Source organism: Pygocentrus nattereri, chromosome 4 (assembly GCF_015220715.1).
Source record: "Pygocentrus nattereri isolate fPygNat1 chromosome 4, fPygNat1.pri, whole genome shotgun sequence".
NCBI classification, from domain to species: domain Eukaryota; kingdom Metazoa; phylum Chordata; class Actinopteri; order Characiformes; family Serrasalmidae; genus Pygocentrus; species Pygocentrus nattereri.
The window spans coordinates 9,801,716-9,942,086 of record NC_051214.1 but is presented as its reverse complement, the minus strand read 5'-3'; the positions used below and the strand labels follow the sequence as shown (position 1 = coordinate 9,942,086).

At 39.0% G+C, this 140,371-nt stretch overlaps 2 protein-coding genes and 2 long non-coding RNA genes across 5 annotated transcripts; 1 reads left to right on the top strand and 3 right to left on the bottom strand.

Moving 5' to 3' along the window:
* Positions 1-4,207: 4,207 nt before the first annotated feature.
* Positions 4,208-7,422, bottom strand: ccn2a (cellular communication network factor 2a). Its single transcript, XM_017697734.1, has 5 exons — positions 7,099-7,422; positions 6,644-6,860; positions 5,998-6,249; positions 5,562-5,773; positions 4,208-5,167 (listed from the first exon to the last, which is right to left on the bottom strand). The coding sequence occupies exons 1-5, from the start codon at positions 7,156-7,158 to the stop codon at positions 4,871-4,873; spliced, it is 1,038 nt and encodes a 345-aa protein (XP_017553223.1). The 5' UTR covers positions 7,159-7,422; the 3' UTR covers positions 4,208-4,870.
* Positions 7,423-42,221: 34,799 nt separating this feature from the next.
* Positions 42,222-92,302, bottom strand: LOC108427485. The gene is made up of 4 exons (XR_001857860.1): positions 92,210-92,302; positions 60,083-60,158; positions 53,316-53,551; positions 42,222-43,844 (listed from the first exon to the last, which is right to left on the bottom strand). It is a non-coding gene; the product is annotated as an uncharacterized LOC108427485 (long non-coding RNA).
* LOC108427486 lies at positions 50,464-54,068 on the top strand. Its single transcript, XR_001857861.1, has 3 exons — positions 50,464-50,554; positions 52,985-53,067; positions 53,343-54,068. It is a non-coding gene; the product is annotated as an uncharacterized LOC108427486 (long non-coding RNA).
* A 3,308-nt stretch (positions 92,303-95,610) lies between the features above and the next one.
* Positions 95,611-135,628, bottom strand: moxd1 (monooxygenase, DBH-like 1). Of its 2 annotated transcripts, none has more exons than XM_017697673.2 (12): positions 135,229-135,628; positions 126,992-127,138; positions 123,929-124,096; positions 123,699-123,782; positions 113,932-114,111; positions 112,794-112,896; positions 111,813-111,979; positions 110,202-110,393; positions 108,146-108,205; positions 104,886-105,028; positions 99,243-99,411; positions 95,611-98,335 (listed from the first exon to the last, which is right to left on the bottom strand). In XM_017697673.2, exons 1-12 carry the CDS (start codon positions 135,562-135,564, stop codon positions 98,177-98,179), a joined length of 1,908 nt encoding a protein of 635 aa, XP_017553162.1. In that variant the 5' UTR covers positions 135,565-135,628; the 3' UTR covers positions 95,611-98,176. The 2 variants fall into 2 exon arrangements, with proteins under 2 accessions (XP_017553162.1, XP_037393532.1); XM_037537635.1 differs by having other exon boundaries at positions 111,813-111,976.
* Between the last annotated feature and the right edge of the window lie 4,743 nt (positions 135,629-140,371).

Genomic DNA, 140,371 nt, shown 5'->3' with positions numbered 1-140,371 from the left:
ATAGGGTTGTCCTTTAGCAGCTGTAGCTAGTCAGCAGCCTGTCCATGTAGTCCACCCTCACACACACACACACACACACACACAATAACAGCAGACCATGTAGGAGAAGAACAGAGTGTAGGACACAGCACCTCCACACTTTTAGTCCCTGTGGGTTCACCCTTCCACCACATTTGTAATATAATTATGTAGGGGGTGAACAATGTGAAAATGTTCTGTTTCTTCACAGAAAATGAGCAAAGACCAAGGATTTTAAGGTTGAAATAATAAATCACATCATTTTTTTTGCAAAACATTGAAAATGGGTCCCACAGCCCCCAACACCACACAAGGGTTAAAGCTGATCTATGGTATTCTAGGGTTTAATGTTGTCTATGTTGTTTTCATGATCTTTGGATTGCTCCAAAGTTGTTGTTGTGCTGTTCTCACTTTGCACTAAACAATCAAATCTTTTCAGCAATAATTGATGATGCATTACATTTACATGCTCACACTAACATAATATTTTTTCTCTTTCTTTCTACCCTATTGCAAGCAATCATGCCCATCAAGCCTGCTCTGTCATCGAGGGCCCTATGGTAATATTACAAGTGCCTTTGCAGAAGAACTTTGGAGAAGAAGTTTATTGCATGGACTAAAATCATTAATATCCGGTGCTAACCAGAGGAGGATGGGTTGCCCCATATGAGTCTTGGTTCCTCCCAAGGTTTCTTCCTTAGTCAATCTAAGGGAGTTTTTCCTTGCCACTGTTGCCTTTGGCTTGCTCAGTGGGGCCTGAGCCTGGATCTGTATATATGTATAGTGTATATATCAAAGATTTTATATATTTATTTTTTCATGTGTAATATAGCAAATAATAACTAATAAACAGTTAAAAAACCACTACATCTGTTTGTTGTAATTCATTCTGAATGCAAATACATAATAATAGGAAAGTTCTCCAACTTCTCATACTATCCACTGCCTATATCTACTTCCTATAGCACTCACTTGTGTTCTAGCCCTAGAATTTCAGTTTGAGAACCTAATGCCAGTTCCAGTGTTCAAGACAACATAGAGTACTCATAATAAAACTAGTGAGAAATTAACATAAAAATGACATCAACATGTAAATAATACAAGTTACATTAACAATAAGTAAATTAACAGATGTGCAATGAATGAGAAAATAGCACTCTAGATGATCAATTTATTTAAGAAAATTAATAAATCCGATGAGTTCAAGTCAAGAATACAATAGCTGTGGGAAAAATATGTTCAGAGCAGAAAAGCAAAAACATTTTGACTCGTATGTGGTGCTACAACTGAGTAATGTAATAAATGGTTTCATATTTTCCTTGTCCACCAGACGGCAGTCATGCCTCAGGTTATATTCAACAGTTCAGTTGAAAGCATTAAGCTTTAGATGGTGTGCACTGGATCCAATAGTTGAAATACAAAAACAATGACTAACAAACTGGAGGAAACAAAGTTCTTTCTGAATATAGATGCAAAATAACAGGCCTCTCTGGGTAGTTTCCAAACTGTTAATAAGGCTTGGTTAATAAGGCCTGGAAATATCATAACATTTTTCAGCTCAGCTCAGCTCAGAATGATTTGCTGACTACACACATATGGTCCATACCAACTTCCACATGGCAGATAAAGAACATATACAGATATAAAAAAGCAAATTGAGATTGTTTGTCAAAAATCTGAAATTAAATTCAAATTTAAAACGCCACAATGGATTTTTAGTTTCACAGCAGACACTTTCTATCGTGCTTCTAGAATGACTGCCTCATTGTGAGATGGTATTAGGGCAAAAGCCTTTGTTATATGCACACAAACACATACCAGTAAGCTTAAGTCACTACTATAACACGTAACATAACTCTAATACTAACGTAAGTATCCTTATAAACAGATTTTGAGGGCTTGTGCCCATAATTCGGTAACACTGCTAACACGGTAGTGAAATTTGGCCCAAATCTTATCCATTTATTCATATATAACAGATATGTTTTGTGTGACAATGTGAACAAAACAAAACAAAACAAAACAAAACAAAACCACACTAAATCTGATGTTTTCAATGTGTAATAATATCCTATTTATATCTGAAATGTGGCAATATGACCTCTTCATGCAAGAAATTCATGCAACATTTGCATCAATCCAACCCAATTTTCATCATCATTTTGTACGTGCAGCTCCTGTTTGACAGTGTCTCCAAACTGCCTGGTGTTTTGGTTACCCCTCAGGTCTTTTATTTTTGGAGGAAAAAGACAAGTGATGTAAACAAATAAACATTGTGCTTTACAGTCACAGAAATCAATTTAACACCTTTCCAAAACTGCACTTACTTCAAGGATATATCGCAAAAAAAACAAGGGAGATTCACTCAAGGTCAAGTGTTTTTATCCAGTATATGTTGCCATTTCGATCCTGAATTTGTGCCCCCTTTTCTTCATGGCAGGCAAACAAATGAAAATCCTTTCTCTGTTTATTCTGGTTTCTCAATCAAAACAAGCACAAATGTTCACTATTTTAACTGTTTTCTCTATACTTTGTCCAGCATGATCATTTTAGTTTCTGCTGTTTGTTCATAGCAGTTTGTACACAACGTTCTATGTCACGTTAAAGTAGCCTATTAATTTAAAGAAAGGGAAAGGAAAGGGTCAGGTGGCTTGGTATTTTTTTGCACATGTTGGCCAGCCTTGGGACTCGAGACTTACCTGAGTTGACTTGGGACTCTGTTTGAGACCTTTCTGTACTGACTTGGGGCTCGACTTGAGACTTACTTGTACTGCCTTGGGGCTCCAGATGAGGCTTGCCTGTATTGACTTGGGACTTGGCTTGATTTGACTTGAGACTTGCTTGTATAAACTTGGGATATACACTTAAGATTTGCCTACAGTGACTTGGGACTTGACTTGACGCCTCTATTGACTTGGGATTTAAATTAAGATTTGCCTGTGTTGAGATGGGCCTTGAGTTGAGAATTGACTGACTCAACTGAAGACTTGACTTGATACATGAGTGTAAAGACTTGTTCCTACCTTTGTCTCTATGATACACTCACACATATGCATGTCTTTTGCTTCCCCGCACAGGCTGTCTGGTGTGTATGTTGTCTGTCTGCTGTCTGGCATATCTGGTTTTGCATGTTTGCACTGAGTGTGAAGCAAAGAAGGTGTAGCACAGTGAGTGCATATACTGTATGCATACATTTGTGTGTTTGTCCAATTTTGCTTAATTTTAATAATAATTCTTGTTATCACTTTTTTAGCATTTAAAATGTTTTTACTATTTAACTTCTCAAACCGGGCGGCACAGTGGAGTGGTGGGTAGCGCTGTCGCCTCACAGCGAGCAGGGCCTTGGTTCATTTCCCCAGCCGGGTGACCGGGGTCCTCTCTGTGTGGAGTTTGCATGTTCTCCCTGTGTCTGCGTGGGTTTCCTCCAGGTTCTCTGGTTTCCTCCCACAGTCCAAAAACATGCAGTCAGGTTGATTGGACATGCTAAATTGCCCCTAGGTGTGAGTGACTGTCTGTGTCTGCCCTGCGATGGACTGGTGACCTGTCCAGGGTGTATCCTGCCTTCCGCCCGATGACTGCTGGGATAGGCTCCAGCACCCCCCGCAACCCTGACGGAGAAGCGGCTTAGAAAATGGACGGATGGAACTTCTCAAACCCGAATTTCTGTATTGGCTCAGCTACATTGTAAGTGACGGTCTCCCTCAATGTATTCTGAGTTTAAATAAAGGTCGATCGATTGATTGGGTGGTTGCAGACATACTTGTGATGTCTATTGAATAATTTAAATGTGGGTGATCTCACAGTATATATATATATATATATATATATATATATATATATATACGCATGGTTAAACCCATATCTATAAAGTATTGTGGCCACAAAGGAGCAAATATCAGTTTGAAGGATCCAACACTTACACAAGATTTATATAAAAAATATAATATTTTATTCCAAACTACAAAAGTTCAAAACATGTAACTTTTTGGTCACACTTCTCAATAAAATAGTACACAAACTGTAACAATAACAGTCAAGTCAGCAAAACAAGCTATCATTACACATAGTGAAACAAAGAAAGACAAATGTTTTCAATTTAAATTAACTTAAACTGTACAAAAATATGTACATTATCTACAGCATAAAAAAAAACTTTAAAAAAGGAATGAAGCTGCAAATCATCCAGTCGTTTTTTTTTTTTGTTTTTTTTTACCAAAAAAACAACTCTCTCCCCAGAGGAGTTATTTAGTCAAAGTCTGGCACTCTCAGTGCTGCAGGAACCCTCCTGGCATTTACATCTCAAGCTTAGGCTTTGGCCTGTGGCTCAGCATTGAGACGCACTGTTAACTACATACAAGAGCACATTCATGTCTCTCTCTCTCTCAGTTGGGTTCAGCCTCCGTCCTGAGGTTAAAAAGCCGCCGCCCTCATCACCTTTCACCACTCTTGCTCTCTGAGTCTGGATCTGCCCACCACAGTTCAGGGGAGGGGCCTCAGTGTCGTCGGGGCCAATCAGCGACAAGGGGCGCCACAGAGTCAGGCTATAGTGCAGTACTGTTTTAGGGGTGTCCCAATGACGCCCTGTCATTTAACCCCAACCCCCCACCCCGCCCACTGACTTTAGGGCAAAAAATGCCCTTGACATCCACCATGGGTACATTATTACAGTTATCCTTGATACAAATACACACAAACACATACAAAAACAAGAACAACACACATGTAAATAGAAAAAAAAAAGACCATAAGAAAACAGGCAGAGTACTGTGCTGAGATATGAGATGGATAGCTGTTTTGATTCGAAATGGACAGTCACTGGACAGATTTCCTTCTATTTTTCTGCTCTTCTTCCTCATGCCATGTCGCCAAGCATCTTTTTGTAGTACATAGACTCAAAGATGTCATTCTCCCCGGGGCAGTTGTAGTGGCATGCGCAGGTCTTGATGAACATCATCTGCTTCTTCATGACCTGGCCATCGGGGCACTTGAACTCCACGGGCAGAGTGGCGGTCCTGTGGGGGGTGCAGCAGCGGCCATCTGTGCACACGCCACAGAACTTGGGGCGGTAGGCCTTGGTGGTGGTGCAGCCAGAGATCTCGAACTTCATGGGCTTTGAGACCCTGGGAGTGCGAATGCACTTCTTTCCTTTCTGTAAAAAACAACAAGAGCAAGGATTACACAATACGTTCCTTTTTATGTGGCTGTTGGGACTGTGGTCATCAACCCTGTTCATGTAGAACTACCTTTTTGCAGTGTTTACTCCCGACCCTTATCTACCACAAATGATCCAGGTAATGATTGTTTTCAGAAGTCCTTGACTAGCTGGATCAAATGTGTGAGATTTGGGCAGGAGGCCAATCCTGCAGGAAGGTAGGTCTCCAGGAGAAGTTTAGTAACTGCTGGTGCAGTGGATAAATCTATAAAGCACTTTGGAGACTAAGGTTTCCCTGACCAGGCAAGATTACTACCACTATAACAATAAGATGATGTTATACATTTTCATGTGAACTTTGATTGCTTGATCATGGGCTGTTGATGCTTACCCTGATTTTCTCCTCCAGGTGGGATTCACATGGGCGCACCATGCAGAGACGAGACTGCTTCTCCAGACGGCACTCGCGGTTGTCGTTGGTGACGCGGGTGGAGATTCCCAGGCCGCAGGTCTTTGAGCAGGCACTCCACTCTGTGGTCTGGACCAGGCAGTTCTCACGCATCATGGAAAGATCTGGGCCATAAGTCTCCTCTTCTCTGTAAGCTGCAGACAAAACAGAGCAACACTGACCTGTTAAAGTGATGTTATCAACATGCTTCAGTCATGGATGAGACACAGATTGTCATTACTGATGAAACTGCATATGTATACTATAACCTTACATATAAGCCTAGATTTTAAGGGGTGAAGCCTTTGTTTATGGCATCAAATATTTCCCCCATGTATGTTTGTTTGTATGGTCATTGAGAACAGTTCTTGCTTCTTACCTGCAAGAGCAGAGCCCACAAACATGGTGGTGTGTGGTGAGTCGCAGACCCACTCCTCACAGCACTTTCCTGGCACCTTGACCCTGCGGGGTGAGGGGCAGTCTGGGCTTGGCAGCCTGACATCCATCCCACAAAGGGGCACGCAGCCAACTGCTCCATCCAGACAAGTGCACTGGTACTTGCAGCTGCTTTGGAAGGACTCGCCACTGCGGTACACCATCCCTCCAAACACGCAGGTGGCACCATCCCTAGCTGTGGATGAGAGTGACATGTTTCCATGAAGTAACTGTACTATGCAGAGCCTAACAGTTCTCAGGATCTAAATACCTGAGCTATGCATGCAAAGTGCTATTTGAGCCAGATTAGTTTTTATGTTGTAATGTAATTTCTAAGGGATTTAACTGGCTAATTTGTTTGGAGTCCATGTAATTCCCCCAAACTGTACATTGTGAAGTAAGTAGTAAGAGTGTGAAGTTAATTTGAACCTCTTTTACTCAGGAAGGTCATTTTGGTTGATATTGATTTCATTACCTCTCCAAGTAAAACTAAACCAGCTCAAATAAGGCTTAAGAGTCTGGACTGCATTCATGTCTGGATTGTATGCCTGCTTCGATCTTTGTATGTGTGACTAAGGCCTCAAACTTACCTGTGCAGACTCCGATGCGTCGGTTGCTTGGCGAGCCATAGTCACAGTAAAGGCCTTTGTGAGGATCACATACGTCTCTCTCTGTGCACAGTTCTCCCAGCTGCTTGGCACACACTCTGCAGCATCCGCAGGCATCTGGCACCAGGCTTACACCTGGCGGGCACTGTGGGGGCACATCAGGGCAGTGGCACTGGCCAGTGCACTCCTGAGCTACCACCTGAGAGTCAAGAAAAGGAAACCCTTTGTAAGTATACATTTACTTATAACATTTAACTCCATTCATTACTTCATTCATTCATTTAGAAGATGCCTAGAGAACGTGGTGCATTCCATGTAACTTCTGTACCTTCACAAGCTGGTTGATTTGTAAGACTTACTGCTACACTTCTACACTATAATTCTAAGCATCATCATCATCATCATATTGTTGCAACAGGAAAGCAAAATAAACTTACCCAGCTGAAGAAAGTGAAGCAGAGCACAGAAACTAGTCTCAGGCTCATTCCAGAAAACATCTTGCTGTCTTTTATTATTCTGTTCAAAAAATGCTTTAAAAAAATCTCTTTCTTGAGCTCTTCCGAAGTGTTCCTCAGCAGAGCTGTAGTCTTCTTGGTCGTGTCCGATCAAGTTGATCTCGTTGGCGTCAGGATGTTCCTTTCAGGTCACGTCGAGTGAAAGCTAGAGCGTAGCTTCAGTGAGGTCGTTGTGGGCTGCTTCAAGCTCAACCCTTGTTGCTTCTCTCTCAGGAGGAGTCGGAGTGTTCTGAGCTGTAGGGCAGCAGTGGCCCAGCCTTTATACCCATCGAGCTTTGGTGGGCCGCCTCTGGCTGAATGGAGCTCTGGATAAACATGGACATTCCTGGCATTCTTTCCTAGTTTCCTGCCCCCTCCGCTCCTCCCCACCCTCTAGACTCGCACCCCCTGCCATCCTGCATTCCAACTGTCTAAGGCAGAGAGAGGCTGTCACATATCAAAATAAAAGTGCAGTCTTGGCACTATCCCACCTTTCTGTGTGTTGGCTGACTTTTTTCCTTTTTTTTCAGTAATAGCAGTTCATCTAATGGCCGAATAGCTGTATGTTTGGTTTGGTAGATTCAAACTGCGCTCTGAGCTTACAGGCCTTGTTTTCAGAGTGACTGCATAAAATTGTTGATGGTTTAGTGTAAAACTGGTTTGGGGGAAAAAACAACATTTATTTCTCAGCTTTAAATGGAATGGCAAATGAGTTTCAAAGGCTTTTTAACAGCTGAAACCACAGGGTTCATCCAATCCAATTTAAAGTTATTATTTGGTAATTAGTAAGTGACTAATATGTAGTTATGTAGTTATATATATGTTGTACCCCACATAAGATTTAATAGTTTTAAGGGAACACGACTTCAAGTACATTGATAGAATTATTACCATATAGTCATGTGTATATATATATATATATATATATATATATATATACAACGCTCAATGCTCTTTTATAACAACCACATTTTTCTTTATTAGAGAAATAAAAATGTGTTTCCATTATGTCACCTGTTATTCTTTTCAAAAACTCATCTTTGCTATAGAAATTTTTGCTATATATATATATATGCATATATATATATATATATATATATATACATATATATATATATATATATATATATATATATATATATACGGCTGAAAGTATGTCTCACTTTTTCTTGACCCAGTCCCTTTGTTATCATGGTTTTTACCTTACTAATAAGGTCTAGTCTATGCTTCACAGTGCAGGTGTGTGGTGGGGTCCTGTTTTGCTACAGCAGCCGCTAGACGGAGAGCAGACGGTGAGATGCAGGAAAGCGGCTAGACTTCTCCGTTTGTGTATTTAACAAAAAAAAAACCCCTCTTGCCCCCCGAGCCCCCTTCTCCTTTGGAAAGGCAGCTCTGGCTCTCGCGCTGCAGCCAATCGGAAATGAAAAGCTCTGAGCAAGGGGCGAGCAAAAGCTGGAGGAATGCGCTGGCCATGCCAGCAGACATGCTGTTACTACATGCGCACTGTCTCAGAGGAAGACTCGCCTTATAAGGGAATCTTCACTCTCTGTTTCTCGTTTTTCCTTTCCCTCCTCCTTCTCCTCCCTTGTTCTCTCTCGCTTTTTCCCTGCGGTCTGGGGCAGGAGTACAGTAGGAGCTCCAGCTCTGACCACTGGAAATGGCCTTGCTGCTGGAAGCGAGGGATGGTAATGTACCCTGTCTGTCAACAACCTCTCATTCCAGCCCAGCTCAAGGCTGCCAGTTATTACCCTCTGCTAAAATCCCCCCCAAACACAAAAACTCTCCAGTAAGTTACAGTATGCCTGGGCTCATCATGCCACCCATGTATGACTCAATGCCACACAGTGCCAATCGCTAATGATGTGGTGTACCTGTCCACTCTGCTGTGGGCCCGGCAGGATGCAATGGCTGGCAGCAAAATAAACCCGGCTCTGTGTGTGGCATGCCTCAGGTGTGCTAGCTAACATCATGTCCCTGCACTAATGCTAGCAGTTAATGCTAAGCCCCTGTAGCACCTGCAGCTGAATTCCTGCCTTGGTGGCACAGGAATAAATATGTTCAGCTCTGTTAAACTTTAATGACATGCTCGGTGCTCCTCTGTGGGGCAGAAGCGGACTGAAACTTTACCTCCAACAGGGCAGTTATTCCCAAATCAGCATTCCAGAGCTTCAAACAAAAGTGCACCTATACCCCCCACGCTGAGTTTATTTAAATGCCAGCTGCTCTACAAATCTTAGGACGAGTTGCGTGTGTGTCCCAAAGCAGGTGGGAAGGAAATGGGTTTTAAAAAGCATGGAGGACACGGGGAGGTTAGCCACAGGCTTAAGCGGACACCTGGAAATGATGACCAAAACAGGTAGGAGAAAGAGGGCCATACTGAGGCAAGGACTAACTCTATTTTGGGACCCCCACCCCACCCTTATGAATGCACCGCTGTCATAAAAGAACATAGGACTATTTATTATGGATGTGAAAAATTCAGAGGCCACTTCTACTAAGTAAAAGTTATTCAGCATCAAGGAGTTGGTTGCATTTTCTGCTTCCCACTTTCAAAGTGATCCCAAACACATTCACTCTTGTTGAGGTCTGGACCTTGTTGTGGCCATTCCATTGTTCTCTGGACACCAGTAGCTTCTTTGTGTGAGTTGCAAATGTTCTACTTTTTTTGTCTGTTTTCTCAGGAAGGGCTTCTTGACAGCTACACCTCCTTTCAGCCTCATAGCATTGGGTTGTTGAAGGATGGACAGAAACACCTGTGGATGATTTCAGATCTGAAGCAAGAATGGAGCTTGATTTTTTCCTCTCTCTTAAAGCAGAAAGTTCTGTTTATATGATGGTGATGGTTTTGGCGATCTGCCAAGTCTTGCAGGTTTGTTAGGAGTCCCATTTTCTCTGTATCATGTAATCATTTTTTCTGAACTCAAGTGATGGGAACTCTCAATTTTTTTACTTATTTTCCAATTGAAAATAATTACAATGAATGCAAATAAACATCTTGTATTTACTGGTCATTTTTAATGGAAATCCAATAAATGAGGGGTGGCCTTTGAGTTTTGCTTACTACTTTACATCAGAACAGAACAACTTATATACTATAACTTATAACTATATAACTATATATATATAACTATATATATACTTATAACTATATATAACAACATATAGTTACATGAATACATGACCTCTCTAGGCTAGGTACCCTAACATAGCTATGTTTGTGACATCATAATTCATCATATAAATGATGTTACATGCAGGTGAAAACACAAAGCTCCTGGCAGAACTTTGGATTATCTACAAGAACACATCCATCATCATTAGCATATTTCTCTGTTGCTTTTCCTGCTATTCCATTTACAGTAATCCTTGTCCATACCCCTGGCGACCAGGACCCTTGGTTGTAACCCCAAGGCCACTGAGTTCATCTACAAAAGAAGAGAATGATGCTGTCTGTGAGCAAGACTAAATTTGGCAGATGGATGCTCAAGCGCATCAGCCCCATGGGCAGGTCAAAGGTCACTCTCTGATGATGTAATGGAAAGGAATTCCAACTGCAGAGAAAACGAATGCCTGAGGATATAATTATACTTCAGAGGATGTGGTCATGTGACCACATATTCCATTCCTTTCCAGCAGGAATGAAGGAGCGTAAGGGAGCCTTGGGGGCTTTTTTTGGTTGTAATTTCGAGGTGGTCTATTGTACAAAAATAATAAATCCCAAATATTTGGCGGGGAACAGCTCAGCTGCCAGGGGGCAATTTTCCACCACTGTTCAGTTCCAGGATCCCATTTTCACTCCGTCTCGACTGCTCCCACTTTAGTCGATCTATTAGCTGAAGGGGCCGCCTTTTCCAGTTTTCCACCAAAACATGCCATCCATGAGCTATGGGTTGAATTCTAACCATATCAAAAACCTCAGTTTTCGCTTTGCACATAATGGCGCACTCTGTTCTTAGGTGTTGGGATTGTCTGAGCACTGAAACACTGAAATAAACTAGAAATATAAATAGTTACAGCTTAAGAGCCACATATTTTGGACAGTCTTCTTGACTTCTTGCCCGGTTCCCTCAAGTCACACTCAGTGACAGATGACTTTAGTTACTTTGACGAATGCCAAACGTATACAGTGTTAAGTCTGAGAAAGAATTAAGACACTGTTATTTGTGACTTGGAGCCAAATGTGTCTAGCAGATCTGTCCTTCTCTTGTATTAGGCCTAAAAATACCTCTGCAAGCTATTAGTTCCATATGTGCAAAACTAGACGAATACATGAGAACGTGCGCTGGTCAAAAGAGCAGACAAACAAATAGCCCTTGGTAAAAAGCTCTCTCCACTTGACTGCTCTAGCCCAGCAGAATCGTTTAACCATAAACAGATGTTCTTGGATTTGCGTTTTAAGACACATGCTAATCTGCTTTCACTTACTTAGCCCAATCACACAGCCAGCCTCTGTTCTGTGCTGCTGTGTAGGTCTCTACAACATAAAAAGCCAGCATAATCACACAACTAGGACATTTTTCACATGTCTTACCAAAGAGTTGATGACAACGACAAGCTGTGGCTGTTCTTGATCTGACTTCAGTAAAGATGTTGGCACAAGTTTATACCAATGGAATCTAGAACGAAAACTGAAGACTCAGTTTTTAAATTTGAAAATACCACCTGCTTTTTATATTATGAGTGAACAAATTGAACCATAGAAGTGCTAAAAAGCAAGTTTTGTTCAGTTACTTAGCTCAAGAATCTTTTTTTCCCTTTTTGTGTAAAGATTTTTCTTACATCACTGATGCCATGAATGCTCTTAATCCTTTCAAGATGTAGGTTCAGCTTCTTTTGGTATGTTTCCAAAATTCTTTTTGGGATCCTAGAATTTGATTGTTAATCCTTTAAAATTCCAGGCTTATTGTTAAGTAACTACAGGGACTTCAGCGCAATCTGTCTGAGTCATTCTTATAGAAGTGTATAATGAAAGGACTTTCTGGTGGGCTCTGGCCTTTTAAGGGGCTAACTAGGGGCTACTTGGATTAATTGTTACATCATAGAACTTTGCTTGAAGGCAGTCACACTGGGTGAATCATTGGGTGAAAATGGACAAACATCAGTTAGTGAGTAGAACTGAATCATGTCACAAAGCCTTCAGGAGGTTTCTACTGGAAACTTCAAGCCTGAACATCAAGACAAAGTATAGACAACCAGTGGACTAATACCTTAATAACTTAAGATTTCAGCTCCAAAATTGGAATATTTTTACATTTATTAAGAATTTGCCTAAACAGGTGGGGAATGGAACCTACTCTACTATACTATCTATAGACTTTACTACACTATCCACTCAACTGTGTAACAAATAAAAATGCTGCAGCCGTAACATATGGTTGACTAAATGGATGATACATTTGATGTATTTCTCTATTCTTACTTTTAGTTAAATAAACATTTGGATCTTAAAGTTAAAGTTTAATTTTTAAAATTGATTTCGAACCCTTAAAAATGGGAGAATGGTTGTAAGGACATCTGCACTGGAAGCATCAAAGCGTGTTCTTACCAGCTAATGGCTTGAATGGAGAAGGCGTAAGTATTCGAGTCTTAACTTTAAACCCATTATTAAGATTAGGATATTTTAGCTACATCTGCGCAATAAATTTAAATGCAATATCAGCATAAGATTGGCTCATTAGTATGAGCATATGCATAAGTTTGGCCCTGTTTGGCCCACAATTTGTTGTTTTTCTAAGTCAAAATAAGTTAACATATCAGTAGAACACATCTGCCCATTGGCTTCTATTGTACACTTTGAGTTAATAGGGACATAATTGCTCCTGGTAATCAAGCGTATAGAAATGAAGTGGCAGATAAAAAACTGGAGTATTCCTTTAAGGAGAAACCTTGAGGCATGGGTTAGTTGCCTTTCCTCTTTCCCTTGTGGAGGTTTCCTCAGCCTCGGGCAGGGCAGGGCAGGGTTGGTAGAGGATGAGGGATACCCCTGCTGTTCTGTTGTTGTGCAGTTGGGAGTTTTTGTGGCTACATTCCTGTGGGATTCAGCACAACATTCCTCATAGGATTCACCTCAGCATTCTCTCTCTCTTAGCATTTCTCTCCGCCCATGTCTGGCGTTATGATGTCACAGTAGCTGAAGCCCTGTGGTTTTTCTTTAGGGTGTTTTTTTTGGATGTACTTCTTTTGCATCAGCTTAATCAGACTCACTTCCCTGTAATAAATTGCAGATACGCACATTCGCGAGATGACTGAAGGTCAAGCTATGGGTGTTTAAAGTTTACGCCGTTGTGGGGTATTTTTACCCTGTGTTTAAGGAAACGCTAAATTGTTGCGAGTTTTCCAGTCTGGTGCATGGCATATGCACTTCCAAGACTGATGGATGATTTAAGAGCCGCACCATATGGAAGACATTAAATCTATACATTGCATATGTCTGGAGCTCACTCAAGTGGTAGTCTGGTTAAGTTCTGCATACATAACAGTGCAACATGAGAGCCCACCCTTCATTTATATAATTTCTAGACAAAATAGCCATTAAGTACAAGCAATTCATTTTTCTGTATCAGTAAAAAAGCAGAACATGTGTTTTTAACAGAAAATTAAATAAAAGCCCAACAATAAAACCACATTTTTCAATATTTGCCTTCATTACAAATTTCATTCTTTTCAGGAGACTTGCTTTCAGCTGTTCAAAGACATCTGAAAAGAGATTTTTCCACCCCTCCAAAGTTCAGTCTTCAAAGTTACACTTTTTGTTTCTTATGAGTCAAGCAATCCCAACTGCCATTCCCAAGAGTCCATAAAATCTTACTCCACACATCAGATCACCACTTTTTGGGGCACAATTTTCTCCAGCTATTTCAACTCCCTAAAATCCCAGGCTTGTTATTTACTAAGGCTTACTGTTCGTAGCTACAGGGACTTCAGTGCAAACTTGTTGAGACATTCTTACTTTATAGAGGTGTGTAATAAAACTTTGGGCCTACTGGTGGCCACAGAAAAAAGTTTTTGGTTAATTTTTAGGTTAAGGTTTGACTTCCAGTTTGGAATACTTCTTTTTATCACTTATTTTCTTTTGGCTTTCTGCTTCCTTATTTTATCTTATATCTAATTGCCTCAGAAACATCTCTGGAAAATTAACCATTTAAACTGCATGATCATTTTTTGACTGGATCATTTTGGTGTCTTAGCCTAAAGTATTTACTGTTATTATGCCAAAAGATATACCATATACCTGGATACACTGCAATCTTTGATTATTTTATAGCAATGACTTAATGAGTAGTTGATCTGTTCATTGATGAGACTATTCTGATTAAATATTTATACTGCTTTCTCTGCCCAAAGAACAGAAGGATCTACCATGACAACTAGACTGAAAATCCTAATGAGCAATCTGCAATCAGAAAATATATTATTTTGATTACGGCTGATCTGTGTTGGAATTCTATCAAGTAAATAATGTGAGTCAGGTAGGTACAGTTGCACTACATCAAAAGGTCTTAGCACAATAATGAATTATTGCCAGTCACAGTCCAAAAATACTAATTTGGCCAATCAAAGAGCCAATTATGTTATTCATATTAATAATTTGGCTAAAAGAAAGCACTGAAAATGTGCTGACATGTTGCATGTATTCATTTAGCCCCTACAATGTGAATTTCAGTTTAAAAGGCCTATAAAATTAAACATTGGCCAATTCAGCTGTTAAGAAGCTGATATGTTTTTAATCTGGACTTAAAAATACGTACAGAGCTTGGATTCCTACTACTGATCTCACTTTATTTGGATGACCCTCAATGAATTATCTTTGTGACTTATAGCTGAACCGAACTCTTTATAATAAAGGACGGTTTGGCTGTAGAAACAGCAACTATGGATCATAATCTCAGAGCTACGCTAGGTAGACAGACACTGAAGTGGTGGAGCAGAGTGCAGCGGACAAAGGGCAAGAGGAAGCGGTGTGCATGGGGGCAGAATAGGGGCAAGCGGGGCATGCTAGCAAGGCTAAAAGCTAATGCTAACAGACCGCCAATTCTGTCACTGTTCCTGGCCAATGTCAACTCCCTGGACAAAAAGTTGGACCTTCTGCGACTGAGGATGAGTGTTTCCGGAGAGAGGATGAATTGTTCTGTGCTTTGTCTTACAGAAACATGGCTAAACAACAGCATGCTGGACTAGATGACTGGATGTGCTTTCATGCAGACCACAACCAGCTATCGGGGAAAGCCCAAGAGGGTGGCTTATGCATGTATGTAAACAAAGGTTGGTGCACAAACTGTGTCATGATAAAAAGCTACTGCTCCGAGGCAATAGAATGCCTGACTGTAAAGTGTTGGCTGCATTATTTAATTTGTCAGCTCACGGTGGTGTTCGTCATTATGGTTTACATCCTGCCTGGTGCTAAATCTGATGACGCGCTGAAGGAGCTACATGATCACATCAGCTTGCTTCAGAACAAGCACCTGGACTCATTTTACATGGTGGCTGGGGATTTTAACCACATAAATCTGACAAGCACTCTGCCAACACGGGGAAATAACACACTGGTGTGTACACAAACATACGTGATGCATACAGAGCCATGCCCCGCCCCCACCTTGGCCTCTCCGATCACATCTCCATCATGCTGGTCCCTGCCTATCATCCCCCGCTGAGATGCTTCAGACTCACACAAAAACCATTACTATGTGGCCCAGTGATGGTGACTCTGTACTGCAGGACTGCTTTGAGTGCACAGACTGGCAGGTGTTCAGGGATGCTGCTGCATATGAAGGGGAGCTGGATCTAGAGGATTATACCTCTGCTTTCCTCGGATACATCAACAAGTGTGTTGAGGATGTCAGCACCACCAGGACTGTGACGTGCTACCTGAACCAGAAACCCTGGCTGAATGCAGAGGTCTGATCTCTGCTGAAAGTCAGGGATGTTTTCAGGTCTGGTGATTCCCAGAAACTCAGGAGAGCTAGACGTGAGCTGACGGCAGGTGTAAAGAGGGCCAAAGCTGCATACGCTCGGAAGATCCAGGGTCATTTTTCTTCCTAGGATCCAAGGAGCATGTGGAAATACATCAATTGCATCACAGACTACAACACCAGAGATGCACAGTGCACTAGGGACCCCTCACTGCCCGATGCTCTCAATAAGTTCTATGCCCACTTTGTGGACCCAAACACACCCCCAGCACCAAACTCACTCCACCACCTGGAGAACAGCCCCTCAGTGTGACCCAAACTGAGGTGAGTAGGATCCTTAAAAAGATTAAGAAGATCCTTAAGAAGCTGCTGGCCCAGATAACATTCCAGGGTGTTTGCTGAAGTGATGTGCAAACCAACTCTCCAAGGTACTGACAGACATCTTCAACTCCTCTTTAATCCAGGCAGTTGTCCCCACTTGCCTGAAGACTGCCACCGTCATCCCACTCCCTAAGAGCTCCACAGTGACAGGACTGAATGACTATCGGCCAGTTGCCCTCACCCCGATAGTCACAAAGCGCTTTGAAAGACTGGTTATGACCCACATCAAAGCCGACATTAATGTCACTGGGGATCCACACCAGTACGCGTACCGGAAAAAACGATCCACAGAAGATGCCATCTCCTCTGTAGTCCACACTGCCCTCACCCACCTGGGGAGTAAGGATTCTTACATCCGTATGCTCTTTGTGGATTTCACATCTGCCTTTAACACCATGATTCCCCAGACCCTGGCTTACAAACTCCATACACTTGGACTGAGCACCTCTCTCTGTACTTGGGTCCTGACTAAGAGGCCGCAGTCTGTGAGGATCCACAACATGTCCTACTCCATCATCATTCTCAGCACATTCTTTACACTGCTCACATATGACTGCTCAGCCATCCACCCAGGCTGTCATATTGTAAAGTTTCTGGACGATATGGCAGTGGTTGGATGCATCACAGATGGTGATGAGTCTGGCTATAGGCAGGAGGTGGAACACCTGGGGAGTTGGTGCAGTGAGAACAATCTCTGCATCAATGTGAAGAAAACAAAGGAGACGAGTGTGGATTTCAGAAGGGGCAACACCATCCCTCCCATACCCCTACACATCACAGGATCTGCAGTGGAAGTGGTGTCCAGCTATAGGTACTTAGGCATATACCTAAGTAACAATCTCACCTGGAGTGATAACACTTCCAGCCTGATCAGGAAGGCACATCAGTGCCTCTACTTCTTCAGACGGTTGAGGCGTGAAGCTCAGTCCTCACCTCATTTTACAAATGAGTGTGGAGAGCGTTCTGTGCTCCAGCATCACCGTGTGGCACGGAAGCTGCTCTGCGGCAGAAAGGAAAGCTCTGCAGAGGGTGGTGAAGGCTGCACAGAGGACTGTTGGAGTCAACCTTCCCACCACCAGGGACATTTACACCTCCAGATGCAGGAAAAAGGCAGCTGGCATCAGGAAGGACACCGCTCATCCAGCACACATACTTTTTGTCCCGCTCCCTTCAGGTAGGAGGTTGCATAGCATTAAGAGTAAAACAACCAGACTGAGAAACAGCTTCTTCCCTGAAGCCGTAAGACACTTAAATTCCAATTAGACATCACTGCAATGGCACTTCATGTCCACTTATTTATCTCTGCTGCTGTACTGAATCAGTGCCTCCACTATATCACCCCTACACATGTCAATCTATACATTACCAGTATTAATATGTACACCTTCTAACTCGTACTCATGCTGCTGTGTTTCATGCTGCTGTTATTTGCACCTTACTATGTACTGTTTATTGTTACTTTTGGGAGTTAACTGGGACCTTGAGTACGCTATTTCATTCCACTCCATGTACCACATGTGATGCGAATGACAATAAAGCCTTATCTTATCTTATCTTATCTTCAACAAAGAGAACAGGCAGCACTGCAAGACTCATTGACTTCTAATGTCTGTGTAGTTAATCCAAGCCTCAATAGCTATTTCTGAAACTCTGATCTGTGTTCCTCTTTTAAAAGAATCCAAGGACTTTTGTCTACTTGATCAGACTACACACTGTCTGAAAGAAAGTCACATAATAGCTGAAATCAGACAGTCTGCATAACTGAGCTATTTAAGTTGAAAGTGCCTCATCATCAAAGGCTCTGGTAGCCATAAAATAAACATGAGGAAAGGTTCTTTACCCATCCATTCCTCCATACCGTCCAGAGCTGCATTCTCTATAACTGGCTGCTGGCTGGCTGCTAAACGAATGTTCACCTGCTTTGAGACATCAAACTGACCATCCCTCAGCCACCCGTTTATGTGCTGTGTTGCGACAGACATGGCAGGGCTGAGTTAATGGTGGTTACGGGCTGCAGTTTGGGGGCCTTTGAAACGGTCTGGCTGCCTCTGACTGAGCTGATTCAAACTCCAGACTGGCCCTGGCCCACCGCCCTGCATCACATGTCCTGAAACGAGCCCACAGCAATCATTAGATAGTTTAGGGCGGGTTTGCCACACAGACAAAAATGTGGTAATTGAGGTATTAGAAAGAACCGGAGCGATGTGGAACTGGCTTACATGAGAGTTGAAGGCCATGATAGAAAGAGGAGAGGAGATGGATAAGGGTCTAGTCTGAGGAAGATGGTGTTTGTAAATCAAAATCATATTAATATCCTGTAGCTGCAGTGGCTGTGTGTTTCAACTGATGAATATACACTATATGGACAAAAGTATTGGGACACCAACACACTACACCGAAAGGAGCTTTTAGGATATCTCATTCTAAATCCATAGACAATAATATGAAGTTGGTCTTCCTTTGTAGCTATAACAGCTTCCACTATTCTGGGAAGGCTTTCTACCAGATGTTGGAAAAAATAGTAATAGTAATTTAGCATCTTTGACAGATTAATAAATCTACTATGGAATAATTGAAAGTTTTTCAGAGGCATCCTAGGCATAGTTACACTCTGCCACACTCTGTAAATGTTTACATTCCCTGTTTATGTACAAACGGATAGAACAAAACTAATTCCATTTACCTGCTTTTTTTCCGAGTATACAACCGCCCACATGTCCGGCTGGACACTGAAGGACGACTGACTGCCGAGCCCCCCTGCTACCCACTTCAGACCAGCTGCCCACGCCCCAGCTACCACCATGTACCTTGGATGAGCTGCCCACCCTACGCTGATGTTCTCATAGACTCCTAGTTATTCCTAATATCAATATTACTGCTGATAATATTAGTTGTATAATCACTGTAGGTAGTTTGACCAGAGGAGGATGGGTCCCCCCTGGTGAGCCTGGTTCCTCCCAAGGTTTCTTCCTCACTTCTGAGGGAGTTTTTCCTTGCCACTGTTGCTCCCGGCTTGCCCACTGGGGGGTTTCTGTACATTCTGTACATTCTTTCAGTCCTGTTGAAACTTTGTCTTTTCTGAAATTCTGTAAAGCTGCTTTGTGACAACATCCGTTGTAAAAAGCGCTATACAAATAAATTTGATTTGATTTGATTTGATTTGAGTTACATTTGCTATGCCATGAAGGACCATCTAGATGAAGGCTAGCAGTCTCCACTCTAATTCATCCCAAAGGTGTTCTATTGGGTTGAGGTCAGGACTCTATGCAGATCAGTCAAGTTTTTCCACACCAAATTTGCTCATCCATGTGTTTATAGACCTTGCTTTTTGCACTGGTCATGTTGGAACAGGAAGGGGCTGTCCTCAAACTGTTCCCACAAAGTTGGGAGCATGAAATTGTCCAAAATCTCTTGGTCTGCTGAAGCATTAAGAGTTCTTTTCACTGGAACTAAGGGGCTAAGCCCAAATCCTGAAAAACAACACCACACCATAATCACCCCTCCACCAAACTTTACACTTGGCACAATGCAGTCAGACTTGTGCTGCTCTCCTGGCAACCACCAAACCCAGACTCGTCCATCAGATTACCAGATAGAGAAGCGTGACTCATCCCTCCAGAGAACACGTCTCCACTGCTCTAGAGTCCAGTGGTGATGCTTTGCATTGCACTTGGTGAAGTAAGGCTTAGGTGCAGTTGCTCGGCCATGGAAACCCATTCCATGAAGCTCTCTACGCTGTTCTTGAGTTAATCTGAAGGCCACCTGATGTTTGAACATCTAGCGATTGATTGGAAAGTTGGTGACCTATGCACACTACATTTTACTTGGCCTACCACTTCATGGTTGAGTTACTGTCGTTCCCAATCGCTTCCACTTTGTTATGATACCACGGACAGTTGACTGTGGAATATTTAGTAGTGAGGAAATTTCATGACTGGATTTGTTGCACAGGTGGTGTCCTATCGTGGTACCACGCTGGAATTCACTGAGCCCCTGAGAGTGACCCATTCTTTCACTAATGTTTGTAGAAGCAGTCTGCATGCTTAGGTTTTATACACCTGTGGCCATGGAAGTGATTGGAACACCTGAATTCAATGATTTGGATGGGTGATTGAATACCTTTGGCAATATAGTGTATAAATAACCACTGTCTTATGAGTCTTGGATTAAATTGCAATACCAAGTGTGAATAACCACTGGACCTAGTTGTAGTCTTAAACAGGAAACTCTGTAAGTTTAAAACTCCCATGAAAAAGTTTAATAAATGTGTAACATGAAACAGTTGTGGAGAAAAATCCAAGGAAATTTATAGTACATAAAAAAAGAAAGTCTTCAGTGTAGCAAAGCTAAACCAACCCAAGTCTGTGAAATCCTTCAATTCCACACTGATGTATGTCTGGCTATGCCGCATTTTTCTAATCTCATTGTTTTTATGGGGCCTGGCTAGCGCTTTGAACCATTTCACAGCTAGACCCAAAGATTCAACTTGTAGACTGCCTCCCTCCGCCCCAATTTACTGTTTTACCGGACAACGCCAAAGTATGCACCCTTCTACCCCTGACTGAGCAATAACTAGAACATTCCACGGGTGTGACTCGATATTTTCTACTCTCCCAGAGAGATTTGCTGTTTGCAGTAGCTTAGCCAAACCTCATGCAAATAGGATGGCTTTGTCTGTAAAGCTCCCTATGCACCGTCTGAAGCCATGTGTGTTTGGAAAGTCATAATGAAACTGAAAAGGGCATCACAGTCTGAGGTGGCTGGGACTGGGAAAAGAACTGGCAACAAACTGGACTTGTACTGTTGAATGTAAACCATGCATTTATGCGGTGTATACTGAGAAAACCCATCTGGAGACCAACTAGCTAGTGAACTCAAGTGAACCTTAGGTTTTCCTTAGTCTAGGAAAAAGAATGTAAAATATATATAAAATATCTTAATATAAACCCTTAATATTAGTTCATTTACATACATAACTAGGGTTTCAATTGCCTCCTGGGCAAACACACCATTCTATATTAATAAGATCTATTGGGAAAGACATCTAATGCTACATTAGCCTACCTCAATAACAGTATCAAACTGTAAGTTGCTGTGGATAAGAGGGTATGCCAAATGTCTAAAGCTGTACATAAGTGAAACAGTCTGTAAGTAATTGGGTGTGCATGTTTTGGCTCACTTTATAATGCTGAATTTGGAATGAAAAATACATGTCAACTTCACTTCTATAGTTCCTATATATTTTTTGGGTGAACCACATAGGAATCACACCTTTGCATACATCATTTACCCCCATTCTAACTGTAGAAATGGGATCATATGTAATTGGACAACTGTCTGCTTTGGCTACTTAGCAGTTTCTTGGCCAGTTCTGTATTTTTGCATCATTACTTCATGTACAAGTGAACTAGTTCTAGAGTTTGTGCTCGATATGGCATTAGCACATATAATAGCTACAATCCAATTACCAATTACTACAATCCAATCACTCCAGTGAAATGGGGGTACTTTGGATAAAAATGGGCTACATAATTAAAGACCAATGACTTATCAACCACCTGATACATGTAATACCCAACAATCCTGTAGGCCATGAGAGATGGAACTAATACATTACATTCCATTTTCTCTTCAGTCATCGGCTGTTATATAATTGTTCTTTGTGGGGATTCGTTGAGATTTTTATCAGAAGCATTCCTGGGAGGACTCAGAGAGACGAAGGTGGATGTCTGTGGCAGTAGCCATGAAAAGCTCTGATTCATTTCAACGCTGTGGCACTGAACCTCAGAGCCAACATAAGCACTGTAGGAATGCTGCAAAATAGAGAGTGCAGAGACCAGCAGACAGGGTAGATACAACTCACTAACAACATACATACATACACAGATACATCTTCAATGCACATAGACACTTGTTTGTGAGTAGACCCTTACACACACAACCTGTCTATGTCTATAGCAACAACAGTGGAACATATTGCTCTCTTGTGACTTAATAGGAATGCTTCATAGACATAAGCTAGCATGACTTGCAAAAAGGATAATGAATGGTGCACTGTTAAGACATAGATTTATTTGAGCAATCTTCACATAAAGAACCTTCACTGAATGTTTTTTTTAGGAAACCAAAAGTTGCATCTGTGGCACCATGCAAAGAACCCTTTTTTGGCATCTTTATACTTAAGAGTGTAAATAGGCATAGGCAAGCATGAGTTGAAGATTATAAGGAATGCTATATGGACATGTGCTAACATGACTTGCAATAACTGCAATGAATAGTACATAAAAACAAGCTAGCATGTCTTACAAAGACCATTATGAATGCAATATAGACATAAGCAAGCATTACTTGCTAAGACCGTATTGAATTTGATATAGACACAAGCTAGCATAACTTACAAAGATGATAATGAATGCTATATAAAATAGGTTACCTTGTCAAGACCATAATGGAATGAAGTAAAACAATGAATGCTATTTTATGACTGTTATAAAATAATGAATGCTACATAAAAATAGGCTTACATAGGCTCCCGAGTGGCGCAGCCATCTAAGCATTGGCCCTATCATCAGGAGATTGCGAGTTCAATCCATGGTGATGCTACAGCCATCCGTAGCCAGGAGTCAAAGAGAGCACAATTGGCCTCGCTCTGTCTGGGTGGGTAGGATGCCCCCCTTCTCACCCCATCACTCAACGCGATACTAGTCAGTGCAGGCATCTGTTAGCTGTCTGTTAGCGTTTGGCTGTCCAGTGATGTTGTGTGAGTGGCAGTTGGAAAATAAGCGGTGGCTGGTTTCACAGGTCTCAGAGGAGGCCTATGCTAGCCTTCACCCTCCTAGCATTGGTAGTATCTTGTGAGTCAGGGAGTCCTAATTAGCAGGTGGAATTGGAGACGATTAAATTGGGGAGAAAATCAGGTAAAAATTAAATAAAAAAAAAAATAGGCCATAATGCATTAAAGACAAACGCATGACTTTCAAAGACCATAGTGAATGCTGTATAGCCACAAGGTAGCATCACGTACAAAGAGCACAATAAATGCTACATACACATGTGCAATAGCGACCTGCAAAGACCCTTACATATGCTATATAGAGACAGGTTTACATGAGTTGCATGACTATTACAAATGCTAAATAGATACAAGCTATAACCATAATACTGCTTTATAGATATAAGGGACTATGGTTTGTTAAAACAGCAAAGATTGCTATATAACCACAAGCTAGAATGATATCAACTGCTATATCCATTGCATGACCACAATGTATGGTATATCGACATAGACAAGGTTAGCTAAGACCATGATGAATGCTGCATAGATGCAAAGTAGCCTGGCTACCTAATGTCATAATAATTGCTATATAAATATAAGGTACTATGATTTGCTATAACAATAAAGAATGCTATTAAACCTAGTTAAGATAGAATGACTTATGAAGACCACAACAAATGCTATATCCGTAGCATGAATTGCTAAGACCGTAATGCATGGTACATAGACATAGGCAAGCATGACTTGCTAAGAGAATGAACTCTAAAGACATATGCTAGAAAGGCTAGCTAAGGCAATAATGAATAGATAGGTAGCCTGACTTACAAAGATTACAATGAATGCTATAAAGACATACGGTAGCATGACTTGCTAGTCTACATTAGATGCTATATAGAGAGGTGCTACAATGACTTGCTAAGACCATAACAAATGCTACACAGACAGGTTCAAGGATGACTTGCCACCACTCTTAGTCATATCTCTCATAGAGTTTTCCATGAGTTTTCCCACATGGCATGTGAACGATAGTAAACAAGTCAGTACCCTGTTGGACATTTGCGTATAGTGAGTTGAGCAGGGAACACGCGGGCATCTGCTTACACCGTGAGGAATCTATCACTGCTGACTCAATGTCTGGCCTCAGGTCCCATTACACATCAACGTTTAAGTGAACCCCAATCTGTGGTCAAGTGGACAAACCAGACAATCTACAGTATCTCTCAAACCACACTAGTCGAAGGGCCTTGACTCACCATGCAAACAGCTCTACTACATAAGACTGTGATTCACCTCTCAAACAACATAAGTCTGCTGGGTTTGGATCACTGTTTTGCTGCACAAATACAACTGCAGCAGATGTTGGTCAGCATAACTAGACAAGAGTTCCATACAAAAACAATCTTGGTCTTTGTATGAGGCAGTAAAATGTCCTTCCAAGGTCTGTGATTGACCTTTACCTCATGGTAATTCCAGCAATGAAAAAAATTGTTTTTTTGAATAGGTGGCTGAACTCGATTATCCACAGTTTTGAATATTGTACAGGAACACATATTAGATCAGAGAGTTGGAGGCCTTTCAGCTGACTAAATATGGAGGGACTGGAATCTAATAAAGAAAGCCAGACAAAGTTTTGAGGATAGTCAAACTTTTGTTTTAACAGCATTGCTTGTGGTGAATCCCTCATTGGAAAGGCATCTTTTAGCAAAAGTTTAACATTACCTTAAAAGGCAGCTTAAAGTAGCACTTGAGAAACCTGCCTCCATGGCAACTAAGATCTGCACAGAGCATTGCAGGCACCACACAATGCTATCACTGCATGATTATCAGGCTAGATGCATGCAAACATTTGGGCACCCCTAATGTGCATATTTTGTTGAAAATGATGCACAGGTACTTTGTATGCAGAATTACTTGCAAAAGTTTGAACACATCACTAAATCAGCACTAAGGAACACCTCCTTTGGCTGATAGCACAGCTTGCAAACAGTTTTTGTGGCCAGCTAGAAATATTTTGGTTTTTTTTTCCTTTCTTCCTGTTTTCAACCACTCCTCTATGTAAGATGGTTGTAGTTCTGCAATATTTTTGGATCATCTTTCATACATAGCATGTTTAAGGTACCTACCTTCCCATAGATTTTCGTAGGTTGGGGGTTAGGGGGATGGGCAGCCAGGGGTCTGTGAAGGCCAATCCAAAAGATTCAGCATGCTGTTCTTGAAGATGTTCATGGTGGATTTTGAGGTATGTTTTGACTCATTGTCCTCTTGTATTCAGCAAGTTTTTGACTTCAGTTTCATGACTGAAAAAAGTCACTTTTAAATTTTCTTTGCTGCAGATTTCTTCAAAAATCAACAAAACATAATTCGGTTAGGGTGCCCAAACTTTTGCACACAACTATATACAGACCTACTGAGAAGTTTGCAATATCAAATGTTAAAATGCACACTTCCTGTGAACTGCAAAGGAACCTTTTCAGCAATTTGTTGAAGATCTGAACTTCTGACCTAGCATCATTGAAAAACATTTCCCGGCTGAGCTGCATTCAGCAATGCAATGCAAAGTTATCTGAGATTATCATGGATGTACGTTACTTCTGAACTGCAGAGGAACCTTTTCAGCAGAAACAATGTGTTGGATCTCTATATTCCTGGCCCTGTTTTCTTATAGTGTCACCAAAAACCATTTCCCGCCTGAGTCGTATCCTAGTACAGACGAAAATCAAGACATTAGCCAGACCACCGTGGAGCTATGACCTACTAAAAGCACATCCAGCTCTGCACACCACCCTGCCAGAAGTCAGCAACTCCAATCTGTGTTTGCTTTCTATCTGTACTCTCAGTCATCTGTAACTGCTGGCGTGCAATTTTTTTGGCTGCTAACATCTACAGTAGGTCATGGCTCCCATCCTCCCATCTTGACTGAAAAATGACTCTTAAAAATCTTTATAAGGATTTTTGGGTTACAATCATTTGTAGAGCCTGATAACATCTACATATGTCTTTCAGGACAATTGATAATTCTATATTAAAGCAATAAGCCACAAGAGGCCATGCTTTACTGGATTTTATCACAGGAAGGATGTTCTTAGGCACAAGGCAAGACTTTTATAAAATGACAGCCAACATAAAATATGATAAAATACACAGTTTTTTAAGAAATTAATTTAACCTGCAGGGTTAGGTCAGTTTTCTTGATTGGCTTTTGTACATGTGAATTAGCCTTATGAACAAAGTGTTACTGATTGTTGCTTCTTCAATATCTGTAATATTTCTGTTACAGAAGTGGAAGTGGTTGGTATAGTGTAGTAGGTAACACTTCTACGTTGCAGGATGGGGTTCAATCCCCGCTTGGGTAAGCATCCTGCACTATACCAATAAGAGTCCTTGGGCAACACTCCTAACACTACCTTCTCCTACCTGTGTAAAATGATCTAATTTTAAGTTGCTCTGGATACAAGCTTCTGCTAAAATGCTGTAAAATACAGGCAGCGATGGGAACTAGATTTCCTTTCATTTACTTATCTAGTTCTCTCCATTCTTGAAAGCAATGGAAACCTTGTACACAAACTGCTATTAACCATCTTTCTTAAGCTGAAAGTGAATCGGTCTCTCTGAGGCAATTAAAACAGAAATACCAGTTTCTCTCTCTCTCTCTCTCTCTCTCTCTCTCTCTGCATTCCTCTCCTAATTGGTTTCCTGAAAACTCTTTGAATCCTGAGATTGGTGTTGGCCAAATATACATTGTGTGTTTAATTACGTGCCAAAGTAAATGTTACTTAAACTCATAGACAGACCGCTAAAATGTGACCTTGCTGTTTTTCTTTTCAACTTTTTCTTCCCCTCCCAGGCAGGTGTTGCATTGCGTGCTAGGTTACCATCCTGTCCAATTTGACTGGTCCTGCTTTGGCAGTATCAAAGAGAGTCTGCTCTGCCGCTTTGCCCTGAATCGTTAATGTGAAACTTCGCCTTCGTCCGGTAAACACACGTGGCTTTGCTTTTCCCAAGAGAGCTGTCAGAGTTTCTGAGTGGCCTTAAAGACTTTCAGGTGTTCTGGTTTATTTACCAAGTGGTCACAAGCAAACCTCCCTCCGCCCCCTCCTCACTTTAATGTGTACAGGTGCTGGACATTAGAGGAATTTTGTTTTGATGTATAATTACGGGACTTTTTGAGTTTTGATGTGTGCTGCTTTTTCACTTTGACCTAATTTTGTCTTTGCATTTTTTTTCTCTCCACAACCCCTTGTTGTGCCCTCGTCTTCAACTGCTACTAAATTTCAGTTAAGTTCCTGTGCAAACCTCTGTGGAACATGATGTCCTACTCAGGTTTCCTCTTTGCAAGGCCTCCTGCACGATTAGGATAGCCTTAAATCTTGTTTTCCTGAACTGAATTCCAACGACTGTGCATGATGTTCCCAACATGGATTATAAGAACTGTGATGTATGTCTGTGCGTCATCTCAAAAACTGTTCTTGCTCCCAAGCTTTGGAGAGGGTCTCTGAAAGAAAGCAAAATACTGGGTTTCAAATGTAAATACAAAAAGATACCTCTGAAGGATCTGCAGTGGAGAGCATAAGGATTCCAGTGGCACAAATTTAGTTTTTTGTAGACTGGAAATTGTTATTCATATCAGTTTGACCATTTAGGAATTAATGGTTCATCCTCCTATTTTAGTGGAACAAAGGTAATTCCCTCAACTCTATGAAGGGACACCAATATTTACCTTATAAGACCTTTTAAAGACTCTCAGAACACTGGTAGAGAGATTTTAGCAGAGATTTGAAGGAAGACAGAGTAGAACAATTACGAAGAGTAGGAGGTATAGAATTCCAGAGTTTGGGGTCAGCAGCACTGGAAGATCTGCCACCTATAGTAGAAAGTCTAGTTGAGGGAACTGTGAGAAGTCCAGAATTAGAAGATTGGAGAGCATGAGAGGGACAATATAAAGAAATGAGGCAGAGTTATTGTATAAATATGCATGCAGAGTTCTAGCACTAAGCTTCATTGACGGATGTGATGAAGATTAAGCTTCAACAGAGTGATGGAAATAGGAAAGGGTGCAGAAGGAACTGGTCATGACCAAAACAAGCCGCTTTACTTGAAATGTTCTTTCATAGGTATGTATGGCTGCTAGTGGAACTGATGTGACTGCAAGAATTCTGTGACAGCACACACACACCCATGGCCACCAGCAGGCCTCAAACATTTATTACACACGTTACTAACCTAAGAATAGCTCAACCAGTTTGTAGTCCCTGTAGTAACGGAATAATAACCCTGTGTTTGTTATAAACCTGGGATTTTGAGGGGTTAACTGCTTAGATCCCAGTAAAAAGTTGGCAAATCAGTTTGATGGTGTATCTACCTGCTGTAGGAAAATGATCCCAAAGAAACTTCCAAATGTTGTGCACTTGTTCAATAATTTCTGGTCAATTACTTTCTTTGATTTTCACTTTACTTGAACCCTACTACATAACATTGATATAACCATGCTGTCAACATGTCATGGCAGATGTCAACAGCAAGTTACCATTGACTGTCATAACAGATGCCATTGCATTTAGCGTTATAATGCCTATGTGGTTCACCCAATGTATATACATTCCCAGATTTTAAATTACCCTAAATGTCCAAAAGTTTGTAGACACCTGCTTATTAAACAGTTCTTTTCAAAACTTTATTAATGAGTTTGTTCCACTTTGCTGCAGTAACAGCCTCTAGTGATTAGGAACACATTCAGCGTCAAGTGCATTCGTGATGTTGGATGATTAATCCTGGATCTAAAACTCCTTTCCAACTCATCCCAAAGGTGTTGGATGGAGCTCCACCACTTCAGAAAACTCAGCTCCACTACTCCACACCCCAGTGATGGAGCGTTATACTGTATATACATATATATATATATATATATATATTGCTTTTCAATGAGTCATGGTTAGCTTAGGCTCAGAGTATCCCATTCTATTCTATAGAGTATTATAGAGTATCCATTCTATGAAGGTTACACAAGCTCAGTGTGCACAGCTGAATGCCTGTGTCATCTGTGGGTTCACCTTATGTAATGGTATTCTAGGACATATAATGTGAGATTCTAAATCTCATTGCTTCTTTGTTTCCTTTTAAATCTAATATACAATCAAGAATGCTATTAAACCATAAGCTAGAATGACGTATGAAGGCCACAACAAATGCATGGTACATAGACATAGGCAAGCATGACTGGCATAAAAAGTCCAATTATGTATGGACTGCACTGTCTATTCCAAATATAGTCTTGCTGGTCTACAGTAGAATATAATGTGAAATTACTTTTTCAAAAACAATGCTCTAGCCGTTTATGTGACTTCATCTCCAGCATGTACTCAGACTCACAACCCGAAACTCAAAGTTCCTAAACAAAACTTCCAGATTAGTCATTTAACATGTTATGAGCCAGCGTCAGTGTATTGTACCTCACGAAATTCCAACTTGTGGTCAAAACACTTGAAATATGCTGATATATTCACTGGAGACTGTGGATAACATTATCTGCAATCCAGTGCTGAAAGGTTCAAAATAAACTATGACTTGAAGATAAGCTTTGTTTTGGATGTTTGGAAGCTTATCAGGCAGCAGCACTGTGTTGTTGTGGTTTTGCTCTGTGGGGAAATGAACATGCTTCATCAGTCTGGGGACAAAGATACTATTGCTTACATACAATCAGCGTCTACCATGACCCTGTATATGACACTGTAAACCTTCTCGGGCAATTCTTTCTAATGTAATGCAATGCGAGGGATACTCTTACATGGGAGAAATAAGGGTAACATTGCAAGCAATGCTATCTTTATGAAAAAAGTGAAATGATCTTCCAATGGAATAAGACAAATTGATGGTAATGTTCAATAGGGCAGAGTGTATGGGGCTATATGATACCTAAATAAGCCCTTTATGTCAACTGACTGTCAAGTTCACATAACTTTGGTTTATTTCTCTGATCTTTCTTGTGAAATGACAGACTTGACAGCTCAGTGTATGTTACAATGACATAGATTTGGTAAAATGACAAGCTTTTGTACATGTATATAGCCATATGAACACTGCCCTAGAGTGAAAGTGTTGCGCAATCTCTAAATGAGAAATAATTGACTTGATTCATGATTAAAGATTTTTTTTTTTTTACATTTACATTTACAGCATTTAGCAGATGCTCTTATCCAGAATGACTTCTTACAGTGAATTACATTGTGCTTTATGTGTACACATTTATTTTCATTTCAGCAGTGGTATCATAATGACACACAGAAACATCATGTGCATCACATGGTGTTTCTGTGCGCTAGAAAACTGAAACCATGCTTTTCCCTGGGCCTCAGGTCAGTACCAAATGTTCCAGTGTCATGAATTTTGGTATCTGCTCAAGATTGGCACCAACAGATCTTACTGGTACTCAGTGTTATTTTCTGTCTTTGCAGCTGAAGCCAAATACCATTTAACAGATTCTTTACTGTTGAGTACTGTGTAAGGTGAGGATACAGTTATTCAACACTATTGCATAACCAATAAGATCACTAAACTAGAATTGGTGGCAGTTTATTTGGAGTTTATTTGCTTTGCAAGGTGTCATGGCTTGTAGTTGGCTTACATTCAGCTAGTTATATTAGATTTGCCTTATTTGCCCAACTCACAAGCCTTGAACTAACTCTAACCTGTTCCTAAGACTAACCCTAGAACTAATTCTAACCTTAAGTCTAACTCTGTTAGGAATCAGCCGACTTTCAAGATATAGTTTACTAATAAATTGCACATCTATAGATAATGTATTGGATGTATTGAAATACTGTGAGTCAATGTTTAGTCATTTTAACACATAGTTGGTCTTGCAAACCATTTTGACGGAAATAAAAATAAATGACAATCAATGTACAGCATTATATTATTATTGAGCAGGAAAACTTTTGAGTTAATAAAAATACTGAAGTGTATAGAACACATTGTGAGAGTGCATATGTAGTGTACTTTATTATGTCACTACTAACTTGTTTAGCTAAACCAGCAAGATAGCTAATTAGCTAATTAGCCACCAAGCATTGCATAAAAATATCCAAAAACACAAATAGATGCTAGTTGTGTTTATTAATCAGTTCTGTCTCTTAAGCAGGTGGAAAGACTGAAAAACTGGAACCAGAACTAAAAGCTCAATTGATTCCTCTTTGGTTCTGTTCTTGTTTTTGCATGTGGAGAGGGAAAAAAAAGCCCATACAGCACCAAATTTACATATCAACTTCTTAGAATCAGCAGCCTTTGTTTGAAAACCCCTAGATACACCCAGTGACTGGACATGGTCTAGACGCAGACAGTTTTATTTGCTGTAACTAACAAACTCCACAGTTTAATGCAGCCCATCTGGGTCTGTTACACACTTTTGACTCTAATCTCAGTTCCAGCTAGTAAAAGCTGAGTCAAGGGAGATGTGATAGGACCAGGCCCAGCCCTGCAGACCAAGAACAGACTGGATTGTGTGCCTTAAGGGTGTAACCGGCAAAAAGTCTTAATGCAAACCTGTGATGCGGTCACTTAGCCTTGGCTAATCATGAAGGCTTTTGGAAACGGCAATGCACAGCATGGAGTTTTTGAAAAATATCAAACGCTCCGAAGCTGGCCGTGACCCTGTTGACTCGTCCAAAACATGTGTCCAAGTCTGCTGGAAAATCATTTCACATATTTGCTAACCACGATTTATGCATAGCAACATTGTGATGAAGGTCAAAAGAAAGTGCATTTTTAAATCTTCATAAAGTGGTCTACGTCGATATGCCAGAGGATTTGGATTTTGGCAATAGCTAATACCTTTAAGAAGAGCTGTCTTGAGCTGTAGGTAATTGGTTCTCAGACAAGGTTAGCAGTGGTCTGTAATTTTAGGGTTAGCGTAGGGCAGTTCTCACAGGCCTTTAGCTTCAGTCTGAGAGATTTGGAAATTTTGGGAAGTTTGCTGTCAACTGATTTAAAACTTTAATCCCAGTGATGGAATATGGAACACAAATTGCTCTTGAAGAAAGCAATTGCTCTTGACCTTGGTATTAAGCACAGTATGGTTGGCAAAACTTTACTTGAAGATTACCTACATACAGACTTCATGACACATGCATTACCGTTAATTAATGAATTTCAAAGTAATGCATAAGTGTTTATGAGCAACATATTTGACATACACTATATTTCCAAAAGCTATCTGCCTTCACACGCATATGAACTTGAGTGATATCCCATTCTTAATAGGGTTCTGGAAAGGTTTTCCACAAGGTTTAGGAGTGTGTTTATGGGAATTTTTGAGCATTCTTTCAGAAGCACATTTGTGAGGTCAGATACTGATGTTGGACGAGAAGGCCTGGCTTCCAGTCTCCACTCTAATTCATCCTAAAGGTGTTATATCGGGTTGAGGTCAGGACTCTGTTCAGGCCAGTCAAGTTCTTCCACACCAAACTTGCTCATCCATGTCTTTATGAACCTTGCTTTGTGTACTGGTGTGCAGTCATGTTGTCCTATCATGGTACCAGGCTCTATCTATCTATCTATCTATCTATCTATCTATCTATCTATCTATCTATCTATCTATCTATCTATCTATCTATCTATCTATCTATCTATCTATCCACCCACCCACTCATTCATCCATCCATCCATCCATCCATCCATCCATCCATCCATCCATCCATCCATTCACCCATTGGACCATCCAAAAAGAAAATATTACTTATTTGCTTTCTTGTGCTCATAATAATGAACTAGCAATCTCAGTATGATGAACAATTATGTGGTTCTTTTGTGTATAGTTGCTTTTCTAAGCAAAAGGAAGCTCATTTTTGTACACTATATATTTATATATATATATATATATATATATATATATATATATATATATATACACAATAGTATTCAGACACCTCTACTAATTAGTAATTAGTCACACATGAGTCTAAGGTCAACATGCCCAATGCCAGGCGTCAGCCAACTCCGCAGCCTTGGGCTGTGAAGCAGTGGGCCTGCACTGTCTGCAGTGATGCAGCTCCACCCAGTACCTTTGGCATGAGCTGGAGTGACATTTTTGATCCAGAACTGAATATCCAACATCAGTACCTGACCTCACTAATACTTTTGTGGTTGAATGCAATCAAATCCTTACAGCAATGTTCCAACGTCTAGTGTACAGCTCTTCCAAAATAATAAAGGTTAGTTGATGTGGCAATGTCTACAATATGTTCGATATTTAGTGTATTCAAGTGTTTTTAAGCATTTAACTAATTTTGCAGTGGCATTCTGCAACATGTGTATTTCACTGAGTTCATTGCAAGGATTTTGGAAATGTATTCATTCTACAGAGAAATACTCTTTTCTGTTTTCTGTAACTGGACAGTTCTGAAACACCTGTACCATTTGCATCTGCTTTTATTCTGTAGGCGGACAAACTGTGCTCAAAATGTTTGTGGCCATTTATATTTAGCAATAGCAATTTTTCTGTAGCAACACAAACCTCCTACAACTGGTTCTTAAGTCTGCATCTTTGAGTATTTTGGGAAATGAGAGGCCCACATGGCTCGTCTGAAAACCAACACTAATTATCATATCAGGGCTCAATCAGCTAATGTGTCTAAGCCTTCAAGGCAGCAGTCGTGGAGTTGGAGGCAGCAACTGCTGCTTCTGGTGATGCTGGAACTGATAGCGCCATGATGGCTATATGGGTTTTGTGCTCTTGGAGCTGCTGTAATTATTTCCAGAGACACAGAATTATGCACCCAATTCAGATGCACGTCAAAAGTTTGGGGACACGACTCTCCTCAATGTTTTAAGTACAAATCAGAATGATTGTCAGTTTGCACCAACTGAACATACACTTGCATTTCATACAATGTCACTTTGTATAATCACTGCTCAGTCACTGTTTGAGGACCAAATACAGAACTGTGTTAAGCAAAGGAGACGCATTCAATTTGCTGTGCTGTTGGTTGCAATAAACTGTATAGGAAGCAAGCAATTAATTCAAATGTCAAATATGTTTTCTGCAAACCTTAGTGTGCAATTTCTATTAATTTGCCAAGTATAAAATATTGGAAAATCATTAAATATAAAATGTAAAGTCATGTGGTCTTTGTCAATCATCAATATAACTTGCATGCATGTCATAACCTTTGCATACACCATTTGCAAATATGTTAAATTCAGCAAATAAACAATAATTATACTGTAAAAATGTGCAGAAGCGTGTTTACTTGGAAAGCAAAATATGTTATTTAACCAGGGGTGCCCACACTTTTGCATATGTCTGTATTTGTGAAGATGCAAGGTGCAGAGGTCGTAAAGGTGGATGACTTCAAATATCTTGGGTCAACCAGAGGGTGCAGGCAGGATGGAGTGGGTGGAGACGGGTGTCAGGGCTGATGTTTGACAGAAGGATAGCAGCAAGAGTGAAAGGGAAGGTTTACAAGACAGTAGTTTGTCCTGCTATGATGTACGGTTTGGAGACTGTGGCTCTGTCTAAAAGACAGGAGGCTGAGCTGGAGGTGGCGGAGATGAAGATTTTCGTTGAGAGTGACAAGGATGGGCAAGATTAGAAATGAACAGATCAGAGAAACAGTGAAGGTGGAGCAGTTTGGAGATAAAGCCAGAGAGGCCAGGTTGAGATGGTTTGGACATGTGTTGAGGAGGAATAGTGGATATATTGGGCAAAGAATGTTGGAGATGGAGCTGCCGGGTAGAAGGAGAAGAGGTAGACCTCAGAGAAGGTTTATGGATGTAGTGAAGGTGGACATGGAGATGATTGGTGTGAAAGTAGAGGAGGCAGTGGATAGGGCAAGATGGAGGCAGATGATCCACTGTGGCGACCCCTAAAGGGAGCAGCCGAAAGAAGAAGAAGAAGTTCTTATGTCAGCCCTCAAACTGTACAAGTGTCTAAACTACGATGAGTTTTTCAAAAAAAAAGAAAAGAAAATTGCCAAGTCATTATTAAACAGAGAAAAATCAAATTATAAAAGAAGACATTGTTAATTTTGTGTCTGTTAACAGTCATTTGTACATTTGCGTGTTAAACATATGACATGCAGATATACAATAACTTCTACAGTCCAGTGCAATGTAATTTTATAGTGGGGATGTCTGATTTATAACCTGCTCTGCTGGTTTGATAGGCTTGGAGCTTTACTCAGCTCTGTAGGCCATGAAGGATGACCACTACAAGAGATGTGGGCCGTATGTGTTTTTTAATAACGAATGCAGATTCTATTTAACATATCTTTCTTACAAACCTAATAATAACAGTGTCATTATAATGTTATTGTAAGTGAAAATGGAAATGATTCTTATAGTAGCTTATTCTATTTGAAGCCAAGTTCAGATTTAAAGACAACTGAAAGTGCAGATGTTGCATGGAAATATAATTGATTCCTCCAGATGACAGATCCATGCGATTCTATGAGCTGTTAGCACTCAAAGTGATTTATTAATGGGCAAGCTGAGTAAGGCATCTGTAATTTCAACATCAAAGCTTTCAAGTGCTTTTCCTTCCTTTCTTGGACCATGTTTTTAATAAGTATCGATAAAAATAAGGCTAAAATTTCACTCCAGAATGAACTCTCATCAATTCTAGTTTTCATCACAGTGATCAAATAATAAAGCGTCCAATGTAATATCCACTTACCAAGAATGTTTGTACTTAACTGCTGAATATATTTGATGAAGGCTTAATGTGGGCTGATGTGGGCTTAAACTGGACAAACTGCTCAGATACTTTAACCTTCAGAAGTAGTATTTATCAGCAGTGTTAACAAAAACACGGTGCACATTACTTTGGACTATGTCTTACTCACAAGTCATTGAAGCAAATTGATTAAGGCATTCATTGAAGTAGGGAAATTAGTTGTTAGATTCCAAACTTTCCATTGCCCCGCCTTGAGAACCGCCATTCTTTTGTAAGGGATATCACTACATGGGTTTGAGAATACTTTCACAAACTGTTGTCAGTAAACACCACTCATCTCTGCATCCACAAATGCTACTTAAGACTGCATCACACACAGTGGAGGTCATATGTCACCAGAAACACTGCCAACTTCTCTGGGCTCAAGCTCTTGCGAACTGGACTGATGCACAGTCTGAAGAGTCAACCTTTCAGATTGTTTGTGGAAAAAATGGACATCATGTTCCCCAGGCCAAAAAAGAAAAGGACCATTCAGATTCTTAGCAGCATAAGCAGCATTCGAAGCCGGCCTCTGTCATGGTCTGTGGGAAGGGAGTATTAGTGGTTAACCTGCGCATCTGTACAGGAACCATTAACTCTGAACACATTTTAGAGCAACGTACACTGCCTTCTATATAGATATACCAAAAAAGGTTCTTCTGTTTTTACAAGCTTGACATCATCCCAATAGAAGAACCCTTTTGGTGCTATATAGAACTTGCAATGCTTTGTGTAATTCAGTCCTCAAACGATTAGTAAGTGCTTCTAAAAGGTTGGAATGCCACACAGTAGTAAACGTGATCCTGTTCCAAGTTTTATGGAATGTGTTATTTAGAATATTTAGAATAAGTGCATATTTGAAACAATGTTCATATGGTAAAACATCAAATATCAAGCATTTCTATTTTTTTCAATATCATACAGAATTTAATATAACCATTTCACACACAGTCTCAGCTTTTGTTAGCATTCTCTTTGTATTTGATGTGTTTTCTGATCTCCACTTATGATATTTGAACAGACATAATTCATTTTTGCATGACCCTTAGAATTCTTGTTGCAGTTCCTTTAGGACTAACATTTGTAAATTACCTCTGTTTTGATTGGCTGCCCTAAAGTCTCCTTATTACTTCAACATGAAACTGAATGATGTATTTATGTAATTTCTTTTAAATAGCACAACAAAACAACCGAAATAACAGCGTGTTAAAGATTTTATCAAAAGCAAAATAGTGAATGTCACTTGAGTTAACCTCTTGGAATCCCAGGCTTATGCATATGCATATATGCATTCAGTACAAGGGCTACAACACCAAAGCAGTGTGTAATAAAACTTTGCGCCTGCCAGTGGGCCCTGGCCATTTAAGGGGTTAAAACAACAAACACCCTCCTCAGAAATGCATGTTGGGAGAGTGTGGAAGGTGGAATGTTCTGAAATGGAAAGTTCTCAGCTGTGTGGTCTCATGGGAATGAAATTTTTCCACCTGCTGACTGATGAGGCGTAGTCACTGCAGTACACACATACATAGAGAGAGATGTCAATGAACGATGGGTCCACTATGTTTAACCCATCTGTGTGGGAGACATGTCCCAGGTGCTTGATCCCTTGCAGGCAAACAAAGTTGATGGATTATATGGACACTGTGTATGCTGAGTATGTGTGGTAACATTTTCTTTTACAGAATGGCACAAAATACAAAAGTACAGATCATTCTTTTGGGTAGAATGTTCTGACACAGTTAATAGCCTAAAACAGGTTCTGTGTTTTAACAGAGTGAGTGTGGTGTGCAGTCTTTAAAGGGCTGTGAAACTATTTTGGGTTTTTATTCATTTTACTTTGCATACTACAGTATTTAAGTGAATTCTTAGTAACACTTCCTATTAACCCTGTTTTCCTAATGCATTATAAAGTGTTATATGGCATACATAAAGCCTTATAATACCAAATGTTTGTATGAATGCTCTTAAGCAGTTAAAAAACACGTATAACACTTTAGAAATCAAGGATGATCTTTTAAATGTTAAGAAAATTTCGTGTCAATACAATACATTCCTCATATAGCATTATAAGTAGAAATGTATAGGATTTTTTTATAGAATCTTTACTAAATAATTCAACTGAAGTCCTGTGAGCATAAGAAGAAGAGCCTGTTAGCTGTTGAATGAATTGCTGCTTGTAGTTTTGAAACCGAAATGAAACACCAGTAAAAAGTATTTATAATATGCATAAAAAAGAAAATTTATTTTAAAATGTCTTTCATCTGTTTAATTATTGGATTGTCAATCCAGTTGTACTGGGCTGAGTAACTTTTAACAATTATCTATTTTTGCACTGGTGATTTTGCTGTGATAAGAATAACATTTCAGACATCAAAACAATGGGCCTCATTCACCAACCTTTCTCAGAAAGAAACTTCTTCTTAAAACCCACTTGCACTAATTTTACAAAACTTCTGATATTTACCAATGTTTTCTTTTTGGGATTTGTTCCCAGGTAAGAAGAGTATCTACATACAACTCTCTCACAGAACCATGTCTTTTGTGCTTGGTGCATAGCAGAGCTGAGTGATAAGTGATAACAGATTATGTAAGAAGTCTGGATTACATGGTGCAGTTGGAATCTGCCCGATGGCTGTGGAGGCTGGTGCTTGGCCCCCGGAATCTGATTGTCTGTGAGAGAGTTCCCCAGAGCTGTCTGTCTGGAGATGAGTCATCCTGGATAGCAGACGAAGAAAACCTGGCCACTCGATTGGCCCTTGCTGGTCACCTGTCTGTGGGAGTTTGAGACCCCCTCCCCCCCACAGCACTGGCTCAACAAAGCCTCCTCTGTGCTGCTGGGATCCAGACTATCAGCACTGAGACCTCCTTCTTCCTCTGTCTGAAACCCAGCGAGGAGGGAATGTTCATGCAATTGTTTCCTCTCAGGCCAAGAAGAATTCAAAGAGAGAGAGTCTAAAGTTTCAGGGATGTAAAACGATTATGGTGGTGATTCATCTACATATATTGGAACATTAGAATCCCTTATAATACTATTTAATACAAAACAATAGTTGTGTTTATAATTTGTTTTTCACTGCTGTGTAAATAGTTCCTCCCATCACAATCGTTGTGTATTCAGAAAAACAAGAACTTTTAATTGTACCGAAATAATCCAATCAAACTGTGGTGAAATTTGAAATGTATTATAGTATTAGTTGGTATCATTAATGACATACAGTTGGTTTGATGTTCTTATGATGGAATACGATGTTAGTTTTATACCAGCGTTAATGGGATGGTGTAGTGGTTAACACCTCTGCCTTCAACACTGTAGACTGGGGTTCAATCCCCACCTGGGCAAAAACCCTACACTATACCAATAAGAGTCCTTGGGCACGACTCCTAACACTGCCTTGGCCTACCTGTGCAAAATGATCAAATTGTAAGTCGCTCTGGATAAGAGCGTCAGCCAAATGCCATAAATGTACCCGTGTCTATCACAAAATTACACCTTTAACTCATCATGCCGTAGTATATTATCCCAAAAGTGTTGGGGGTCATCTAGATATTTATTGGAAAATGCAAGACAAGATGAGTTCTTTAGAAATTAGTCTGGGGTTTTTTTGTGACCTCTTGAAAGACTCATCAGTGTGCACTTGGTGAAACTATGGTAGGCCTCCTGGGAAGGTTCACCACTGTTCCAAGATTTCTCCACTTGTGGACAAGGGTTTTCATTGTGGTTTGCTGGAGTCCCAGATTTCAATGGCTTTGTTTTGCATCTGTTTTTGAATCTCTTTACGTGGTATCATGTGCTGCTTTTATGTAAAGCAGACCTTCTAGTCTGCTTTATATTGCCAGACAGGTACCACTGACGTGATTCAACAAGTCTGGTCGTATTCGTGCTTGGGTGTGGCTTGTGAAATTGGACCCAATAGTCAACTGAATTCGGTTAACTGGTTAACCCAGCAAACTAAAGTGGCAACTACTTTTTCACACAGGGCCATATATAGCTGAAGAGCATTTTTCCTTCCATTTTCCACCTTCATTTAAAAACAACATTTTGTGCTTGCATGGGTTACCGTAGTCTAATATTAACCGTAGCTTGATGATCTGAAACACTCAAGTGTGACCAACTTGCAAAAAAAGAGCAAATACTTTTTCACAGCACTGTATATGTAGTCCACCTTTTGTATATGTTGTATAAAGTCTCACCAGCTGTAGGGTTGGGAGTGGGGTTTTGTATGCCTGTTTTGTGGGTCCTTTAGGGAGTTTAGGTAAGCAGACCTTTCTTGTCTTTTCTTTTCTTTGGACTAGGTAAGCAAGGAAATAAAGCTAGTTTGGGGCTTTGGTTTATTAGTTTTTGGCATTGGCCAACTTGAAGTCATATCTGGTGTTTGTCTTTGTACAGATTTATCCACCATTCACCATGTCCACCATTATGGCCCAACCCAAGACTAGGTTGTAACAGCAGACCTTCCGGATATATCTTTGTTTATTAAGGCTGAAAGGCAAGGCAGTTTCCTAAAAAACAGACGAAAGATGAGAGGAAACGACTAGTCCAATATGCAAATAAATGATGGCAGTGAGTTTTTTTTAACATAGTCCTTCTGGAAAAGTCTGTTTGGTCAGCATCCCAGGTAGTCATTTCCAGTCATGTGAGAACCCCTAACTTTTTGAATGGGGAGAAACTTATAAACTCCACATTAACGTTTCCTGACATCTCCAGGCCAACACACTAACAGTGAGCTAACTGGGTAATCACGACCTAATGCGCTAATCACAACCTAACACACAAGCTAACATGCTAGTTACGTGCTAACATTAAAGACTTATTATTGATGATAGTGGCTACTGCTAGTGAAATTTAACAAAGTCACAAACGCTATTGCAAATGTTTTGTGCAAGTGAGTTTAATCAAAGTCCTCATAGAAAGGTCTGTTCAGTCAATTTACTTTTTCACATAGGGCTCTCTAGTAATCTTTAGTTCAGTAAAATCTGACCAAGAATGGTTTAGGTAGAAGCATTTCACTCAAATAACTTACAGAAAGCATGTTTTTTTGGGTTGTTCTGGTTACTGCTCCATATCTTCAAATACCTCCACAATGAGGGGCTTTTCCTGCTTGTGGCTTTACTAGCAAACTGATTGCCCTTTTTCGTTGAAGGGTGGGGCTTTCCCATAGTAGATATCATGTTAAGCATTATGAGCTATCTCATTTATTTTTCAGTGAATTGTCTCCTCATTTTTAATGCCTTTGGTTTTAGTCAACACTCAGAAATTAAGGTATGAAACTCACAAGGGGGCAGTAACCCTCTTATCACTGGTGTGGTACCCTCAATGGTACATCTCAGTACCTTTAGTCAGGGAACATATACCATAATCTGTTAAAATTATATACACCCTGTCTTGTCTCCAGCCGTTTTATTTCATTGCTCTGTTTTAAAACATTGGGTTATGGAACTAATACATACTTCTTACTTGAGAAAAATTTATTTAGGGGGCACAATTGGGCTGTAAACCAATGTGGTACCTTTGAGGGTACATTTACATTGTTTGTACCTTGATGAATGTAAAATGTATCTGCACAGAGCTTTTAACAGTGAACAAGGTATTACTGTATTTCAGTGAAGCTGTAGAGTTGATTCACCTTCACACAGTTACATGCCTTTGCTGAGCAGCATCAAAGATAGTGTGATATGACAAAACCACGTAGGGATCAAAGATTTAAATAAACCGGAAAAGGTGGAGCAAAACAAATCCAGGAATGTAGGAAAGAAAAAAAAAATACAGCAAGCAAGAGCGTCTCAGGCCCGGCTGAGCTTGGTGACTAAAACTGAAAGATATAGTGCAGCCTCTGTGCCTCGACTTTCAAAACAACCAGTAAAACCATGTTTTTCTCTCTCTCTCTCTTGAGGCCTTTCCTTTCTCACCACTGCAGGTTTTCATCTATGGCACCCAGGTGACAGTTACATAACACTAGCTGCTGTGAGAGTTTGTAAAAAAGGGGCTCTGTCTCAGTTCAGAATCCCAGCAGGCTAAACCAAGTGAGCATGTGCACACTTGCTCCTCATGCACCTTGATTCGACACCCAGTGCACCATTTCAAGCTGAGATTACCCATATTTTTGCTCTATTCCTGCCCCAAACATGCATGAGCCAGTGAGTTCTCCAGGGTTTTATGTAGTAGGCCCAAGAACAGAAAGAAAAATGAAAAGGCCTTCTCACAGCCAGACTCTCTTGACAGTGTGAGAATACCTGCGCCCAAGAAAAGAATGATAAGTTACAATTCAAATAGTTCCAAAAGAAATAACTCATGGCATTAGTTATCATTTCATCCAACATGTTTATTCATAGTTATCAAACAGATCACAAATCACATACTGTGTTCTCTATCAAGACTTTGTAATGACATTAGTTACACTATAATGGCCTAAACAGTTCAAGCAGAGCCCTGTTTCTCACAGGTGTTGTTGTATGGGGTTCTTGAAGGCATTGTCTAGTGTGTTATACTCACACTATCTTTCTATAGCTATCTGAAAACCAGTCAGAGAGGAGGGACCTCTAATAAAACAGTGTACAGTTCTGGGACAGAATAACAAATGGGGGGGGATATATAATGGGCTTACTCAAGTATTGTCAGTGGCGAACTGTGACTATTAGAGCTAGGCCTTCAATTCAAGCCATAATTGTATAAACCTGCTCAAAATATAATAAAAAAAAACCCACCTGTACATGAATGCTAAATTCTGCTAGCACCCCAATGGGATTCTCATAGTTTCTAGCACCAAGCCAAACCTTTTTTTGCCCATTCTACATTAAAAATAGACATTTGGGGCTTCTAAAAGACATCCCAGGCTCCACTTTGGGTATTATAAGCCATTGGGTAATAGTGAATGCTCTAAGAAGCTTTGCTGGGGCCAGTTTCATCTGAGGCAGTTCTGAAGGCAAAAGGGGGTCTGACCTTTCACTAGCAATGTGTACCTAATAATGTGGCTGGTGAGTGTATGTCCTGCTAGGCAGTATTTACAGCATTGCATGCCTAAGGCTCATTCTTTTGATAGAACTCCCAGTTCTACTTCTACTGTGCTTTTGATTCATCAATGGTCTATCATTACAATACCCAGCAAAAGCTGCATAAATCTGTCACTGAACCACTGATTTATAAGATCATAAATAAATACAGACACAGTTTTTGGCTTTCCAGCAGTAAAAGCATCTGCCTTTCTTCTGCATTAGCCAGCCAACATCAATCAATCAATAAATAAATGAGCATTTCAACATTCCTGTGTTCTGAGTGAAGGAGCTCCATCTAATACCTTTGGGATGAGTTACAGTGTCATTTATCATCTAGATCTAATCATCCCCTATCAGTGTCTGACTTCACTCATGCTCTTGCACCTGAATGCAATCAAATCCTCAAAGCAATGTTCCACCATAGTAGCCCTCCCAGAAGAGTAGTTGCTTCAATAAATAGTGGGATAGTTCCTTGATTCAAACACTGGACAAACGGGTGCCCACAAACTTTTGGATACTTGGTGAACATACAAAGCTATGCTAAACATGAACAACCTTAATTTATTGCAGGTTTATGCCCAGTAGTTCACATTATTTAGAGCTTTGTAAGACTTTCTAAAAAGAAAACTGGTGAGTTTAATCAATGCCATTAAAGCAGACAGCATGCAGTTTAGTAGGCTACAGTCTGGTAGCTCTGCTGCCATTGTTCAGAGGCCTCTGTTGTGTTAGGAACAAATCCTGGCCTGCTGTTTGCAGCAATTCCTGACTGTGGCTGGAATAGAACAAATCCTAGCAGTGTGATGAAGTAATGATCTCCTGTCGGGAACAGCAGCTCAGTTCAAAGCAGTAGCTCAGGCACCTCCAGTCAATCTGCTGATGTGATCAACACGTGCTACGGCGGGCAGCTCAGCTCAGCAGGCATTATGACCTGAAAAGACAAACAGGCTCTGACTGACTTTGATCTAATGTTTCTGTTATTGAGATATTATGTTGCTGTGTCATGGGTTTTATTGTATAATTACGGACTGAAATGGAACCCTGTCTGGTGCACTTGGCAAGCTCATTTTACCCATAGTGTGTAATAATGTAATAACAGTGGAAGATTATGTGCAGGGATTGAAATACATTGACCATAAACTTTATTTGAAACACCTACATGGTTGCTTTATAAGATCCGCCTACCTACAATATAGAGTGCAAATGTCAGAGACCTCATTTCATTTATTGAATTTCCAGTCAAAACAGCCATTATGCACAATTTGTTAATTATTCATTGTTTTAATATAGTTAACAGAAATTACCCAAGCCTCAACAAATACACCAATCAGGCACAACAGCGTCCTTTGGGCAGCGTCCTGTGACTGCTGATGATGGGCTAGAGGATGACCGACACAAACTGTGCTGCAGCAGATGAGCTATTGTCTCTGTCTTTACATCTACAACGTGGACTGGCAAGGTAGGAGTGCCTAACAGAGCGTAGAGTGAGTGGACACAGTGGTTAATAACTCCAGTGTCTGACACACTAACACACCACCACCACATCACTGTTACTGCAGTGCTGAGAATGAACTAATACCCAAATAGTACCTGCTCTGTGAGGGTCCATGGGGGTCCTGACCACTGAAGAACAAGGTAAAAGGGGGCTGACAAAGTATCAGAGAAGCAGATGGACTACAGTCTGTGATTGTAGAACTACAAAGTGCAGCTATACAGTAAGTGGAGCTGATAAAATGGACAATGAGTGTATACACAAGGAGGTGGTCATAGTATATATCAACATAGTATTTTTATATTTATTGTCCTTTCTTTAAATGTATTTATAGCTTCCAGAAAACACTTGCTTTCAGGTTTTCAAAAAAAAAAAAAAGAATACAAGAACATTTTTCACACCTCCAAAGTCCAGTCTAAGAAGTTGGTTACATGGCTTCTCATGATCTGAAAAACATTCGATGCCATAGAGGTCTGGTGGCCTGTCCATTGTTCTAAGATCACTGTCAGCTTCTTTAGCAAACTTTCTTGATATTTGTCTATTTCCTTTTCTCAATAAGAGCTTCTTGACAACTACACAAACGTTCAGACCCATAGCCCTGAGTTGTCTTCTCACAGTGGAAGGATTCTTTCTCAAAGATGAAAGCTTTAAGTGCTGTTTATCTGATGTTGAGAGTTTCAGTGGTCCACCAATTTTGTCTAAATCTTTTAATCATTTTTTGATGTTTTTTCCCAGAACTCTCTTAGCACAAAGATGATTCTTAAATGGTATGGTGGTCATGATTTTGAACACACTGTTTAACAGTCAAGTTAATTTTAATGTCAAAAAGTATTTTGGGAAACTGTGCTCTGCTTTTTCGCTTCTTTTCATCTGGCTTTCCAATCAGCTCAGAACTATCTCCAGAAAAAAGAATACCTTCTACTTAATGGATGTTTCGACTGGAAATTAAATTCAGGGTCTCTGACATTTGCACTGTACAGTGTAAGTGTGGAATTACAGACTGTAGAGTCTCTGTACTTTTACAAAGTAGGTCAGCCAATCTCTGTTGCATTTATCAATCGCCAGATTTTGGACCACTGTTGGCAAAGCAATATAATGGAGGGTGGACAATTCTCAGCACAGCAGCGACACTGACATGGTACTGTATGAGAAACAGTGGTGTTCCTAGCCCTGTGGTCACTGATGAAAGGATAATTGATGGCTAACAGAAACTGTGATTGAACTGATGGGCTAGAGTCACTACAGCCATGAGGTAGAGCTGTAGAAGGCATTTAGAAGAAACAAGGCAGTAAATGTTTTGTATATTGTTGGTGGGTATCAATGCAAGACTAGATTAATTGCTTAGTTGTGTGGCAACACAGGATTTTGGCAGGCAGCATGGGACGTATCATGTTGATGCAGTAGTTATTGTGTTTGGTATTTCATTGGTGAGCAGTAAGTTAAGTGATACTTTTTTAATCCCACAAACGGGGAAATTCCACCTCCGAATTTAACCCATTCGTGAAGTGAAACACCACATACACACTAGTGAATAAACACACACTAGGGGCAGTGAGCACACTTGCCCGGAGCGGTGGGCAGCCCTATCTACGGCGCCTGGGGAGCAATTGGGGTTTAGGTGTCTTGCTCAAGGACACCTCAGTCATAGACTGTCAGCACTGGGGATCGAACTGGAAGCCTTCCGGTCACAGGGCCTCTTCCCTAACCTCCAGCCCACGACTGCCCCAAATAATGTAATGGTTTACCACAGTGATCAAAGGCCTCAAAGGCCCTCATATTAGAAAAGTTATTGTCTAAATGACATTGGTGTGCAGACAAAAGTGTGCAGTAAAAGGCCGATTGTTAATATGTGTTGGTATTCACTGATACAAGACATTGGTTTATTGTGTTGTTTTGTGGTAATGGCATTGTTATGCAGACAGTGGCATGCAGTGATGTTTACCTGACTCCAGAGTGATGCAACTGTCTAAATGTCAGCCCTATAATCAGGAGATTATAGGTTTGATCCCCAGTGATGCAACCATTCATGGCCAGACAGGTAGGCTTCATTGCCTTGCTCTCTCTGGGTGGGTAGGATGGCCCTCTCTGACAGAGCAATGGTTGGTACTTTCTTCTTTTTGTCCTTTGAGAGCATTCAGTTGTGCAAAGATGCAAAGGAAGCTATAGTTAGCCTTCTCCCTCCTAGCCTTGGTAGTATCATATGATTTGGAGAGTCCTAGCGAGGGTGGAATTGGACATGACTAATTTGGGGAGAAAATTGGAAAACAAAAGGGCTGTATATGTAACATTGTTGCACTGTGTCATGTAACAGATACAGTACAAAGCAGAGCTATCACATAGAATGCATTACAGAAAGATCGCAGAAAAACATCAAGCTTAAGTTGATTTTTACACTATACTTGTATAGATTTAATGAAGTAAGACTTTGATCATCACAAATCTTGTTTGATGCTTGCAACTGTTTACAAGCTTACAAAAGTTGTTTTCTTGAGATAAAATGAAAATATAATAATCTTGATAATTTTGAGATTTATGATATCGAGAAAACATTTTTTGTTATTGTGAGATAACAGGAAAATGATGTTGCCATCTCAAGATCTCAACAGTACAATTCTAACTACTTCATGGCTTCTCTGGGCCCCAGGACCTAATAGACGATTAGCATTTGTCTGTTTATCTAAAAGTCTGGCTGCTACTCTCAGCATGAAAACCCAATTTCAAAAACAGTTAGGACAGTAGATAAAATGACAATAAAAACAGAAAGCAGTGATTTGTGCACGAAAGCCATTACCTCAAACCAACACAATCAACACTATGAACCAATGGCTTTAATCACTGTGTACCAACACATATCAAGACCCAGCCCACTACTGCAAACTAGTGCCTTCAAATCAATGCCATTTAGAATTAACCTCTGTAAAACAGTCATTTGGCCATTGTGCTAAATTATTACTCAGATTTACAACAGCACAAAGAAGAGATATTTATTGTTATCTTATCAAATATCTTTATTTTTGGAAATAGAATCGAATCACTCTTAACAATTCAAAATGCAAAAGCCAGTCCCTGTCATTGTCATACATTTCTCTTGCTCACACTGACACAAAGACTGCATTTCTCAGCATCCCCTGAGAGATCAAGTGACTTGGGCTTACGCAATCCACCAATCACTGTTCATGGTCAGCTGAATACTGATCTGTTGCACCTGCTCTGTCTGTCTGTCATGTGACCAGATTTGGTTTAGTTTAAAAGCCCAGGCTTTAGATTAGTTACCTTGTGAGGTATCGCTTCTCCTAGTGGAACTACTGAGCTTTTTCTGCTTGTTGTGTTGTCTTCTTGTGTATTTGACCTTGTTTCTGTATTTTCTGACTTTGTTGCCTTTGCACTTTTTGTATCCGTTTGCCTTTGTAATGTTTGTCCTCCTCTGTCTTTTTCCCACGAGCATCTGTCATAGTTTTAAGCATGCTAGTGTCAATATTATGGGTAACTTGCTCGTCTGTGAAGGCACCAACAATGCAGAGGGATCTGTATGCATTTTAGAGCATATGCTGCCATCTAGACTACATCTTTTTCAGGGATGTTCTTGCCTGTTTCAGATAGACTGCCAAGTCACATGCGTAGCTTCATTAAAAAAAGAGACCGCAGGTGCTACACTGGCCTGCATGTATTCCAGACCTGTCTCCCATTGAAAATATATGGCTCAATATGAAATGCAATTTACAACTATGGAGACCCAGATTATAGAAGCTGAAGTGTTATATATAGCAAGAATGGGAAAAATGATCACTTCCACAACCACAACAATTGGTGTCCTCAGGTTCTAAATGATTACCAAACTTTGTTTAAAGGAAAGATGATGTAACACAGTGGTAAACCCAGCCTTGTGCCAACTTTTTGGAACATGTTACAAGCATCATATTTGGCCAATACTGTTATTTGGTTGAAACATTCAACAACTTGTCTTGAATAAAGGTCAGAAAAGGCTGGCAATTAATTTGCTGTCTGTTTTTTTTTTTTATTATTATTATTATTATTCTGCCTCAACATTTTTGGAATTGAATTGGTAAATTTCAAGTCTTGTGAGATGAGACTTTTATTTAGCATAGTAATGGCAAAATGTGGAGTGAGGTGCTGTGATGTGCAGAGAAATGGAACGGTATCTCTGTGTACATCTTCATCAAAAACAATGGTTTCAAAATGTTGAATGCTTGAACATTGGCATGCCATAATGGTTTGCAGTATTAACACTGGCGTGGAGTTGCTGACATGCAGTAATGAGCCGCTTGCTTTTATGTGGTGGTATCGAATGAGGCAGTAAAGGATTGATTATTAACGTGTTGGTAAGGAGTGATGCAAGACATTGCTATGCGCTAATAGTCAGTCTACGTGTTGGTGTGAGCTAATGCAGGGCTGTCTATGCACCAGTGTGCAACAATGTATGGACTGTGCTGGTGTACAGTGCAGCATGGGGGTGGACAGTGTTCCTCTGTAGATGGATTGTAGTAATGTTCACACTGCACACTGAGGGGTCTGTTTGCTGGCTCTGGGCCCAGAGAGACATTCAGTGTCCTGGCCCTATGACGGACATTCCAACACCTCTGCTGTTTGAAGTTTGTGATGTGCTGGGAAAGCAGCTCACAGCCCCTCTCTGTGATGGCTGGAAACTCAGAGATCCCATTTGTCACATTTAGCATGACCTAGGTAGCAAAGTCAGGAAAACCTCTCACCTAAATGGTCATGTTCTCATGGTCCTGGTTAGAGATCTGATGCATTGATATCACTTTGCTTGAGACATACATAGGTACTTCATATCATGTGCATAAGCATTCAATAACATACATAAAACAATATTTATGACAGTAATAAGAAGATGTTTCATAAAACATCTTATGTCATCATATAATTACATTAGTTGTTTGTGAATGTTCAAGGTTAGCTTGACAAATATGTTATTCAATGTTTTTAGATGTGTTATGAAGTCCCTATTTAGGTAGCTTTTAGGGGCTATTTTTCTACCACTGCGAATGTAACTATGTACAGTATATATGTATATATATATATATATATATATATATATATATATATATATATATATATATATATATATATATATATATATATATATATATATATATATATATGTAATCACTTTATTACTACTTCCATTCTATGTGGGAGACTTGCTTTCAGTTTTTCAAAGGAATCTGCAGGCAAATATTCACATATTCACGATGCAAGTAATTCAGTGTTGTTGCTGTCTGGACTCTGGGGTGGTCATTCCATTGATTGGAGGACACCAGCAGCTTCTTTGCTTAATTTACAAATGTTTTCTTTTTCCCTTTCTTAGTGAGGGCTTCTTAACAGCTACACATCTTTTTAGACCTATAGCGTTGAGTTGTCTTCTAACAGTGGAAAGATTGACAGAAGCATTTGTGGATTTTTTCAAATCTAAAAGATGAAAGATGTTTATCTGATGGGGGCAGTTTTGCTGGTCTACCTGGTACATTTTGTACATTTTGTCTGTGTCTTTTGGAAACTATTTTATTTAATTTATTACTTTGATTTTCCCATTTCTTTTGCAAATGCATTGTCTATTTTCTTCAAAAATCTCCTGAGAGGGTGGTCTCTGACATTAGCACACAACTGTTTTGAAAAAACAAAACAAAACACTGTTATAAACTGTTAGAATGCATCCCTAGGTAGCTCCTCATTAGGTACAGCCAAGAATGCATACATGTACAAACTGATAGTAACAAAAACATGTCAACTAATCAAAGACATTATATGGGTAATGTGTATACTGTGCAATGATTAAAGGGCTTGGAAAGGGTTTATGATCCGACCAGTTTAAGTGTACTTGGTTTTTCTATTAATGCTGTCATCTTTGGTCACACCGTTGCACATTGTTTTCACAGTGTTTTGTTCCCATTAAAATTGTTTCAAAGGTTAGACTCTGCAGGGGGTCCCGCTGGCTCTAATTTAGTCCTGATGACGAATGCAGTGACGCTAGTGCACTTCGCACGTGTTTGCTTTCCCTCCATACTTCAGACACCTTGTTGACTTATCTCACCATAAACCCACAAAGGCAGAAAAAGAAAGACTGAGAGAGAGAGAGAGAGAGAGAGAGAGAGTCTGAGATCCTGCAGGAGGTGAACAATTTGACAGTATTTCATCATTTTTATAGTAAAAAAACTTTCTTAATTTCAAAATGTATACTGGTACAGATTAATGATTACCTATAAACTAAATATTACTATATCATAATAATGTAGTTTCATTATTTTACTAATCAAATGACTTGATTCTATTACTTTTGGATAACTTGCCTTTCCTATAATTACCCATTTAAAATTTCTTAATACATACTAAGGCTTATTATTCAGTAACTACAGTGACTTCAGTGCAAGCTGGCTGAGCTGTTCTTAATTTATAGAAGTGTGTAATAAAATGCTGCACCTGCCAGTGGGTTCTGGTCATTTAAAGGTTAAATAAATACCACAAAAACAATTTCAACACAGTTTAATAACACAAAGTAAACAGGAGAACTGCACTGTTGAAATTGCTGAAATTGTTGAAATGATATACAGTGCAAATTTTAGAACCCCTGGTCAATTTACATGGTTTGTTATTTTTCTGCAATAAGCCAAAATAAGCAAAAACATTATTGACGCATCCCCACAGTTTAAAGCACAGTTGCCGAATGTAATTTTTGGGAAAAAAAAACAAAAACATAAGATGTGGCCTGTGCAAAAGCTACACTACATGGTAGTAGTGTTGTAGTACTAGAGTCTGTTAAATTAACAGTCTTGTCTTGGTCTTAACATCATTTAGTCTTTAGATTGTCTTGGTCTCAGTGGGTAAGGTGTACTCAAGTGCAATGCCTCTGTCTGTTCTAACTGTATTTTTTTTTCTATTATTAATACATATAAAACATATAAAAAAGTCTTTATATTTAAATAAAATGTGTTCACTGCTGCCTGAGGATCTAATCGATCTTTCAGTCATGGCTTAACTGGGAACTATTTATTTGATGATGTTCATTGATTTCAAATTTCAAACTGCCCACAGGGCAGATCAGAATGCTTTGATTACTATGTAATAAAATAAGTATAAATATTTAATTGGCTCTTGGTGTTGAGTGCTGGAAAAAATCTTAATCTGGTCTCGGCCTGGACTCTGATTCAGTGTCCAGGTCTTGGTCCTGGCTCGCCTTGTCTTTCGTGGTCTTGACTACAACCCTACACATTTTTTCAATTTGACAAACAGCAAATAACAGAAATTGTGCACTGATATTAGAAAAAACTAGCCATATTTAAGTTTGTTTTCTGTAGAGGAGAGGTTAACATATTTAATGTAATTAAACATGTAATTCTTTAAAAGAGGTCTTCACAGATGCCTTACTGCAAAAAACTGACCTCTTGTCAAGTAAAATGTTCTCAAATCCAGTCCATATATCTAATGTTTACAATTTTGAGATGGCTGTGCATTTCCTAAAAGAATGTGCAGCCTATTTCCACTTTCTAAAAATTGTTTTTACATCATTTTACTGAGCAAAATTTCTTACTATTTCTTACTTTCTCACTATTACCTATTTGCCTAGATTTAAGATAATTTTTCATGACAAGATACGATTTTTTTGCAGTGCTGTAGTTGTCTGTGCTTTTAATGTGCTGTGCAATCATTTGAAAATGAATTCAATGAATGTTTGAATCAGATATTTGACTAAAGCATGAATAGTTTGAAAAAATGAAATTAATAGAGGAATATTGTACCCTCTGAGATTTTAATTCCTATTTTATCCTGCTGGGTGACTTACCAGTCACAGGAACGATATGGATCTTCAGAGACCTTTTTGGATTGGTTAATCTAACGTGCTATTTGGAAGTCATTCATCCCGACATGATTTCATGTCTAACTTACAACTTTCCAACAAGAATACAGGCTTAAATCCCTCCCTGTCATAACAGTACAATCTTAAAAAAGATGGTTTTTCCAAGGTTAGTAGTGAAGATGATGGTGTTATATAGAATCGTGAACATTCAAAGAACCATTTGCATACTTAAATGGTTCTGTGCATGGTGGAATTGTTCTTCAGATTGACAGAGAATGTGTTGTGTATGATTCTATAGAGAACATTTTTGAAAATGGTTTCTTACCTCACTAAAAAGTTGCTCCTATTTTTACAATGTCAAACTTAGTGCTATGTAGAACACTTGTCAAAAAGTTCTAGATGTAATGATTTTTAACATATTCTCCATATGAAGAACTATTTCACCATGCAAAGAACCACTGAATCATGGAAATGGTTCTTTACTGTTGTACATGCCTTTTGTATTTTTATTTTTATTCATTCTATCTATATATTTGCATAGAGTATTTATTTATGTGGACTTAATTTTGCATGCCTATTACTACTTGTTTTTATGTTGCACCTTCATGCCGAAGCAAATTCCTAGTCTGTGAATCCTGTTCATTGACAATGGCAATAAAACTTCTTCTGATTCTGATTCTGATTTAAGCTTTCATGCTTCTGTATAGATTTCTTTACTATATTGAAATTTACATTGTATTTACTGAAGAACCCTTGAAGAACCATGAGTGGAGCTGAAAAAACTCTGGAAGAAAAGGAAAATTAACCAACAAAATTTTCACGCCACCAAAGGTAAACACCTTTGCTTTAATATGACTCTGACAAATCTAAACTCACACTTCTTTTTAAAAATGAAGTCTGAAAGCACATGTACTTGGTATATATGTGTAACAGTACCAGCCACGATCTATCCTAAACAAGGTATACATTTGTTTTTATCAGTTAGCTACACTATACACCTTGGATAACCACTAATAAAAAATAATATGTGTGGTGGAACCCATTCTGAGTTACTAATAATTATATCACTTACTACAAACCTAGGCTGTTTCTGAACTTGTGTGCAGCTCCTTGAACAGCAGGCCAAAGTTTCCAGTGTTCCACCCATCTGCTGGTGCATCCACTGTACTCCAGCATGTGCCATACTCTGCCAGGAGAAATCCAAACCAGGAGAGACGGGGGATGCAAGACTCTCCAGCCGCTGGGCCAACGAGAAAAACAAGCCTTTGGAACTAAAAAGAGATGGAGCTGAGTGCCTTAATTGGACACAGCAGGCCTAGAAGAAAAAGACATAACATAAAAATAGAGAGAGATTTTTGGAGAGCTGCAATGGAGTCAATGAAAAGAAACTAGAAGCATTTCATTTCATGCCAAGGTTTCTGATCTAAAAAGCATGTTTGACCCAAATTTATTTAATTGTAAGTCTAGGTGCTTCATCTGATTGTTTGCCTTCACCCCACACCCTCAGTTTGTGCTTTCTTGCACACACTTAACATTTAACTTTAAAACCTGTAATAAAACATAAAAATGCATCAAGTCATTTTCGAGGAATATGAATTGGCCTTCTTTTGTAAACAATACAGATGATTGTAATAAATTATACTGGGCCAGATTCATAAAACTCACCAGAAAGAGTTCCATGTTACGCAAAAATGCATACATAAAGTCATGAAGGTGATAATCGCATCAGTGTCTTTTAACGCTGTGGTATTTTCACCTGTGTCCTAGGCAAGAGACAGTTAAAATCCCCATGTATATGATGTCATACATATTAAAGACTCATACCAAGTGAAGTGTGAGTGAAGCTCTGTTTGGCTGCCAGAACTGATATGAAAGAAATGAAAACAAAGAAACAAAGAAAAACTAAATTATCAGAAGCAGAGCTACATTTTTAAGAAAAAGTGCTGGAAAATCATAGTAAATTGTTTAATAAGAATGCTTTTAACTTTTAATCAAGAAACAAAGATGTTGACACCATAAAAATTATGCAAGCCAAAAATGAATTCTAACATCTTACAATTCAACTTTGAATTGTAGGAATTTTTGCACATAAGGTTTCATTTTCCATTAGTAAGAATCGAATTCATTTTACAATTTTATATAATTGCACTCAATTTCAGTCAATTTTTGGCAATGTGAAGTAAAGTTTAACATGGTAGTTTTTTCATACAATTAAAAATGAAAATGACATGCAACAATTCTAATTACTATGGCAAGCTGACTAAGATTTGCAAAAATTCTAATTACTATTGAAAGCCAATTAAAATTAGCTAAAATTCTAATTACTCGGGCAGGCCTATTAAAATTTGCTAAAATTCTAATTACTATGGCAAGCCAAGTAAAACTTGATAAAATTCTAATTACTCAGGCAAGCCTATTAAAAGTTGATAAAAATGTCATTACTTTGGCATGCCAATTAACATTTGGTAAAATGTTGATTACTACAGTAAGCAAACTAAAATATAGTAAATTTTTAATTAGAAATTCAATGTAAACATGTGAAAATTAAATTAAACTAGAGATATTTACTTCTTGATGTCAGAAATGTAGTTTGCTCATGTGAAAATTTTAATTTCACTAGTACATGTTTATTTCTCTATATCAGGAATTCAACTTAAACATTTGAAACCTCACACATGGTGTTTTTTTATTACCTAACAGGTCCTATTTCAGTGAACAAGAGATTTTGTTGAGGTTATTATATGTCAACATACGTAGACAGTACTTTATAAACCTATTATGATTGAACTCCTGATTAGTAAATGGCATGTTAATAATGAAGTAGAAGCTCGTAACTGTATTGTGAAGTAAAAGCTTAAATAATATGAACATATTATATAAAGACAACTATAAAATCCTGATTTGTTCATGATTAGTTAATGATGAGCTAAGAGTTAATAGATGTCATAAACTATTTTTATTATGGAGTGTTACCAATAGCTTATGCTCTGATGTCAATATATCAATAGAATAGAATCAATAGAATAGAATCAATAGAATCAATAGAATTATCTTCTTATATTATCATATATTTTTTCCATAGAAAGTGAGTGTACAGACTCACAGTACAGACAGATGAGTTGTTATACTTGAGTGGCAGGTAAGAAATACACATGCAAAGGCAAAATTCAACCAAGATAAACATTAAAACAGCAGTTTCCTCATTAGAATTATACCTTGGTCAGACAGCCAACCTTGCATGTGTGTGTGCATGCGCACATGTTTCCGTGAGAAAAGGAGAAAGTGTGAGTGAATTTGGGCAGACAGCTTGGTGATCTTTGGGGCCGAGCGCCAGACGGCCAGGAGCAGGGCGTTAGCAAGCGTCGCTCTGTGAATGGCACGGTATGTTTGTGCAGGTGTGGGACGGCCCACTGGAGGAATTTCCTCCTTAACGGGAACCGCGGTGCTGCGGGCCGCGCTCGAACGACCCCACACCCCTCATATGCCACCCCCTCTCCCACACACATGGCTTATGAGGCCTCTATGTGGACTCCACCAAGCGGGTTTAGTCTCTCACCTTTAAAACTGGGTCATGGGTCAGATGTGGGAACTTGACATGCTCCCAGCATCTGCAAACACCTGACAGAAACACATATACCATGAGGTCCACAAAAACCTGTCAGCAAGATATGTCCATCCAAGTGGATGACAGCATTTACATTCGTAAGAAAAACTGGAATACTCCTGGTCAAATCATGTTTTATTGGTTTTCTATGTGAAAATAAGTCAAACATTGAACTACATGAAACTTCAATGTGACATTTGTCTGCAAATTTAGGGCACATTTTCTATATATTTGTTTGATATATCAAAGAAAAACACAAAATATTAAATGTGCCATAACTTTTTCACAAGCTTAAGTTCACCAAAGAAGCCATAATTCTGCATTGAAAATAAACCACCTGTTAGTGCACTCCACTTTTGGCCTTGTCCATCCTATTGGTCTCCTCACCCCCACAGACCTGACCAGGAAACCACACGTAAACCAAAATTCCTCTACTTGAGAGGTACAACATCACATCCCGCCAGTCTTTCAAGCTTCAAGTACATCTCAGTTTTGGCCACCATAGCTTAACACACAAGGAAGACTCTTCTCTGTCCTGACAACCAGGTGGTGAAACACACTTCCACTGGCTTCTGACCAGCAGAGTTCTTAACCATCTTCAAATACTCACTGAAGACCAAACTCTTTATGAAGCATTTAAATTTAAATGAATCAAATTTCACAATTCATAGTTTGTCTCACAACGTTTCGGAACAAGAAATACAAATCTTTGCTGTTCAAAGAAAACCACGTATCTCCATTTTTGTAGATTTTTTATTTTTCTACTTTATTTCAACTTCTTTATTTATGTCTTAATGAATGGCCCAACAGAAATGCTCCAAAATCACAACTATTTACATTACCTTACATTGAAATTTTTGACCTTTCCTGTGAAGTTACTTTTTTGGAGATGCTTGTTTTTCTTTGGACAGTGACAAAATGTAAGTCACACACCAGTCTTTTTATTGTTACTCTTATGTAAATTGCAGCATTAAGATGCTTAGTTGGATGGGGAACCCTAAGAAGAACATTGCCCCCAAACGTTCAGAAATGACCAAAGATAGATCTGAAGGCTAATGTTTGACTCATTTCTCCTCACACATTACAATATCATCTTCCTGTTGATATAACCTGGGAATTTGCTTCCAGTTGTGAAAAACTGGGAGAATAGGGATTCAGTTGTGTTGTGTGTGCTCAGCTTTACATTTAACAAAGCAGCATTTCGATACGGTAATACAGAAAACATGGAAATACCTTGCTCATTTAATTCATTCACCAAGGTACAAACAATGTTAAAACAATGGTTTTGAGGTCCAAATGTGCACATTTAATGTGTTTTCCCAAGAGAAAGGTTCCTATTTGTACCTTATACTAATGTAATGTTTTAAAGTCATTACTTTAAAAATATGCCATGGAACATAGTACAATTATATTTCCTAACTAAAGGGACTAAAGACGTAACTTAGAGGCTACCACCCTCATGCACTGTAGGAGTAAAGCTGACCTACCATTCTTCTGTGTGGTTTATGTTTTGTAGTTGAAATAAGGGAGAAATTACATAAACTGTACTTTTTTATGTCTGTTATAGTTTGGGAGGGAGGTTGTATATCTGTGTGCTGACTGTTATGCCTGATGAGCTTGTGGGTTTATATGTGTATGTGGTGGTGGTGTTACGCTCCATGACGACAATGCTTTGGTGAGGTTTGAGGTTTGGTGAGTCTGTGTGTGGCACCATGACGCAAAGAAAGAAGCGAATGTGTGCAGGGAGGCAGTGTGAACATGTGTGTTAGTGTGATATGTGTAACATTCTCACGGGGGTCTCAACAGTTTGTTGATGACGCCAAACCAAAACAAGAAAGACATAAAAGGGCATATCCTGGTAAAAAGGGTGAGGCCTCCTTAAGCAAAGTAAAAAATCTTTGCCACGAGTGACCAACAATATCAATACCAGTGTATTACCATGACCTGCTTGCCCATGCCATGTCACGGTAACTAAGCAACAGTGCCAACAAAAGCCTAGGAGGTCCAGAGGCTCACTGAGCCACACACGACTGTGGTGAGAGTCGGAAATAACAACTACAATTACCCTCTCACTCATCCATTGGAGAACAAGGACAGAAGGCCGCAGGACAGATGATACTCCTTCATGCTAACTAATCCAGTCACCAAAAATGCTTTGGTTGGTGTCAAGTGTTCAGGTCAGGCCTAAGGGGCACTTAGATTTAGCTCCACGTGAGGCAATGACACAACTATTTTTATGACCTCATCTAGGTCAAACTGATAGAAAGCAGCTGATAGGACCTGACTTCGTAGTCCTCTGGGCATTTTGAGACCGTGATGTCATTTGCAAGCTTTGTGCCAGTCATCTTTGGCACTGGCAGTGCCCACATTGGCCTAGCATGTCTTATCTAGATTTTTGTGAAAAAACAGTAATGTTTTGAAGGTGGATTCAAATGTAGGGCAAACTTTTAACTATTAATAGGTCCCTCAATTTGACTTTGAAGAATCTCGTCTTGCGTTTGCTTTAATGATTCTGGAAGCCTATTAAAATAGGACACATTCTGCCACCCAGATACTTTGTTTAAATTGATACCACATTTCTATTTTGGGTAAAAGAGATGTTTACACCCTGTGTAGTTACATATTAACAGTAGTGCAACAACAATGTAACTACTGGTGATGTATTCATGGTTACAAATGGAGCACAGTTGTACAGCTTATGTAAATACATGAGTATAAACTTCAGTTTTTACTCCTGTAATTACACAAGTGTATCTTGATAATTGTAACAACACATGTGTGATAGAGTAACAGTGTGCAAGTCATTACATGTGGATGAAAGACTTTCATGATTATAATTGGAAATGTAAAATTACTCACATTATGAGAGTTCTTACAGTGCATTAGCACTGGAAAATGCCAACTTTGCTAACACTATTACAAGCTGTAGTAGTAAGAATGTCATTAAAAGTAACTTTAATGTAGTTTCTTTAAATATGTGTGCTGTATTATGCTACCACAAAAGCAAAAGTGTCTGTATTACAAATCTGTAATTTCACTGTACCAACATAAGAACTACATAAGAATGGTCAGTCTCACTGTATGTAGTTCACTACAGTCCCCTATAGATTTATATCTACATATGAACAAATCGTTACATACTCTCTGCTTAAACTTCAAATAACAGTGGCGTTAGGGTTAGGATTTGGACAAGGGTGGGGCTAGGGCCAGGGTGAGGGTTGGGTTCAGGTTTTGGGTAGAGGTTAAGGTTTAGGGTTAGGATCAGAGTCAGGTTTAGAGTTAAAGAAAATTATGGTCAGTTAAGTGGATATTTAGTTGAATGTCACTTAAAAGTAAAAGTATCTACACTGAAAGTGGACAATCCAAATCAAGTTTTACCACATTACTTACTTATTTAAGATGAACTTTAAGGAAAGTAAACTTTTAAATAGTTACTTTTAAAAATTTGCACTGTAATCTGATAACCTGATTCAATCATGAGGATTAGTACCAAGCAGTAATTTCACAATCGCTACATTAGGGAAACCCTTTTAAAGACAAACGTTTCACTAAAGCTAGGTAAATGTTAGAAAAGTTGACATTTCCTATGCAGATGTATCACAAGTGTCATGATGGAAATAACAGCACACCTCATAAAAATGTAATTTCCCTCACCCTGTTACACTTGTGTAAATACATAAGAGAAAATATGCTGTTGCATCTATTTGTGTATACATTTGTGTAACCGCAACTAAAGTCAATACATATGCATTTACATAACTTACTACTGTATTGTAGTATTGTAACAGTGAATACTTCACCAGTAGTTACATGCATTGTTAATGTATAACTACATAGTTATTAGATACAAAATATATGGTGTGACTGATTATGTACAACATGAATTTCAGTCACTGTTGTGTCCTTCAAGCTTTGGCATGTTTACTCATTTCTCCACTGTATAACACAGAGACAACAAACTACGCAATGAATTGTGTAATAACACTTTTACATGTTCAAATGTCTTTCTATTTTTCTTTTACAAAATCAAAGATTATTTCATCTAGAAACTTTCTGCATTTTCTTTCTCTGATCCTAGATCATGGAGCAGGGGTCAGCAAACTGTGGCTCCGGAGCCACATGCACATCTTTTAGTCTTTTAAAATAAAATAATTCTCCTTTGCAGTAAAATAAAGCTCTGTTGACCATTCTAACACAGTTTTATCAATAAATGGTCTTAAAAGCTGGAGTTTATGTACTGACCTGACAGTTCTATAGATTGGTATGCAGATTACTGGTCACCATGGCAACACAGGCAACAGTCTCACCAAGCCAGAAGCTAAAAAAAAAAGACAAAAAAAGCATGAACATCGATCATTTGGAGACGAATGGGCTTATTTGCATTTACAAGTTTCAGCTGGTTTCTGGATACATTTAATCTACAGCGAGAAACACTAAAACGTTGCAAAGCTGAAGTCAGCTTCTCATTGGCATTTTGTGGTTCCACCTTAGATGGCGCAGCAGTTACATTCTGGTGCCTCCGGCACCATTTAAGGGGCAACGGGAAAATGTGAACAAGATGCTAGTGAACAAGAAGTTGAATTTAGCCACGTCAAACCAGAACATTAAGAGACATGTTAGAAGAAACTTTTCTACAACCCCAATTCCAATGAAGTTGGGACGTTGTGTAAAACATAAATAAAAACAGGATGCAATGATCTGCAAATCCTTTTCAAACTATATTCAATAGAATACATTACAAAGACAAGATATTAAATGCTCATTTTGAATTTGATGCCTGCAACACGTTCCAAAGAAGTTGGGATAGGGGCAACAAAAGACTGGGAAAGCTGAGGAATGCTCAAAAAACACCTATTTGTAACATTCCACAGGTGAATAGGCTAATTGGAAATAGGTGAGTGTCATGATTGGGTATGAAGGGAGCATCCCTGAAAGACTCAGTCGTTCACAAGCAAGGACGGGGCGAGGTTCACCACTTTGTGAACAACTGCGTGAGCAAATAGTCCAACAAGGAATGTTTCTCAAGGAATTTGCAAGGAATTAAGGATTTCATCATATACCGTCCATAATATTATCAAAAGATTTAGAGAATCTGGAGAAATCTCTGCAAGTAAGCGGCAAGGCAGAAAACCAGCATTGAATGCCCGTGACCTTCGACCTGCCATGCAAAGTGAAAGCCATATATCAACAACACCCAGAAACGCCACCGGCTTCTCTGGGCCCAAGCTCATCTGAGATGGACTGACGCAAAGTGGAAAAGTGTCCTGTGGTCTGACGCGTCCACATTTCAAATTGTTTTTGGAAATCATGGATGTCGTGTCCTCCGGGCCAAAGAGGAAAAGGACTGTCTGGATTGTTATTAGCGCAAAGTTCGAAAGCCAGCATCTCTGATGGTCTGGGGGTGTGTTAGTGCCCATGGAATGGGTAACTGGCACATCTGTGAAGGCACCATTAATGCTGAAAGGTACATACAGGTTTTGGAGCAACATATGCTGCCATCCAAGCAACGTCTTTTTCAGGGACGTCCTGCTTATTTCAGCAAGACAATGCCAAGCCACATTCTGCACGTGTTACAACAGCGTGGCTTCATAGTAAAAGAGTGCGGGTACTAGACTGGCCTGCCTGCAGTCCAGACCTGTCTCCCATTGAAAATGTGTGGAGCATTACGAAGCACAAAATACAACAACGGAGACCCCGGACTGTTGAGCAACTGAAGTTGTACGTCAAGCAAGGATAGGAAAGAATTCCACCTACTAAGCTTCAACAATTAGTGTCCTCAGTTCCCAAACACTTATTGAGTGTTGTTAAAAGGAAAGGTGATGTAACACAGTGGTAAACACACCCCTGTCCCAATTTCTTTGGAACGTGTTGCAGGCATCAAATTCAAAATGAGTGAATATTTGCAAAAAACAACAAAGTTTATCAGTTTGAACATTAAATATCTTGTCTTTGTAGTGTATTCAGTTGAATATAGGTTGAAAAGGATTTGTAAATCATCGTATTCTGTCTTTATTTGTTTTACACAACGTCCCAACTTCATTGGAATTGGGGTTGTAGATCTATCTAAGTTACATATGGCTGCTTTGTTCATTATAACCCCAGTAGATCAGCAGATTGTAGTTGTGAATCTAATGGGACATAAACCATCATACAACATAATTTTGCCTGTTTTTTGGTCTTGATTGATTGTTGCTTTTCGTCTATTACTTGGACCATGCAATCTGCTAAACTAGCTCTAGAAGGTGCTAAGAAACAGATCTGAGCAAATTCAGCTCCACCAAACAGGGTAGCTGCAAAAACACTCACAATAACGTAATTCCCTTTGTTTGGGTGGAGAGCGTGATTCATTAGGTGTGTGTTCTTGCAGCTGGGTTTGAAATCCCACATCTCATTAGTCTGGCTGGTGTGGGTGGTAATCAGCCTGAAAATCTGCTATGATAACGCTTTCTGCATTCTCATAGGCACCGCATGGTGAGGCTGAATCTATGCACTGTTCCCAATTGCACATTATGGTGTGTGTATTTTTGTACACCTCTGTGATGTCATTGACCCATTGGTGGGCACATTGAATTGAGGTCAGCAGGAAAGCTGGGAAATACCCTCTTGTTTTCTGCTGTGGTTTGTAAGTTTCAGATTTATATCTAAATACCACAGGGCCCTGAAGTAAAGCTGGAAAAACTACAGTCTGGCACTTGAATATTTTTTTGCAGGTTTAAGAGCTACAGGCCCTGGGAAGGTCACTGAAAGACTGAAAACAGTGGAATTGTTTTGTCAGTGAATTTTACTAGGGAGTACCAACACACAGTAATGCTAGAGCTTATAAAACTTTCTCAACTCATGGAATTCTTCAGTAGACACCTTGGGAAGAACACAACGTTCTGTAAAAACACTCTTACTCATACTCTAAGACACACAGGTCTGCTTTTATACAATGTTAGGACATAGTGAGTAATACCTTCTGAAGGCTACCTACATAAGGATGTCATAACACATGCATTAGCATTGAATAACATTTTCAAAAAGCAATTCTTCAGTGTTTAGTAAGACCTCATGCCAGTAAATGCAAGATAACATGCGCTGATGTAAATGACATTGTATTGACATGAGGGTTTTGTACTTTAATGCATGCAGAACTACAGTATCTCACGGAGTGAGTACACCCCTCACATATCTGCAAATATTTTATTACATCTTTTCATGGGAGAACACTAGAGAAATGAAACTTGGATATAATTTAAACCAGTCAGTGTACAGCTTGTATAGCAAATTGTGCTCAGTGTCAATATTTTGTGTGACCACCATTATTATTTAGCACTGCCTTAACCCTCTTGGGCAAGGAATTCACCAGAGCTGCACAGGTTGCCCTTCATGATGACATCATGGAGCTGGTGGATGTTAGACACCTTGGGCTCCTCCACCTTCCACTTGAGGATGCCCCACAGGTGCTCAATTGGGTTTAGGTCTGGAGACATACTTGACCAGTCCATCACCTTTACCTTCAGCAAGGCAGCTGTCATCTTAGAGATGTGTTTGGGGTTGTTATTGAATTGTAAACTTCCATGCTGTGCAGTTTTAGAAGGGAGGGGATCATGGTCTGCTTCAGAATGTTACAGTACATGTTGGAATTCATATGTCCCTCAATGAACTGCAGTTCCCCAGTGGTGGCAGCATTCATCAAGCTCCAGACCATGATGTTACCACCACCATGCTTGACTGTAGGCAAGGGATAGTTGTCTTGGTACTCCTCACCAGGGCGCCGCCACACATGCTGGACACCATCTGAGCCAAACAAGTTTATCTTGGTCTCCTCAGACCACAGAACATGGTTCCAGTAATCCATGTTCTTGGACTGCTTGTCTTCAGCATACTGTTTCTGGGCTTTCTTGTGCGTCAGCTTCAGAAAAAGCTTCCTTCTGGGAACCTGTCCTGGAAAACCACCCAGAAACAGTTTGCTGAAGACACTTATATAGAGACTTTGAGCACAATTTGGACGCTATTCAGACATTCATGGCTGTGTGTTGAGTTATTTTCAGAGGACAGTAAATCTACTGCTATACAAGCTGTACACTGACTACTTTAAATGATATGCTGTCCTATGAAAATATATAATAAAATATTAGGAGAAATGTGAAGGGTGTACTCACTTTTGTGAGATACCGTATGTAGAACTGTTACAAACATCTAAACTAGACCTTCCTTTGAAGGTCTATTACTTGGAAATGACGTTCCGTAATAGTGGAACAAATATCTGTCGATTTAGTTTAAGGATGCTATTGTAAGAGCAATGTTATTTACTTTATAGACTATCTAATGGCATATTTCAGTTACTAGCATATCGCTGCTGTTGCAACAAAACCTTGTATCTCCATTTTTGTCATTTTTTACTTCTGTTGAAAATGTCAATTTACCTGTATGTTTCAGAATTTCTTGACCAATAGAAATCCTCCAAAAGTGCTTGGAGAAAATCTACTTCCATTAACTTCCATTCAAAATTCATTATTAATTATTAATAATTAGTTTTTTCATGCTCCTGTAAAATGATCATTCTGGATATACAAGGTTTTGTTCTGACAGCAGTGATATACTTTCCAAAAATACACAAATATTGCTTCACAAATATGCTATTCAGTGCTTATACATACAATAGGTTATGTAGTTCCTATGTAGGTAGCCTTGAAATAAAGTGGTACCCAAGGTTCAGAGGTACATACACATTGTTGTTCTTTTTTTCTGATGAATGAACCAATAAAATGCTCCACAATAGTTCTTGTCTTGCATGGTTCTGAAAGATGAAACATTCTCAATAAATGAAACACTTCATTGGACCATTTTGATATTCACAATTTGAAGATTAGCCTTTTTCTCTGTTTTTCCTACAAAGGCAAGACATTTTTCGTATGAAAACATTCACTCTCTCTCACACACACACACACACACACACACACACACACACACACACAAACACACACATTTTGCTCTGAAAGTTTTGCCTCCTGAGTGGTCACACCTTGTCCACCTTCGTCAGAATCTGTTGGCTACACACAGCAACTCCCCATGGCAGGCACGCTATGAAATAGCTCCAAAAGCCACAGTTAAAGCTGCTCTGTCAAGCAGTTCTGCTCACTCAGGTACAAGACCTGCAACCAAATTACTTTGAATGTAATTATTTTGGGTGGGAACAGGTATGATTTGATTGAGATAAAGAGACCCTCGTGAATTAAGTCACAGCACAGCAGTGTTCTGTTTGATTTCAGATTTAGGACATGCAGCACATACATACTGTGAATCATGTCTTCATATCAGTGGTCAAGACCTGTCCACCCACACAGGTCACTGTAACATGTTTGAACCGATGGATACAGTTCACCAACCACTGTGGATTTCATTCAGCATTCATTTAAAGTTTAGCTGATACAGCTTATACCAGAAAATACTGTCACACCTTATAACTATAACCAAGGTGCAAAACACACGGGGTCCTGAGGGGTCTGGGACCCCCTAAAATAAACCTAGGATGTTATGCTGTCTATTATGGTAAAATAGATGCTGAAGTACAAATGCAGGGAAAGATCATTCTTTAGCCCTCTTCACAAAGAAAACAGAAAGCTTCTATCTTTGATATTCTTTATAAAATTGAGATGCAGCGCAGGTTTAAATGCCAACAGAATAGGGCTTGCTGGAAAGCTCAATATCTCTAATTTCAGAAGAAAAAAGCTGCGTCTCTTTTGCTCAAAGAATTGAGAAGCAGTGATCTACTAAAGACAGCATGTGATTTTGTCCCAACAATCTGCATACATTTGTCTTGTATTATTCTATCCTATTATTCTATGTCACTGTTGCTGGAAGACAACCTTATATCTAAAGTGGTAACTTTACAGGAAAAATAAAAAAACATACTTTACTTTTAATGTAAGTCAATGGAACCAGACATTTTTTCAAGTCATTTCGGGTCATTTCTTTTGTCCCATTCATCACACACAATGTAAAGGGTCACCGACATTGTCAAATTATGTCAGAAACTGAAAAAACATCAAAAATGGAGATACAAGATTTTCTTCTGACTACAGCGGTATCATTCTCTAATGTCATATAAACAATTTATTATGTTAGCATGATTGGTAGAACTGAACTGTGGGCCCACATACAGTTTAAGGGACTGGTCTTTCTTGTCAACTCTTAGAACTCTTCTAGAACTCTTAAATAGACTTGTAATATTCTAACAGCCACACTAAAAGCCATTCTGCTTGGTGGGAACATCTGGGGTTTGAGTTTTAAGATTAATTGCTGTAGCATTGGAGCTACCAGTCCTTGGCCTGTTTGGCATTCTGCTAGGCCTGATGGAGGTCTCTGCTGAGCAAACAGCAACTCCAGAGCTAGAGGATGTGTTTTCACCATGATAAATTACTCTTTTTTGGGGGCTTGGGCAAATCTGGGGAGAGGGGTGGGGGGGTGGGATTTGCCTTGCTAAACGGGTGTTTGCACTGCAGTAGATGCTGTTTGAGCTGAAGACAGACATTCCCATTCGTCCTGTGTGATTTACTTAGGTTTGCCTTTGGGCTCTCCAGTGCACCAAGAGGAGAAAAACAAGCTGTTCAAAAACACTTCCCTTAAAATACTACTTCAGTAAAACTTTTTCCCTTTACCTGAACGTAGTCTCTCATCCAACACGTGTTTTGTTGTTTAGTTTTGCGCTGGAGCTACGAAGCTAATGTAGATAATAAGTAAATGAGGCTTATACCCCACTATTTAGTGAAGTATATGCATGAATTATCACAGATTTGCTTCAAACTACATAAAGATGTTACATAGCCTCAAACAAACCTGCTAGCATGGTTTCTATCAGAGTATGGCATAATGTTATCCATATCAAAGGGCAGAAGTATGTGACATTGCTAAAAATAGTATGAGCAGCACATTTGATCTTTGGATTGACCGTTGTAGATGAACCGACACACCATCCCCATGTGACCCACTGACCCTCAGAACACTCACATAAGGACCAATGTTGTGGCAAATATCTGACAGTAAAAAACCAACAGGACATGAGACTCCATGCCCTCATGTTTGGGATTATTTCACTTAATCAGGAGAATTCACTCACCATGAGCTTTCCTAATCACTTCCCTTTTTCTTCTTTTTGAGTGTGTGGCTGATTAATTGCCATTGGCTTCCCCTTTGTGGAGCGGACGTGCCGCTGCACACGTATTTGGCTCAGAGTCCAAAATCAGAATCGAGAAACAGGACGAATGTGTAGACCGGAGAATGAGCTTAACTGGGCATTGCATTAGTACAGAGAACATGCATTCCTCCGACATGGATCACTAAGTTCTCAAGTGCAAGTATTATCTCCGTTTAATATGCTGGCCAAAATACTATAAACAACCTCCAGCAGCTCTTTCACACACACTCACTGTCTACATCCCCCTCCCAACAAACACACACACACAGACATTCTTCCTGAAGTGCTGAAGAGGGGTTGAAGTCATTGTAATTGTTTGGGACAGCCGGCCAAAGATGAGCTTAGCACGAGTGGTATTTAGTTGCTGCTGCATTTATCATAAGCACAGTCTAAAACAGCATTTGCGTCATGAGCAGCCTTTGTCCATCTCAGCCACCTAGAATAGAAACAGTCCCATGGCCAGACAGCCGGCTTTTCTCAGACGCTTTGAAACACAGGAATGATTCGCACACCACCTGAACTGAAGGTCATTATAATGTGTAGCCTGATGCATGGTCCTATTTCTGACTATAATCTCATCCCTTGTGAATGGTCATAGAACAAATTGTATTTGTAGTATGTGCTCATTTCAGTAGGTCCTCATTTCAACTAAAGTGTGTGTGCTAATGGTTTTACAATGTGAGTGAGTGTTTGTTTTCTACATTTGTAGGAAAACCAGAGAAAAACAGGGCTAACTTACTCTTCATTATTTAACATTTTCAGGGCAAAACAATTCAGTAATAGTCTGCTTTTTAAATAATGAGGCTGACCCCTTAAAATCCCATGCTTATTACATACTAAGGCTTATTTTTCCATAACTACAGGAACTTCAATGCTAACTGGCTGAGCTATTCTTATAGAAGGGTGTAATAAAACTCTTATTTAAGTGTGTAATAAAACTTTATTTTAGCCATTTAAGGGGTTAAAGTCATACTTTGGGTCAGCCCCAGCACCAATATTTTGTTGGATCTGTTGTTAGCAGGTGGGGACATTGGGAATTTTATGCATGTCCAAATATCCTATCTCCCACAATGTGCTGATGTTAAATTATAGCTTATTGCCCACAGCATTGCTGTCATCCTACCAATTCTAAAGCTAAGCTTAAAAAATGTTGCTCTTAATTTGTTTGTTTTTCTCTCTCACCCCCATAAAAAACTGTGAGCCTTTTTTTTACATTTCTTTTGTAGTGTAAAATGCAGAGTACAATGCAAAAACACAGCTGAATACATCAGTGGGAACTCACATAACACCTTCCCATGTGTCTACTTGTGACAGACAACACTTATATTTAACGAGTATACTATATACTATTTAACTTGGGTTAAACCCACATAACTGAGTTAAAAATGTACAGCTGAGATTTTCTCCTCAATTTAGTCATTTCCAATTCCAACCACTACTTAGCACTCCCCAAGTCACACAATACTACCAATGCTAGGAGGGTGAAGGCTAGCACAGGCATCCTCTGAGACCTGTGAAACCAACCACCGCTCACGCAACGTCACAGGACAGCCGAACGGGCTCTGAGGAAATCGCCAACCGCCAGATCTGTTACGTCAGCTAACAGACGCCTGCACTGACTAGTATCACATTAAGTGATGGTTGGAGAAGGGGGGGGGGCATCTTACCCACCCAGAGAGAGTGAGGCCAATTGTGCTCTCTTGGATTTCCGACTACGGTTGGCTATAGCATGACCAGGGATCAAACTCGCGATCTCCTGTTGATAGGGCCAACGCTTAGATGGTTGTACCACCTGGGAGCCCTAAGGGCATTTTCTTAAATTTACCTTTAAAGGCATATGCATATAACAGGATATCCATATACAGGAACTCTTGGGACACCATTTCACATGTTTCTGATGTTGACTGATTGAAGAATGAATGGTTTCCGACGTGGTAGATAAGACAATAATGTTCTTCTGAGTCTACACTGGTCAGTTTCACATAAATGTAGATATACACATAAATCTACCAATTACACATGATGGGAGGCAGATGACATGTTTCTCAACCCCTCTTCATAGCCTCATAACTCTGAATGTGAGTCACCTACAATCTCATGATAAGATAGAATCAAAGCGGAAGATTCTACAGATTGAGGAAATGTCTGGACCATACGCCTGCACTGTATTACTGTAAAGATAAAAATAAAAAAAACAATGAGGGTTATAACTGTCCTAAACCTAAACCATGCAAGCAACCTTAGCTAAAGAAGTGAACACAGCTCAAGAACCAACTTTGGGCCAACTTTGTAGACACAATTTCCAAACATGCTAATGTCCTGCAATGTCATTACAATGGGCTATAGACTACTAACAGCAGTACAGTCATCACCCAATACATATTTCAACACTTCCTCCCTAATACAAAAAAATATAACGCACCAAAGCTGGATTCACACATCCCTGGAAAACCTGGGCAGGGAGTGCTTCGAGTCTTGTCAGGGTGGGCTAAGCCTATTCCCCACTTTGCATATATTTGTGGGAGTTCGTGCCTTGACATTGCTAAAAAACAAACGTTGTGTTTGTTTTTAATGTGTTTGTGTGTCTGTGTGTGTGTTCATGAGCATTCCCCCACTCCAGCTCTGTGTGTTTCACCATAGCTCCTTAACTTGCTCTCCAGCAGTGAATGATCCGCATTAGGCCTTTCAGAAGGCCTCTAATCATTTTCTCGTGGCCAAGATTTCCTCTCCGCTTTAGGAGACCTTCAGGAAAAGAATCATAGCATTAGGTCGAGCGCTGCCAAAAGCAGAGGCCTAAAGAAATCCTCTATAAGCCGACTTGTTAAGGGGCATCGTTGTTTATAGAGCAGGAACTGAACATTCCTCATGCCCCAATCTCCGCCAGCTACAGGATGAAGGTAAAGCAAGGTTTTCATGAAATGTCATGGCTTGGGAACGAGTCCGAAAAAACACCCTGAGTTGCTGTGGTTGAATGTGTTGCCTTTTGAGGAGGGCAAACATCAAACACTCCCCCGACAACCCAAAACCATCCCACTTTTTCTCCACAAATTCTTCACTGTTTTCTAATATCAACGTCTTTCAGGATTTTTCTCAGGAATGTTTTTAAAATAGCTGCCGCGGCCACTTTAGAGGAAGACGCAAACCTCTGCCTTGCAGTTCGCAAACTGCACATTATTAAATGTCACTGATATTTCCAACCCTTCCCATAAAAAGAATAGTGGAGTTACAAAATTCAGGCTTAAAGATGGCTGCAACTACTGTTTTAGCTTCAGAGAAGGTCTAATGATTTCTCAAAAATGAAAAATATACATGTTTGTAATTGTCATTTCATTTTCAATTAAAACAGTCATTATGTTCTGCAAGTACTGTAGAAATACTGTTTTTCATTATTAAGCTTTGATTAGAAACAAAAACAGAGGTACATTCTTGAAATACTCTATATAAAATTGTCCTACTCAGTCATCTGAATCAGTTAATTCCTGTAGTATCTAGGTAAATTCACCTGATTCAAGTGAGCACTCTCATTGGATAGGGCTTCAGGGGCTATACTGAAGGCCTAATGTGTCCAATTAAGATGTATTACCCAATCAAATTTGATTTACATTGGGGATGACAATTTCTGCAAGACAAAACATTACTGTAGGCCTTCTTAAAGTCCTGGATATGTCACTAAATACGAGATGTAGTCTAACCAGGTTTCAGTCAGTTAGAAATGGAAAATAGCAGTGAGGGCTCTATGGCAGTGCTCTTTGCTGAGTCACTAAATAGCCACTATCAAGGTAAAACACATGTTAACATCAGTTATATGCTTCAAATAAAAAGTGGCATGTCTTTTGCAAGCTTTAAATCCCTGTGTTTAATCTACAGCAAAATATGTCAATGTGAATTGCTGTTAGCTTAGTGCTAACAAAGTATTTCTATAATAGTAGTTCCATAATGGTACTAGCAGAAATTAGATCTATTTGTCCATATATTTTGACATTTAGTGCCCAAATTGAAGGCCTAGCTCTATTAATCATTGTTTGCCACTTATTATTAGTGAGTTTAAGCTTCCATTACTTGTTAGCTACATTAGCCCCATAGCTCCAGTCCTAAAGAAGCAAACTTCAGACACCAAATATTTCTCAGGTGTTTGACTTGCGATTGGTGGAAAATGGTGAATGAATCTGACCCAAGCTTAGCTCATACTATGTGAAAAGCTGCACTATGTAGGTTTTGGGGATTAGAGACCTCTCTGGTGGAAATGTGTAATTGCACAACAACAGATGCAGGGACACTTTGTAAATTCAGTTGCGCTTTGGACCCCTTCCCTGGGTGGATGAATCTAATGATTACAAGCACATTGAAGGAGTACTCAAAGAAATCTCAGTCAAAGCTTATCTTCATCCGTATAATGTTGCTTTTGCATTAGAGCCCTAAAGACTGACGTTCTTTTGAACTTGTGTGTGAGCCCTTAATACATAGTCTGACCCAACGCGTGTTTTTTTTCTTCTCCTGACTTAGTTATGCTACTTCGTTCAATTTTGACTAAACATCTTACAGAGTGTAGCTTTAAATAAGGTTTCAGGTCACTTCTTTTCATCCTTTGGAAGCCATTTAAATAAAAGCTGTCAGTGAAACCTCATCATCATCATCATCGTCATTGTCGTTAACCGCTTAGTCCGGATAGGGTTGCGGTTCAGTGAAACTTAAACTTCTAAATTAAAGATAAACAGTCTTGTAACTTATTTAAGGAAGTTGATTAAGACTCTTTCTATTTTTACTTCATGAGGTGCACAGGATGTGCTTCAGCAGGTAAAATGACCTCTATGGTAAAACGACACGCTCACACACATGCAAGACTGAAATATTTAAAAGAAAATAAACAGCTTCTGCATGCTGCAAGTCAAACAGGCCCAGAATTCCAGAGCGGTCCGATGTACCATGTGGTCAGGCAGTGGTTACAAAGAACTCCTGTCTGTGTGTGTGAGAGAGGGTGTGGATTTAGGACCTAGTGAACATTCCACTGGACATAAGAAGGCCTCTCTCTCCCTGTCTCTCTCTCAAGCTCTCCCTCTCTCTCTCTCTCTCTCTCTCGCTCTGTCTCTCTCCATGGGCTCAGTCCAGGGCCTGTTTTCTTAAGCTACTTTCGAATGTTTACGCAACCAACTGTTGACCACTTCATTAAAAATATCTTTTGATGCCGAGGCTATGTCCAGCAGCGCGTCGGCTCAAACTGGTTTGAGAAGAGAGGCAGCGTTTTTCCAGGGGAGGAATAAACAAAGTGCCTGTAAATAGCTACAGGTCACAGCTTACCTAGGGAGGCTTACCTGTTCTAGTGTGGCAAAAAGAGGCCAGGGTACATTTGCTGTACACTAAACAACAGAAGAATAGACCCAAGCAGTGACGATTTTCAAGTCACAAAGGTCATTTACATTCCATATACCGGTAATTAGCCCAGTCATTTACTTCCTTTGTCCATGTTTACCACTGGTCAGCACTTGATTAGTTTTGGAAGAGGAGGTTATATAATGATTATTATATAATTGCAAGTTCTAATTCTAACTTTGTTTCTAATTCTAATTCTAATTCTAATTCTAATCTACTGAGGGGGTAGTGGCTAGTTCCATCTACTCATTTACATGTACACATATTTTAAGGGATTTGTTTTATTTTATTTTGTTTTATTTCCATTTTTTTATTTCATTGCATTACACTGGTGCACATCTGACGTGACTGGTCACATTTCCGACTTCTGAGCTTTATTAGTTATTTAGGGTTAGGGGTGAGGGTTTTAAAAAGTGATCAATAGCAAACAAGACTAGACAGCAACTAATAAGTGCTGGATATACTACAGGGTTCTAAAAGTTGCTTAAAATGTATTTTTTTTAAGAGACACTGCTTATGTTGTATGTTTTAAGACATTATTTCACAGAAGTAAAAATACTTTTACAATTGATCATTTGTAAGGAATTTCAGTTTGACTTGGGAATCTATGCACAATTATGAATCTAGGTCATTTACCCAACTTTAGCACAGCTGGCTTGGATGTTTGTGTCAGTGTTATGCCACATGCACAAAGCTCAATAACAATAACAACATATTTACACTACAGACATTGGACTGGATTGGATTTTAAAAAATTGGCTTTCATGTGTTTTTTTACTGTGCAGAGTAGAACCAATCTGGATACAATCTGGACATGCCAAATATCAGATTTGGGCAGGCAATCTGAACAACGCCCTAATTGTTGAACACTTTAATTCCTGCTACATCAAAACTTGCCGTTATTATTTTTTTAATTTTCTTTTTGTAAATAAATCAATTTTTCCACCTTGCTCAAGCATAAAACTTCGTTTTCTAAACTTTTTAAAAAAATTTCTCATCATGCAATCTTTTTTTTTTTTTTTTTTATGTGCATATTTCTAGATTCTCAGTCTCATTGTCTGGAGTTTAAAACCCCACATATGGAGTCCAATCTTCAGATGCCAGATTGTAAAATTTCCGGTTTTCACTGTTCCTCAGACACTTGCTTGTGATCTCTCAGCATGTTTTTCTCCAGTAGAGAGAGAGAGAGAGAGAGAGACAGAGATGGAATAAAAAGAGAAACGGAAGCAGAGTAGTCTCCGTTAGTGAACGGGCATGGTGTGACGAAAGTAACAGGTCACTGTGAGTCAACACAGCTAGCACTACCGGGGCTCAGCACTGTTTGCACATTATGATGTGTTTGTACATATGAGAGAGAGAGAGAGAGAGAGAGAGAGAGAGAGAGAGAGAGAGAGAGAGAGAGAGAGAGAGCGAGCGAGAGAGAGAGACAGAGCGAGAGAGAGAGAGAGAGAGACAGACACTTCCTCCTTCTGTTTGGGGTCTGCTGCACTCTCGACCTTGACTTTTAACCTCCAACACCCTTTCACTCTATCTGTTAGCACACCTGCAGCACAACACCACGTTCAGTGCAGATGTGTTTACTCCATACCACTACATCCCACGCTGGAAAAGATGCTTTGAATGCTTGATTGGGATGGCAGCATCATTTCCCCATGAAAAAGATATATTACAACACAATAACTGTATGTCTTTGTGTAAATGATCATACATTTGAATCACACAGATTCAAGATATTACTTTATTTAGGACAGGATCACATTCATTTTGAGATGTTTGATCATTTACAGTCATTTTAGAATCAACTACAGCTGTTTTTATCTTTCCTGGTCATTGATCTATAGCTTTTTTTATTTTACTGAGAAAAGCTAAATTTGAACAACTGAATATTTATTTGTGTACAGTCATTTACAAAACACTCCCGGTCAAAACACATGTTTTGTTGATGTTCTAAGTGAAACGAAAATTGACAAAGAGTTAACATAGTAAAAGAACACACTTAAATATGACATTTTGCCAATTTTTGGTGCATAGTTTGTATTCATTTTCTAATCAATACATTAGATAAATATAGAAAAAATCAAACATAAAATGTGGCCTTCTACCTTAAATGGTGCCACCTGCACAAGCTCTAGCTTTGCGTTGAGGTCAAGCTTTAAGGTGGATCGGAACATTTGATTAAGAAACTGATGAATAGGAGGCCAACTTCAGCCACGCTTACTGACCTTGGTTGGGCCTTCAGAAAGTTGCAGGTTCCTTGAAAAGGGCATAAACAGCACAGACATCACCTTTAAAGCCTGGAACAGTACATTTTTTTCACATTGTCTGCCATTTTCTTGACAAGACACTATTGTCTTTTGTAAATTTGGGGGATGTAAACATTAAATCAAGAATATTATGCAACAGTCTAGGATTTTGGAATTGGCCCATTTTACTGCCCTCTTTTGTAAATGCAGGTTTTTCATTTAAAGCAAGACACAACACTTATTTGAGGTTCATGGTATGTCAGTTCCACGTCATAAGCTCTTCTTATTTAGCTATGCCAACTTAAATACAGTTTTCCATTCCATGGCACCTTTAAAAAAAAGTGTTACCTTGTAATAGAAATTAATGCAACAACGTTTTCCAGGTTATTTTGGACTATTTCTTTTAGTCTAATCAGTGTCACAGCTGGACTGAGAATAGGAGTGTCTAATAGGGTGGACAGTGAGTGGACACTGTTTAAAAACTCCAGCAGCGCTGCTGTGTCTGATCCACTCATACCAGCACAACACACACTAACACACTACCACCACATCAGGGTTACTGCAGTGCTGAGAATGATCCACCACCCAAATAGTACCTGCTCTGTGAGGGTCCGTGGGCAACCTGACCACTGAAGATCAGGGTAAAAGGGGGCTAACAAAGTATCAGAGAAACAGATGGACTACAGTCTGTAACTGTAGAACTACAAAGTGCACCTATATAGAAAGTGGAGCTGATAAAATGGACAATGAGCGTCGAAATAAGGTGGTCATAATGTTATGCCTGATCGGTGTATATGTATGTAGATGATGTCAGTTCTAAGTTTAATACTGTGCCTTAAATAACCTTCTGATGTCCGAGGTTTAATGTGCAGTGGTGGACATATTAAAAAGTACCATTTCTTAGAGCTGAACTGCTTTTTCCTGACCTGAGATCAGTTTTTGGGTGATCTCCCTAGAGGATACCTGGGTTGGTCCTACAACAGACACAGTAAACCAGCTCAGAGCCGCTTTCTGTTTTGCATCTGTACTGTACTGCCTGAATGCAACAACAAACACTGTCTGTTGTCATGGCCGCGAATGCTGTAATGGTTTATGCCGGCAAAGATGATCTCACTCTCCGGGCAGGGAGTCTGTTTACCTCTTCACCTTCTTTCCTCCACTCCCTCGCTCTTTCAATCAGTCTTTTTTCATTTCAATTTCCTTTCATGCGATCCACAGTGACATCATTGCGGTAGAAAGTCATATCCAGTGTATATTTGGTAGCAAATACCTGAAAGCTGTTTAGTTTCCAGCTAGTCCTCTCAGCCACAGCTGTGAGTGTTCAAACTACTGTACATTCTTTCACATGCTACACTACAAACACTTTACAGTAGTGATTAAAAGGTAACGATTTGCTATTATGTACTGTATAATACATAAAAATGATAATAAAAGATTTGATAATGTGATAATGTATTATTTACCTGCTTATTATGTATACATTACAGCCAAGTAACAGATTGAGTATAGTCTTTGAGTACACTGTTAACTGACAGTTCACTTTGTAATAAGTAGCGTTAATAACGTATTACTGTGTATGAAAGTCAAATGCCAATGAATAAGTGCATTTTCTCATTTAAACATAACAAATAATATAGGATCTTGCTGTTGCACATATGCATTATTTCTGTTGTATCCTGTATCTATGCCCATTGTCCATCATTGTCCTGTTCTGTGGCAGTCATGTGAGGGTCCTGACCATTAAAGAACAGGGTAAAAGGGGGGCTAACAAAGTATGCAGAGAAAACTGTGGACTACGGTCTGTAATTATTGAAATATAAAGTGCACCTATGTGGTGAGTGGAGGTGATAAAATGAATGCAGAAACAAGGAGGTGTACAAGTGGATGGGTAGAGTATAAAGTGCTTATTAATTATGTAAAAAAAGAGAGAATTGGATATAGACTGTTTTGTAAAGACAGCAAAGATAGATAGATAGATAGATAGATAGATAGATAGATAGATAGATAGATAGATAGTACAAAAGCAGATAGTAGTGAAAGTCAGAGCAAGTATTTGATTCCCAGTCAAAACAGTCATTAAATCCATGTACAAGCACTAATATTTTTTTCCATACTTTTAAAGTTCAGTCTTAGAAATTGGTTATAGTTCCTGCTTATTATGAAGGAATTTTGATGGATCTCCCACATACAACACTTTCAATGATACTGTGGCCTAGTCTCTCTCTCTCTCTCTCTCTCTCTCTCTCTCTCTCTCTCTCTCTCGCACTCTCTCTCTATCTCTCTCTCTCTCTCTCTCTCTCTCTCTCTCTCTCTCTCTCTCTCTCTCTCTCTCTCTCTCTCTCCCTCTTTCTCTCTCTCTCTCTCTCTCTCTCTCTCTCTCTCTCTCTCTCTCTTTCTCTCTCTCTCTCTCTCTCTCTCCCTCTTTCTCTCTCTCTCTCTCTCTCTCTCTCTCTCTCTTTCTCTCTCTCTCTCTCTCTCTCTCTCTCTCTTTCTCTCTCTCTCTCTCTCTCTCTCTTTCTCTCTCTCTTTCTCTTTCTCTCTCTCTCTCTCTCTCTCTTTCTCTCTCTCTGTCTCTGTCTCTCTCTCACTCTGTCTCTCTCTCTCTCTCTCTCTCTCTTTCTCTCTCTCTCTCTCTATCTCTGTCTCTCTCTCTCTCTCTCGCTATATATATATATATATGTATACCCATGAGGACAAGTGGCTTAGAAAATGTATGTATGCCTTAAATTAAAACCTTTAAATGCTGTTTATCTGATGGTCTACCAGGTCTTGTTTGGTTCTCATCAGCCTGGTTTCCTCTGTATCTTTTAATCTTTCTGTTTAATTCCAGGTTTAGAAACTCCTATTTTTCACAAATTGTCCTTTGACTAAATGAATTGACAAACTGGAAGTTGAATACTTTATATTAACCCTTTAAGCAGCCAGTGACTGTCAGCAGGCCCAACGTTTTATTACATGTTTCTATAACGTAGAAATAGCTCTGCTAGTTTGTGGTAAAGTTCATATAAGTACTAAACAAGTATGTCGTAAGCTTGAGATTTTAAGGGGTTAAGTACTGTGTCTGTTTATATGTGAGGCTGTTGCCCCGAGGCATGAGGATATGCAAGCATATGTGTGTGTGTGTGTGTGTGTGTGTGTGTGTGTGTGTGTGCCTGGTGCATGGAAAAGTGCATTTGGGAGGTGCAGATGTTGACAGGACATGATGTTTCTCCTGGTTTGCTCTCGCTACTGTGCGTCACTCGCATTACTACCTCAAATCTTTTACATTCCACATGGCTCAGAGCAGAATCCTCGCCATCATGAGGCTCTGCTTTTTTTCAGAAAAATCCACACAACGCACTGACCTTAAGCCTAACCCTAACCCTAACATACAACCCCTCCATCTCTCCAGAAAGTAATCCCAGACAGCTGGTTCATTTTTTCCCAGCTGAGGCTTAACCCTTTAAATGCAAGGCTTGTTCTTCAGTGACTTCTATTGCCTGTTCTGTAACTACTATGTACCTAATATGTAGTTATATAGTTATGACAGTAAGGAACTGAAATGTGAGCCAATTTTCTGAGCTTCACAGTTGTAAGTTTACAATTTAGGTGTACAATTACAGACTGTAGGCCATCCTTTGCTGCCCAATTAGCCACCTTGTATTCATCACTGGCCAATTTCTGTTCACAGGATCACTACTGACCATATGTTATTTAGGTGTTGGTTGGCATTCAAATTATGAGGAAGCCAGGGGGAGCATAGCTCCACATTGAAATGGAGATTGCTTAAATGCAATAAAATCTGAAGTTTGAGGGGGATGCGCTTTCTTTCTTAACCATTCCATTATTTATAAGAGTATATTTCTATTTTCACAGCGGTCAAGGAAGATGCAGGGAGGACGATTTTAGCATTTCCCATGCTTGTGCTTGTATGGGTATAATATTTGGTACATGCTGTACCTTTTCACTATTGATAATAGGCAAGATTTCACAGTATGTAACAATAAAATACACACAAATGCATATTTGGGATATTTGTAAATAAACATGTTCATTCATGTTTTAAATACTTTTTTTCATATATACATGTACTGTACATTATTAGCTGTTGATTTGCTTTACTTTGCATTTGTGACGCAACAATACAAGAGATTTATTTTTATTTACACCTTATAAAGTGTAAGTATACAGCAGAATACAGCTACTTTACAGTAATCTTGTTGTCCAGGTGGCTGTGAACAATTTGCTCTTAATGTGGTACAGTAAATTACTGTAAAAGCAATGCAAGTACCTGCCAGTAATTTGGTAGTACTCTATTTTGAGATGTCCTTTGTAGATGATTAATAAACTCTTAATAGAGTGTGAGTAACACATCAGCATAGCAGTGAAGTAGCAGTATCTGAAAACACTGATAAATCTCTTGAAAATGGACTGTTGATACATTACTTATAACAAGTAGCTGTATTGTTGAACTTTAACTGAAGTAAAACTAATGTGATAACTCCATTAAGCAACATCTAATATTGCCCAACCATACCCAAAACGTAACCTTAACTCTGGCTCTACATCTATCCCTAACCTTAACCTCAACACAAAACCTAACCCAAACCCTGGCCCAAATCCCAAATATAACCTTAACCTCAACACAAAACCTAACCCAAACCCTGGCCCAAATCCCAACCATAACCTTAACCTCAAAACAAAACCTAACCCAAACCCTGGCCCAAAGCCCAAAAATAGCCTTAACCTCAACACAAAACCTAACCCAAACCCTGGCCCAAATCCCAACCATAACCTTAACCTCAACACAAAACCTAACCCAAACCCTGGCCCAAAGCCCAACCATAACCTTAACCTCAACACAAAACCTAACCCAAACCCTGGCCCAAAGCCCAACCATAACCTTAACCTCAACACAAAACCTAACCCAAACCCTGGCCCAAATCCCAACCATAACCTTAACCTCAACACAAAACCTAACCCAAACCCTGGCCCAAATCCCAACCATAACCTTAACCTCAACACAAAACCTAACCCAAACCCTGGCCCAAAGCCCAACCATAACCTTAACCTCAACACAAAACCTAACCCAAACCCTGGCCCAAATCCCAAATATAGCCTTAACCTCAACACAAAACCTAACCCAAACCCTGGCCCAAATCCCAACCATAACCTTAACCTCAACACAAAACCTAACCCAAACCCTGGCCCAAATCCCAAATATAGCCTTAACCTCAACACAAAACCTAACCCAAACCCTGGCCCAAATCCCAACCATAACCTTAACCTCAACACAAAACCTAACCCAAACCCTGGCCCAAAGCCCAACCATAACCTTAACCTCAACACAAAACCTAACCCAAACCCTGGCCCAAATCCCAACCATAACCTTAACCTCAACACAAAACCTAACCCAAACCCTGGCCCAAAGCCCAACCATAACCTTAACCTCAACACAAAACCTAACCCAAACCCTGGCCCAAATCCCACCCATAACCTTAACCTCAACACAAAACCTAACCCAAACCCTGGCCCAAAGCCCAACCATAACCTTAACCTCAACACAAAACCTAACCCAAACCCTGGCCCAAATCCCAACCATAACCTTAACCTCAACACAAAACCTAACCCAAACCCTGGCCCAAAGCCCAACCATAACCTTAACCTCAACACAAAACCTAACCCAAACCTTGGCCCAAAGCCCAACCATAACCTTAACCTCAACACAAAACCTAACCCAAACCCTGGCCCAAATCCCAACCATAACCTTAACCTCAACACAAAACCTAACCCAAACCCTGGCCCAAAGCCCAACCATAACCTTAACCTCAACACAAAACCTAACCCAAACCCTGGCCCAAAGCCCAACCATAACCTTAACCTCAACACAAAACCTAATCCTAACTCTCACCTTGGCCCAAACCTTAGCCTCAAAACAAAACTTAACCCAAACCCTGGCTCTAATCCCAACCTCAACCATAACCTCAACCAAAACCTAATCCCAACCCCCACCCTGGCCCTGTTCATAACCCTAACCTTAACCAAAACCAAATCCAGTTAAACTCCAGTTACAGAATGGTGTCAGAAGCATGTCTATAACAGCTTGTTGAGGCTACTGAGATTATATTATATATTTAAATATATTTGTCTGTTTTATACCTTTGACTTTTCAGGTTAACATCTACAGATATGAATTTGGACACTCACAAAGTGAAAAAACAACTAAATTTGGCAGACTATAAAGATGTTTTTGCTGCACTAAAATTTTTTGATTTACAAAAAATATCATCAAAGTATACAGAGAATCCAGAAAAATCTCTTTGTGCCTTTGATGGCACAGCACTAAAACCTGATTCTGCAAAGGATTTCAATGCATGGGTGCATGGCAATACTTTGACAAACATTTGTTAACAAACACCATTCATTGTTGCATCCACACATGCAAGTTAAGACTGTACTACGCTCAGCAGAAGTCATATGTTAACAACACCCAGAAACGCTGATGACTTCTCTAGATTCAAGCTCATCTGAAATGAACTAATTCACAGTGGATATATGTATTTTGGTCCGATGAGTGCACTTTTTGGATTATTTATAGATACAATGGCCATATTCTCCAGGCTAAAGACCTAAAGGACCATCCAGATATATCAGGTATAAAGTTCAAAAGCCAGTGTCTGTCATGGTATGAGGGGGTATTAATAGGTAAACTGCACATTTGTGAAGGAACCATTCATGTTGAACACATTTTGGAGCAACATATGCAACATTTGCTTTTTAACAGAAGACTGGCAAAAAATTCTTCTTTCAAAACTGGATCAGTTTGTGTCTCCAGCCCCCAGAAGTGCTGACAATAGGAAAGGTGATGGGACACAGTGACAAATGCTCCTGATGCAACTTTCTGGAACATGTTGCTGACATCAATTTTTGGTATTAGCATATAGATAAAAAACACAAACAGGTTCAAAGGAATATATATATATATATATATATGTGTGTGTGTGTGTGTGTGTGTGTGTATCCAATACAGGTGAAAAAGAATTCACCTATCACTGTGTTTTCATTAGCATTGCAGATGTTGCCCCAACTTTTTTGGATTAGGTTTTGAAATGAAAAAAAGAGAAACAAATCAGATGAGACCTTATTCACCAACTGTTCCTAAGAAGAACTTTCTTCTTAAACCCACTTATGCAGTTTTCACAAAGATTCTAACCTTCACCAATGTTTTCTTATAAGACCTTTCTCAAATACAAATTCAAGAGTAAAGATAAGAGTTAGGAAGATATTGGTAAATAAGGCCCATTATTCCTTAATGCAGCACGGCAAACTGAACATATCTTGATCAGTCTTAAGTGCTTTTGCATGTTATCATCAGAAATGCTCAATGTACTTCCCAGATCTACACCTTCGCAGCAGGACCACCCCACCACTAACATGACACCCCACCAAAACAATAAAAGGAATCAAAAAAGGCCTAAGAATCATAATAATACGTCAACACTGCTAATGAAACCAGACAAAATACAGTGCAATGTTTCCAAACAAAATCTTGGCACAGAGGTCGGCATAGCCTTTCCAAATGAACCCGGGGCACAAAATGTCCCCAGACACAGGAAATGGCTTCAAAGGTGTTAGAAGAACGCTGGCTTGGGCCAGGAGGAAAGCGTCCAGCTTCACGAACACTGCAGTGTTTGGCTGTGCGCCATTCAGATGGCCAGGTGATGCTGAAAAACATCAATATTTGTCTGCCTGTACGAGTGGTGCTGTGAGGGTGCCAGAGCTTTGAGGCTGAGATTCTCATCTTTCTTTTTTAACTGCTCTTCTCAAATATGGCTTTTCACACATCCATACACATACTGGCCATGCACACAGAGATTGGCTACAAGACAGACAACAGGCTCGTTCCAAAGTAAAGTTTGCATTCCGCGGAGGGTACGACGTATCCGGCAGTGTGTGTGTGTTGTGTAAGTTTCACTTGGGCAGTGAATATTAGAACTCAGGGTTTCTTTATTGGCCAGTGTAGGAATGTATGTCTCTTGTGGCCTTCTCGGTCGGCGGCTATTTCCTCTCCCTTAGGAAAAGGTAAATACAGAAGTTTATTTCCCGTGGGCCCAGTGCTAGGCCTAAAAATACCACCATCAGAACCCTGCAGAACATCTGGAAAGATTCGGACTGGAATTGAGAAGCACTCACACATAGGCATGCAGAGCCTTCAACCGTTTCATACAGCCCTCAAGCAAGAACAAAAATACCTCATCAAAAACTCTCAAATATTTGCGTTTCTGTATAAAATATGCAGGCTAAATTATACTATTAGAGTGGTATTAGAGTGGTTCGAAGATGCAACTTCAAAAATACTATATTTAATGCAGGACCAACTGGATGCCTTGCTTGCCCATACCTGTAATTTTTGAATGATTTCACTGGTGATATAACTTTGTTTCATAACAGGTACTATTACAAAACTGTTCCAAAGTTCAAGCAAATTATTTCTTATTTGGCCCAAAATTAGGGGCTGGATCCATGACTCAAATTCAGGCTAATATTGATTGTCCCCATAGTCTGTCACACAAAGCTGGATTTCATGCTTAGCCAGATAACTTTAAGCTTAGTTATACTGCAACTTATATTGCACATCCAACCTGCTCTGCTTCAGGTGAATAGCAACTGTTGCACCAATCAAGGTGAGCTACTGACCAACCACAGATGGTCTTGTGATAAAAATGGATCCCTCCAGGCCCTTTAGGGTCATTTTTTGTTAATAGTGTTAGTGGTGTCAATCAACAAATCATAGAACAAATCATACTCCAAAGATATTAAGATTATAAAACAACTAGAAGAGGAAAGGAATAAACTTTAAGTTGGTTTGACAAAACCTTTGCTGTAAAACTCCTGAAGGTTGTTAAGGTGTTTCTAAGTCATTGCTGTGGTATTCCAGGTGCTTGCTAAGCTAGGCCATTGCTATGGCATTCTTGGTGGTTGCTAAGGTGTTGCTAGGCTGTCACTGTGGTATCTTTGTCATTGTCCTGTTATCACAGGTTGTTGCTAGGTCATGTTTGTTATCACATTCCAGTTGGTCTCAGGTATGTGTATGTGCATGTATGTGTATACAGTGTGTAATACACACACACACACACACACACACACACACACACACACACACACACACACACACACATATATAATATATATATATATATATATATATATATATATATATATATATATATATATAATTTGAAAATACATGTTGCTGTTTACATTGTGTGTAAATTGATGATGAATGGACTACAGCCCACAAAAAACTGATTCCACTGACTTCCATTAAAAGTAAAATATGTTTTTCCTTCTCCTGTAAAGTTACCATTTTGGAGATATGAGGTTTTGTTCCAACAAACAGCAATACAAAAATATATGTGAGATATAATCTGGTCTTTTTTAGACAATCAAATGCAGGTTAGTAGAGAATTAGTAAAGTGTTATTAAGCAATGTGGTCATGTCATTTCAATAGTCCACTGTATATATTATACTGCTTCTTGTCTCATATCAACTGCCATTCAACTAAGCATCCCTTCAATTTGCTTTGATTGTCACCAACCCCTCTAACATGTTGCCCTGGTACTATATAACCAGTATGAAGCCATAGAAATGTTGCCATGGTGATATTGTCACTGGTGGAAATCAATAATTGTATGTTTATTTAAGGTAGAAAAGGATTATTAATTAAAGGATGCTTTGTACTTCTTTTCTTTTTTCCTGTACTGGAATTTTGGCATCTATGGCTCCCATGCAAATGAACTTTCCAGTTATTCAACTTCTGTGGCCAACAATAAAAGTTGGGAAAAATGAACTCTTGTTGGAATGTTCTGCTGACCACTGTGGTACACTGATGTTGCCACTGACCACTGCAGACTTTTCCCTCACTGTTCCACTGAAAATGATGGAATATCTGGCTTGCTGTCTGTCATCTAATGTCATAACGTAAATGCAAAATAACACGGTTATTTTGGATGTGGTGCAAAAATATTATGTAAACTTTTGGGTAAAAAACTTCTGGTAGTTATGTAATGAAAAAATTCTGCACAAACTGGGCTGTAAAAGAAAGAGATACACTGCACAGCAATAGCCATCCAGTTAACCCCTTAAAATCCCAGGCTTATTACCTATTAAGGCATATTATTCAGACATTATAGGGACTTTAAATTGGCTGAGCTACTTTTAGGTTATGAAAGTGTGTAGTAAAATGTTGGGCCTGCTGTTGGGCCCTGGCCATTTAAAGGGTTAATAGGTAGAGCTTGTTGGGCATTTCAGTGTAATTCAGTCTCAAAACTTTCTATTATGTTAGCCAATATAATTATCTAGTACTTTGGAGACTGCACCTCACACTTGCCAGGCTAAAACCTAGAACATAAGAGACTGTAAATCTAGTTGATATGAGTGCTAGTTATCAAAACTAGCACTCATATCACGTCTTTTTCAAGGACAAAGTCCTACAAATTGTATTCTACCCAACCCATGTAAACATTAGGACTGTTAAAGAGTGCATTGAACACCACAACCAACAAGCATAGTGACATTGTATTTCTAAGATACATAAATTACTACACTGTTAGAAATAAAGGTCCTATGCAGGTACATTTTTTTCGTTCATCAAGGTACAAACAATGTAAATTTGCCCTCAAAGGTACAACAGTGGTTATAAGGTCCAACTGTGTACCTTAAATAAAATTTTCCCAGGTGAAAAGCACATATGTGTACCTTTTCATAACCAATGTTTTAAAACAGAACAATAAAATAAAAAGCCTGGAGACAAGATGGGGTGTGGAGTCAGTACAACTTACATATACAACATATCATTTCAATGTATTTTGGTGCAGTTATGTTCCCTGACTAAAGGTACTGAGATGTACCCTTGGGGGTGCCACACCAGTGACATGAGGGACACTGACCTCAAACATATCAACACAGAAGATGGTGCATATGGGAACAAATCAATAAGTATCTTTGAGATAAAAACTATAGAGCCCTATGTGTAACTGTCATGCTTGGCTCCTCCCACTCCCCCATGTGCTTGTGTTGTGTTTTGGTCTAGTCCACGTGTTTTTTGTTTTGATCCCAGTCCGGCCCCTTGTTTGGTTACTCCGCCCCTGATTGTTTCCACCTGTGTCTTGTGATCCCTTGTTAGCCCTCATGTATTTAAGCTCTATGTTTGCCCTGGTCTGTGTTGGTTTTTGTATGTTTGATCATGTCTGTTGGATGTATATATTGTATTCTCGTGTTTGGTTCTTGTTTGAGGTTCTGTGTTGTTTATCATGTCTGCACCCCGATCTGTTCCTGTTGGCTGTTTGAACCTGGACCGTTTCGACTATGACCCTGGATTTGCCCATAATAAAAGTCGCTTATCTCAGCATGTGCGTCCTCCTCATCGCTCCCCACTGTTACAGCAACACTATTGACATTCACCAGATAGTTTCACCAGATTTGAACAACTGAGCAAAAAGGGATCATGAAAAAAAGTCTGACTGGCACAGTAAATGAATAAAATAGGAATTCAGACTAAAATCACCATAAGCAAAGTAACATATGAACCATGTGAGGTTCTCTTGACTCAGCACAGTAGTGTAAAACCCAACAGATGACTCTTCTTCTTTCCACCAGGCTGAGTCAGATGATGGAAAGAAGGAAAGATGTGAGAAAGGGCTCTTTCCTTGGCTGCTCTTACTGCCTGGGACAGTAGAGTGACTGTGAGGGCAGTGCCTGATCCAACCTCCAAACAAACTCATGACAGCACTGTAGCCGCTGAGGAAAACCCTCTTCACCCAGACATGAAAAACAGCATAGCTCTGAGGAAGGATGACTCAAGAGGACATCTACACTTCCCCGTCTGTGGGTGTACCTGTGCTTTTTCGATCTCTGTGGGGAAGCGAATGACCGGAACACATGACTGTTATATTATTTTAGCAAAGATCTTTCTGGATTGAATGAAATTTTCTTTCCTGAGCTTCAAATGAATTCATCAGCTTAGACTAAATGAGCCACTTTCATTAGATAACTGAACTTAAGGTTACACTTAAAATGAAGGTTCCTATCAGTTCTTAGCTTCGACATGCAGTTGCTTGGATGTACAGTTACAGGAACAAAAGGTGTAGAACCTCTTGATGGGGTTCTTTCAACTTCAAAAAGGTTTCTCAAATGTTTCGCATTCACAAAAATAACTATCTTTCAATAACTATTAACTGAAAGAAACTTTAGGGAGCCCAAGACTGGGTTTTCCATGGCATCTCTCGAACAAATTCCTTTCGGTTCCATTTGGAAGCTTGATTTTTAAGAGTTTTATGAAAACCTGTTGACTCAATTTCTAAACTCACAGAGCTCATGGAGAAGAGGAGACTCCAAGTTCTCTATCTAAATATCCCAAACACTCTAAACTAATATTCCTAAATGATTTCTGGCTTGGACATTTGGTTCCAGTGAAAAAAGCTTTCATTGGTGTCTTGGGTTTTGTGCAGGTTCTTCAAGCTTTAAAAATGGTTCTTCACACTCACACATCTCATTTAAAAGATTGTCTGATTAAGGAACTACAATCAGGCATTCAGACTAAAATCCCCATAAACAAATTAACATATGAACCATGTGAGTTTCTCTTGACTCAGCACGGTTATGAAAAACCCAACAGACGACTCTTCTTCTTTCCACTGAGTCGGATGATGGAGAGAAGGAAAGATGTGAGAAAAGTAGAGTGACTGTCTCATTTGATTGTATCTCATTTAAAAGAGTGGCTGTTTAATGACCTACACACTGAAAGAGTCTTGAAGGAACCAAATGTTGTTCTCCCATGGCATTGTTCTGATAGCACCTGGAGTGTAGGGTTAGGTTTAGGGGTAGGCAAAGCAATGATTGGATGAAGTAATCTGCCTCATACATTTGTACCACAAGACTCACTAACATGCTTCAACCAGGTAATCTCCATAAAGAATAATGGTGTTCAGCATCAAAATATAAAACTCTTTCAAAAGCCTTCAACTAATGATTGAATAAGTCTTTACTAAAGAATTAACCAGCATTAAAATTATTTCAAAACTGTAAGCAACTATCCACTAGCAGCAACTGAAAGAGCCACGTACTTATGAGTCATCCTGCTTCAGGTCAGTTTATTCTGTAGTAACGACTGCCCTCTGCTGGCTGAAACTGAAACTGAAATCTCTAGATGAGAGAAAAAGAAGCTTTTAGAACTTTAGTAAACAATACTAAACCCTTAAATCTTTACCACTGTGTCCAATTTTTTATCAGAACTTATTGCCATGTCCTCATTGCCCTGAACTACGTCGCTTTACTTAGCATTGCTAAACTTAAATGACTTAAAGGGGAATTCATGCCTAAATATTTTAAAACATTTAATTTTTCATGTCATTTTATGCAATATTCTGTTCTGCAACATTGCTTCCCTCAGCCTAATCAGTTTCACAGAATCCACACCTTTGTGTTTTCATTCATTAATGCTCTCTCACTCCAACACCCAGCATCCATTTTTTTCTATGCCGCTTCTCCGTCAGGGTCGCGGGGGGATGCTGGAGCCTATCCCAGCAGTCTTCGGGCGGAAGGCAGGATACACCCTGGACAGGTCACCAGTCCATCACAGGGCAGACAGACACAGACAGCCACTCACACACTCACACCTAGGGGCAATGTAGCATGTCCAATTGGCCTGACTGCATGTCTTTGGACTGTGGGAGGAAACCGGAGAACCCGGAGGAAACCCACACAGACACGGGGAGAACATGCAAACTCCACACAGAGAGGACCCTGGTCGCCCGGCTGGGATTGAACCCATTTGAACCCAGGCCCTCCTTGCTCCACGCCAACTTGCCCCCCCAACACCCAGCATGCCTTCCACAAATATGCCATAGAATCATTATAAACACCATTTTACGGCAATAAACATATCTACTATTGTTGACACTAATAATTTGGGATGCTTCTATGAGTAACACTAGCTTTCTAGCCTCCTTCTTAGACAACTAGCAAAGAAGTGGTTTTCCAAATGTTCCTCCCACCGTCACTATAGGGTGGTGCTTAATCTTTAAATGAGAAAATTTTACGCTTTGGGCACTACTGCATGGTGCATGTTTGCAGCATATGTAACAGCAGCTCCTTTTTATTTTGGCCAGAGTGGCCCTTTAGGCTTAAACCAAGGGGTCTTGACACATCTCACATAGGCCCACATATGAACGCTACTGAGCAGTATCTTTATGCTTGTGTCAGTTGGCGATTTTTTGTCATTCTTGGCCACTCAAGTGATTGAAACTTTGCTGCTTAATTGCAAGCACAATGATGTTTATGGATGTAAAAGAAGCCATACATTCATTCATTCCTACATTCATTCATTCATTCATTCATCATCTTTAGGGTCATGGTAGCAGTTGGGTGAGCAGAAAATCCCAGATGACCCTGTTTCTCCATCTCATTCTGGGGACAATTGGCTACTCACAGGCCACCATGGAGATATAATCCCTCCAGTGGGTCCTAGGATGACCTCAGGGTCAAAGAAAGCTCATTTCTGCTGCTTGCATCCACAGTCTCACTTTTGGTCATTACCCATAGCTCATGACCATAAGTGAAGGTGTGCAAGCACAATGATGTTTACCGATGTAAAAGAAGTCAACAACCTGCTTTTAGAACAATTGTGAAAAACACCAAGTAGAAATGTTGGAGTTTGAGATGCAAGAAACACACAAATGCAATCGTAAAGTTCAGTGCAAACCAAATGCCTAGTTTTCAATCAATGGAAAAAGTTTTTTTCAGAGATATATTCAAGAAGTTTGGCCATCTGCAGGCACTGCAACGCCATCGTGTGGCCACATTTTGAAATGTGTATGTTTTAAATGAACACAAATTTGGAGGGCCTGTTTTTGACGGTACAAACACAAGCAGGCAGTTATAAGAAGTAATGTTACTGTATGTTCCTATTGGCTCTTCAGGATAATGGCTTTCAGATGGTTAACAAAAATGCTGTTCCTTGCCATTTGTGTGCTCTGCTAGGGCTACTAGACTGGAAATCCCTGGTTTTGACCACAGGGTGGACTACATATGAGCAGCTACAGTAGACCAGACAGCAAAAAAGGGGACAGGAAGTCATCTTGGCACTGAAGGCACTACAGAACAGGCCATGTTAGCTTTCTCATTGCTGTGCCATTCTCTCACCTGCTCGCCATGTTCCACTACGACCATTTACACTCAGATTAACCTATGTGGGCAGACAGAGGAGGAGTGGACAGAGAGAGGAAGAGTGAAAGAGACTGAAAAAAAGAAAGTGAGAAAGAAAGGAGGGTGGAGGGAGAGAGGGTGAAAGAGAGAGAGGAGAGGTTAGAGAGAGAACGAGAGAAAGTATGAGTACAGGGAAGAAAGGAGGAGACAAATTGAGGAAGATAAAAAGAGAGATGGAGAGAGAAATCAAGAGGGAGGGGTGAAGACAGTGAAAAGGGAGATATAAGTGGAAAGAAAGACTGAGAAAGAGAAAATAGAAGAACAGAGAGCAAGTGGAGAGAGGAAGACAGAAGAGAGAGACTGAAAGAAAGAGAGGGATAGAGTGAGAAAGATCAAGAGAGCTTGAGAAAGAAAGGGAGGTTAAGAGAGACTGAGAAAAGAGAAGTGGGAGAGAGGGAGAGAGAAAGAAAGAAAGAGGAGAGAGGAAGAGAAATTGGAAAAGAGATTGGCAAAGAAATACAGAGATGTGGAGAGAGAGCGCGAGAGAAAGACAGAGAGAAACAAAGATAGTGAGGAAGAGAGACTGAGATGGAAGAGAGAAAGGGGGAATTAGCACAAGAGAAAGGCATTGGGAAAGAGGAGAAAAAAGCAAGAGAAAGAGACAGAAAGAGTGAGAGTAAAAGAGGGCGACAGAGATAGACAGATAGATAGAGAGAGAGGGGAAAAAGAGAGGGGGAGAGAGAGTAAGAGAGAGAGAGAGAGAGTGAGAGAGAGAGGGGAGGGTAGAGAAAAAGTGAGAGAGATTAAGAAAGGAAAGGAAGCGAGAGATAGAGAAAGAAAGAAAGAAAGAGAGAGAGAGAGAGAGAGAATGAGAGAGAGAGAGAAAGAAGGAGGGAAAGTATAGATAAAAAGTGAGACATTGAGAAAGGGGACAGAAAAAGTGAGAGAAACAGAGAAAGAGAGAGAGAAACACAGAGAGAGAGAAAGAGAGAGAGAAACACAGAGAGAGAGAGAGAGAGAGAAAGATAGAGCGAGAGAGAGACAGAGAGAGAGACAGAGAGAGAGACAGAGAGAGAGAGAGACAGAGAGAGAGACAGAGAGAGAGACAGAGAGAGAGAGACAGAGAGAGAGAGAAACACAGAGGTAACAGTGAGATGACACAATTGTACACTAAGGTTTGTGTAAATCCACCACACGACTCTACTGTGTACAATAACTGTCTTCACTGATTAAGGCTTTCCGTTTTCCTGCTGATCCATAATGAGGGTATTTATTACAGTTCTGACTGAGATTCTGCCCTCGTGCTGTTATTATGGGCTGCTAGCTTGGCACAGTGACGCGAGTGGCACATACATCTTCTTACAAGTCTGTCCCACAGAGAAGAACAAGTGTAACCTGAAGAACCACCCTATTGTTTGCCTTATCCACGACTTCCTGGGCTAAATCCCACTTCCAGCCAAACGTGCCGTAGACGCGACGCTAACCGAAAACAGCTATGTAGGAATTCATTAAGCATGCTGCTGCTTCCCATATGGCATTCCCGTAAAGGAGGTCTAAAACCTCAAGAAAAACAGCGCAGCAGAGCCGCGGGGTCCGACACACTGACTGCTCTGTTGTTGTTGCTGACCCTCTCAGAGAGAAATCAGGGAGAATAAACAGAAGTGTGGATCATACTTCCTGTCTCCGTCTGCCACGGCTCACCACAGTTTTTTTCTCACTGGGATTCCGCTTGCAGCTGCAGAGGTGTCCACTTCCAGTCCTGCAAGGCTGGTTTCCTATAGTTTAACTCTTACTATCCAGAATCCCCTCAATTCCCAGGCTTATTACATATTAAGGCATATTATTCAGTAACTACAGGTACTTCAGTGAAAACGGGCTGTGCTATTCTTAGGTCATAGAAGTGTGTAATGAAACTTTGGGCCTGCTGATGGACCTCAAGGAGCCATTCAAGGAGTTAATGAAGGCAAGCTGTAATCCTATGTTCTCAGAAATCATTGAAACAAATGGAGAGGTTCTGTTGAAAATGTAGATTCTAACGTTTAATCACTACATTCATGTTAATAAGCAAAAATACAAGTTTGATGTGAAGTTGTTGTTTTGCGATTGATTTGTGCTAAGAAAATCAAAACTTTATATTTATGCCTCGTTTCAGTCATTGTTGCCATTGAGTTCTAACAGAAAAAGTCAAACGGAAAAATGTAAATCAAATGTAAGAACAAAGACGTGTAATAACTGTGTAATTACATTGTTCTAACTTGCCTCCTAAACAACTTGATAATGAGATATTGTGTTGATTCAGGTGTGGTGGAATTCTATAAAGCTGCAAACCTCCAGGACCGTAATCCCACTTTAGCCTCCTGAAATGAAACAAATAAGACAAGAAATGCCCCCCTTACCGCTCTCTTTGCAACTCCTTAGATATCTCCAGCAGTGGTAGAGTGAGACAAATGATGGAGTCTGCCTTCTTTAGTAGCACTGAAAAGAATGCTGGCAGTTGGGGCAGTTGGGGCAGCTGGTGCGAGGGAGCACGGGGGGCCTGGAGGCCTTGGTGCGAGGCGATCCGCGCTGTACCAGGGACGCCCAGGCGCTAACAGTGTACTTACATAAAACTGCCCTGAGCCTCCAGCATAATCACAGCACCATAAACCGTCAGTCGACAAACCTAATCACCTTTTCAGAGGGCTGTGGGAATGTGTCGTCTTGAATGTTAACCCATGGAGAAGCCTGTAAACCCTCTGAAAACCTATTTTGCTCACTAAGGATACTTATAGATCAGCTAGAAAATCAAAGGATTAGCTGATCTGAACTATCCATGAGCTTATTTTAGTGCTATTCAGAAAGGATAACATGGAAAAATGGGGGTACTATCAATGTCCCATCTATAATTGCCATGTCAGCCATTTTTACAGACATCATACAAAAAAAAAAAGTTGGGAGGCTGGGCAGAATGTAAATATAAATATAAATAAGATGCAAAGATGTGCAAATCATGTAAAACATATTTTAAAAGGAAAATCCTACAAAGACAACATATCAAATGTTGAAATAGTGTTTTTGTTTTTTTAATATTTGCCCATTTTGAATTTGATGCCAACAACATGTTCCAAAAAAGCTGGGAAAGAAGCATGTTTACTACTGTGCTGCATCACTGCTTCTTTCGGCAGCACTCTAAGCGTTTGGGAATTAAGGAGGACCAATTGCTGTAGTTTTGAAAGTGAAATGTTTTCCCATTATTGTTTCATATAGGATTTCAGCTGTTCCACAGTTCAGGGTCTTTTTCATTTCATTTCAAAATATGCCAAATGTTTTCAGTGGTGACTGGTCTGGACTGCAGACAGGTCAATTTAGCGCATGGACTATTTTAACTAGAAGCCATACTGTTGTAATACATGCAGAATGTGGTTTGATATTTTCTTGCTGAAATTATCAAGGGCTTACCTGAAAAATGGTTCAGCATTAAGGGTGCCTTCACAGATGTGTACATCACCCATGCCATGTGCACTAATGCATCCCTATACCATCATGAATACTGGCTTTTAAACTCTATGCTGATAATACGTTGAGTGGTCTTTAGTCCAGGACACTCACTGTGTCCATGATTTCCAAAAAAAAAAAAAAGTGTCAGACCACATGACACTTCACCTCAGTCCATTTTAAATTAGCTCAGGCCCAGAGAAGGTGGCAGCATTTATGGATCCTGTTTAGATGTGGTTTCTCCTTTGCATTTTAGTGTTTTAACTTGCATTTATGGATGCAAAGACAAGCTATTTTCACAAACAGTGGAAAAAATCTTTACTCTACAGAATTATGTCTGTTTTTAATGCAGTGCCACCTGAGGGTCCAAAGATCATGGCCAGCAAATACAGTTTTTTGGCTTTGTCCCTTGCCTACAGAGATTTCTCCAGATTCTCTAAATCTTTTAATGATATCATTTCATATGTAGGTGATGAAAAGTAAACGTTCTTTGATATTTCATGTTTATAAATTTTATTTTTGAATTGTTGCACTATTTGCTCACACAGTCTTTCACAGAATGGTGAACCCCTCCTCATCTTCACTTCTGAAAGACTCAGCCTCTCTGAGATGTTCCTTTATATCCCATCATGTTATTGACCTGTTGCCAATTAACCAGCAAGTTTTTTTTAGCAGGCCTGTTAATAACATCAATGGGCCTCCAAAATCTGTTTTTGAAAGTCACGCTATGGGTCCACTTGCAACTTCACCTCACGACGCCCTCATCACATTTATTTCAGTGCAGAGCTGTGCTACATTGCAGTGTGGTGAAAAATCAGATTTCAAATTTATGCAAATGAGTGAGGCAGATGCATTGAGTTTAGCCATTTGAGAGCAGACCAATCCTTGTCATGGACGCCAAGCAAAACAGAACTTTCTTAGAAGTTAGAGAGCGAAAACCATGGCGCTCTTTCTCTTCTTTTGAATCCATGGGGGTGCAACATAATAATGAATGTATCATATTATATATAAACCTATTGATAATGCAGATCTGAAGAATGTTTGATTGAATTAGAAAGTTACATCATTAAGCTTTAAGGTTAGTTGCTAAGAAAGCTGCACTGTAAAAAATCTATTTCATCATCAAATTGCTGGAAAAATGTATGTAAATAAACCATACGGATACTGTATTTTACCACTGCTGTTAATTTACTGATGTGAATTGTAAATGAACAAAAAACAAATTCTCATCTATATTTTTTCAGTAATTTTAATGGCTCATACTGTTGTTATTAATATGGTAAAATAAGCAGTATTCATACAAATGATTAATTAATAAATAAGGACTGTAATTTTACAGATTTTTACCCTCATTGAAAAAAATGTTACTGATAATTAACAGGTTTTGTCCCAGCTGCCAGACTTTGCACCGTTGTTTTTATAAACAGATTATTTATTTACTTATTTTTACTGCGTGCTAGTGAGATTGAGCGAGCTAACTTTCAAACTTGTGGTCCCGTGGTATTCTGAAATGAATAAAAGCATAAAAAGCATGGGCTTGTTGTTTTGTTGTTGAGCCAGATATGTTGACAATGGATTCATCATTTTCACAACAAATATAGAATGAGCAGGGGGATCCAGCAAAAAAATAAAATAAGTGTAAGCAGTTTACATGCTGTCATTTACAACCAGAACTATTTCTAGTTCTACTATTTCTAGTTCTATATAAAACCTTTTCATGCCCAAAGGGTTCTTTTTATGGTGAAATGGTTCTTCAGACTGATGGAAAGTTGGAAAATGGGTCTATATAGCACCAAAAAGCATCTATTGTTACAAGCTTGACATGACAACCATAGCAGAATCCTTTTTGGTGCTAAACAGAACCATTCTCAAAAATACATAACTGATTTTCCATGAACCTAATGAACCACATGCATTTCACCAGGCATGTTTCAGTGATCATGGTTCTATATAGAATTGCCATCTTTACTTAAGAACCTTAGAAAAGCCACTGCTTTTAAGATACAAAATATATATAAAATATATTCCAACAACTAGAAACCTCCAATCTTTCTGGCTACTGTTAAAAATGGGTTAAACGTTTCATTGTGCACTACTGCCAGCACTCATGCTGTAAATAAACAGTCCTACTAATGGGATACATATCTGTATGTGGATTAAAGAGATGGAACAAGACCAGAATGAAGAAGTGAGTGAAGTGGTAAAGCTATTACTACAAGCGCTCTTTCTCAAAATGTCATAAAGCAGTCTATAGCCTGACCTATGACATATTTCCACAAAAGAAAACAAAGCAGTTTAAGAAATAAAAATTTATTGAGTCATAATCACACAAAATATAAAAAGTTACATATTTTTTGATAGAATGCCAGCATTTCTTTTATAAGAAACACATTTAGGATTTCACGAGAAGTCCCAACTTTGTGCCTAGCTTCAGATTTGTGAGTCTGTGCAGAAGATCACGCTTCAGGGTTTAAAATAGTAGTTATGGTTCTTTGAAATATAATGTTAGAATCTTGTTAAACGATGCTCTCAGATATGAAGTTGAAAGAGAATTCCATCGATTTTTCTGTCTAATAAATCTATAAAGAGCTTGATCAATGTGATATAAGCAAAGTCATTCAGAGTGCTTTGGTGTGGCATGGGTAATTTTAGAGCAGAATTGGGGTATGGGTAGTTCCAGGGGTATGCTGAATGATGGGGTATATAAAATGTAGGGGAGTATAAAAATATTTGAAAAAATCTTCATTAATGAATTTTGAAGTCTTGAGTTTTGAATTCTGAATAGCCACTGCCTACTAAGTGCTGACAAATAACATATCCATGCTATATTAGCCCCCAGTCTTTACAGCAAAATCCAATGAAATACTGTAATTTAAGAAAACATTGTTATTGTAATGGGGCTGAACAATATGACAAATTATGTCAAAATACAAAACAATGTTTTTCTGAACACATCATGGATATCATCTGTAGTTGGAGAACACTAACTACCTGCATGTTTGGTTATGGATAGAGCAAAATTAGTCCTGTTTAACTGGATTTACAGCAACAATGTATTACCAAATGTTTCATAAAATCATTATATTCAGGGTTATTGGTAATGCTTTTTATAATGTAACAATACTGCTTCTTTTTTCTCAGTTCCAACTGTTTAGTTGTCTGAAAAAGTGAGCATAGCGACATATTGTGCATTGTAAAAAATTACTTGAGGTATTGTAATTTTATATGTTTTCATTTATTGCCATATTTTCCACCACTATATTGTTAAATCATATTACACATTACTGTAAAATTAGTGTTCAATCAGCTGCAGTTTATGAAACATGGCCATTTAGTAGAATTTACTACCCTGTTTGGTTACTGTAAATTCAGAACATTATTTCTTCTTCATACTTCTTCATTAATATCATTTCAATTGAAAGATTGCAATTAGTTAATATTTTACTCATTAGTCAACAAATAGTGAATTGCTTATTAGAGGTGGCCAATATATAAGCACATGTATAACATATTTCTAAGCTTGTATACAAATTTTGCATTTCTATTTACAAGGACATCATTAATTTGCTGGCTGATTATTAGTGGGTTTCTAAGAAGTAGACATTTAATATTTAATTAAAACATTTAATTTATTAGTAGACAAATAAAGTTTTATCAGTTCCTTACTGTGGTGGTGATAGGAAAACAATGTCTACAATGCAAAATGATGTTTTTTTACTGCCCAAAATGACCACCAGAGCTACATGAGTTTATGTGTAATTTTGATAGTAATAAAATATGAATAAATCTGAAAAAAAAGAGTATTTAAGCAGTACTTTACCTTACAACACCCTACAGGTACCTTTTCCCAATATGGTTTTTGAAAAATACAATTCAGGCCAAACTATTCTTTAATCAAACTATTGCAAAACAATATCATAGGCATCAGGCAGCATATTCATAACTATTTCAATTTTTTGGATTTAGCTTTTAGAGGCATTAAGCTATTCAGACATCTGGTTCTCCTCACCAGCACTGTTGTGAACAATTCTCCTTCTGTAAGTTTCTGTAGAATCATGTATTTCACATGAAACCACTCTAAATGACTTTATTTATATCTTACCTATTGATTTATGCAGAAATATAGATAAATCAGCAGTAAAGTCCCTTTTGAGACTAACTGAGAATATTTGACATTTGTCACTAAAGCTCTGGTTGTTTAAATTCTTTACAGTGGCTTTCAACATGTGCCATGAAATTTATTAGTGCATAAATAACAAGCATTTGGGGTCATTCTCGCTTGAGTTGTATATTAGACACATGACGAGTGCAGAGTGCATTGGTCAAGGATGATGATGTGGGCCCAAACATTGCTCACTAGAAGTTTTAGATGGTGTTTTTAATGATATTTGAAACTAGACCACTTTGATCTTTACAGTAAAACACAGCAAAACTATCATCTGTGAATGTATTCAGGGTTAGCTGTGAAACTAATATAGTCAAATCCCAAATGGTGCTGTGGCTAAGCACACTGACGCTCCCCGCTCACTTCACTCAGGATGGAGTACAAGAATGAAAAAGCTCTGCTGAGATACAGCTGCAGTCTTTGTGAGCTTCCAGCGACATGGAGACATACGTGATAAATCAAACAATGCTTTGTAGTGCAATTGAAACATAGAAATGGCTCTTTGTTAAAAAGGGAGGAGTGCAACTGGGATGACTCATGTGGCGTCTTGTTAAATTTGGGTGAATCAGTCAGTATGTTCGCATACATGGTGACAAAGTTTGCTCTGGAGCTTTGAGTTTGCTTCTGAAGAAGTATCAAAAAGTGAAGAGAGTGTTGCAGACTTTATGCTGGGAGTAGGAACAGATCTTTGTTGAGTCTTCGGTAAGAGTGATAGGCATGGAAGTTAGAGCTGTGAGTTAAAATGCAGTAGTACCATAAGAGCTGTGATGAGGATATAAGAGATTATACAATGGCACTGAGATTCAGAGCCATTCATGCACATGGCAACAACAGGAGGACGCACTGATTTGGGCTTTGGTGGAGACACAATCATGCCTTGAGTCTGAAAAGAGGCAAAATTTTACATTAGTTCTCAAAATCATAAAACAGTATGACAATTTACTTTATGCTTATTTTAGGTTTGTTTTTATCATGGTCCAACGTACTGTCATACAAATAAACAAGGAAAGCCTTATGTGGCACAACCCTTAAAGGTTTTGCCCTAACATGGTGTGGGTTCAATTTGCCCTTTCAAATTGTGGGTTCAAATCCTGGCAATGGACAACCAAACAAAGTATGTAATTATTGCCAATACTTTCATTGATCTCAATAAAACAATGAGTTGTCAGTATTGCCTGAGATTACTGACCAACCAATATACCAAAAACCATATGCTAAAGTTTGAATACCCCATTCAAGTTGCATGGTCTGTTGATGTTCTAAGTGAAAATAAATACACGTCTTCTACTGAGAACACACTTTTATTTGGCTTATATAAAACTAAACATGTAAAAAATGCACAATCCTTTTTTTAAAACAATTTTTTCCCAATAGGTTAAATAGAGCATATAAAGTAATTGTGAATTAAAATGTGCACAACTGTAATGAAACCAAACCAGTCAGATGCTCTCAGTGAAAACCATAAAATGAGGCTTCTTTAGTGTTTGGGGCTTTGGCAAAACTCAGAGTCAATGAACAGGCTATGGTCAAATCCAGAGAGACCCAAATGCAAAGAAAGACAAACATAGCAACACCAGGCCACCAGATCCAAAGGGCAAATTCCAAAAGACAAAGTTAAAGAATCCAAGGCAGGTCAAAAATACACAAGGGTATCTGTTGGAGGTTGGAGATACCTACAACATAAGTCTACAACAAAGGAACTTGTTGATACAGAAAGGTAGGGCTTAATATCTTATAAGACATGATGTAAACCATATACACGGGCCCACCTGTCCCGCTCGTCTACTCACCGACCACTCGTCCAGGCCTATCTTGGAGCAGCGCACATTCATAGGGAGATTCAGCACGACTTCATTGAAGGCCTTTGCTCTCTTCTTGGTCCATCGGAACTTGTCCATGGCTTCAGTGAAAGAGAGGTTGCTGTATCTCTTTGGACTCTTTATCACAAAAGGCCAGGTGCTGCAAAGAGAAATGCCATTTCCATTGGGCGAAATTCAGAAAATATTGCTACAAATGAAGATGTAAGAAAGCTGCAGATTTGTCTAAAAAGGACAGAATTGTATTTTAATTAAGAAAATAATTGAACTTCTACTCTTGTGTTCAATGACTTTGCAATGAAAGTTTGGATTTAGTGTCTTCATTATATTCAATAGTGGATGAGAATTCAACGTCACCTTAATTCCTGTTGAGCTTGACTGTATAAACACATTGAGAATATACTAACAGAATTTTTGGATACACTACAGTCCAAATATTTAGAACCACTTTTTACATGAATAATTTGATATCAGCTTAAGGCTCTGTGTAGGATGGTTTCAAGTAAGCATTGTGATACGCTAATTTTGTCAATAGTCAACATCAAATTGAATGATAATTGTTTGTTCCAATTTCTACTCTTTCTCTCCATTCCTCTTGCTCCTTTCATCTCCTTAATTCCTCTGTTTTTTGGGGGAAGAAGAGAAACAGTAGAAAGGGAAGAGGATGAGAGCAGTTGCAAAAGTTTCTGGATGCAGCCACTGTGTCCTGTTCCTGGCTCTGCCCTCCTTTGCCTCCTCCCATGTAGCGCCACCTTATTATTAGTTTTCCCACCTATGTGAACACACTTAATTCTGAGTAATATTGGATGATACTTAGTTGTTGAGGCTTCTGTGCAATTTTCTGTTACATTTATGTTTTCTGTTTTTGTCCTGATACCAGTAATGAAATAAATGAATAGTTTCTGACTTTTACACAGTACTATACTTCCAAAAACTATGACTCCAGTGCCTTTAAACCATGAATGTTTTAATCTATGTGGGGTTGTCTTGTCTAAGTCTTGAAGATACCCTTCTTTCCTACAAAGTACAAAATAGCTTGAGCAGCAGGAGCCGAGGTAAACACACACATTGGTGGGGCCCATCAGATGGTTCCCATTTCATAGTCCACCCCCACCAACATGCAAACAAACACACCTCACACCCATCCAATGCACACACATGCTCCCTGACACATAAACAAACACACATGCTAAGGCATATAATCAAAAATGCATGCTTGTTAACATAGTTTCCAAGATACCCCCCGGTTACTCTCTCTCCCTCTCTCTCACTTTACTGAACTTTGTGGATTCGGCTTGTTGTTGTGATTACAGAGTAACTGAGTAGAAGGATGACTTTCTTCACAAAATATACTTCAGTGGAAGTAACAAGGATCTTGAAAAGATCTTCAAATGCAAAGAACTGTCTCTACAGACAAAGATCAGAATTGCCCAGACCATGATTTTTTTCTGTGGTTTCTTATGGATGTGAAAGCTGGAAAATTAACAAGCGAGATAGGAAGAATACTGATGCCTTTGAATTTTGGTGTTGGTGAAGTCTTTTGAGAATACCTTGCATGGCAAATAAACAAATAAATTGATCCTTGATCTAAAATCCAGTTCCTTGGAAAAGACAATTGTGCTCGAAGGTAGAAGAGGTAGAGGACAACTAGCTACAATATGGGTGGATTCAATCAGATAAATCATAAAGAAGCCATTCAGAAGCCTGAAGACTCAAAGGGAAGACCAGGAGTTGGAAACTAGTTGATGGCATGTAAACAACAATAGCATTAACTACACTTCAATTTGAAAACACATTTAGAAAAGTGCAAATGTCAAAGCTGCACTGAAGTACCTGTCAATGTAACTAGTAGCTACTCATCTCTGCTTCCATTGCATGCAATAATGATACTTTGTTATCAGGGATTGATAGTAATGGAGGCAACATTGGGATCATCGTTGGTAGTAATGGAGGTAACACTTTACTTGGATGGTTTAGATGCTTTGTAGATGCGCAAGCCATTTCCAACAAACGTTCAAGTAAATATTTATTAAATGCAACTGAAATTACAGTTGTGTGTGAAAGATGCTTTAAATTTGTCCCTAATCCTAAATCTTACCCTAAGCCTAACCTCAAGGCATAACCTACACCTGCTCCTAGACCTATCCCTAACCTTTATGTTGTTCATAATCAACAGAATCACCGGAAAGTTTGTTAATAATAGAAGTATCTGTAATTCATCTACATGGGACCACAATGGAATACATGCCATGGAGTTACATAATCAGAATACAAAGGTTTTATCACATTACAGAAGAAGACAGCAATCATTATCAATCAGTAATCATTATCACATGTATGACACATAAAAGTTTTCAATTAATGGGTACATAAATATTAAATTCTGCAAATTCACATTATCGGCAACTTAGTTCCTGTGCAAAATGAATAGCTTTTAAAACTCTTGCGACACATTGGTTTCTGTGGACTCCCAAACCACTGACAGCTAAGAGACTTTAAATTACTTTGCAAATGGCAGTCATTGAAGTCCAAGTATGACACATCAGTATGAAGCCTTATGCACCACTGCACACTGACCACAAATGGAGAGTAGCTAAGAGTTTTATTGATTGTTAATGTGGGGTTCAAATGAAGCTATCTGCCAGATTATCTGCATTATTTTGAATTTGTATAAAACACAGGCAGTAACTCCTTAGCAAGCTGTGAGTCTGCTGGAGGGCCCAACTTTTTATTACACACATCTATAACCTAGGAAAAGCGCTATTCATTTGCATTGAAGTCCCTGTAGACACTGTGAGTAATAATAATCAGCCTTGGTATGTAATAAGCCTGCAATTTTAAAGAGGTTAAGCCATCTATAGTGTGTCATTCAGCTGCATAAAACAGAGCAGTTTTCCTTGTAAAGTTTATACATTACAAATATTTTTCTCTTGTATTTGTAATTATATGACTTTAGAAAGATTACATTACTTTAATGTAGTGATCCACTGGATTAGGTTATAGATTACATTCCTTGACAAGTAATCAGTGATCAGTACTGGAATCCATCTTCAAAGTAACCCTTGCAGCCCTGTTTATCATAATGAGTATGGACTGAACTGGGAGGATTCAGACTTGCGGCTTCAGCGTTCATGTCTGCTTTTGTGCTCTCACGTGTTTATTAGCAGCAGACACGAGTAGACTTCTCCATGACTAGAACAGATGTGTGTCAGGCATTTGGACAAACAGTTTGTCCTCTCTTTGTAGACAGTGATGAAAAAGCCTTGCATGCAACAGCAAGTGTGCTGGTACAAATGGGAAAATGCTGATCACAAATTCTGTAGTGTGTTGTGGTTGTTCATTGTACTAGTTCATAATGTCATTCACATTATAAGTCACCAGCTTCATTAACCCTTTAAAATCCCAGACTAAAGCTTATTATTCAGTAAGTACAGAGACTTCAATGCAAACTGGTTGAACTATTCTTAGGTTATAGAAATGTGTAATAAAACTTTGGGCCCACTGGCAGGCCCTGGCCTTTTCAGGGATTCATCTGGCACTTCATAGTAATAAAAGTGAAGTTATTGCTTTTTTCCAGTGGCACAGTTTCATAACGGAACTGATGCCACAACTGACACATTCCAAATGACAATACCTGCAAACTGGAACTTCAACACAAAGCATCCAGCACTAAATTATTAGTACAACCTATAAGGTTTTTGTAGTTCTGCCAAAAGGCAGCACTGACAATGAAAGATTCCAGATACTTACTGTCTCTTCCTTTTTATTACTTCCCAAACTGTGTTGTTATGTTAGAGTTGTACATGTTTTATGGATGTGTTTTTACCATCTGCTTGAAATAGAACAATTGTACATTCTAAAAACTAAACTTTTACAAATTACATCCTGATTTTTAGGATTTAGTGCAGCCACTTTTTGGGTTATCTTTTATTCTATTCTGGACACTTGCATTCAGGTTTTCAAAGAGAGCTGGAGGGATATTTTTCCATGCTTCTTGTAAACACTTCAAAAGTAAAATTTTAAATTATGGTTGCTTTTTACATCACAATCCAAGTAATCCCAATATCTAATGTAAACTCATCAGTCCACAAGACTTTATTTCACACTCCATTTTGGTATTCTAGTGCAAAGGTTCTTTCTTTTCTATTTCCTTTTCTCAGCAATGGCTTCTTGACAGCTACACATCCTTTTAGATCCATAGTGTTGAGTTGTCATCTCAAAGTGGAACAATGGACAGAAACACCAGTGTTTGTTTTTAGATCTGAAGCAAGAGTGGAGCTTGATTTTCTCCATTTTTTGAACGATAAAAGCTTTAAATACCATTTTTCTGATGGCGAAAGGTTTGATGCTCTACCAACATATCTTGAATTGTCGTTATACGTCCCATTTTTGCTGTAGTTTTCAAAAACTTTTTAACTTGACTGAGAAATTTCAGTTTTTTGTCACTTATTTTTCTTTGGCTTTCCCCTTCCTTATGCAATGGTGTACTGTCTAATCTCCTCAGAAATATCTCCTGACTAGTAATTAACATGTACTTAATAGCCATTTTGACTGACATTGAAATAAACAAATGGTGGTCTTGGCAACCAGAGCCTACTCTCTTAAAAGTGAAAGCTGGAAGTGTTGGTGGTCTACCAGGTCTTGTACGGTTGTTAGGAGTCCCATTTTCTCTGTATCTGGCATCTAATGTCTCTTTGAGGGGGAACATAGTGTCTGCCGAGGTTTTTCCATCCGCTTCTGTTATTAAGTTTTAAGCAATAGGAGAAAACAAAGGAGGAGACAAATTATTTCAGCTTCCAAAGTTCAGAAAATGGTGAACGCTATACAGAAATTGGAACTCCTAACAACCATGCAAAACATTGTAGATCACTAAAACTGTTCCTCTTGGATAAATAGCATTTAAAGAGGAACATTTGCAAATGAAACAAAACAACAGGCGTTTTTAAGAAAGACTGATACAATCAATGTAAAATCACTGAATATGTTTGGGATTGCTTGGATGTTGAGAAACAGATAATGCAACAAACTTTTAAGCTCAAACTTTGGAGGATATCCCTGGATATTTCTTTGAGAAACTGAAAGCAACTCTCCTGAAAAGAGTGGAATGTATAAAAAGGCACAGAGTGGAAAATACTGAAGGAAAAAGAATATTTTCTTTAGTTGTATAATGTAGTAGTTGTATTATGATATTATATTTAGTTGTTCAGGCATCGGTCTAATATAGCTACAACAAAACACTGTTCTTTTTTTCTTTTCTGCAGCTTTTAGAATGTATGAAAATGTCATGATAAGTGGACAAATAGAAATGACCCATAATTACCTGAAAAATGACTTTATAGGAACTTACTTTAAAAGTTAAGAATGCAATTTCCTTTCTCCTGTAAAATGACCATTTTGGATATACAATGTTTTGTTCCAACAGTGAAAATATTTTTCTACTTTTTATTCCTGATGCCAAAAAATGAATACGTTGTACATTGCCAGTAGTTTGACTGGACAGTGAATAAATGATGGGTTGTCTTTGACCCTTTCCCAGTACTGTAGATGCTTTTTAAAAAAGAGCATGCTGTAAGTAAGTATATCATGAATGTAGGCAGTAAGAGGGACTGTACTTACGTAAGAGGGCTCTGAATTTGTTTAACTCCAATGAATTTGAGCTGACCAGTGATTTCTGGAAGGCTCTCACACCTGGCAAGGTTAACTCTTGGGTAGTACAGTAGGTAAGATAAGCACATCTCATCTCTTGTACTCAAACCGCCCTGCAGGAGACACATTATTCAACATTACTTAACAACTCTTACAAGTACATAATACTCTGGGCATGAGGAAGGATTTAAGCCTCCATTACTTCTTAACTGCAAAATTAATTCCAAAAATTTGGGAAGGTAAGTAAAATGCCAAAAAAAACAAAAAAAAACAAATAAAAACTTTTCTTAAATGAAAAAAAACTGCGTGTGTTAAAGCAATGTGACTTCATAGTAAAAGACTACAAGTGCTAGGCTGACCTACCTGCAGTCCAGACCTGTCTCTAATTGAAAACATGTGGGACATTATGAAGTATGACAATGGAGATCCTAGAGTATTAAGCAGCTGAAGTGTTATGTCAAGCAAGAATGGGAAAAATTCCACTTTCACAACTGCAACAACTGGTGTCCTCAGTTCTCAAACAATTACTGAACACTGTTAACAGGGAAGATATGGAGCCATGAAGGGACGTAGCAAATACCTTTTTAAGAAAAGTATCTGGTGTGCACCAGGTACTATCAGGTGAGCACAAGATACTATGTGGTGAGCACCCAATATTATCAGTTGTAGTAATCATACACCGTGTTGTAAAGAAACACCTTGTAGTAATCTGGTGCACATACAAAAAAAAAAAGAAAAAAAAAACATATATATATATATATATATATATATATATATATATATATATATATACCACATTCCTTCAGGCGTTCTGTAGGAAGGAGAAGCAATAGAACTTGAGGTTCAAGCAATAGAACACGAGAGGGAGTATGTTATCATGAAATAACATCACAGCTGTGATTTGGTCGCCGTAGATCATTGTTGGCTTGGTTTTATACGCAATAACACATGACCGCGAGTGTTCTATGGCTTTTATACCACAGTTAAATTAATAAAGTAAGACATTAATAAACTGGGCCGTGAACGTGGCGTTTTATATGTTTTAATGTTCACAGTTCCTTCCACCAAATTATAGTTCCTTAACAAGTAGTTTGATGGTACATCAGTAACAAGCTGCACTCACTCGCTGCACAGCTGGCAGTTTATCTCCAGCTCCTTACAATAAACTCTTGTCTTGTTGAAACTGTTGTTACCACTGAACAACTTTTTTGATTTCTATTGCGTCAGTTTTATGGCTTGGTCCGATACTTGTTGCTTAATAATGGTGTCTTAGTGGAGTAATTTAGTTTTTGTGAAAAACCTGTGATGTTAGGGTGAAATATCAGCACGGTTAGAACACATCTCAACCAATCAGCATGTGTGGCTGGAACTAACTGTTGTATAAAACATGGTTAAATATGCCACTGTCCCATTTTTTGGGGACATGTTGCATATATACATATAAAAAACAATAACGTTAATTGGCTGGAACATTAAATATGCTGTTTATGGATTTGTTGTACTGTTTTGAATTGAATACAACTCAAAACAAATTTGTAAGTCCTCTGTTTGTTTTATTTACATTTTGCATATTATCCTTTTTCAGAATTGGGTTTGGACCTTAACCTAAAAGCTCCTCATGCAGACATGCCTAGGCTAATCACTTACCCTTGGAGTAAAGGAAAAATGGCAAATTTCATTTACTGCTGGACTCTTCTTTCAGTCTACAGTACTGAGCGAAAGTCTGAGGCACCCAAGACACATTTTCAAAATCTATGTATTTGTGTTTATTTGCTGAGAAGAAAAGTGTTAATATTTTAATAAACAAAATTTATAGCATATTAATTAATAATGATCATATATATGTATATAATAAACAGTGATTTTGTGTGGAGGTGTCAAGGAAAAACATGGACCCAAGAAATTCTTGTTAATTTTTATTGTTTTTCTGTTTATTTGAATTATGAATATGACTTTATTCTAATGTATATTGTGATAAACTCAATCCTGAGGTCAACTGTTTAAAAACTTGCTTAGATACCTAAAACATTTGCACAGTACTGTACCTCGATTAAACCAGCTAGGGCTAAAAAATGTATCACTTTACATTTCAAGCTTGATGGGGCTAATCAGTAATCACTGAACAGCAGATGTCTCTCTGATGTGACTGCACAACATGCATTAACAATAGAGCCTGAGTGCTGATCTGGGATCAGCTTTCCTCTCAGCCAGCTGTATGTCGCAAACTGCATGCTAAGTCAGAAGCAGCCTCCTGCACTGAGTCTCTTTGTGAATACAGGCCCAGTATTTTGGCCGTGCTGTTTATGAGCAGTGGAGCGTCTCCAGAGGGAAACTCGCTCAGAGTGTACGATCTGTTCCTCTGCACTGCAGCTCGTTTTGATGTGCCTGTATGAGCCAGTGCCAGTGGCCTGATCCATCTGCTGTTTGCAGACATGCTGTTCAGCCAAGAACCAGCAGGCTTTATCACACAGGTCTGAACCCCCCCTCGATCTAACCTCCTTTGCCGCCTGACTCAGGCTAATGCATGCCTGTAGCTCCATTAGAATGTATTACATTATAATCCGCCACATTCTGCAAACTCATTCTAGCTCACTAGCAACTTCATACAATAAATCACTAAAGTTTTTGGCGATTCTCATTACATAGCTCTCAAGTCCAGAATAAAGCAAAGCTTCATATGAATCAGAAAACAGAACAGTTCATTACAGATGCTTAGGAAATATTGCACATGTAATTCACCTCATTTCAATGCTGATGATACAGTACGAACTGGGATTTCAGCCAATTAGCCACCGGTTAGCTTGATGACATTTTGCAATTTGTACTTAATTTTCCTCATTGATGCCACTCATCACAGATAATTGTACATATTTCTGCTCTGTGTTTGCTCACAGGCATGGCTGATTACCATAAGAAAAGAAAAATGACTAAGAGAGAGAGAGAGAGAGAGAGAGAGAGAGAGAGAGAGAGAGAGAGAGAGAGAAAGAGAGAGAGAGAGAGAGAGAGAGAGAGAGAGAAAGAGAGAGAGAGAGCGAGAGAGAGAGAGAGAGAGAGAGAGAAAGAGAGAGAGAGAGAGAGAGAGAAAGAGAGCGAGAGAGCGAGAGAGAGAGAGAGAGAGAGAGAGAGAACCAATTTCTTACTTCTTCAGAAATAAGAAATCATTGGACTACAAATCAGAGCTAATCTAATTTCATTCACTGCCAAATGCAACGCAAGCCAAGCCATCTTACCCAAGTCATGTTCTGCCTGTCTTTCGTGTTATACATGCATTCAGTGATTAGAGAGTCCCCCTGGAAACAGAACAAAAATGTCTAAGTATACAAACATATGTAAAACAAGACATTTATCTAACTCCTTTACAGTTGTAGGCAAATATATAGGCACCCCTGGAGAGTACAATAACTACAGCATGTGCAAACATTTGGACACTCTTCTAGTTGTAAAGTCTCATCTAAATTAGCTTGTTAGGCCTCAATAGACTTTAGGACAACCATGGACTCATCTGGGCAGATGGCTAAGGATCTGAAAATGAAGCTAATTGATGCCTATAAAACAAGGAAAGCCTATGAACAGATTTCAAAGTGCTTCCATCTTGCAATTCCACTGTCCAAAATGTTATAAAGGAAGAACAATGAAAGTCAAGGCAAGATCTGGACAACAAAGGCAACTTTCAGACAGAACTGATCATATGCTGTCCAGAAAGGCAAAACAAAACCCCAACATGACAGCGAAGGACCTACAGGAAGGTTTAGCTGACACAGGAGTGGTGTTGCACTGCTCTGCTGTGCCGTACAATGTGCAGAAACATGATCTGCATGGAAGAGTTATCAGAAGGAAGCCTTACCTGTTTGCAAAATGTCTAGATGAGCCTGAGGAGTTTTTGAAACAAGTGCTGTAGACCGATGAAGTAAAAATGAAACTCTTTTCTTTGGCCACATCATGTATGGGGGAAAAAGGAGCAGCATTTGATGAAAAGAACGCCTTGCCTACTGTCAAATTACATTTTTCTGTTTACTAGGGCGGCATTACTTGCTTGCTAATATCAATGGAGGTGGATCTATGATGCTTTGCAGTTATGTGGGAGCCTATAGCACAGGAAACACTGCCCATCTATATGTTAAATAGACATTTCTTGTATTCTTTCAATTGCAACATTACAACTAACGTTCAATTCATTCCTCAGCTATCAGGTAATAAGTAATTTCTTTTGTGAATGCATCACATCACATATGATACATTTCTAAGCTTGCTTATGAAAGGATATGCTGCTGTTTACTTCATCAATTGCTAATATTAAGTAATTGTTCAAAAGAAAACCTTAAAATAAATAGGTATGAAATAGTCTGTTGTAGAAAAAATGTTGACTCTTTACAGTAGTGGTGATAGGAACCAGGGGTCATAATGCTTAAAATGCAAATATAGACAATTATTTACTATAAAAAAATGACCAGTGAGCCTACATGTGTCTTCTGAGTTTATTCATGTAATGACTGCTTAAAAATACTGAAAAATCTGAATAATTGCTTTTTTCTACTTGTTTTTTTTGGGGGGGGACTGGCCTAAATGGGTGTAAAAAACATTTTAGGTCAAAACCTCATTTCAAACCACCACAAAACAATATCCCACAGATTAGGCAACGGATTTGTAACCTTTTCATGTAATACCCTTTTTCGAGTTTGAGATTTGGCCTGGGGACAGGCATTACATTCTTTGGACGTCTGGCTCCTATCGCCACCACTGTGAACAAAAGCTGGTATGTTTTTTAAAATGACACATTTCACATCAGACTATTCTGAATGACTTTTTTTTATATCTTAATAAATTAATTTTGCAGACATTTTGAGAATTGGGTGGAGGAAAATGCATTCTGATTTCCAATGCATGTTGATATGGACTGACTAAGAACTATGCTGGTATATATAAATCTAGAACTAACCAACAGCTGTAGCAGTGGGTCTGATCACCACTCAAAAACTGTTTAAAACCTACTGTTTAAAACTCATTGGTGCTATGGCTAGGCTATGGCTGTGATCCACTTCATCCACTTTTTCTCCTGTTTACTGGCTGAGAATGCATGAGTAGAGAGTGAGAGGATTGCACAATTTTACAAAGAGTGTTCTGACTAAGAGTCCACCAACGACGCTTTTCAGTAGGTAAACCTTGAGGCAAAGCAAGAGCATGGTGAAGTAGGTCAAACGGGGAAAACTAAGGCCAATAAGACACTGAATGTAAGTGGCAAAACAAAGGCAGATGCACTAATACACTAAAAGTAAGTTGGACACTAACAGGCAAAATCAGCTGCTCGGGGCTGAGAGGCTGGAACTCTTGAAAGTTGAAGTCGAACTGGTCGTCTGAGGCCAGAGGAGGCAGTTCGACCTGCTCACGAAAGTGTCTGGTCCTGATAGCCCTGCCTGCCAGGTGAGCATGGAGAAGAACCGCAAACACCCACACACCACTGGGCATCTCACTGTCTAGAGACTGAGGGGAGGGAAAGAGAGAGCAGCGATTCAACTTTAATATCCTGCATGTCTACTAGATTAAATATAATATAAAGCTCCTCTATCTTTCCATCCTATGAGCTCTGATCCTGATATGAAAAGATAACTGAAACTCAGTCATGAGCTTGAATAATTGCCTAGTTTTAATATGATTCCCAGAAAGGCAAGCTTTTCAGAAGTGGTTTGCCATTAAGCTTCCTAAAAACTGCTTTACCAGCAAAACCAGTGCCTCTATCCTTTTTTTCTACTCCCGACTGGACTGTAATTGGTACAAAGTTCATAATCTGTGAAATGATAATAGGTAAAAGTGTGTGTTTTAATTTTGTAAGGATTTAAAAGAACAGTCAGTCTACATCAATTTAAGAGCTCTACACTACATTCTCTATAATACATTCTGCCTTCATTAGAATAAGCTGAACAGCTCTGCAGATGGGTAGCAGGCTAACAGACTCCTCCAAAAATATTCAGAGAGAGGAGTTGCTAGTCACTGTGAGTTAGGTCATTATTAATTTAATTAAGCTTAGCTCTAAAATAATAACACAGGCAATACCACAAGAGGGCTATTGGTGGTACTAGGGTAAAAAGGCTGTTTAGAGAGCAAATTGCAAGGGCTCTGCCTTTTTCTAGTTGTCTCCACTTTTGTCTATTGAATAGCTATGAAACATTTTATATGTATAAGGCCAGAACATGTTCATGATTTTATGGCTAAAGTTATCAGGTTGTCAAGGCAATGAAAGTTAAAGAAACCAAAAACACAGAAAAACAAATAGTGAAAACAAAGTATCCAGTTGTGCAGGCCTTTAAGAGACCCTTATTAGTCCCACAACGGGGAAATTTCACCTCCGCATTTAACCCATCCGTGAAGTGAAACACCACATACACTCTAGTGAGCTCACACACACTAGGGGGCAGTGAGCACACTTGCCCGGAGCGGTGGGCAGCCCAATCCGCAGCGCCCGGGGAGCAGTTGGGGGTTAAGTGTCTTGCTCAAGGACACCTCAGTCATGTTCTGTCGGCTCTGGGGATCGAACCGGCAACCTTCCGGTCACAAGGCTGGTTCCCTAACCTCCAGCCTCCACGACTGCCCCACTTGGCATAGATAAAACAAATAAAGGGAAATCTAAAGTATGCCAATGAGCAAACTCCAGTGTTCTCTATAAAACGGAACAAATTTCATCCAATTTTATGTGCACTTTTGCCATTTTTATAGGTAATACGTACTTATTTAAGTAGCCTCATAATTCTAGTGTAAAATTAGAGAGGCAAACTGGATGCCAGGCTAGTCTTGGCTCATGAACTACATGTGGGTAAAGGGGCAAATTGTTTATATTTGCTTTTCTATTCTTTTATCTAAGGTGCAAACAAGGAGTATTTGGCAGCCTCTCTGGGCATTTGTTACCTCCTGCAGGCACTCCTGAGTGCAGTGTCCCTCAGTGATGTAGTCCTGCATGCCGGGAGGCAGCATGTGGTAAAGGCTGACCCACACACCTGTTTCAATCACCCCTGCATCGTAGGTCCGCAGCCTGGGGGTGTAGTACAAACGCAAGCCAGAGCTATCCACCACTTCTGAGAGACAGAAGAGAAAGCGTGAAAACAACTGGAGCTCAGCATGTGACTCCAGTTAGAAATGCAACTTTATAAGAACACACATGGCATCAATGGTCTTCAGTCAATGGAGGGTGAGGTCTTGGAGCAATTGGAATAAACAACAGCAGGTCATCCATGACAATAAGCACAAACAGCATAGATGCAAACAGCATATCCGAAAATAACCAATAGCAGCAAGATGACACTAAACTGAGCTTCCTTTTACACAGTAAATGACCTAATTTAGAAAAACTTCCTAGCACTAGGCATACTCAACCTAAAATAAACTAAAAAAGCTCATCAGTTCCTGACAAGGTTAGACTGTGCAAAGGTGCAATTGACCCCACATGAGCCAAATATAAGGCTTCTAAATGGACAATAAGAACAGTGTAAAACAACTAAGAACAAGAACAATGTAAAAATAAGTATTTTGAAAGTATATATTATGCATATAAAATAACTCTACTAATGAAACAGACTGTAAACCGTTTGCATTAGCCAAATATAATCATGGAAGCAGGTCCCCCCAGGGTAACACTGCAGCTCTTCACATGGCAGACTGTGGTTCGATTCCCCACCTGGGCAAGAATATCATGCTATACCAGTGACAGTACTTTGGCAAGACTTCTATAACTGCTTTTGCCTTCATATGAAACATGATCAAATAAAGTTGATCTGGATATAAAATGTCAAATGCATAAATGTAAGTCTACCATTCACTCATAACCAGCCACATGAACATTTTACATGGCCAATGTTTGGGCTAGACGCTGGCTGATGCATAGTGCTGTACCTGTCTGTAAGGCTGGATTGTCATAGTGCACCTCCATCAGCACGTAGACTGGATCAACATCTGTTCCTATTGACATTCCCACATGTATCGGATAAGTGAACCCCTGCAATAGGAATTTTTGTTTATCTTTTTAGCGTGCTTACAGAGCTGCAAGTCTTCACAACAATTTGATTGGATTACAAATCTTTAGGAAATTATCTTTCATATGCACAATTCATGCACAATTTGATTCCATTTGATTGTTTTGGAAAGATGTGTAGCCATCTAAAGCAGAGGTCTTTTAATCTGGACCTTTAGTCCAGTTTCCAGTTCTGATTTTTGTCATTCTGGTAAACAGCTGAACTATTAATGTAACTGCTACAACCAATCCATAATCCACTAGCAACTGGTCTCAAGGTCCAGATTTGAAGGCCTCTATGGGCCTATGCGTTGGTCTAAGTGTTGGTCAGAAGACTGTGACAGGGCGAGGGTAGGTTTGTTGAGTTGAGTGTTAGCGTGCTTGGTTTGTTGAGCTGTTCAATGGCATTTGTTGCAGTGTGAATATAATAGGTGGTGCTTCTTATCTCCATCTCAAGCACATGATAACCTTCAACCTCCTGGAAATCATCACGTGATGGGGACCCTAGCATAAGGAAATTGTCCCCAAAATTGTGTGAAAACAATAAATCATTTTGATACACAAATATGATGTAATATATATATATATATATAAAATAAAATCAAGATACCAATTTTTTTTGTGATTCACAATAGCCCCAGCTTTTTGCCTGAAAATAAGCTCACATTAATGTAAATGTAATGTAGAAAACCTTAATAACTTAACTGAAAAAATCAGTAACCTAGTTGACTTGTTAAGCTTAGTAATATGTTCACAGAATATGAAACACAAATTATTGATTTTTAAATATTAGAAGTTCAATTAACTCAAAATTTTACATCAACCAGATTTATTACATTTATATCATTTCTTTGTATCACAGTGTCCAGATCATCCATCATGATGCGTTGATGCATTTCTTCACTGCTAATAGTATAACCAACAATTAGCTGCTATAAACTGGACAAACCTTTAAGATACGTGTGTGTTGAGTGTATTTGGTGGGAGAGTAAAATGACAGGATACTCTGTGGCCTCTTACCTCCCCACCAATAGCCCAAGCGAAGATGACAGTTTCACAGGTAGTGAAGGAGTCGGGCATGTTGGGATGGAAGCACTCGTGGCCCATGTCCAGTTCGCTCTCATTCAGTGAACTATCACACTGGTACAGCAGAATGTGGTGCACCAGATTCTCATGGCCTTTCTGGATCAGCGGCTCGATCTGCAAGCACAGCAAACACACCAGACCAGCCTGTAAAGAATAGAGCTCTACATGAAGAAATATAACTACAGCAGGAGAAAGCCAAGCCAATTTCAGTGACAACGCTGCATCAGAAGAGTACAACCCCATTTCCAAAAAAGTTGGGTGCAAAGTGTAATTAAAAACAAAATTCAATGATATGCAAATCATTTAAACCCTACATTTAATTGAAAATAGCACAAAGACAACACATCAGATGTCAAAATTGAAAAAGTTTAGAGAGAAATTTGAACAATATATGTACATTTTGAATTTGATTCCAACAACACATTTCAAAAAGTTATTTTAAAAACACTCTGTAACTCGTTTGGGAACTAAAGAGACTAATTGCTGGAGTTTTGAAATTGAAATGTTTTCCCATTTTCGCTTAACATAGGATTTCAGGTGCTCATCAGTTCAGGTCTCCTTTGTCAGTGTCCATGATTTCCAAAAATAATTTCAAACGTTGATTTGTCAGACCACAGGACACTTTTCCACTTCGACTCCAATTATTAATGAGCTCCAGCCCAGAGAAGGTGGAAGCATTTCTTTAACCTGTTTATATATATGCTTTCTTCTTTGCTTTTGAGAGTTTTAATTAGCATTTGTGGATGCAGTGATGAACTGTTTACATATACAGTGGTTTTCAGAAGTGTTCCTGAGCACATGCAATGATTTCCACTACAGAATCATATATGTATTCAATGTAATACTGCTTTTTGGTCTTGTCCCTTTCATACAGAAATTTCTTCAGATTCTCTGAATCTTGTAATGATTTTATGTACTGTAGACGAGAAAAAGCAAAAGTTCTTTGCTATTTCATGTTAAGAAATTTAATTCTTGAATTGTTGCACTATTTGATCGTGCAGGCTTTCACAGAGTGGTGAACCTCTCCTCATCTTTACTTGTGAAAGAGCCTCTCTGGGATGCTCATTTTATATGCAATTATGTTATTGACCTTTTGCCAATTAACCACCAGGTGTTATTAAGCATTACATAACCAACCTTTTGCTGCCCCATCCCAACTTTTTTGGAACTTGTTGCTGGCATTAAATAATAAAAAAAAATTAACATGACATAACATTTCTCAGTTTAAGCATTTAATGTGTTGTCTATTTTCAATTAAACATGGGGTTCAAATGATTTGCACCACATTGTATTTTGTTTTTATTAAATTTTTTTCACAGCATCCCAACTTTTTTGGAAATTCGCTAGTACCTCTGGAATTACCTTTACAGTAAAACTGATGATGCTGTATATTTTGATAAATAATTACAATAATGCTACAACAATTTTGCAGCAGCCATACAATAACGAGTTACACTTTCCTGTGGGTCAAATTCATAAAGCTCTAAGAACATAAGCCTTTCACAACAGCTGACATAAACCTACATAAACATTTATAAAGGCTTTTTCTAACATTAGCCAATATAAAACTTTTCAAATTACATGAACTGTTATAGCACGTTTGACTTTTTAGAAATATTGTGTCCATTTCAGTTTGTCTCCTATTCCTAATTATAACAAGGATGTTAGGCAGTGTTCAAGAGCTATGCGGATTTATTTGGGCATTCCGATGCATAAGATGCAGTTGTTGAATTTTTTTTTTTAATGAACAAAAAATTTTTTAATAAAAACAAAAAAAATGATCAAGTGTATGTGACAGGTTGCCGCTTCATTTTAGTTAAATTGGTAATGACTGTGACTGGTCTGGGTGCTTTTTAAGTACATTACCAGATTCATATTATGATATTATATCATATGTTTCTGCTTTATAATATGTTATGCATGAATTATAATGACTTTTTATAAATAATTACACAGGTTTATGCCACGGACTATAAGATATTGTGCATGCCAAATAACGTTATTAATATAATACATTATAGAGCATAAAAGTACAGGATTCATAGGTAGTGTTGCCAGTGTTTCATAGTGTATAATTGTGCCTTGTGTGTGTCCTCGAGGCCCCAATGACGGCTGGCAGTAAGCCGGTTCACAAACCCCGAATGAGGACTAAACCCAGTGAGGACGGCAAGGAGAGAAGTAGAACCATGAGGGAGTGGTTCCAAGTTCCAAGCATCGTCTCCTGTTCCACAGAGAGGCCGTTAGACTACACCTCATGTTTGACCCAGGTGGCCATCACAGATAGGTGCACAGCACCATAATCAACCTGTACATTTTCCCAGAATTCAACACAGGATGCTGTATAAAACTCTAAAACACATATAAAATATCATACTGACTTGAACGCAATACTTTATTTAGGAAACTACCAACAATCTTTAGAGTGCAGACTCTGGATTATGTAATCTGCATGGAGCAGACAAACTTTGTAGACAATTAACAAGCTATACAGACTAGACAACACACACACGCTGAAAGTATGTCTCTGTGTGTGTGTGTGTGTGTGTGTGTGTGTGTGTGTGTGTGTGAGCAAGGTGGGGGCCAGACGAGCGAGCTAAAGTTGGACCTGAGCGCTCTGGAATAGGAAATAAGGGATTTTGGAATTAGTCTCTCCTCACAGTCGGGGATTTTTTTCTGTCCAAGCAGGAATTCTAAATAAAAGCCTTTCCAACAGGCTGATCTGTGTGTCTCTCTCCAGAGGGTTTCCGCTCGGAGCAGCGGGACGCGGGACCAAACAGTGGCCGGATAAATATTCAAACATCTCTTTATTTCTCTTCCTCTCATCTTATTTGCGCAGGAGGAGCTGTTTCAGCTCTGAGGCTTTAAAAACCTGATGAATCGGAGGAGACAAACACGCAACTGAAGTCTAATAAAAGAAATACACATCAAAGTAGCACTAGAAAGTATCATGGGTGTCCAGTTTACAGCATCCTGACTGCTTACTTCGACGTTGTGTTTTTGTTAACCTGATGGCAGTACCAAGAATGTGAATTTTCATGGGATGGAAGGATGTAAAAGAAGCAGAAATACTTTCCTTTTTTTACCCTTTGAAGTCTCCATTTTTTCCAGTCATAACAAAAGCATGATGTACTTCATTTTTAAAAGTTTCTCACTCATAACCCTTTGAAAAAAAGAGTTCAGTTAAAAGTGCAGATTCTAAACTAGTGGTGGGCGTATACCAGTTGATAATGTTCCCAAGGTGTGAGTGTTGTCATAAGAACCCCAAATATGCAGAGATAACATGACATTAAAACCATGCTAATGCCATCATATTTAACTGAGTAGCTGAGTCATCGATGGTCACGTTTCAAAAGAAAAAACAACAGATCCTCGATCACCTTCCACTTTCTAGTCATTTGCATCTACAATAGTCCAGTTGGCTTTTACGGTAGCAGACATTAAGGGCCGGCCAGTCTTTTGGGGTTAGCCTTAGCCTAACCTGGACACTATCCTGTGCTTTTTCTCAAACCACCTGAGAAGCCACCTGACTCGGTTAACTGCATTTCAGCAGACAATTTGGTTGCACAAAACAATCCATGGACCGTCTGGTACGGAAACCACTGTAACTGTCATATTTTCCAATTTCTGGCAGCGTCTGACGGTCGGAGGCGAGAGTGTGTTTGAAGCACACATGAGACAAATGACCTAAGAAGTTCTGCTTATGTGAATTTTCTGTTCCACCTTAAATGGTACAGCTTCCCGGTTCTCATTCAGAGTCTCATTCCACTTCATTTCCCAGAATGCCTCAGTTTGTCATGTGACTCCACCAACCAATCACAAGCCAATCAGCAAATCTCTGATTCTGATTATCATCCCCAGAGATTCTATGTAAGTTCTATGTATATAAATGTATGTTTGCACACTGTCAAGTATTGCCTCTGTTTCATCAGTGCATACTGAGCCGATCCCTTGTTTGACTGCTATTCTGTATATAACCTTTGTTTTGTTTCTCGTTATTGATTCTCAGATTAGTCTATCTGTGTTTGCTGTTTGGTTATGACCCTTACTTGTTTACCTGACTCAGTTCGACTTCGCCCATGTACCATGTTTTGTTAATCTGGTTTTCGACCTGGTCTGCTGTTGACCCTGTAATTTCAATAATTCTCCTTTTAATAGACTTTCCAGTTCATCTTTAATCTGCAAGTTTCTGATTCATCAACTCAGTTACAGCAGCAGTTGTATTCAGGCCTCTACATGTGCAAGTATGTTACTACTGCTTCATGTAAGGTGGAGTAGAAAATTCAAACAAAAACCTGCCAAAAATATTTAAGATTTACTTTGCTTGTTAAAAATGATTTTTATTAAAACAGAAGGGGCATATAATGAGCCACTGTTAACCTACTAAGGAAAAATACTGAAACAGTGAGAAATTTTGTAAATATGCCATGATATACCATAAAGTTTTGTTGCACATTCTTTTGCTAATTTGTACAAACTAATGGAAAAAGTCAGATTTAAGGTATTTCTACAACATAAAATATGTAAATATGGTGTAGTTACATTTGAATAGTGTAGCACAATGAATGTAACATCTCTAGATTAAGATTTATTATCCACTAATATAATGCTGTTGTAGGAAGAAACCCTTGTATCTCCAAAATGGCAACTTTACAGGAGAAGGAAAAAACCTGCTTTACTTTTAGTGTAAGTCAATGGAACCAAATGTTTTTCAAGTGATTTTGAACCATTTTTTTGGTCATTTTTTCATCAGATTTACACACAACGTAAAGGACAATCAGTATTTTGAAATAATGTCAAAAACTGAAAAAAAAAACCTAAATGGAGATACGAAGTTTGCTTCCGACAGCAGCGATAAGCATCTATACTATAAACTATAAGCATCATAACAGAATCAATGTTTACAAGCCTCTTCAACAAGTTGGTTTTACATTATTGAAAAATAGTGATTTGAAACTTTTAAACAGTGGTGTAAGGTACATGAGTGAAGAATTATAGGGAAGCTCTTAGAGTTCATAGTTTAATATCTGTAACTCTATTATATACCACTGCAGTAACATATGACAGAAATAACAATAGCAAACGTATCCAGGACTTCTGCAGCTCTGGGGAAAGCAATATTTCCAAAAATGAAAGCATATGAGCAGATGTCTTTGCAAGCCCTCCAAGTATAAACTTAATAAGGACAAAACCCAAGGATGGAATGACCTGACTGTGTACAATGATAGCATGATCTGAATATAGACAGTGGGGGCACTGTGGCTGGGATTTTCCACTTCCAGCAGACCATCCGCCCCACATCTGTGTGGTGGACAGCAAATGGGAGGAAACGAAGGAACACACTTTCACAGTGTGCGGTAATACTGAGAGCCAGCTGTTTGTCTTTGGCTTAAAAAGCTGTGGGGATTCAGATGGCCTGCTGGGACGGGTGCTCTGGGGTTGGTCGTGGGGTCACTGGGTTAGGCCAGTGTGTGGTTGGGTTACATCACTTAATTTGTACTAAGCTTATTTGTATAATGGAGCAAATGGCAACATATGCTCATTTCAGGATAGCTAAAATGAATTAAGAGTAAAAGCTTCATAATAGCTATAAATAGCTATGTATAAATATAAATGACAGTTTTTAGACTCATGACTGAATAAATCCCACAATCTAGGGGTAAGAATGTGTTATATGTGGTTACACTAAGGGTTATGAGTAAAAGTAGACTAAGCCTTTAAATGAACTTAACACCTAAAACCCTTTGAACCTTGGATGCCAACTCACCTCCAGTGGTGCCACAAAAGTCTTATGGGTATGATTTTCCAGTTTAAAGATTAGGAAAAAACCCCTTCTGATTATACATCTTGAAAGGTGAAGGAACTCCCAAACAGTTATAAGGGCTTTGGGGTGGACACATGAGGGCAGAGGTTACTCTAGGACTGCATGGGGGGTGATCATTGATTTAGGCCAGTGTGTGGTTGACTCACATCATATATCACAAACATCATTTTTGCACAGAAAACGTGGTTTGACCAACTGCTTTATAAGCCTCACATGACAGATGTACAGTGACTGAATATGTCGCACAATGTGCACTGGGTGCACTGTTTATGACTAAAATTACAATTAGTTTAGGTTAGGTGTTTATTGACTACTATGAAACTATCCATAGAAGGCCTTTGATGCTAGAACCCTGGACAAAATGAAAGATGTTGTAAAATGCATACCCTCTTCCAGGAGTGCTGTAATAGTCTCAAAAGCTTGAAAATTTTCAAAGAAAAAGATTTTCTGGTTAGAGACGAGGAAAAACCCCTACTGATGATGCATCTTGAAGGTGGGAGGAACCTTTGAAAAACTACAAGGGTTTGTAAATCACTGCTGTTGGAACAAAACCTTGTACCTCTATTTTTGCCATTTTTCAGTTTTTGACATAATTTGAAAATGCCTGTTGCCGTTTACATTGTATGTAAATTTCATGACAATTGAACCAAAAAAAAATGGCCCAAACATACTTAGAAATTAATTATAAATAAAGTCTGGTTCCATTGACTTACATTAAAAGTGCAGTAGGTTTTTTCTTTCTCCTGTGAAGTTGCCATTTTGGACATGCAAGATTTTGTTCTGACAACAGCGAAATATTTTGGGCCAATTTATTTATTAGCCTCTAGATCAGTGGTACTTTAGGGGACTTCTTTATTGCCCAATGGTTGTTTGATATATATTCATGCAGTGCATGCTAGGTATTGTATAGATGGATAACAACGCAAACAGGATACAAAATTGTGAATTCTGTCAAACTTATGAGGCTGAGGGATGCAGTACAATGCATAATACAACAGGGCAAAAAGCAAATCAAAGGCTAGTTTCATACTGAGATGCCCTTTTAAGATTTGGGCAGTTAACAATGTGCCTGGGAGCTACTATTAAGCACCTAAAAGGTAAAATATTCACCCCAAAAAGTCCATACAGACGCACTATTCGTCCCAACAGACATTCTCAGTAAAAGGACGGACTGTGGACTCTTTGTGTGCGTCTGTGCAGCCCTTTAATCACTGAATGGGTTGCACTCATGACCTCTCTAATAGTGGACCACTGTACTCTACTGTATGGCCATAGCTTGAGTGCTGTGTAATGCACAAATAAAGACTGACTACTGTCTTGAGAACTTGATTATCTGGTTCTTCTATGATCCAAACGTGTGAACACTTTTGAAGATGATGGAGAATTAACAACTCATGGTTATCATAAAATATATAAACATTCCAAAATATACAGTCACCGTCAGTCACGTCTGAAATGATTTAAGCTGACACTTTCATGTTTTTGTCCTGCCTTTTTTTGTCTGGTGATGAAAATCTCCCTGCTTTTAATTATGAATTTTTGAAAAGCTCTGTGTTTTAAGAAAAGCTGCTTAATCATGGTGGGAACTTGTAATTTCACAGATGCGTCATCTATAAATAGCAGCTTCTGAAGTTATAATAAGCAGGTGAGCCTCAGAGCAGACATAAGAGAGAAAGAAACAGGACGAAAAAAATAGAAAGAGATCTTAGAGCAGAGAACAGTGACTGATGAGTTGGTCACAAACAGAGAAAAGAATCTGAAATAACAGTTTTTAGTTTTTCACTTAGTTCTGCTGGTCTTATTATGCTAATGGGGCCATTGAACATTATATCGCAGAACCAATAAACTTCTAAAAAAAGTCTAAAAACTTCTACAAAGTTAAGATATGTTACTGTGCAAAAGTCGGAGACCACCTTTCATATACTTCATTTAGTAAATAATATAACTTAGTGTTATATAACTTCAGTATAACTTAGTGTGTCCACCTTTCATCTTTATAACTTCTGTTCTTTTAGGAAGACTTGCTTTCAATCACAAATAAAAAAAAAAAAAAATCAAATCGCACCTCCAAAGTTCAGTTTTAGAAGTTGGTTGCATTTTCTACTTCTTATTATTACAAACATTCCCAAACACATTCAGTGATGTTGAGGTCTGGACTCTGGGGTGGACAGTCTGTTGTTCTCACACTATCAGCAGGTTCTTTGTTTGATTTCCGCATTTCCCTTTCTCAGTAAAGGCTTCTTGACAGCTACACATCCTTTCAGACCCATAGTTCTGTGTTGTCGTCTCAAAGTGAAAGGGTGGACAGAATGATTTTTTTCACATCCAAAGCAAGAGTGGAGCTTGATTTTCTGCTCTCGCTCAAAGACCTGATGGGGACAATTTTGTTGGTCTAGGTCTTGCATGGTGGTTGGTCTTATATCTGATCACCTCAGAAGTATCTGTGACACTTTATTTGGAGTGGCCCTTTGTAGATGATTAATAAGCTCTTAACGACATATCAGTAAAGTATCAGTAATGAAGCATCTGATATTTGAAGTAAATATCTTGTAGATGTTCTGTTGATACTTACATTTTACTTCAACTACTTACATACTTACTTGATTAATAACATTAAGTAGATGTATTGTTAATATGCTACTTCCATTACGCAAAACGTAACATCACCAACCTCAACCCAACACCTAAACCTAACCCTGGCCCTTATTCTAACAATAATCCTGGCCCTAAACCTAGTCCTAACCCTGGTCATAATTGTAACCCTAATCTTAACCTCAACCCAAAATCTAAACCTAACCCTCATTTATTTTGGACACGTTACTCGGAGTCTGTTGAGTGTTTGTTTCATCTAAAAGGACCATTCAAAATAAAGTGTCACCGAAATATCTACTGAGAAAATAGATAATTGCTGTTTTGACTGGAAATTAAGTAAATGAAGGGTGATCTCTGAAGTTTGCACATTACTGTAGGCTTCTGACAACTCACTGATCTGAACCTTGGTCTGAATAGATGCTCATGCATGTCAAGAAACTGTTGTACTGCATTTAACAACAACAGCTGAAGCAGCTGTGTGAAGCTCTAGTAGTCTTAACTGCCCTTTGCATCACAAGTCAAGTCATGTCAAAGTTTATTTACACAGTGCTCTTTACAACAGGTGTCATCACAAAGCAGCTTTACAGAAAATCCAGGTCCCAGCCCCAAGCCACAACCACTATAGGGAGAGAATTAATGAGCTATTGACTTTTTCTGTCAGTGTAGACCCACAGTTCCCCTCTTGTCACTGGAGTGGTACCCTCAAGGGTACATCTCAGTACCTTTAGCCAGGGAACATAATTGCACGATATTCCACTGAAATGATATTTTCTAGGTTGTATTGACTCCACACACACAGTCTCATCTCCAGGCTTTTTTTTTATTGCTCTGTTTTAAAATATTAGTTTATGTAAAAATACAAATCGTCACTCTCCAATGAAAAACAAGTATGTCAATTTTCTTCATCATTTGAGCTCAGCAGATATCCTTTACATTGTGTGGAAATTTCACGATGACTGGACAAACAGAAATGCAAAATTCAAATCCAAAACTGCTTAGAATAAAATCTCTTTCCATTGACTTACATTGAAAGGGAAGAGTGATGTTACCCTCTCCTGTGAAGTTACACTATTGGAGATGCTTGTTTTTCTTTGGACAGTGACAAAATATGTACTTTTCACCTGGGAAAAACTTATTTAAGGGACACAGTTGGGCCTTAAAACCACTGTAGTGCCTTTGAGGGGACATTTACATTGTTTGTACCTCGACTGTCAAACAATGTACCAGAATAGCACCTTTATTTCTAACAGTGCAGTGGGCTGAGGAAAAGAAGAAAACTCATACTCACTCTGATAATATGATGCTTCTTTTGCACCTCTGGCATTTTAAACATTTGACACCAGTACGTCGTGTCCTTGTCAGGTACTGGAACCTGTCTTAGGAGGAAAACAGATCACCTGAAATGAAGTTTTTAGACTCTTTACTAGACTTAAGAACACTGGAATCAAACATGGTATGAGGTTTCTTGGGAACCTACTAAACCATACACTACTTCACCCTTTAGTTCACTTTACTCACGTTAACGTTTAGCAGGTCAAAGGTGGCTGTTTCAGGGGAAACCTTTCTGCTGGTTCCAGGGTTTAGAAAGCGTAAGCTCTTCCTCCCTCTGTTTATGCCATGGTAAGCCGGCCCTGAAGGCCCCACATCTTCATTGTGGAGCGCCCAGATCACCCGCATCGTACCACTCTGGGTGGGAAAACAGCATGGGAGTTTAAATGTCTTGGTAGCTCAAGCTGATCAGAGTTGATCTTCATGGATTTGAAGCAATGTCTTTCTTGAGCACGTCTTAATAAAAATCATTGTTGTCTAGTTGTGGTCCTGGAATGTCCCTGCTCTACATTTTGTATTGTATGAATTCACACTAAGGACCCATTCCTGAGCCATATCAGACTTCATTCTCCCAACATCACAAAGAGCCAAAGATGCTTCTTAGTGCAAGAATCAAATTCCAAATTTCACCTGTGTCTGCAGGTTGTAGATGTAAATACAAGTGCATGGAACAGATGGATGATACAGATAACTTGAGAAATTTTGAGGTGTAACAGCAAGCTGCCACACGCTTACGCATATGTGACATACACTATATTGCCAAAAAAAATTCAGTCACCCATCCACATCATTGAATTCAGATGTTCCAATGGCACTTCCGTTGCCACAGGTGTATAAAACCAAGCATCTGGGCCTGCAGACTGCTTCTACAAACATTAGTGAAAGAATAGGTCGCTCTCAGGAGCTCAGTGAATTCCAGCGTGGTACCGTGATCGGACGCCACCTGTGCAACAAGTCCAGCCATTAAATTTCCTCACTACTAAATATTCCACAGTCAACTGTCAGTGGTATTATAACAAAGTGGAAGCGACTGGGAACGACAGCAACTCAGCCACAAAGTGGTAGACCACGTAAAATGACAGAGCGGATGCTGAGGTGCATAGTGAACAGAGGTTGCCAGCTTTCTGCAGAGTCAATCACTACAGACCTACAAACTTCATGTGGCCTTCAGATTAGCTCAAGAACAGCGTAGAGAGCTTCTTGGAGTGGGTTTCCATGGCCAAGCAGCTGCATCCAAGCCTTATGTCACCCAGCGCAATGCCTTAAATTAACAGTGGTCAGTGTTGCAAATTTACTTAGATTTGAATACTGACCTAGAAACACACACACACACACACACACACACACACACACACACACACACACACACACACACACACACACACACATTTTCTAAGCCATTTCTCCCTCAGGGTCGTGGGAATTGCTGGAGCCTATCCCAGCAGTCATCGGGCGGAAGGCAGGATACACCCTGGACAGGTCGCCAGTCCATTGCAGGGCAGACAGACAGATGTACACAATCACACACACACTCACACCTAAGGGCAATTTAGCATGTCCGATTGGCCTGACTGCATGTCTTTGGACTGTGGGAGAAACCGGAGAACCCGGACCTACAAACAATGCAGAAAAATCAACACTTCCTCTTCATTTTACTTTTCTTTGTTTTCAAGTTTTCATGAAAAACTTGATTGTCATATGCAAAAGTTTGGGTGTCTCTGGTCAAATTATTTACATGTCCTCTACAACTAATATATTGACACATTGAAAGTCATCTTAAATGTAATTAGACAGGGGTATTCATTTTTAAAACATTATAAACCTTTTATAAGTGTGGTCTTATTCTAAAGTGGGAACTGATTCCCTAAACATACATATGTGTTTGTGCTAAAGCGATTAAAAACCAGGCACTAAATGGAAGGATAATACAACCCCATTTCCAAAATAAGTTGGGATGCTGTGCAGAATATAAATAAAAATAGAATGCAATGATATGCAAATCATGTAAACCATATTTTTAAAGGAATATACTACAAAGACAACATATCAAATGTTGAAAGTGAGAAACTTGATTGTTTTTTTGAAAAATATATGCCCCTTTTGAATTTGATGCCAAGTGAGATTGTTGCTGTAGTTTTGAAAGTGAAATGTTTCCCGTTCTTGTTTGATATAAGATTTCAACTGCTCAACACTTCAGGGAATCATTTGCAGTATTTTTCATTTTATAATGTGTAAAATGGTCTCAGTGGGTGGCAGGCCTGGACAGCAGACAGGCCAGTTTAGCACCCGGACTCTATTAATACTGAATGTGGTTTGACATCGACTTGCTGAAATAATCAAGGCCCTCCCTGAAAAAGACGTCATCTGGATGGCAGCATATGTTGCCAAAACATGTATCTTTTGTTCAGCAATAGATACAATAACATTTTAATGACATTGCATTCTGTAGTTGATGAAATTGTTGCACTATTTTATTGTGCAGTCTTTCGCAGAGTGGCGAACACCTCCTTATCTTTACTTCTGAAAGATGCTCTTTGTGTACTCAACCATGTTACGGACCTGTTGCTAATTAACCATCAGGTGTTGTTTTCAGCATTACACAACTTTACCAGCCTTCTGCTGCCCCCGTCCCAACTTTTTTGGAATGTGTGGTTGGCATCAAATTCAAAATGGGAATATATTTCTAATACACGAAAAACATTTCTCAGTTTCAACATTTGATATGTTGTCTTTGTAGTATTTTCAATTTAATATAGGGTTTAAATGTTTTGCCTGTTGTTGCTTTTTGTTTTTATTTACATTTTGCACAGCGTCCCAACTTCTTTGCAAATGGGCTTGTATTTTAATAATCTTTTCATTGTCTTGGATGAACAGATTGCTTGCATTGGTATTTAGTGGGCTGAAGATTGAATTGCTTATTAGAGTATTTGAATTTCCTCTGGCAGTTACTCATGAAACATTACATTACAGCTGACAGGAAATACACACCTGTATCTACATCCATGCTCAACATCTGACTCCTATCATTAATATCATCTGTACTCTTCAAAGTCAACTCGTAGTTTTTAAATTAAGATACTAAGGATGCTAAATCCAATCAAATGAGCAGTTTAACAATTAATGTAATACAATTAAGTGAACCTAAATTATTCAAATGCTTCATATGAGTTGGCAAACTACAGCATAGTGCTACTATAATAGACAAAAGTTCACAGGCTGAGGCGGAGGTGTCATGAGGCAATTTTCACTCACCGTGATGGCTCTGTCTTTGGGATCGCAGGTCTGCAGGTCTCTGCTGAAGGCCAACACAGTGTGTGTGTAATTCTCTTTCCCATACAGCAGCTTGTAGCTCTGCACCGGGTCTTTATGGACCACTCTGCTGCTATCTGCAAAGTAGTCCTGAAGAAGAAGCACTGGAATTAATTAGAATGATGTAGAAAAGTACTGAAAATTGCTTAGCTTTGGATGAACTCTGTGTTATGGTCACAGACCGAACCTTCATTTACCACATTTCCTGTGAAAATGGCCCTTTGTTATTCATGCTCTCAGAAGATGTTTGTGAGAAGGTGAGATATAAGATCCATTTGCACAAGGAAGGGAAAGTCAAAGGAAAATAAGTGAAAAACGAGAAAATGGAACTCTTAACAACCCTGCAAGGGCTGGTAGACCACCAAAACTGTCCCCATCTTTAAGAATGGGGGTGGGCAATATGATGATTCTTTTTGGTTATCGTGATGAATCATGAGACAATACGCTTTTCTGAGCATGCCGTGGATGTCATTAGAACTCAAAGAGTACTGAACAACAATAAAGTGAGTGTAATTAGGCCAGTTTAATCAGAATTTATTGCAGTTTGTAAAACATTGATTAAAAATAATTGCAGTTGTACACACCTAAAAAGATGATTCTTCAAGGATTCTTTACTAAAGACAGTTTTTGTATATAGAACCATGAACAACTAAATGTTGTGATGTGTAATGTATGAAAAAATGTCCTGTAGTATTGTGATATAATGTTTTTGCCATATTGCCTACCCCTACTAGAGATCAGAACTAAACATTGTGAGAAGATGACTCAATGCTATGAGTTTGAAGGGATGTGTAGCGTTTCAAGAAGCCCTCACTGAGAAAAGTGAAATGTTTGACGTGTGGAAAAATATCCCTGAGAGACTAAAAGCTATAATAAAGGCAAAGGGTGGATACTAAATACTAAAAATAATATTTAGTTGCTGGGGCTTGTGTTTGATTTTATGTTTTATATATATATTCTGCTCTTTCCCTGATGCTGACAAATGAATCGCTTTCATGGCTGTTTTGACTTGAAATCAAAGAAATAAAAGGGTGGTCTCTGACTTTTGCACACTCGCACAATTTGCTTTGCAGCTGTTCTCTATTACACAGGTGTGTTTCAGGATGGAGCATGTAGCCCAGTCTCAGTTCTCGGTTTTTGTTTGGCTTCTGTGCTGTTGGCATCGGACATAAGGATCAACTGGAGTTAAGCTGCCTTTCATAAGGCTGAAAATCATAAGAAGTCATTGTAGCCACATTAGATTTTAGGCATCTCAAAGCATTTTTTCTTCATTTTCTGGTTGACTAAGGAAGACTATTATTGTGAGAGATCAAAGAATCATTTCATTTATAGGGAAATGCAATGATCTGAAACACCCACCAAAGTCTAGGCAAAGATGTGAAAAATCCATTCCAGAACCCCAGGAGATGGAAAACCCTTCTTACGAATAGAGGAAATCAGTTGATGTTTGTTGAAAGTGCCAAAAGGAGCCTGCAGATTCTGGTACGAAGTCTTATGGACTCATTTTTCAAATTTGAACTTGTACCACAGCTGTAAGCAATGGGTTATTGGACAAAAAGAAAATGCGACGTACACTTCAGTCTGTGAGAAAGAGCCTGGACGTGCGTCATTTTTTGGATGTTCACTGATAATGTGACTGCCCATAGAAGCAGCAGGATGAAGCCTACTGAGAATTTTTGCTTGCAAGTTTACGCCGACCAATTACATCTCACAAAAAAAACATCCATAATTCTTAATGAAGACAGAATGAAAGGCTAAGTATCAGGAAAACAGCAGGAAAGATAGATAGCTACAGCACAGACTGAACATTACCAGGGAACGTACCCAGAATGACAGAACATTGCTACAGATCATCCACAAGGGCTGGAAATCAGTGGTAGATCTAGAAAATTTGGAAAGGGATGGGCAAAGGATGTCAGACAGTGCAAACTCTTGACCCCCTGGGAGGTGGAAGCCAATGATGTGTCAGAAATGTTCAGGGTGGCATCTTGGACGGCTAACCAGATTTCAGGCGTGTTTCAGAAATGAAATTCAAAAGAATTTAAATGAAAAAAATGTAATTCTTTGCCAATACTGGAATTGAAATCTTAAAAAGACTGCCAATTTATAAAAAATAAATCAAATAAAAAAGGGAAAAAAGTATTACAGTTATTAAAGTACAGTATACACCTCAAAGTAAACACAATTTTTGGTCACCTAAGGGAGGGATTTCCCTTATTTTTCATACTTTGCATTTTGGCACTGCCATTTGTGAAAATTTTCCCCATTTCAGAAACTGAAACCACAAACTAAAAAATGTGGGTTTTTCTTTCTGATCTTAATGTATCACTGCATTCTCCCTATTTAATGGGACGTTATGTTTCAACTTCTAATGCAGAGGTTTATGCATGTTGTTTTCAACAAACTGAAATGTTAAATTCTCTTATGCCTCTCATAGAAACTGTGCTGTTGATCTGCTGCTGTTCAAACTGTTTGAACCCATCTATGCTGCCCAGCACAGTAGTTTAAACGAACAGCATTTTTACTACCACTATACAAATAATGCCACTTTTTCCTAACATAATGAACTTAATACACTTTAAGTACAGCACAAATGTGCAAATGTCCAAATATGTTTTGTGGCCTTTATAGGTGCATATGAGTTACGTCTGTTTCACTGCAGTTTTTCGTCATGTTTTACTGTTTTTTTAGCATCTGCCTTTGCCCTTAGGGTATCATATTATTTGAACCATATTACGTAATGTTGACATAGCCATTTCATAAACATGTCTTGGCAGATATCATATGCTGTCATGAATTATGTCTTGTAACTGTTACCGATAAGTAATAGTAATATGACTAAACGTATACCTACATTCACACATTTTAGGTACTCATCAATTGTATAAATATATATATAAAGTATATAAGTGGGCTAGCATGAGTTTAAACATTTAAGTGGTTGGTTAGTGTAGTGGTTAACACCTCTGCCTTCTACACTGTAGACTGGGGTTCAATCCCCACCTGGGTAAGCACCCTACACTGTACCAATAAGAGTCCTTGGGCAAGACTCCTAACACCGCCTTCGCCTACCTGTGTAAAATGATCAAACTGTAAGTCGCTCTGGATAAGAGCGTCAGCCAAATGCCATAAATGTAAAAGTGGGTAGGCCATCTACTTATATTCAATTTTATTGGCTACTGTAGCCTATTACAAATCCTATCTCAAATCCAAAGTGCCAGCAAAACAACATTATTGTTCAGCTCCTACTAGAGTCCACTGCATATCCCAGATGTCTCATGTTGTTTGTGTAAGACCACATCTGGTGTATGCTTGCACTCTACATGAACAGGGGCAGGGTCTAGCTCAAACTGTGGAAGTAAATATCCACTTCCCGTGGCTATAAGAGCAGTGTCTGCATTAAAGGAGATGGGGAGTCATTTTTCAACCACCCTCGTCATGCCACTGACAGAGTTAAGTGCACTTTGAACATGAAAGCTGGAGATTCAACTGCTGCTGATGTGTCAGTGTGCCCCAGGAAGACCAAGGTTCAATTCCGGATGTGGTTGGATTGGTTTAGAAATCATAAATTTTGCCATTTAATGTTTTTCCTGCTTGAAATCCTGAAGAGCTCAATGAGTAGCTGATAAGCTGAAGCTGGTGGGCTAGAACAGGGAAATCAGACCACCACCTTCGAACTGATTAGTAAAAGTCCTGCCTTCCTTGGTTAGTTATCCTCAAGTCAAATGTTTAGGCTATCTCAGGCTACCTGGTAGCACCCAAAGCACTTTTGTTAACAGATTGAAAAGGCTTACTACCACAAAGAAACATCTGAAATAGGTTTTATTCAAAATTAAAATACATTTACATGTTTGAGAACTGACAAAATTTGAATGTTGGCCAATTCACACAAGTGTTCCTTGTGTAATTACATAACCTCTACTACTGTAATCCACCTGTAACAGTAAATATATCATCAGAAGTTACATTGTTGTTGCATGTGCTTTGTGTAACTAAACAATTATTAGATACAATATAAAGTCAGAAGACAATCTTTACTATAAAAACTACAAAGAACTATAAAGTCTGTAAAGCAACTATTTAACCATGAAGTTCTTTTGCCACAGCCATGTTTGCCCGAAGAAGAAGAAGTAAATCATACAGCTGAGATGTGCAAAGATGAGCACAAACAGCATGGCAGATGTACAAACCTAAACCTAGTCATTAAAGCCAAAAACATGCTGCCAAAGCAGGCACAACAATTTTCATAATCCATTCATGTTTTATCTCTGAAGTAATGTTGGATGTTTGCTTTGACATTTTCACAAAGCCCATTTCAGCTTTGGTTGCAAAAGGCAACTTTTTCTCTTTCAAACATTCTCTAGAGTTTGACGGAAAGCATAAGAATTTAATGTCATAATACAGTTACAGATGTTGTAGAAACAAATCAAATTTCACTAACTTTAAATTGGTGTTACCAATTTTTTTTTTCTCTCATCTGATTAAGTAGGCCTTAGGGTTGCACAGACTAGTCAGCTTGTTGACTTTATTGCTCAGAGGTGATGCTTTCAGCTTGATGCCGACGGATTTCTGATCACGTGATTATGACAGCAACAACGTGAATATCTCAGAGAAGATTACAACTGGGTGATTTTAGGGTCTGTATTTCTGGCTTCCTGATTGGTAGCAATGAGTCCAGAGTTTGTTGGAAAGAGCACATCATGCTCTACTGACCTAATGTTCTAACATTTCTTCACCAATCTACAGTGCTTCAAAGATCAGATACTGAGCATCATTACCTCTAGTTTTCTGAAGACTACAATAAAAAGTCATGTGTCACTGGAGAGCGGACATCACTCCCTATAATTTTGTGCAGTTGAAGTCCGTTACTCTTATTTTTGCTAAATTTCTCTGGATCTCTGGATCTTGAGACCTCTCTTGCATCTCAGCAAGGCCACCTAGGGTGCGTCTAAGTCGGATACAAATTTACGAATTTCTGGGGTCCATATCTTCAGTTCTGTGAAGTCTAGCAATGTGATCCAAGGCTCGTTGGAAAGGGCACCTTGTGCTTTACTGATATGTAGAGTTTGGCTTTGTCACAAATTGTCACTTATTGCAAACCATTCCCCTTCCCCCGAGGTTTAATTGACGATATTATCAGTGGTTAGACGATGTTGACTTGACTTTCATCACATGACTGTTAACTTCTGAAGTTGTGAAACCCCTAGTAGACTTATGATCAATCTGAGTAGGCTACCCATGCCTACAGCCCTGGTTTAATCCAACGTTTTCAGCTTCATGAAGAAAATAAAAACAGCACCATCTTCCAGATGATCAGGATATCATGTGTGACGCATTGCATCTTCCTCAGTAACAGTTTTTCACATTTACTAGGCTTCTTACTGTTGGTTGTATGCCCGGCCTGCTAAGTTGGTAGAACATGAGACACCTAATCTCAGTGTCGTGGGTTCAAGACCTACACTGGGTGTGACTTGGGATCACTCTTTATGGCATTTCATTGACTCTGTACTCATACTCTGCACAATGGCAATGAAGTTGAATGTAATTTTTGTTTTGAACAGTACTTCCCTCACCTGGTGGTTTAGGGATGATAGTGATTATGAAAACTATTGGAAACATTCTCCAAAATGACATGCTGTACTACTTTATACAGTTAACAGAATCCTTGACACTAGACCTTATACTTATGTGGGAAATAAGAGGAGGTGTGACTGCAATATATTTACTCATGTCCTGTAGTCAAAGAGATACAGAGGCTGTAAGAAGTGGCAGCAGTTCAAGCCAGTGCTGTCTGTGATCCTCTGGTGCTGTGCGAAGAGCGTTTGATGGCAATCCAGATCACAACAGGCTGGCTTCCTCATTTTGATCATTTAGCTACTGTTGGAAAGACCTCCTTTGATAGATGTCTGGAGGGCATTCAGAACACCAGTATATTAAGTCTGCTTTAAAGGTGCCTGTTTGAATTTTATACGGTAACCTATGTGGTTTTATAAAAGACTGTGGGTGTAAAATGACCTGCTTTGAAAAACTAGAAGGTAAGAATGTAATAATGTGTCTGTTTGTTACTGATCTGGACTGTCAGATCAACTCATTGACTATCAAATATATTGACTATCATTCTATATTGTGCTACAAAGGGGTTCTTTCACCCACAACAATAGTGGGACCCTTTTTGATGTATATCAGACCATATTTAACAGGGTTCTTTAAAGAATAACTGGGTTATATCACAAAAAAGAACCATTTGTCCATGCAAAGAACCACTGATGCATTCAGATGGTTCTTTAAGTGTTCATGGTTCAATGCTTTTATTAAAGCACCCTTGTAAAACCATTTTTAAGAGTTTTTAACACTGCACAGTTCCTCTAACTTTTCAGGCCTTTAAAATCACATGTAAATATCATTAACTCTTTTACATATATCCACCTAGTCAGCCTATAGAAGCGTTGCACATTCATATTGAAGTTCTAAGTGTTTTGAATGATGCACATTATATATTACATATATATCTGTCTTAATGACATGGTAACAAAAACTGCCTGTTTAATTCTAATGAATAAATAATCTGCATAAAACCACAAAAATGTTATAAAACATCAATGGAAAAAATAAAATGCAAGAAAGAAGGATATGGATATTTTTTATATAAGGATATTTTAAGGGGAATCCCACAGATTTTTCAAAATCTCTGCACAATCACATCATTACAATATAAATAAAGTCAAAGTGCATTTTCTATGTAAAAGGCAAAGTGATGGTGCAGCTTAAGCAGTTCCCAGGTAGTTGTTAGGATGTAGCAGAACAGATACTATAGTGCTTTAGACGGTTGCTAGGTGATTGCTAAGGGAACTTTAGATGGTTACTAGTTGACTGCTAGGGTATCCCAAATGGTTGCTAGGGTGGTAGTAGGTGGTTGCTAGGGTGTTTCTAAGTGATCACTGATGTATCGTAGGTGGTTGTAGGAGGTTGCTACAGTGTTACTAGGTGATTGTTACTATGATTGGTATGCCAGGCGGTCGCTTGGGTGTTGTTAGGCAGTTGCTATAGTTCCCTACATGGTTAATAGGATGTTACTAATGGATTTGCATCAACATGACATAAGTTGGGTGCGCAAATTCTTACACCCCATTGACTTCAATGAGATGAATTCATAATTTCATGCAGATTGTACAAAAATCATACATCTGATCCAAAAGCTGAATGCAAACATAACATTCCTGATGAGACCGAACATTCCAGATTTAACGTGGGGTCGATACCTCTAAAACTGCTGCATGGACAAAAATCTGGTTGGAAAAAAAAAAGAAGAGTATAAATCAGGCAACAATAGTGTTGCAGTCACTAGTGATCACTTGAAATAGTTAGGAATACGTCGCCTGATGCCTGAGATCATTTTTATGTGATTTATTCAGTTATTTATTTATTTTTGGTGCCTAAAATGTATTTGTAAAATACCCCCAAAATACCCCCCCCTCCAAAAAAAAAAAAAAAATGCATTGTCAGTCAGAACCTAGGTTAAAAAGAAATGGCAAGGTATATATGTTTTAAAGTTGCATTACCTTACAATGCATCAACAGCTAAGAAATTCTTTCCTCCTTTATTACTTCTTTTATACTTTAGCAACACAAAAACCGAAATAAACGAAGGCAAATATTTGTGGTGCAGGTATTCAGACGCCTGGCTCCCATCACCACCACTATAAAGAAATCGGAGTTGGTAAGTTCCCCTACAATGCCACACTTCAACCAACCAAACGAATCTGAACTACTTTCTGTACGTCTTCACGATTGAATTATGCAGAAATGTGGACACAATGGAATTCCTGTACAATAACATAAGAAATATGCCTACAATGGAAAAAAATGTCAGTTCAACCAAAAACGTGCTTTGTGCAATTGCAGATTATTCGAACGAATGAAGATGAAGGAGGGTAGAAGGGTCAATCTCTAATGGACTGATCTTAATGATTCCATCATTTCTACAGTGATAATGCGTGTTAAAGTGACAAAACAACATATTGACCATATTTACCATACGATTCTAGCTATTCTTATTACTTGTTATTATTACAGTAAGAATATAGAGCTTAAGGTTAATATTAGATGCCAATAGTTGTACTATTAATGATGATGGTCAGTGCTACACAGCAGAAGTCAAGAGTGGTCAGAGAGTGGACTTACGTGGAGGTAAGGTATCCCATTGGCAACACCTCCTATCACAAGATCAGCTGAAGCCATGGCTCCGTTTGGAGACAAGCCAAAGCCAATGTAGCCCCTCGTTTCCGCCTCGATTTCAAACGTGATGCTCGTCTCGTCAAACCTCCACTTGACCACGTATCTCCCACCGGCGTCCAAGGCGGCGGAGTGCTCGAACCCGTGCCCCCGAGACCTCCCCGAGCAGAGCAGGGTGGCGAGCAGCACCGCAGCGCCGAAAAGCCCCTTCTCGCGCATGTTAAGGAAAGTAAGTCGCTCCGTCCGAAGCAAAGCCGAGAGAAGACCAAAGCGCTTTGGCCGCATGAAGCCGCGCGTCCAGCCCGCTCGAGCGCATCAGAGGCGACTGCTGTCCCTTCGCGCGCAGCTCTTCCTCCCGTCGGTGGAAGTGTCGTGACTTGCGCTTCTTGATGCCTTTGATGTGAGGCGGCGCGTCTCGCCCTCGCGCCGCTTTGGTCTGCTCTGCTGTTTACCGTCGCTCGTTCCACCTTTCGCTTTGATGTTTCCCGCGAACGGCTGTATCAGCGCGCGAAGCAACGGCTCTCAAAACTTAGTTTAAAACTTTTTAAAACTTTCGATTGTCCATTTTATTCATTTCCCAAGTCCCTCGTAATGTCGAAGCTGTTTTGTGTAAGAAAAGCAGCCCTAATTCATTTTGTCCATGACCAAGTTCTGCTGTTCTTTAAAAACAAGGTTCTTCAGTGGTTCTTTATCATTTAGAAGCATATCGAAACGGAAACATCCCTGACATGGTGTGTTGTACACGGTTCAATAGAGAATCATTTTGAAAACCTCTCTGAGAATGGTTCTATACAGCACCAAAAAGGGTTCTTCTATTATTATTACAATGTCAATGCTTCAACAATGGCAGAACCTTTTTGGTGCTATATGTAGAACCACTCTCAAAAAGGTTCTCAAAAAGTTTTATAGAGGTCTGTACAGAATGGTCCTATATATAATATGTTTGAGAACCGTTCTGAGAATGATTCTATATAGCGTCAAAAAAGGTTCTGCTGTTATTACAATGTCAACGCTTCAAACAATGGCAGAACGTTTTTTGGTGCTATGTGTAGAACCATTCTCAAAAAGGTTCTCAAAAACATTCTGTGTAAAGCCACATACAATACATTCTAAATCAATCTATTCAAAGAACATTTCACCATCCAAAGAACCATTTAGGTGTATAATGGTTCTAAATAGAACCAGTGCCTTAACTTGATACATTTCAGTGGTTCTGAAATGGTTCTTTAGATTGATGGAGAATCGTTGTACATTGATCTATATAGAATATATTTGAGAACCTTTTAGAGAATGGCTCTATGTAGCACCTAAAAGAGTTCTGCTGTTATTAAAATCGCAATGCATGTAACAAACAAAGAACTCTTTTTGGTACTATATAGAACCGTTCTTTAAAATGTTCTATACTGAACCATACACAATGCATTCTCCAATAATCTGAAGAACCATTTCACCATGCAAAGAACCATTTAGGCATGGAATGGTTCTAAATAGAACCAGTACCTTTACTTGAAGCATTTTAAAGGTTCTGAAATGGTTCTTCACATTGGTGGAGATTTGTATATAGCTTTGCATAAAACATTTTTGAGAACCTTTTTGAGAATGATTCTGTACTGCACCAAAAAGCGTTCTGCTATCATTGCAATGCTAATGCTTCTAACAATCAAAGAACCCTTTTTAGTGCTATATAGAACCAGTCTCAAAATGGTTATATATACAACCATATACAATACATTCTCCATCAATCTGAAGAACCATTTCACCATCCAAAGAACCCTTAGGCATATAATGATTGTAAATATAACCAGTGCCTTGATACATTTCAATACTTTGGAAATGGTTGTTGAGATTCATGGTGAATCATTGTATATGGTTCTATATGGAACACTTTTAAGACCCTTTTTGAGAATGGTTCTATATAGCACCAAAAAGGGTTCTGCTATTAATACAATGTCAAAGCTTATAACAATGCTTGAACCTTTTTGGTACTATACAGAAACATTCTGAAAAAGCTTTTATATAGAACCACAAACTCATGGATTTAAATAGAACCCATGCCTTGACTTAACACATTTCAATGGTTCTGAACTGGTTCTTCAGGCTGATGGAAATTTGTTGTACATGGTTCTATATAACACACTTTTGAGAACCTTTTTGAGACTGGGTTAATATAGCACCAAAAAGGGTACTGCTATTATTATAGTGTCAATGCTTGTAACTATGGCACCACTTTTTTGGTGCTATATAGAAACATTCCCAATAAGGTTCTATATAGAACCACAAACTCATGGTCTTAAATATATCTCATGCCTTGACTTAACACATTTCAATGGTTCTGAACTGGTTCTTCAGGCTGATGGAAATTTGTTGTACATGGTTCTATATAACACATTTGAGAACCTTTTTGAGACTGGTTTAATATAGCACCAAAAAGGGTACTGCTATTATTATAGTGCCAGTGCTTGTAACTATGCCACCACCTTTTTGGTGGTGGCATATAGAACCACACCATGCAAAGAACCATTTAAGCATAAAATGGCTCTATAATGTAGTGCCTACACCTTTTAATTTAGAAATTTTAATTTGAGTTTTATTTGTATTGTCTTATTTGTAAATCACTATGAATTGCCACAGTGGCCGAAGGGTGCTATATAAATAAACTTGTCTCTCCAAAGGTCCTTGAAGACACTCTTTTAAAAGACACTCTGGCAAAAATGAAAAATGTAACAGTGGTATCTGTTGCAAACATGCCTACTCACCTTCTATAGTGTTGCCACATGAGACTCAGGAATGAGACATTCCAGTTTAAAGACTAGGAAAGCCACCTTCTGATGTTGATGATGTATCTTGAAGGCTGGTATACATAGTGTTGGAAAGAAGACTATACACCGCAGGCACCTGCTGTAATCTATATATGTGATCAAGCATACCATTCCTGTACAAGCTCCTGCAAGCTTTTGTGGTTCCCACTTGATAATATATCCTATGTCATCTTGTATACCATGCTCATGAATGAACAAGTAATAATCGAACTTTAAATGAATCTTTCTGTCATTTCTCATGACAAATACCAACATACAATTATTAACTTTTCCAGTTATTCTCTGTAGCTGAAATGAAAATACTAGTAGTTATGAATTTAAGTCTTTCAAGTGTTGAGACTGATATCAAATCAGGGCCTTTAAATGTTTGGTTAGAGCTAAATATTTATATTGTTAAATGGGTTATAGTGGCCTAATTGAGATTAAACCTCATTTCAACCATTGAATGGTTAACAGAATTGTTAACTGGCTGCTCAAGTAAACAGTTAAATGAATAAAAAGGCAAATAAAAACACTTGTGTACTGTAAGACTAGAGTGGATGCAAATCTGGTGGCAATCTCACTCCTCAAGTCAGATATCACAGTCGTGTTAGGACTCGCCTCGCTTTTAGGACAGTTAGCATGTGTTTACATTGGTGTTTGCGTGCATACGTATGAACACGTGATGAGTTGCCTGTAGCTGTGAACTGTCATTTCACTATTGGATAAAATAGCCCAGAGCTTGCTAGTCATGATGAAGATATTCAGGACTTTCCAGCTGTATCTCTGTGCTCCTACGCCTATTGTGATTATTGTGTTTGAAGAAGAAAGGTTAAGTGGATGATGACTGTAAGCGATTTAACAAATGCGCTCAATGCAGTAATGAAAAGGGTTTTCAGCAGCAGCTCTGGATGTTGTTAAGAGCTTTTGACGTGACCGTTTCTCTCGCTGATGAAAAAAGTTGTGTGCTTTTGAAAGCATCAGCTAAGCCTTTAAGTTGGATAGGAAAGTCATATCTGTACGATGTAGTTCAGCAGTGCATCTTTTATGCTTTGCTCAGGTGGACTTTCAAGGGTGGAGAGTCAAAGTCAGTCAGAAAGCCAATACAGAAAGGCTAATACTGCTCTACTAGGCCCATTTTGGAGACAGAGGTGTGCAGTATTGTGAAAAAGTCAGAAATTGCCCTTCATTTTTTTTTAATTTCCATGCAACATTATCGTTAAATACAAGGTATGCATTTTTCAGTGCTAAGAAACAACAGGCAAAAATAATTTGTTCAACAAACAATTTAACAGCCTTAACAGCTAAATATCACAATCAGTGTCACGACCTTTTGTCTTTGTTATAGCTTTCATTATTTTCAGGAGACGTGCTTTTAGTATCTTCAAGGTTGGTCGGATTTTCTGCTTCCTACAATGTAGGAACATTTCTCTCTATCTGTTTTAATGAATTGTGGAATTCCTGTTTTAAGAACTCACACTTCAACTTTCCCCTTCTCCATGCATGTGGATTATCCTATATCTGACCTTCTCAAAAAGATCGCTTGAAAAATGAACTTGTACTTAAGGGCTCTGATGCGAAGCTGACTATCGGCCGTCCGATGCAATCAGGCCTGAAGTAAACATCGGTGGCCAACCCTTGCCCATAGGTTGTCATTTTTAAATTCCAGTGCAAGTACTGATGGGCATTTGAACTATTTTGACAGTATTTGTATATGAAATTCCCAAATACAAAATACACTTCATGGACAAAAGTATTGGGACACATTCACTTTACACCCATAGGAACTTTTATGACATCCCTTTCTAAACCTTTAGGCAATAATATGTAGTTGCCCCCCACTTTGCAGCTATAGCAACCTCCCCTCTTCTGGGAAGCTTTCTATAAGATTTTGGAGTGCTTCTGGGGGAATTCTTGCCTGTTCATTGAGAAAAAGTATTTGTTAGGTCAGACAGTGATGTTGGACAAGAGGGCCTGGCTTACAATCTCCATTCTTGTTCACCCCAGAGGTGTTCTGTGGGGTTGAGGTCAGGGTTCTGTGAAGGCCAGTTACGTTCTTCAACATCAGACTCACCCAGCCATGACTTTATGGACCTTGCTTGGTGCACTGGGGCTCATTCATATAGGAACAGATAAAGGTTCTTCCCCAAACTGTTTCAACAAAGTTGAAAGCATACAAGTGTCCAAAATGTCTTGGTCTGCTAACGCATTAAGATTTCTGTTTACTGGAATTAAGGGGTCTAGGCCAACCCCTGAAAAGCAACCCCACAGCATTATCCCTCCTCCACCAAACT

Excerpts from the sequence above, each read along its gene's own strand:
- ccn2a (XM_017697734.1), bottom strand. The coding sequence starts at position 7,158 with ATGTTTTCTGGAATGAGCCTGAGACTAGTTTCTGTGCTCTGCTTCACT. Across the intron at positions 6,250-6,643 it reads ACGCATCGGAGTCTGCACAG|CTAGGGATGGTGCCACCTGC; the intron begins GTAAGTTTGAGG and ends TCTCATCCACAG. Across the intron at positions 5,774-5,997 it reads TGTGGGCTCTGCTCTTGCAG|CTTACAGAGAAGAGGAGACT; the intron begins GTAAGAAGCAAG and ends TTTTGTCTGCAG.
- moxd1 (XM_017697673.2), bottom strand. The coding sequence starts at position 135,564 with ATGCGGCCAAAGCGCTTTGGTCTTCTCTCGGCTTTGCTTCGGACGGAG. Across the intron at positions 127,139-135,228 it reads ATGGGATACCTTACCTCCAC|GACTACTTTGCAGATAGCAG; the intron begins GTAAGTCCACTC and ends CTTCTTCTTCAG. Across the intron at positions 99,412-104,885 it reads CAAATTCAGAGCCCTCTTAC|CACCTGGCCTTTTGTGATAA; the intron begins GTAAGTACAGTC and ends TTCTCTTTGCAG.